The sequence below is a fragment of the Erpetoichthys calabaricus genome, chromosome 2 (assembly GCF_900747795.2).
Source record: "Erpetoichthys calabaricus chromosome 2, fErpCal1.3, whole genome shotgun sequence".
NCBI classification, from domain to species: domain Eukaryota; kingdom Metazoa; phylum Chordata; class Cladistia; order Polypteriformes; family Polypteridae; genus Erpetoichthys; species Erpetoichthys calabaricus.
The window spans coordinates 81,902,857-82,010,712 of NC_041395.2; the positions used below are offsets into that span (position 1 = coordinate 81,902,857).

At 38.1% G+C, this 107,856-nt stretch overlaps 3 protein-coding genes across 7 annotated transcripts; 2 read left to right on the plus strand and 1 right to left on the minus strand.

Moving 5' to 3' along the window:
• The first annotated feature begins 1,590 nt into the window (after window positions 1-1,590).
• mrpl24 (mitochondrial ribosomal protein L24) lies at window positions 1,591-12,862 on the plus strand. 4 transcript variants are annotated; one of them, XM_028793992.1, is made up of 7 exons: window positions 1,632-1,649; window positions 6,145-6,253; window positions 6,545-6,754; window positions 7,894-7,989; window positions 8,831-8,934; window positions 11,051-11,181; window positions 12,355-12,862. In XM_028793992.1, exons 3-7 carry the CDS (start codon window positions 6,572-6,574, stop codon window positions 12,489-12,491), a joined length of 651 nt encoding a protein of 216 aa, XP_028649825.1. In that variant the 5' UTR covers window positions 1,632-1,649; window positions 6,145-6,253; window positions 6,545-6,571; the 3' UTR covers window positions 12,492-12,862. The 4 variants fall into 4 exon arrangements, with proteins under 4 accessions (XP_028649823.1, XP_028649825.1, XP_051779275.1 ...); XM_028793990.2 differs by lacking the exon at window positions 6,145-6,253 and having other exon boundaries at window positions 1,591-1,649; XM_051923315.1 differs by lacking the exons at window positions 1,632-1,649; window positions 6,145-6,253 and adding an exon at window positions 2,376-2,399.
• Window positions 12,863-13,157: 295 nt separating this feature from the next.
• mettl25b (methyltransferase like 25B) lies at window positions 13,158-51,426 on the minus strand. Of its 2 annotated transcripts, none has more exons than XM_028793986.2 (9): window positions 51,357-51,426; window positions 44,324-44,393; window positions 43,207-43,325; window positions 40,076-40,301; window positions 35,204-35,266; window positions 23,779-23,922; window positions 19,797-20,665; window positions 16,596-16,780; window positions 13,158-14,518 (listed from the first exon to the last, which is right to left on the minus strand). In XM_028793986.2, exons 2-9 carry the CDS (start codon window positions 44,378-44,380, stop codon window positions 14,421-14,423), a joined length of 1,761 nt encoding a protein of 586 aa, XP_028649819.1. In that variant the 5' UTR covers window positions 44,381-44,393; window positions 51,357-51,426; the 3' UTR covers window positions 13,158-14,420. The 2 variants fall into 2 exon arrangements, with proteins under 2 accessions (XP_028649819.1, XP_028649818.1); XM_028793985.2 differs by having other exon boundaries at window positions 44,260-44,393.
• Window positions 51,427-51,444: 18 nt separating this feature from the next.
• isg20l2 (interferon stimulated exonuclease gene 20-like 2) lies at window positions 51,445-68,110 on the plus strand. Its single transcript, XM_028793989.2, has 4 exons — window positions 51,445-51,585; window positions 53,981-54,735; window positions 55,093-55,293; window positions 65,253-68,110. The coding sequence occupies exons 2-4, from the start codon at window positions 54,043-54,045 to the stop codon at window positions 65,379-65,381; spliced, it is 1,023 nt and encodes a 340-aa protein (XP_028649822.1). The 5' UTR covers window positions 51,445-51,585; window positions 53,981-54,042; the 3' UTR covers window positions 65,382-68,110.
• The last annotated feature ends 39,746 nt before the right edge of the window (window positions 68,111-107,856 follow it).

Genomic DNA, 107,856 nt, shown 5'->3' on the forward strand with positions numbered 1-107,856 from the left:
ACCATTACATTGGTTTAAAAATACAGCCAAGACATTACTGGTGTTCCTAATGGTTATTACTGCTTGAAATGACTGGTCTTTAATTTATTAATTATATAAGCACCATTTTCTGCAGCCATTCCTTCCATGTCCTAATGGTAATGCCCCTTACCTTTTCCTTAGTCAATCATGTTTAAATGGTAACTTGTTATTGGAGAAACTTTTGTAATTGCATTAGCACCTCTGAAACCTGTTATTCTGTTCAATAAAAACAAGTACACTAAATTCTCTTTCTTGGCTTGTAAGGTCCTGACATTCCTAAAGTCCAGATCCGAGTTCAGACATGGCTAAAACGAAACAGCTTTCTCAAGAAACATGTCAATCTATTGTGTGTGTGCGTTTTTCTTTTCAGAATGAAGGTTCTCCCATCGTGTGACAAATTACGAAAAGATTGAGCATTTCGTGCAAAGGTGTCCATTACTGTTCTGAGAGGAGAGGGCAAACTGCATCTAGCCAGGATAGAAAATGAAGGTGAGGACGCAGATGCATAACTGCATAAGCGGAGAAGTACATCAGAGTGTGTAGTTTGAGAAACAAACGCATTACAATTTTTCAGTTTGACTGAACAAGATAACTCCAAAATACCAGCCGTAATACACATCCAGTCATCTTCTGTCCAATGTCTGTGTTTTGTTTTCAGTTTCGCCTATTTTAATCTTTTCTTTATTTCTAATCTTTTCTATTTGCCAGTTTCCTCGTCTTTGAAACTCAGCCTCTAAGGCCAGAATCCCGGAATAGTCTTCACTGCCGCGCATGACACTGGTGTGTGTGTATGGACAAGATTCACACCGTTACAAGAGAACACAGTCCGTGTTCAAGTCGAGAGTCGAACTCTGGTTCCAGTACAAAAGAAATAAAGAAAAAAAAAACCCGATTGTACCTCAGTTAACACAATTAACATAACATACGAATGCACAAACAAACACAAGTATACTCGAGCTTGCGGATATACAGAAGGCGCTCTCCAACATAGACCCACGGTTTTCAAATTTTTTTGAACAAGTACTACTCCGCGACGACCAGTAAACTGAAGTACCACTGTCAATGAATCGTTAATTTACGCCCGTGTTGTTTTGAAGAAGAAGTCACTATAATCACTATAATGACTATAATTATGACGTTAAAGTGATATTAAACTAATTAAGGAAATGGGTGCAGACGTTAATAAAAGCCAGCTTGGAGTCTTCCACGCATTTACAGTAGTATACTAATACTATATATGATTATACGCAACATATTGGCATTCTAGCAACATCGATTCGTGGAAAATAAAGGACCACACGAGTACCACTTGGCATGACTTGAAGTACCACAGTTTGAAAACCGTGGACATAGACTACCTTGCACTGAATTTTCTAAATACTACTCTTCCCAGAAAGCATCGCGACTAAGACTGTGATTCGCGTTACAGTTTAGCGGTTTAAAGAAATGATTTATTTTATTCAATTTACCTCAAATAAATATTTTTTCTAGCTGTAAAATTGTAAGCTTTTATGAAAGTTATTTAGTGATTAGAATATTACTTAAATCTGCATCGTTTAAAGGTGAAAGTTCAAGGGTTATCCCGCCCATGTGATGGCGTTCCTGACTGTTTGACATTACAGGCTCTGGTATGGTTTTATTTTGGTTAAGTGTTTCTGCTGCATCCGTAAGCTTAGAAAATTCTCTTGTGTTGCTTACTTTTTTCCCCAGCTGTGCCATTGTGATTTGAATTTTCCTTGCCGCGATGTACATTTTTGCATTTCTGGATGGCTGGTCGTAAATGCTAACGAGTTTTTTTTTTTTTTTTTAAGCACAGCGTATTAGTCGATCTAGTAATCAATCACAAGTAACATCAGTTATAACAATTTAAACGCTTTCGTCATTTGTTGTTTTTGTTGGTGGTCTTATTGCCTACTTTGCGATCCTGAATCGACCTTGTATGAGTGAGTGTTGATCTGTGCGCGAAGGTAACCCGAGGCAGGCGGGCACCCCGTCCACGGTTGGTTCGTGCCTTGCATCCAGTGCTATAGGAGTGGATTCCGATTCCCCAAAAACTGAACGACATAATGGAGTTGAGAAAACAGTTCCTTAAAAAAAAAAAAAACCCTCCAACAATTGGGGATACCGCACTCGAATCCATGAAGACGTCAACGCTGTGCAGGGTTATCTGCTTATTTTTATGTAGGGTATTTAAGAGAATTAATTTTTGCCCGGAAAGGCAATTAAAAGTCATTGACTCATTCATACACGTTGGTGAGCTGTTTGTTCAATTACTTATATTGAAGTAATTGTAATACATTGTTTAATTTTGCAGGTATTTGAATCTGATTCAAGAACAGAGTGACATCTAAGGTGATTGTTGGCTAAAGTCGGTGAAGGTGCGTTGAGCTAATAAGTCAATGTAACTTTGAGAGCGCGTATAGTAAGTGACAGTTCAAACAGATAATCGGTGCATGAAGTGGAATCATATACGGTAATTGCCGCTTTTTAAGTGATGCGCAGCGTTGTACATATAACACAATTTCTTAATACATAAAGGGGGCTGTAGGTGGCCTACACCCGAATATTTCAGCGCATTGTTGTTGTCATCCAAAGGGGGTGGCCACTCTTGGTGTTTCGTATTATTGAATAGATTGGGTAATTGCGAAAGGTGCCGGTGCGTCACCAGTTCCTGCCTGTACTGAAATGGAAAAAAAAAAACACAAATTCAGAATGCTGTGCCAGTCCACTTCAGACCTTGAATGAGATTGTAAATTGTGGAGTAGAGTGTTGAAATGTCAAGAGTGCAGCATTTTTATGATCCTAACACAGCTACCTAATTACTGATTATATAACTTTTATAAAATAACATAACAAAATTGTTCTTCTCCAGTCTGAATACTAAGTGAATTTGAAGCTGGTGAGACTATTCGAGCTTGACAAATCTTCCATGGACCTAATTACCAAACTACTTACTCCTGCCTTCTAAAGCAGGGGTTTTCAACATCGGTCATGGGGGCCCACTGTGGCTGCAGGTTTTTGTTCCAACCAGTTTCTATTTTTATTCGGACTCCTGGGCTAATTAAGTGAAATGTTATTTGCCATATTCTGTGTTTTGGGAATAATGTAGAAATTAGGAAACTAAACTTGGTAAATATATAAGTTTACCAAGCAGTTATATGGGAATAATGTATTTTTTTTTCTTTTTAGATAGATAGATACTTTATTAATCCCAAGGGGAAATTCACATACTCCAGCAGCAGCATACTCATACTCTTTCTTGTAATAAAAATGCAGGTAAAAACAGACAGTAACTTTGAATAATGTTAACATTTACCCCCCGGGTAGAATTGAAGTGTCGCATAGTGTGGGGGAGGAACGATCTCCTCAGTCTGTCAGTGGAGCAGGACAGTGACAGCAGTCTGTCGCTGAAGCTGCTCCTCTGTTTGGAGATGATACTGTTCAGTGGATTCTCCATAATTGGCAGGAGCCTGCTGAGGGCCCGTCGCTCCGCCACAGATGTCAAAACTGTCCAGCTCCATGCCTACAATAGAGCCTGCTTTCCTCACCAGTTTGTCCAGGCGTCCTTCTTAATGCTGCCTCCCCAGCACACCACCGCGTAGAAGAAGGCGCTTGCCACAACCATCTGATAGAACATCTGCAGCAATATTTTAAAAATTTTAACAATTTTTGATCTTGATTTTCATTCTATTTTTTGCCAGGTGTTCTAATTGTTTAATTAATTCATTCATTATTTTCTAATTAGTGGGTCCAATGCTAAAGTAGTCGCAGCTTTTGATTATTCAGTGCTGTTTGCCTGGCTGTCTGCTCTGCTGGTTGTCATTATGAAGATTCAATGAAGGGAGCAAACTGCACAGAGAAAGGGCAAAATATAATACAATCAAAAAAAAGATGGTTAAGCATTTAAATCTCTGGCAAAAATGGAAATATTCCTAAATGCCTTATAAATGTGAAAATCATGCTGTGGTGCTTTCTTAATGTAGAATAAGAGAAGAGGAAAAAAATACCAGCTAATTAGTTGTGATCAGTGTTATCAGGTGTTGTCACTGATTATGAATTTGGTTGGAAGAAAAACCTGAAGCCACAGTGAGCCCCCAGGACCGACTTTGAGAACCCCTGGTCTAAAGGAACATGTGGCACCTTGCTGACAACTACTTAAACATTGGTTAGCAGTGGTCAGTTATGGCCAATGAAATCCACAGCATAAGTATGTCATTGGCAAAGTGATTGTGAGTGAAATCCACAAAATATATAGCTGATATTGGCAAGATTCTGCCAGCTGCAGTAATGGTACTTGCATATGCACACAAATCTGTGTTGTTTTCTAAACTAATATTACTACCATGTGGTTTTAAATATACTGGCAACTACAGGCATGCATGTATGTTATGCACAAAACATGGGTGTCGGGGGAGGTTAATGATTACCCAGGGCCCACAGAGACTGCTTATATCTAGGGCCCAGAGGTCTGTGCTACACCCCTGCACAAAGACTAGTGTGGTGAAATTTAAAATTCAAAAACTACCTGTTTTCATTTTGGTTATAGTTTTTGGATATTTTAATTTTTCTTTTAGTTAACAAGGTGATTTTTGTTTTGTTAGCAACCAGTTTCATTTTATTTTTTATTAAGGCCTGTTTTTTATTTCAAGGCCATTTTTGTAAGAGAGCTCAGAGAGGTTTTACACCATTGTAGTCCTTATTGTTGACCTTGATGTCAGCATGCAGAGTGCTTATCAGGTTGTGAACATACCTGCAGTTTGCACCAAAAATAAACCAAGATGTGTCATGCAATTTTTGTGGTCAGAAGGTATTAAAGGAGATGAACTTTACAGCTCTTATGCTCGGTATGGCAACAGTGCTTTGAAAGTGGACAGAGCTGATCTGAAGTGGTCACACGTTTGTGGTGGATGCAGAGGACCTAGGATACAACTGAGGAGAAGCAGGAAGGAGCTAGTGCCTTGTTGTCACCGATAGAAGAATAACAAGCAGGGGAAATGAGGAGAGGTCGTTGATTAGTAGCTAATGAAAAGATGAAAGAAGTGGTTTATATATAACTGGTTTTGCATTCTGTCAAAAACTCTTCTTTTCTAAAGGCTGCTACTTCAAACACTTCAGAATTTCAAATGTTGAATTCATACTGTTGTATGTTTTGGTTTACCTCAACACTGAACAAGGCTAATGGTTTTGCATGTGTGCTGGTGAGCAGTAGAACTCCAAATCACAGCACTGATTGATAATCAAAAAATGTCTTGATCTTTCCTTCTGTTAGTAGTTTCCAACATGGTATATCAGGAAAGTGAACTGAACCAACAGATTATTTGTTTGTGTTGTCCTACCATAGAATTTGAATTGATGACATACAGTACAATTGAATGGCAAGAGTGATGGGTGATAACCTTAATATTATCAATTTCTTAAAACTCTTGGTTTATTTACATACTCGCTTCATAATAAATTAGGTGTTTGGGAATCCATATTTGGAAGTATAGTCAATGTGAATAAAGATTGGCACGCCTGTGTGTGTGTTTTTTTTTCTGTGCACTATTGTATCACATTATGTAGATATGTTTATAGTAGTAAATGGCACAGGCATGTTGGCCCATTGGTAGGCTTTGTAATCTACAAATTTGCTTTGGATTTCTAAGTCTCACATTATTTACTGTTGCAGTAAGCACTTGTGGCCTGTATGTTAATTTAAATAATAATATCCATACCATACCATTTTGTAAGCCCACTCAGTCCCCACAATAAAAAGATCATCTGTATAAATTGAGTGAAAAGTCAAGCAAAATGACACCTTTTATTGGCGAACTAAAAAAATTACAATATGCAAGCTTTCGAGGCAACTCAGGCCCCTTCTTCAGGCAAGATGTTTATTTTTTTTATTTTTTTTTATTTCATTTGTTCAATTAATTGCTAAAAGAGACATTAATTAATTAATGGAAAAACTTTTTTTTTACACATTACAGTTTTTATTTTATGGAATAACATTTTTGTAGGTTGTAGCTTTTATTCAATATGAATCAGTTTTAAGTGTTTGAAACTTCAGTATTGGAAGATTGTGCAGTATTTTGACCACTACTGCAGTACCACTTTGCATGAGCCTGGTGTATCTTTTCAAAGGGCTGTGCTGCTACCTGGCACCACTTGCTATATATCTTGGCTGGATTCTCCTCAGTCTCACTGATGCCAGGAAACAGAAGACAGGAGAGGGTGTGTCAGAAGAAAGAGGGTATGTTTGTTGTGGTTAATTTTTAAGAGACTATCGTGAAAAGGAAGAGAGAGAAAGTGTGGGTTGCTGTTTTTTTTTCTTTATTCCTTTGTGTTTATTCATTGTTCCAATAATACAGTACATTTGTTTGCAAGCCAGATAAGGATTATACATACTTGAGGTTTTATTATCTTTGCTGGCATCCCTTTCGTGGGATTGCGTTGTTTTACACTCCGTTTTTGAACTGCTGAAACATCAAAAGAAGACCTAAACATACACAAGTGTCTCCTTTATTCTTTTATCTGTCATCAGGTTTTAAATACAAGAAACTATAGAGAGATGCGATTAACTCAATTCCTGACCATGGCTGCCAGGGTGGTTGTGCCGCATGGTTACCGTTATGGCACCAATCGGCCTTGGACAGTTGCTGCCCAGAAGATGAATCCACCAGGTAAAAGACGACGCAAGGTGTGTTTGGAATCCATGTCCCCAGAAGACTGGACAATTTTGAAGGGAGACACAGTAAGTTGTCCTGTTTAATGGATAGTGCATAGAGTGCCAGATTCTTGTGGCTTTTCAGATGTATATGTACAATGTGCATGTGTGCGTTATTTATATTTTCTTGGTTTACTGCTTTAAAATTAACATTCTAATCAAGCAATAAGTCATAACAGTCAAAACTATAAAAGGGATGGCTAGGTGTTCTCTATGGAATTTGTATGCTCTTCCATGTGAGTGCAGTTTTATGGAAAAAATATGCATTTTAGATAAATCTTGAATAGATTTGTTTTAAATTGTACAATATATGCTATTTATTGTTGAAATATACTGTAGTACACATGGTTTAATTTAGTTAATAAAATAAACCAAATTAGTATTTGCCTCCATGCCCTTGAACTGAATTTAGCAGATTTTTTTTCAGACAATCAAATAATTGAAGCTGAAATATATAAGAGGATGTTTAAATAATGCAGCCATGTGCACTACAATGTAATCCTCTGGTAGTCAAAGGTAGTCTTGCAAATATTATGTATGATTTTTATGGCCATGATTAAAACTAGACACATGAAACTGATTACATCCATCCAGTAATCTTCATTTTTTTTTTTTATCCACCACTTTGTTGATGGACTTGGAGCCTGCCTTGGCAGAACAGGGTGCAAGGAAGAAACCAACCCCCAGTATAACACAGGCCATATTCATACAATCGCTTGTACCGGGCTAATGTAACATACCAGTGAGAGTGTGAAAGTAAAAGGATCTTTTCATTGCAGTCTATATTGAACATTTTAACAGTGTATATTTATTTAAGGAACACATTTGTCCACCATGATTTTATTTATTTGTAAATTTCAACATTAGGAACACTAATGAAGCTTGCTGAGGTTTACAGAGAATCAACCTTGGTAGTATGCAGAGCAGTGCCTTTGACACCAGGCCATACTGCTTTGATTTTGAACATAATAGGATAAGTCAGATAAGAAAATGGATGGTATTCTGAAACCGATTTGAAATTGAGAGGGGCTTGGGGCCTATTTTGGAAACATTGGTCCATTGCGGTACACTTACACATTCACAGACCCACACTCGCACAGAACCATTCAAAACCTATTAATTTGTGTATAGGGCTTTATTGTAATAAAATTGTTGTTGTTACGCAGGTGGCAATCCTCTCTGGGAAGGATGCTGGTAAACAGGGAAAAGTCAGCCAAGTGATCAGAGCACGCAACTGGGTGATCATGGAAGGACTAAACACGGTAACATGAATAGCGGGTGTGAGATGTAAACTGACGTATGCTGCATATGCATTATGAACTCAGATCCATCTTTTTATGGAAGTATCTTGGAAGCAATGATAGTTTAGCATTTTGTACTTAGACAATTTACATTGTAGTTTTAAATAGATCACTTGTTTTTAATTATTTGGTTATTAATTACATTGTTGCAGTCATTTCACTAGTGCCTTTCCAGCATGTATTTATTTACAAGTGAATTTTATATTAACAAACTCAGTACATCCTTTTCAATTTTCGATAATTACTTTAGTACTAGGGTGTTGTACCGTGTTAGCCATTATGAATGTAGAGAAAAGCCAAGCAAAATGACACCTTTTATTGGCTAACTAAAAAGATTACAACGTGCAAGCTTTCGAGGCAACTCAGGCCCCTTCTTCAGACAGGATGTCTTGCCTGAAGAAGGGGCCTGAGTTGCCTCGAAAGCTTGCACATTGTAATCTTTTTAGTTAGCCAATAAAAGGTGTCATTTTGCTTAGCTTTTCTCGATAATTACTTGTAGTTTTCTTCCTTTGTCTCATGGTGTCTTTTCATCTCCACTCCTCCCACTTCACTCCTGGGAGAAACATTTGATCTAGACAGCTAGTTTTGGTGTAAACATTTCTAGTTTGTGAGCATGAGTGAGCCGTAATTATTCTTAACTCGTGATATCCAGGTGATCAATTTAAATAATATTTCAAAATTGCATTATTCACAATAATAAAGTCATAAGTCTGTTTCTAATAAAATTATTCCCTGCAAGAAACTGAAGACTTTCTTGAACATGTACTTAGTTCCACCATGAATTTTCTTTTTGTTTCACTAGCATTTCCGTTACATTGGCAAGTCTGCAGACTACCGTGGAACTTACATTGCCAGTGAAGCTCCACTTATGGTTAAAGATGTTGCTCTAATTGATCCAGCAGATCGGTAAGCCCTTTGATGAGCTATGTTTGAACTTCACATATTTAAACATTTGTGTAACAAGTCATCTTTTTAAGAAGTTATTTTTGTGTGACTCCCTGCCTTTGGGCCTTGTAAATGCTCTTACCTTGTCGAGAGGTTTACTTACCTTGGCAGTGACATTCATGTCTCTGGTGACTCTTCCTATGAAGTCAGTAGATGGATTGGGAGAGCATGGGGGGGGTCATGAGGTCACTGGAAAGGGGTGTGTGGTGCTCCTGATATCTATGCAAAGGACAAAGGTCTAAGTCTTCAGAGTCCTGGTGCTTCCTGTCTTGCTATATGGTTGCAAGACATGGATGCTATCCAGTGACCTGAGACGAAGACTGGACTCCTTTGGTAGTGTGTGTATCCAGAAAATCCTTGGGTACTGCTGGTTTGACTTTGTGTTGAATGAGCGGTTGCTCATGGAGTACCGAATGAGGCCCATTACCTGCATTGTGAGGGAGCGTCGGTTACGGCACTATGGCCATGTAGCGTGGCTCCCCGAGGGTGATTCAGCTCGTAGGATCCTCATTGTTGGGGACCTGAGTGAGTGGACCAGGCCAAGGGGTCGCCCATGTAACACCTGGCTGCGGCAGATAGGTCATTCCGGAGGGTGGGACTGGACCGCGTGTGTGGGGGGGGGGGGTTGCCGACCGGGATCCCGAGCCGTTTTGTCGTGTGGTGGGTGTGGCAACGCACTGTACCAGTGGATGCTCCCCAACTTGACTTGACTCGATGGTGGACATGCTATATTCTGAAACGCAATGGTCAGCAGGGCACTGACATGTTCCTCTAGGCTTTTACTGCATAAGGATTGAGTGCCGGCAGATTTCTTTTACGAGGCTCAGTACGTCAAACTAAAAAAAAAAGAGAAAATCAAAATTTGTTTCTGTTGAAATAAAAATTGGAATTAGTAAATATGTCTACAAAATAAGTAGACGTAAATGTGAATTCAGTGGAATCTTTATTCATGCACCTGTTAACTGTGTAGGTCTCAATTTAACCCCAGAGTAGTCTGAATTCTTATGACTTGAATCTATTATGTAGTTCCTGCAAATGTTTTTATGCTTTCTGCTAACCTGCAATTCCACATTCTCCCTAAAACACACCATATGACCTAGATTTTTGAAATGTGTTCCTAGAAAACCTTCCTTACATCTTTACACTATGGCCATTAGTCTGTACCATTGACACACAGCAGGATGAATCAATTGATTACTGCTGTTTATAATTAACAATCTATAACTGAAATTGAGATTTGTCAGGCAAGGCAACACTTATTCTGAACTTCAGCTGTCAATTTTGGTGAGTAAATGCGCCCTGTAACCTCATCTTTCTGCTCATAGCTTTCAGGAGTGGAACTTGGCATGGTTTATTCTGTTGCTGTAGTCTGACCTCTTGTGTATCAGTGGTGCTTTTCTGCCCACCTCATTTGGGGGAAAAAAAAGTTATTTCATTATCCATGGCCATTGGTAGATTGAAGTAGTTGGGCCATTCTCCCTTAACGTCTCTCAGTAACAATGTGTTTGTGATAACAGACGTGCTGCACACTGCTTTTTAGTTTATTATACAATTCTCTTTAAACTCGGAGAGTTGCATATGAAAGTCCTCGGAGGGCAGCTGTTTTTGAGATTCTGTTACTGCCACGTGCGGAACCAACAATTATACCAAGCTCAGAGTTGCTCATCTTGCCCATTCTGATGTTGGATCAACAAACCACTAAACCTCTTGAACATGTCTGCATGTTGTATATATTTTGTTGCAAGAAGACCTAAAAAATTAACCACTGAGTGTTTGTTGCGTCTGTCCAGAAAATAAGAAACGGTTCATTCTGAGCAAGAACACAGAGTTCAGCTGCTTCCTTATTTATGGTTTCTTGACACTTCATTAAGTCAGCCATTATCTCTATGCAAATCTTAATTACTTTGTTTTTTAATAGTTTTATCTTTATATTAATGTGCACTAGAGTTTGAAAGGATCCTCTTTGGTGAAATTGGAAAGCTAGCCAGACTGGTTCTATTCTGTGGCACCATATCCGTTATTAATCAACATTAATGTGAAAGATTAATTCAGTTTGTATTCCTGTTGTTGATTTCAGGAAGCCTACAGAGGCAGAGTGGCGTTTTACTGAAGAGGGCGAAAAAGTGCGAGTTTCAGTGAGGACTGGTCGCATCATCCCTAAACCAGTTGTGCAGCGGCGGGATGGTATCATACCAGAGCAATGGAAAGGTACATTTTTTTTACTTCCTAGCTGATGAAGTTCCAAAAAATTGTATTTTTTCTACTTAAAAGAATTACTCTTCTAACAGAAAGTTCATATTTAATTAATGGGGATAAACATTACCTTTAAGTTGCACAGTAGTCAGATTAAAGGAAGTTGACAGTATCTTCTCTAGTTATTTTAAACAGAGCTTAAAGATGAAAATAGTGTCCTTTTTAATCATATAACCGTGTGTGGTATCACTTTTTCATTTTCTTTTTTTCCCCAATGTGAGAGGAGCGGGTGGCCAGAGTCTCAGCAGCTTACGGCAGAAACCAGTCTAGAATGAGGTTTCAGAGGGCACATTCAGGAGTAAATTCCAGTCTCCTGGTGGTCTTACCTGCAGGCCTCTGGGGAAAACTAGTGGAACAGCACTCGGAAGCATTCCTCGTTAAAATAATTTTTTGGAGTGTCTGGAAAGTTATACCCATTTTCTTTAGATATTCCATTGTATATTTTAGAATATTTTAATTAGTTGTTTTGGTTTTAATAATTCCCTAAATTTCACTAGTCTTAGCTTCCCATGACATTTGCTCACACTGGGAATTTTAGTTGTAGTGTTTTATGGCATTCATTACTAAAAACATCGTGTAGTTTTCTGATCTTTCTGTTGTGTAACTGTTTTACTTGTAATACAACATAACATTTTAGCAGTTACGTATAGAAAAAAAATCATAATTTTAGTTTTGTTTAATCCAATTCTAAGATGAGGGACCAGAACCTGTCTATCCACTGCCAGCACTTGGCTTAAGATATCTCTTTATCAAGACCCACACCTTTGAAAATGCTGTGAGAATCCAACTGCATGAAGGAAAAGGGCGGGCGGACTCCACACATATGGTGGTAGTCCAACCCAGGATGCAGTGCTAACCACTATGCTGCTTAATACTGAGAGATTTGATAAAGTTAGTAGATTCTTAGTGCACCATGATATTGAAATGATGGTCTGCTTGTCAGTAATCAAACAGGTTAGCAATTGCAGTTTGTATTAGTTATTTCTAACAAGAAGCTTATGTGAAAATCATTTTCTGCTTTATTAAGATATTATTTGTTGCTGACAAGGATTATGTATTTCAAGTTGGAAATATGTACTTCAGTATTTTAAGGTATCATGAGCACTGCTGTCTTCCTTATTGTCCTAGATGGGCCTAAAGATACTTCAACACAGGATGCACTAGATAAAACATACATTGCCTCATTAAAAACATTTGAGGAAGAAATCATGGAGAAGATGGGCATTGTGGAGACTAGAAGACCTAGGAAAAGCTACTGGTATTAAAGTTCAGACTGTTGTGATTTGGGGTCCATCTGTAATGAGCTTGTGATGCCATGAGGATACATTTGCATCAAGGGCATATAAGAAGAGTGGCTTACAATGTTACAATGAATGTCTGCTGCTTTTAGCAAGTAAGTTGGCAGCCTAAGACTGGTCTTCGTTCACTGTGTACTGACCTCTCCATGTGGTATACGTTTTACCCAGGCTTAAGACACAGAATGAGAAGTTGCTTTATTATTCTGAGCCAGACTGAGATCGTCAGTTGTTCATCTTTTTGTATAATTAATGTGAACATTCTGTCATAACATTACTAGAGTGTACAAAACATTCCTACCTGGGAGAAAAAAAGAATAAATATTTTTATTTTCCAAACACATGTCCTTGTTGTGTTTCCTCTGCTGTTAAATGATTGCTGTGCCACGTCCCGAGACGTGCCACTCACATTGATTGGTGAGGCTGTTTTTGCCCCATGGAGGTATGGGTATGTGCAGGAGTGGGCCTTGATCCGTGTACATACACCATGAAGTTGTAGGGATAGGCCCCAGCCCCGGTGACATATTCTGGAATTGGATTAAGAAGGCTAGGAATTTTATGATAATCATTAAAACCTGTTGCAAATGTGCAAAAACGAAAACCTGAACAGTTCATAGTAAGGAGAAAAGTTGAATCTTTCATTGTCAATGGATTTCACTTTATTTACTTCGGTTATGACTCAAATGAGTTAGAGAAGGGCAGTGCCAGTGTACATCTACAGAGATTCAAGGAAATAAAATAGGTAAAAATGATGTCATGTTTCCAGCCTGTTTATCATGGAAATAAGAATTTCTATAATAATAAGCTGCCCACATCCATTTGAAATTCGGAGTCCTTTAATGTGTTTAAGAAGTGTTTGAAGACCCTCAATTCCTGTGTAACTGATATTAACTAGTTAGGTTTTGTAACCCAGGGAATGGTAACTCGCTTTTATTTTATTCTAAGCTGTTCACTTGTGGTGATCAATTTTGTAACCTTGTCCTGTAACACTTAATCCCAAACAGACTCCCACACCGATGTTTAGTCGGTTATGTTGACATCTTCTGTAAGTCACTTTGGATAAGGGGATGTGCTAAACAAATAAATGTAACTGTATGAGCGTTATTACTTTAGATTGTGGGATGTACTCTGGGAAGAACCAATACAAAGGCACCATGTGATGGAGTACTTGCCAGTTCTGCGAGGTCAAGCAGGTCCCTACTGTTTACTCGACAGATAACACCCACTTACAGGAGCTCTCCGTCCAAGTCTGTCAAGATGCCTGAAGTGTTGGCTGTATTGCACTTAAATAATATCCATTCTAGTGTTTAACCTGATCTGTTAAATTTCATCTGTGAAGATGACTTTTTCGGCATTCCCCGTGTTTATTCTTATGCACAATTGAGTCACAATGTTATTGGATCATATCTTGTAATCTTGCTTTTTTTTGTGAAGTACTATTTGAAAACACAATGCGAGTTCTTTACAAAGTAACAAATTATTTTAATCTATCGAAAAGTAAAGGAAGATTTCTAGTAAGGTGGACATTCCAGATGCGTTTGGAACTTTGGCAATATCTAAAATATTGATCATTAAAGTCATTCAAACGAGGTAGATTGAGATTATTTATATGGTTTTATAATCTACTCCAGACAATACAGACCTATTACTTTATGTCTGATGCGTTCACTTTGAAAGCTGTGCTGTGGTTGTTAGTTGTTGCTGTACAGGCCAGGACCACCATTTCTGACTAATGACGCAGAACTGATGTAAAATGCACACTTTCCCAACTAGAAATCATCAAGGTAGAAGGACAAATTGCATTTCCAGATACTTGGCCATCTGTGACATTTCAGTCCATAACAGTGCGTGTGTTCTGTGAGATATAGCCATTATTATGGCCACATTTTTCTTCCTCTTTCAACTTTCTGGGATGTTCTTTGTTTTGCAAGCCACCAGAACTAGATTTCTCGGTGAAAAATGAGGATCAAAGAGTGGCAGCAGACTGCATTCAACTCCTAATTAAAAAAAAAAAAAAAAATTAGAATCAAATCAAAATGTTAAGCTAATCAGATAATTTAAAAGTGAGCTGTTACTCCATTTGAGTTGGCTATTTAAATATGACTTCTGATAGCAATGCATATCCACTAGATGGCAGTAATGTATCTGTCTGGGTCTCTGAATAGCTTGATGAATTACAGAATATGCTGTCTTGCATTAGGGATGCGCTGTGACTCCCTGTGACTTTTTCATGGACTTATCTCATTCAGAAACTGGACAGACGGATCTTGGCAGTTGGTGCTGCGGTACAGCTACTACCATTACAGCTTCAAGGGCCTGAATTTCACTTTCCGTTTAGTAAGTCTAATGCAGTGTGGTCTTAAGACTTTGGCCTTCATCCTCAGTAGGTTGTAGGTTCAAATTCTACTACTGGCACTGTGTGATCATGAGCAAGTCACGCCATCTGCCGGTGCTGTCACTGGAAAAAAACAAATGTTACCAATTCTGTCTGAAATATTGTAAGTCACCTTGGATAAAGGTGTCAACTAAATAAGAACTTGTTAGTTTGTATTTTCTGACTCAGTCTGCATGGTTTGTAGTGGAATGGCTTGCAACAGAGTGTGATGTGTTTGGGTTGACAATTGCCATGTACAAAGCAGAGATCGTGGTCCTCCGCTGGAAAATTGTGTCAATTTCCTTGCAGGTAAGGGGTGAGCAGGAGTTCATTTACCTCAAGATTTGTTCACAGCCGAGGATGGAGGAAATCAGGAGACTGTGCAACAATTCAATACAGCCGTTCTTGCCCAGGATGGCTCAGATCACTCCTTATGATAAGAACTGATTGTCCAGATTAAGGGAAACTCAGGCAGGTGGTTTGCAGATGTACCTTGGATGCACCCTGAGTTCCTCTCTTGGAATATATGCAAACCACAGACCACTGCAAGACTACCCAGGAAACAGTGGAGGGACTGTATGTGTCAGTTGTCCTGGGCGCATCTGGGTAATCTCCAGAAAGGGTTGAATGAAGTTGTGGGGGATGCCCAACGCAGTGTGTTGCTGCCTTGACCTTCGCCTTAAAAAGCATAATAAAAGTTATGAACAAATGATAATAGCCGTTGGGGTGTGTGTGTGTGTCATCAACATGAAACTAAGCTTGTTCAGGCCCAGCCAGTACTTGGATAGGAGACCATGTAGGAAAAAGCGAGTCCAACAGGGGGTGTTTACCCTGTGGTCTGAATGTGGATCCCAATGCACCAATACAGTAATGGGAACACTGTGCTGTCCTCCAGATCACATGTAACACTGAGGTCCTAACTCTCTCTGGTCATAAAAGATCCCTGGGCATCTTTCATAAAGAGAGATGGATAGAACTTTATTTGTGCCCAAGGGGAAATTTGGCCTTTTGCAGAACAGTAGGGTGTTTCCCGATGTCCAGACTAAATTGTCCACCATGGCCTAATCATTATGGCCCCCCTAATCATCCCTGGATTTTAATTGGCTATCTTTCACCACCTAGTAGCTAATGTGTGGCGAGCTTCCTGGCACAAACATGGCTGTCACTGCATCATCCAGGTGGATGCTACATATTAGTGGTGGCTGAAGTGGCTCCTCACTCAATGAAGCACTGAGTCGTGAGAACAGCATTATATAAATGTAAAGAATTATTGTTATTGAACCTCATTTGCTTTCATTTTCTGAACCCATTTACTGAAAGTTAGAATTGTGGGGTCAGAGCTGAAGCAGGATCCAAAGGAGCCAGCCCATTGGTGGGGACACTCACATGAGACTCCTCCTTATTGGGAATTAAAGTTACCAAAGGGAAAAACGTACACTTAAGTGGAGAGAACAGTGACCAAGTTGAGATCTGAACCTAGGGCTCTAAGGCCTACGGCTCAGCATGACAAAAAACTATCACGTCTTAAATGTGCTCTCAGCCAGCTTAGCTAGTTAGAACATCGAGCAACTGAATCCAATGACAGCAGCCTCAGTGCCACCGTAAACGAACATTTTATGTGTTTTATCATGAAAACGTTCCAGGATGTCACTTTTTTTTTCATTTCTTGTCATGGTTTGAAAAAGCAGACCATTTCTCACCTTCTTGCTGAAGATAAAGAATTCTGTCCAACAACACCAGTGTCTCAACTACTGGCGCTAGAAGCATAACCAGGCAGAAGTAGGCCACAACTTTCCCTTGCTGTGCCAGCATGTCCTCCACAGCTGATAAGTCCAGAGGCAGGTCAGCCGGAAGTCCAAGTCGCTTCAAACCAACACGAGCATAGCTGTCACGGAGAAGGGGACGATGTTAGCAAAACCAGCTTAATGATTACCAGAAACAATGCCATTTTACTTAAACCACTATTAGTAAACCTTCACTGAATGACCTGATAACTGTAAAGGAAGATAACAGTGGGAACAGGATGAGCTTTGGCATTAAACAGTGGATATATGGCTAGTGAGACCTGTGCTTGCAGCCCATCGCTGTGCAGCTTGATTGGCATATTAAGACCCCACTACTGCTGAGTCACCACACCTGCCTATGTACCAATCCCTGGGACTTTTGAATTGCTGCCCACCATAACCCTCAACAACTTCTACACTCTTACAACATCTGGAGAAGACAACAGCCAGAGCAACATGAGCACCACGGCTGACTGCTGCATTCTGTTCACTTTTATCTTGAGTCTCACAACAGCACCTGTTTGTGGATTTGTGTGCTAAAAGATTTTTACAATGCAAACGATGTATAAAATAATTTGTGTTGTGATTGATTTCTGCTGCTGTTGTGGTTATTTTGTCACCATTGTGGCTTTGAGGCAGCACTGTAAGCATAACAACCTTTCCACAGTGTGATTCCTAGCACTAACCTGGGGCCTCATGCATAACGCCGTGCGTAGAATTCACACTTAAAAATGGCATATGGACAAAAGTGGAAATGTTCGTACGCACAAAAAAATCCAGATGCATAAATCTGTGCGTTCGCCAACTTCCACATTCTTCCGCTCCATAAATCCCGGTCAGCGTGAAAAATAACGCACATGCACACGCCTGCTGCTACTCCTCAACTCCTCCCAGAATTACGCCTCTTTGAATATGCAAATCAATATAAATAGCCCTTAAGCTCAGCATTTTGTGAAAAGGCAATGGCAAAAGCATGGGGGAAAATAGAAGAATTTCAGTGAATACCAAGTGGAGGCAAGGAAAAACTTACTATTTGTTGGTTTAAGCAGTGGTATGAACAACAAAAGGAAGTTGATCGAGTGACATAGAGTGTCGGAGAAACTCGAAAGCTGAAGTTCACAAAGTCGCACAGTACTCGAAATAAAAAAAGTAAAATCTCAAAGTTGGCATGAAAAGGCGAGTCGTAGCCCACTGTCTGAGTGTCATATAAAAGCTTATTAGGGTACAGAGAAAAGAAAAAAAAATAGGGACACATTGGGGAAAAAAGCTCGAAATGTCAACTTTAATCTTGAAATTTCCACTGTAATCACGTAGTTTATTTTGTCCTTAAAGTAGAACATCATAAACTTCATCTTAAAATTGTTTCATTTACTAGTTTCTCAAATACCATCGTAACTAAAGTAGCACGTTGAATGCTTTGTTTTGTATGTGTTCTTCTATGTGCGCTGTGTATGAATCACTACGTGCTTCTTAAACGGGCTTTCTCTTCTTCCGACAAGACACAGAATCCATTACATTCATATTACAGCTCCCTGAATAATTTAAATACAGAGATGTATACTTGACATAATTTTCATGATGATAGGAATTAAAGCATGTATTAAGCATGGGAACACGGTGGTGCAGTGATAGTGATGAACTGGCGCCCCATCCAAAGATTGTTCCTGCCTCACGCAAGATGCTTGCTGCGCCATGCGCGACCTTCGATGAAATAATTTATTGCAGCAGTACTGTCTCTTTCAAATGTACTAGCCCCAAATTCCTGTCTTTCCTTTTCTTTCTCCAAATACCCGATCGCCACAAAATCAGCTCTGTAATAGATGTAACGCCATCTGTAAGCCAAGAACGCCGATTCTTCAAAACGTTTAAGGAACATTGAAATATCTTCGCAGTACATGTTTAATTGTTCCTTCCATCTATCCTTCCAGTGTCGCGCCAGCCCCAGCACAAATACAGCGCGAAACAGGAACAGTCCCTGAACTAGGCACCAGCTCCTTGCTAGCGCTGCGACACCGTGTCCTCACATGTTTAATTATTAACAATATAGATTTAAATGAAGTTAACATTTTATCTGTATAATGTAATAAACATATTTTGCTGCATTTCATCTTAAAAATGATATCATCATCATATGTAAATATGCGCTAAAGTGTCTCAGGTTGTACAATATTATAACTATCGCAAGTTTACAGTGAGGTAATTGTACTTATAAGTACAAACAGTTCTACAAGGAGCACTTGATGGACTGATTGATTGTGTTTATAGTTCTTGGGATGAAACTGTTTATGAACTGCGAGGTCAGTACAGGAAAGGCTCTGAAGCGTTTGCCGTATGGGAGCAGTTCAAATAGGCAGCATGGCTGAGGCAGTGTGTGCTAGATGGTGTATACCGATAATTCTCTTTCTGATCAGCTGCTGTCGAGCTGTGATTTCACACTCAGATACAGTGATATAAATACTCCGAGTGGTGCAGTGAGAGTAATATGGAAAAAGATGATCCGCTATGGCAACCCCTAACGGTAGCAGCTGAAAGAAGAAGAAGGTGGTGCAGTGAGAGTAACAAAGCTAAAGCAGCTATGGTATTTGGAATAGTTTGTCCATTCCGTGGACCATTATATTGTTACGGGTTAACTACAATCAGATGCCTTAAACTAATAAACAATATGTGGTTAATTTCAGTGTATATGATAAAGCCACGTCAGGGATGTGGATCTAAAAAAGAAAGAAAAACCACAATGGAACAAAAGCACTTCTTTGACGCTGGGTGCCGCCAGTTTGCAAAACCAACGAGAGAACTTGCTTACGCCAGGGTTTGAGCTAGCGTGAAAATATGCGTGGCTTTACGGCAAGTTTGGGTTTTATACATCCTGATTTGAGTGTGGAAACAGGAGTACGCAACACTTTTGTGCGTACGCATCGTTTATACATGAGGCCCCTGGTCTATCCAAGGAGGTAGTGCTCCCTGCTGCATGCAGCTTCTCAAATCTACTAAAACAATAACAATTGAGCACGGACCATGACTCCTGCCTGCAGACTTAGGAGTGATTCATGACACTGTGAAATGTGAGATGAAAACATTATACAATAAGCAACATTGACTCTTATCTCTGACTCTTACTCTGTGAATGGAAGCTCATGGCCTTTCTTGACAGTCTGGATGCCTGCCCGTTTTAGACTGGGGTCCATCTTTCTAATAATCGTCTCCAGGACTGCTCGATAGCAGTGTACCTTTAGAATTGTATTATCTTGTCGTAGTCTTTGTATATAATCTTCTTTAGCATGACATGCTGTCTCTCTTGCTTTGTAGGAAAGCTCATGGCCTGGAAGATTCTTAACCCAGCAGCTCATGGGATAACCAACCATGATGTCCATCTCTGCATCTTCCAGTTTCTCTTCTCTAACGTGAGAAGGAACATAAATGCCAGGTGGGGTTAAGTTTTCATGGGTGGTTAGTTTCATATAGCAACAGGCCACAGAGGTAATACCCACAGCTTGGGGACAATGAACAAAATGACGAATGAGAGTGGCACTGAGGTCTCCACAAGCATGAAGCCCTGTAAGAATAAAGTCTTCAATACACTTGTCTTCAGCACAAAGAAGTTTTTGGTTTGTGTCACAACAAAAGGGAAGTTGTGAATAATCTGTAAGTGTAGTGCTTTCTGATGAATCGACCTGCCAAGACTTGGTTTTTCCCTTCATGCAGCTGTAGTGGTTGTTACTGTGGCCTTGGGCATCACCACTTGCATTCAAGTCCCTCTCAGCTTTTGCCTCATCAAAAAAACTGCAGATATGAGGCTGGTCATGAGCCTGTGAGGCATCTTGGACTGCTTCGTGAGGACTAGAACTCTTGTGTTTATCAGTGTGTATCTGGGGCTGCAGAAACATCAAGAAGTCCTCCCATGATCCTCTGGGGTTCAGCCAGCTTGTAACATGCCTTGGCAGGGATTGTGGAAGTTGGAACTGGAAAGATGAAGCAGCACTCCCTTCCTGAACAATACACAGAATGAAGAAAATAAAAATACTATTTGATATTAGACTCAACAGCATGGTAAATATGATGTCAGACCAGTAATTTAACTCAACTATATAGTTATAAAATTATAAAAAGCTTCATAATATGCATCAATCATTTCAACAAATAATTTCCAGTTTTTTTCTACTTCATGATGTCAAGTAAGATATGGCCATGCTTTGAAAAAAATAATTATGCTTATTTTGATGTTGCATGTGTGTTTGCTAGGGGGTGCTAAATGTACATTGTATCATATAGATGGCATTGTGATAGTTTTTCCCTATTTGTTTTGATACTCCTCTAAATAATGACTGTTGGTGTTTGTCTAGTTAAAAATGATTACAAATGAGAATCATCAATCTGCACTTATGATATTTATCTGCCTGTGTGTGTTGCAAACATCTGCTACTGCACTGCCCCAAGTCACTGCTGAAATTGAGCAGCATGAAAATAAAAGGGGAAGCATTGGAGTTATGGAGGGTTGGTGGATTCTGCAGAGCTCTCTTTAGTCATTGGAAAATTTTAAGAAATTCCATTATCCATCCATTTTCAAACTCTCTTAATCGAGGTCATAGCTGCAGGGGCAGCTTTCCAGACAGCACAGGTCACAAAACAAGACAACCAGCTCATAGCCACAGACTCACTTACATTGTGATCATTCCTTGGGATGTGAGTGTTAAGCTGAATACATGAAAAAATTACCAGGCAGATGTGCAAACTCCACACCAGCTCTGGAGCTATGAGGCAGCAGTAGCAACTACTGTGCCACTATGCTATTCTAATGTCTAAATGTTTCATTTAAAACTATTATATAAATTATAAATAATTATAACATTATTTATATATATTACAAACTAGGGGGCTTTGCCCCCTGCTTGTTTTGCTCGCCTAAGGGCTGGGCTACGCGCCAGCCACTTCGCGTCTCTGCCACTCTCGTTGAACCCCAAGGAGCTGCGGTTGCTCCTCCGAAACCCCAACTTAAACGGTGATACAATGGGAAACAAATAGTTTTTTTTTTTTACCTCCTCTTTGTTTGATCAGCTGCTGGCTTGCTGCTGCTGCCGTGCTGTGTGATCTGCATCTCGTGCGGCACTTTGAACATTTAAAAGCCTGTACAGCAGCTGTCCTTTTGTCTCACTGCCTTGTCTCTCTTCCCCCCAGACATCCTCTGCTCCTGTTGGGGGTTTCGCTCCCGAAGCGCAAAGATTGATGAAGAGGAAGATTTTCTGTTCTTTTAATTGAGAGATCGAACTGTTCCCTCCGACTACACACGGAGCTCAATTCACTCCTGAAAAAGACTTATGTTTGTTTGAAGTGTCTGAATAACGTTTCTGTCTCTAACTTCTCCTGTGTATCCATGCAACTCTGTGACCCAAGCGTGACAGCGTATGTGGATTTCACTTTCACCAAACAACAAATCTTTTAATTCTTGCAGATACGCCGCTTCATTGGGAAGAAACACTACTTTTCCCTGATGGCAACATGAATTAGACAATCTACAAGTCTCCGACTTCAAGTTTAAATCCAAACAGTATATTCGATCTCTTTTTGCTGTTCCGTTATATCACTGAGTAATAATTTCCGTTTGTTTGCACTAATGCGATCTTTACCATCATTTTTTGGAGACTTTCGAATTTTCGTACCTCCATTATCTCTAACCTGCTCTGCATGTGTATCAAACCAACGTTTTTGAATTGTTTACGACATTCTACTTTGTCATCTACTCTTTGTCTTTTATTTCTGGCCCTGGTCATGGTTAAATCTCTTGGCACAAAGTCTCATCTCGCGGGACATTAAAGTGTCTCACGTTTTGTCTCTCTAAAAAAGTCTCATCTCGTCCCAAGATTTTTTTTTATGTAATATAGAGATATTACTGGGTGTCAGAGTGGTGCAGTGGTAGTGCTGTTGACTCATAACAAAGAGACCACAGTTCACCCCAAGAGTCCTCCCTGCATGAAGTTTTCCTCCAGGTTCTTTGGTTTCCTCCCACAGTCCAAAGACTTGCAGGTCAGGTAAATTGACTTTGCTAAACAGGCCATAGTGTGTGTGTCTGTGTGTTTTTGTGTGTGTATTCACCCCACGATGGACTGACACCCTGTTTGGGGATCATTCCTTCCTTGTGCCCTATGCTTGCAGGGATAGGCTCCAACTTCCCTATGACCCAAGTCAGATTAAGCAGGTTTAGTAAATGGATGGATGGCTAAATATTAATCTTAATACATAATTTGTCTGCCTACTCATTCACTCACTCACTCACGTCCGTCCGAAGCTGAATGCACAGTCGCCTTCTGCGCACATCCGAAGCCGAATGCACAGTCGCCTTCTGTGCAGCTGCCCGAAAAACCTTACGAGACCGACATCCAACCCCAACATTGCGGCAGGCGGCGGATTTACGGCTGCAAAAATTCAGAGAGAAAGGCGACTTCGATTAAAGCTCTAGAGGCCTGAAAGGCAATTTCGACTACAGCTCGAGGCCTAATTACACATTCTGATTCAATTACGCATTCATTCAATACACCTATATCAGGTTTGTGGTGCTTATACTTATTACTATTCCATATTGTACTGGAACATTCATCATTCAATATTATACTATAGGCCTGGAAAATTCATCAACGAACAGTACAAGCCTGTACAGTAATGAGTAAAGCGGACTACAATCATTACAAAACAACTTCTTCGTTACTTATCATTTGTTCTTCATACACTGCTGACACAAACTCGTGCCCGTTTCATCTTACGTTGTTGAAACGGGCTCTTTGTCTAGTTTAAAAATAAACAAACAGGATTCTTTTTAAAATCTGTAAATTGTTTTCTAAATTAATTGACCTGATCAAACTATAAATTTACAAAATAATTTTCACTCAGTTCTTCGCAGATATGCAGCTGTGAATACAGAGGCTTGGGCAGAAACAAATAGAATTTGGAAAGAAGAAAATGATAAAGTTACAGTGAAATGCTTACATACAGTATGAGTACACAGTGTATGTGGGAGGACTGAATTTAAATTCTGTTTTACATATAATGAATAGTGACAACATCCCTGTCTGCTATTTTGTGAACTTAAAAGTTCTGATAATTTACAAACCTTCACATTCCTTAAGTTCTCTTTCTTCAATGTGTAGAGGAGCTGTTCATCAAACTTGGTAGCCATGGAGACAAGGACACGGTTGGCCTCGATGCCTGTGACAGACAGCCCAAGCCCAAAAGAGAGGTAACGAGACAAATGTCCCTGAAAAAAGCAGATCTTAAGTTTAGCATAAGAGAGGCATAAAAAAGAAACTCTTTAATAAGAGCACTTCACTAATAGTCTGAATTTATGCAATATTATTGGTAGTTATTTTTAAAATATAAATTAATGTAAACATGTTTGAATATATGTAAATGAAAGGAGTATTCCTCTAAGCTTAGGAACCAATTTTTTCTCAAACAAGTTTTCATTTAAACAAGAGCTTCTTCTGTGTAAGAATGGGAGGAAAATAAGACTTTACATAAAAACCTTAAAATATGCATATATACTGTAAGCTAGTAATGGGTGATCTCATGTTTACTGATGTTCCTTAGAGTTCTTTTTTCAATTTTGATCTTTTAGGACAACCAAAAAAAAAAAATCAGTGCCCTTAGAATCCTAGAAAGGAACACTTCAAATGCATAACTAATGACTACTCCTGGTTTTCTATGAGAAAAAAGGAATCCAAGCACATGCAGAATAAAATTAGACATGGGCAAAAGTCAAAACTAACCAAGGAAAAATAACTACTCACACTCTTTGGGCTTATTGAAAATATTTTGAGCAAGAAATATTTAGAATGATGTGGGCTCACATCAACACAGCCAATGTGCTTAGTATCCTTTATGATCCCATATGCCATGCTATATTGCACAGCTAATGTCTTACAGTGTTGTGCTAATATTACACATTACAATAGACAACAGCATCTAAATTCTATAATTAAACACATATACCGTAACATTTATATATTACACCACTAAAAATTGTTACAAATATTTAGCAAATAATTTACTTATGTCATAATTATTAAAATGATTTAAAATCCTAATGGTACTCATTTCAATTATGAGCTATAAAACTGTATTCTGAGTGAACTAGAAACAACTATTTTAAACCCATAGTGCTGATTTCTCACCCTCTCTTGTACAAAAAGAGAAAAAAGGTTCTGATTAAATTAATCTCTTACTGAATTTGTATTCTTATTATGTACACTTCACTTATGAGTGCAATGCGCTATACAATATTTAAAAACTAGGGGGCTCTGCCCCCTGCTCACGAATCCCTGGGCGGGTGTTGCCCGCTAGTCACTTCACGAATCTGCCACTCGTGTATGGGGAAACGGATGTACAATTTAAACAGATTTTTATTTTCATGGGAATTGTTACACATGCATAATAGGACTAACTATTTTACACTACAGTGAGTAATTAACCATAGTAAAAAATACTAAAACGTAATAAATTGAAAGAAAATTATGTTTCATGTTGTGTTAGAGGTATTTGTTGCATTATACGTTTTTGTTCTGTTTGGCTTTGAAATTAACATGCAAATACTTTTTAAACTTAGACTTTTACTGTAAAACTTCAGTAAAATCAATTTTTTGAATCAACTATTCCTCAATATCGCATTGAATTTTGATTCCATGTTTGGACTGACATTTTGACAACCCAACGTATAACTGCCCGTGAGTGAATATCGTTTCTTTCTCTCTAATTAATAAACCTGACTTTTTGGAATGTTTGTTCCTGTGATTTGTTAATTGTCATAGCAAAAGCTATTCTAAAGGGAAACTGTAAACGTTTTAATACGACTGGAATATCAAGATCTCCTTTGGTGTCTAATGTTATCCGCAGAAGATTACTACAGTGGAACCTCGGTTTGCGAGCATAATTCATTCTGGAAACGTGCTTGCAGTCCATAGCACTTGTATATCAAAGTGAATTTCCCCATAAGAAATAATGGAAACTCAGATGATTCATTTCACAACCCAAAACTATTCTATATAACTATATAAAAATGATTAATACAAAATATAAAGTAAAAATACATAAAACAAATTAACCTGCACTTTACCTTTGAAAAGAATCATGGCTGGTGTGAGTGAGTTTCTAAACTCTTGTGGGATTCCACCCAATGGAAAAGCGTCCCAGTGCTGTAGCAGTTTGCCGTTAAAGCGAATCCGAAAAGATCGCGGACATGCTATAAGCTCCTGCCGTCGATGGGTGATACAAGGAACATTATAAATGTGCAGGGCACAGTATTACTTGGCCACGTCCCTGCCTGACTGCTGTGTCTGTGTATAGGAGAGTGGCAGATCCTGCTACAATAAATAACCGTGCTGTTGTTGTTTCAAGCTGAATAAAGCTGGTGTTGCTAAAGTACTGAGACTCAGCTTCATGTTTTGGGGTGCAAGACAGGGACTCGCACATCACAGCACACGCACACACACACACAGAGTCACAATGCTGTAGTAAACAGTATACGCTCGTACGGATGTTGACTATATGAGTGAGGCACGCCGACTCAGACGGAGAACAGGAGACGATTGCCCACAATCCCGCAGCGAGTGAGAGAGAGAGAGAGAGAGAGAAGAACCATCAGCTCAATTGTGATCACATAACGCTCAGCAGACAAAGCGTATACATACTACTCGTATTGCAAGACCTCGCTCGTTTATCAAGTCAAAATTTATTAAAAATTTTAGCTCGTCTTGCAAAACACTCGTAAACCAAGTTACTCGCAAACCGAGGTTCCACTGTACATTATATTTCTTGTCACCTGTTAAAATTTAATATGTCAGAATTGTTCGACCAATTTTGAATACAACTAATCTTGTCCTACTGCATAGCCCATCACTCAGATATAAATTACGCAATAACATTACGATACATCTTTCTTTCAACAGTAATTCGGCCGGTGGAAGACTGGACGGTGTTAACGGTTATAGATATTCTATGGTGTTTCTAAAATGAAGTTTATATTTTCATCTTCCACACAATCACCATCAACTGCTTCAGCATATTCTAATGATACGCATTTGACCAATCTGCCGTGTAACCGATCAACAATTTTCGCGTTAATTCGTTTGACTTCATCGTTTCTCTCTGCTAGGATTGCCCGTGTACTCATTTCTTCTGTTGATAACCCTTCGGGATGAAATTCTTCAATAAGATTTGGACATAATACATCTACTTTTATTGGGAACTTAAAGTGAGGAAAACATAAAAATTTATAAGAGCTGAGAGCGCAGGCACTGTGTAGGACAAAAGCATTCACAGGAATGAGAGGTGAGAGGACCATGGGCGTGGTTGAAAAATGGTTGAGAGGAGGGCGGGACTTGAAAAAATCTCTTGGCAATAATCTTGTCTCAAGATTTTCTTTTATAATAGAGAGATATAGCAAAAACAGGAAATGCAACATAAACACAAAACAAAATGCTGAAACAGAGACATAATATATATGTACACGTGGTGGACAAAACAACAGAAACACCCAACTATACAGTATATTAATATAATAAGGATCTCTTTCTTTTCAGAACAGCTTCAGTCCTTCCTGGAATGCTGGCATACAGCCCTCAACTGTGGATTTTAGGATACTGCACCATTCTTCAAGAAGAAAAACCTTCAGTTCTTTGAGGTATGAAATAGGTAGATATCTACTTTGGATGATGTGCTGCAGAACATCCCATCATTATCTAATGATGTTTATATTTGGTGACAGGAGAAACCATGAAAGGAGTCTAAATTAATTCTGTTGTTCATGAAACAAGTTTAGTAGAGTCTGATGGAGCATTATCACCCTGGAACATGAGAACACCACTGGGGAATAATGCTTGTATCACCGAGTGCATCTAATCCTGAAAACTGGCCACATATTCCTTTGTCATTACTTGACCATACAAAGTAATCACCCGCTCCAATTATTCTCATAATGCAGCTGCTCATAACATTGCTTATCCACAACCAATTCCAACCTCCACGTTTAACTGTTGGCAGCAAATACTGTGGCTTGAAGGATTCTTGTGGCATTAACCAAAACCCATCTGGATGCAGATAACTGTGTGAAAGACAACTCATCTCGCCATAATATTTTTTTTTCCACTACTCAACAGTCAAGTTTTATGCTCCTTACACCAGTTATGCATCTTTGCCTTGACTATAACTAGTATATAAACAGCAACCCTGTCATAAATTCCAGCTCTGTGAAGTTAAGACTGGCTTACAGAAGTGATGACTCAATTTTGTGGTAATTTATGATGCATTTTATTTTTTAGTCACCTCTAATAACTATACTATAAAGTGCTGGCTTCTTTCAGTTGGTGGTTAGGCTTGCAATTACTAGTTATCATTGTTGATTCAGTTTGTTCATGTTCTGCATGTGTTGCCATTATTTTTAAAATTCAATTAGACATGAACTAATTTACCCATTTTTGAGAGTGATACACCTGCAGTTTGGGAATAGACATTTTGGCTTATTTTAAATTTTGTTAGTTGCCCATTTTTTGTTTTGAAAATTCATATATCCAAATGACAAATTGTCAGACCTCCTTTATGAATGGTAACCAACAGAAATGATTTACGCTTGCAGCAGCATTTGTAATTGGGATTTAACTACTTCAGAGATAAATTCTTTTGTGTATTTTCCATTATTTTTTAACACCTATATATGTTCTATATACATATACATACACTATATATTTATGCATAATGTATAGGTATCTGAATATAAACACAGTTGCAAACACATACACACAATGGATTTAGAAACTATTCAAAACACTTTACTTTCTGCATCTTTATTGTGTTGCAGATTTAATTTTAATTGGATACAGTTGCCATTTTTACCCATTAATCTACACTCATCGGCCCATAATGGTAAATCAAATCATGCTTTCAGAAATTTTTGCAAATGTATTTAAAATCGAAAACTGAAATATCTTATACATATACGTAGTCAGACCCTTAATTCAGTACTTTGTAGAAGCCCCTTTGGCAGCAATTACAGCTTCAAGTCTTCTTGTGTACGTCTCTACAAACTCTGGGTTGGAAGGTTAATCATATTCTTCCTGGCAGAGGTTCTTAAGTGCTGTTAGATTGGATAGGATGCGTCTGAAAACTGCCATCTTCAGGTCTCTCCACAGATGTTCTATGGGGTTAAGTCTGGGTTTTGGCTGGGCCAGTCAGAGACTTGTCCCTGTTGTCTTCGCTGAATGCTTCAGGTTATTATTGTACTGGAAATTGAACTGTTGCCAGTCTGAGGTCACATTCACTCCAGTGCAGGTTTTTTTCAAGGACCTGTTTACATTTGGCTGCATTCATCCCTTCCTCAGTTTTGACCAGTTACTGCAACTGTTCCTGCCATTGAGAGTCACCCCCATAGCGTGATGCTGCTGCTGCAACCACCACTATGCTTCACCATAAGGATGGTATTAGGCAGGGAATGAGCAGTACCTTGTTTTCACCAGACATTGGGGTTGGACTTCTGCCTGGAAAGTTCAATTTTTGTCTCATCAGACCTCATGCCGTCAGAGTCTTTTAAATGTCATGCGTACAACGCCAAGTGTGCTTTCAGATGCCTTTTACTCAAGTCTTCTGCTAAAATAGTCATCCTTCTATCAGTTTTTTTCCAGGACTTCAGATGCCCTGTTAAGAGTGACAACTGGGTTCTTGGTCACCACCCTGACAAAGGACCTTCTTGTCTGGTAATGCAGTTTGGCCTGATGGACAACTCTAATAAGAGTTCTGGTATTTCCAAACATTTTACTGTAGAGATGATGTTTTGATGTTGATATGCAGTGCCCTTTTTACGCCAAATGAAGTTCTGCTTGTTCCTCCCAAATAGTTCAATTTTGGTTTCATCACTCCACAAAACATTTTCCCAGTACTGTTGTGCCATCATGATTTGGGCCTGCTTTGCTGCATCAGAGCCTGGACAGCTTGCCATCATTGAGGGGAAAATGAATTCACAAGTTTATCAACAAATTCTCCAGGATAATGTGAGGCTGTCTGTCTGTCCGTCAACTTAAGCTCAGAAGAGGCTGGGTGATGCAACAGGACAATGACCCAAACATCGCAGCAAATCCACAGCACAATGGCTTCAGAAGAACAAACTCTGCCTTTTTGGAGTGGCCCAGTCAGAGCCCAGATCTCAATCCTATTGAGATGCTGTGGAATGACTTGAAGAGAGTCATACACAGAAGTCAACCAAAGAATATGGAAGAGTTAAGGCAGTTCTGCAAGGAAGAATGGGCTAAAATTCCCCCCGCACAATGTGCAGGTCTGATCTGCAGTTACAGGAAGTGCCTGGTTGAGGTCATTGCCGCCAAAGGAGGGTCAACCAGTTATTAAATTCCAAGGTTCACTTACTTTTTCTACTACCACTGTGAACGTTGAATGCGTTTGTAAAATAAAGACATGAAAGAGTAGAATTTTTTGTGTGTCATTGGCTTAAGCTCATTGTGTATATCAGTACCTGTGACTTAGATGAAGATCAGATCACTTTTTATGACCAATTCATGCAGTAAATAATTCCAAAGGGTTCAAATACATTTTACGTTGACTGTATATGTGTGTGTATGCATATTACTGTATATTTTATATATATATATATATATATATATATATATACACACACACACACACACACACACACACACACACACACACACACACACACACACACATACAAACATACATATATATATATTGTAAAGTTTCTAAACTCTTTTGAGACTGCCCCCAACAGGAACGACACCCGAAGAACATCCTAAAGCGAGATCGCCACGTCTGTGGATGACAGCATCTCCATTGCTAGGGCAATGCAGGGCAAATCTGAACTGACTGCGGCCATGCTATAAGCGCCTGTCATCGATTGGTGATGCAAGGAACATTATAAATGCAGGGAACAGTATTACTTAATAATAATAATAATAATAATACATTTTATTTATATAGCACCTTTCCCATGATCAAGGCACTTACAGAGTATAAGAAAGAACGGCAGGGTATACAATATATAGCATTGTACAAACCAGATTAATAAATAAAGAAGATTACGACAGTGAATTCAGAGAAAAAAATCAGACAACATAATTGATGGTCTAGCACACACACACAGGTTACATGAGCATCTTGACAGAGAAGTAAACTGAGAGAAGGGTAATAAAGTCAAGTAGAGCTAAAAGCATTCCTGAACTGATGAGTTTTGAGTTGTTTTTTAAAAGAATAAATGGAGTCAGCTGATCTAATTAATTTTGGTAGATCATTCCAGAGTCTGGGCGCTATACAGCTGAAGGCCTGGTCACTCATGGAGTGTAGATTAGTGTGGGGCACAACAGGATTGCCAGAATCAGAGGACCTTAGTGGGCGGGCAGGCACATAGTGATGGAGAAAGTCACTGATGTAGTTTGGCGCGAGGTTATTTAAGGCTTTGTAGGTTATTAGTAGGATTTTATATTTGATTCTGTAGGACACAGGGAGCCAGTGAAGACGGAGCAGGATGGGTGTGATGTGCTCGCTGCTGCTGGTCTGTGTAAGGACTCTTTCAGCTGAGTTTTGAATAAGCTGGAGCTGTGATAGAAGATTAGAAGGGGCACCTGCCAGTAGGGAATTACAATAATCAATGCGGGATGTGATAAAAGCATGGACAAGTTTCTCAGCATTAGAGAAGGAGAGGAAGGAGCGAACACGGGATATGTTACAGAGCTGAAAGTAAGAAAGTTTCTTAATGTGATATATGTGGGTGGAATAAGAGAGGGAGGAATCTAAAATGACACCAAGATTTTTTTACAGTAGAGGCAGGTCTGATGAGATCACCGCCAAGATGGACTGGGATGGAGCTCATTTTATTAAGTTGCATTTTAGTCCCAATTTGCAGGAGTTCAGTTTTATTGCAATTTAATTTTAAAGAGTTCTGTTCCATCCAGGTTTTAATTTCACTAAGGCAGGTTGTGAGCTGAGAAAGCTCTGATGAAGTTCCACTTTTAACATTGAAGTAGAGTTGAGCATCATCTGCATAAATATGATAACCCAGTCCATAGCTACGGATAATATGACCAAGGGGAAGCATATAAATACAGAAAAGCAGAGGACCGAGGACAGAGCCCTGAGGAACTCCTTGTGTGACTGGCGCTGAGCTGGATCTGCTGTTGCCAAGACTAACAAACTCTTGCCTATCAGTCAGATAGGACTTGAACCACTGGAGGGCAGTGCCAGAGATACCCAGCATGTTCTCCATTCTGGACAGTAGAATGTCATGTCTGACCGTGTCAAATGCTTGGCCACAACCCTGCCTGATTGCTGTGACTGTGTATAGGAGGGTGGTAGATCCACTACAATAAAACTGAATAAAGCTGGTTTTGCTAAAGTACTGAGACTCAGCCTCGTGTTTTTGGGTGCATACAGGGCACATCATCATTATTATTATTAATAATAATACTTGCACTTCACGCCCCACTTACAAACAATTTCTCGAAGACAATTTAACGTCCCAGGAGACAAGGAAGTAAGACAAAAGGACAGCTGCTGTACAGGCTTTTAAATGATCGTCGTGCTGCTGTACAGCCTTTTAAATGATTGTTGCGCAGTGCCACATGCAGATCACGCAGCGTGGTAGCAGCAGCTGCTATACAGGCTTTTAAATAATCGTTGTGCTGCTGTACAGCCTTTTAAATGATCGTTGTGCAGTGCAATATGCAGATCACACAGTGCGGTAGCAGCAGCTGCAAGCCAGCAGCTGATTCGTCCGCATCTCCTTAGCATGCGTTCAGCCCCGCCCCCTCCTTCACAACGCGAGCAGCACAGACACGAAGTGACAAGCATTAAGCGCGCCGCCAGGGAGAGGGGTTGGGCGAGCGAAGCGAGTAGGGGACAAAGCCCTCTAGTGTGTGTGTGTATATATATATATATATATATATATGGTTGAAATAGTTTACTGTCAAATAATGCAAAGAGTACACAACACGTGTTTTGCCCTAATTTTGGGCATGCACACAAATAAAACAGATGCACATGTATTGAAGATGTCTCACACATACTCACCCACTGTAGGAACCAAGAACACAAAATAAAAAAAAAAAACTTACAAAACTTGTTTTAAAAGCCTCATTGTATTGATGGCCAGATTTATTTAGGTTATCTCACAAACAGTACTTGTTGGTTTACCTCTCAATGGTCATTCTCTGTCAACTAGCGTTTCTGTGTACTTCTAACCTGCAACCTTACAAATGACTCATTTTGACTGCTGAATAGAAAAGTTGCAAAATTTGCATTTCTAGCTTTATTGCAGGAATAAAAAAAACAATACTAATTGTTATCTTCTACAAATTGCTCACTGCAAATCTATTTAAAGTTGCTTGCCCCATTTATACACTAATGTGACTTACTAGAAGGACACATACTTTCTGTAGCCTGAAGGTATACATTTTTTTCCACATGCACTGAAAAAGATCCCGTTTCACCTGATAGAAGGACTTTTTAAATGCCAGAATTTACCAGTTCAGTGTGACAAATCCAGCTAGGTGTATTTGTGGTATGTGTCTATTGAACAGAACCACCACTTCATTGTCAAATTGTTTTTTTTTTTTTTTTTTGGTGTGTAATCAGCTTTATTATGAAGTTGGCACACTACAACAGATGTAACAAGTTGATTAACAGTATTTTATTTGAGGAGAGAATAACCAACAGTTGTTCTGTCGGCCACATAAATCCCACCTTTAGCACAGCATAATTTGTCAATTACTGATCACTTGGCGTTTGTAAAACAGTATAGTATCAAGGTAACCTTTATATATAATATGCTACCATGGCTGTTCGTTTGTCTGTCCAGGATTTTAAATCACCTGTAGCTCACAAACCGTTTGACCTATTGACCTGAGATTTGGTACACATATACTACGTGATATCTGCTATCTGCTTTCAGGGTGATGATTGACCTCCAAGGTTATTCCTCTTTTTATTTTATTGTACAGTAGAATCAACTCTCGGCAGTGGCCAGCAGGCAGCCATGCGGCATATGCGTATGGGAGCCGTTCTCATTCCTACCAACCTCGCTGTCACTTCCCCTACCTCTTCATATCTTAAATCATTCTTGAGGCAGATTGAAGACTTAAGTGACCGCTTAAGTGAAAAATTAAGGAAAACGTACTAAGTAATTGCAACACAAACACGGACTTAATCGGTTTTAACACGAGAAGAAGAGGGCCGCTAGGGTGGAGAAAAAGTATGAAAACTATGAATGCTCAAGTCAAGTGTATTCACTGCACATTATCATGCAGTGCGCCATTATTGGTACTTAATAATCACAAATATTATTTCCTTATTATATTTAAACACTTTACAAGGTCTTGCTCAAGTTTGTCTCTCCTAAATTTTAATCCATCCAACTAGATGTTTCTGTGAAACTCTCTTAGGTGTAATGTTCAAATTAACACTTTCTTAATTTTCTACACTTGATGCCAGGATACCTGGAATAGTTAACAAAAACATCTAAACATTGACTGTTAGTGTATCAATCCACCCAGTTTTAAAACTTGCTTTGTGTTGGTTAATGTCTTTCAGAGCAGAAGCCTGCCCGTGGCATTAGCCACCTTATGATATCATGCTAGTCCAGTGCACCAGATAGATATTTATGGGAACTTCAATATAACTTCTGACAGGTGACTTAGATTCATCCATTAATATACCAGCACTGTTTATCTTGTATGGTAAACAACATGCAGAAGAACCTTCAGCTGGGTCAAGGCTCAGACAGTGCAAGGAGACAATGTTACTGCAACTTTACAAACCAACACAAACTCACCCTCAAGATGGAGCTACTGGTTAGATACTTTTTAGTTGTGAGTTTTTAAAAATGCACGTGTTATTAGATGCACAATACAGGTTAGGTTTAGGTGCTTGAATTTCATCAGTGTTATAGTACTAGGGTGTTGTACCATGTTAGCCATTATGAATGTAAAGAAAAGCCAAGCAAAATGACACTTTTTATTGGCTAACTAAAAAGATTACACCATGCAAGCTTTCGAGGCAACTCAGGCCCCTTCTTCAGGCAAGATGTAATTACATGTATGTGATTACATCTTGTCTGAAGAAGGGGCCTGAGTTGCCTCGAAAGCTTGCATGTTGTAATCTTTTTAGTTAGCCAATAAAAGGTATCAGTGTTATACAAGTTTTCTTTTACAAATAATTCACCTACTAAGTGTCCTGGGATTGAAACTTGTACACAGGTATTGTTGTTGTGGATTTCTTTAGGCTGTGTTTGTGTGGGTTTTCCCTCTGCTTCTTTGGTTGTCCTAACATATCCCTAAAGGCATACTGGTTAGGTTAACTGGCAATTCTCATTTGGCACCTATGTGACTGTGGTTGTCCTATCCAGGTCAAGTTCCTGCCTTATACTCAGAGCTGCCAGGATAGTGCTCCCACAACCCTGAATGGATTAAGCAAGTTTGAAAATGCAATTTTATTATATTCACTGTCAAAAGAGCAGTTAAAAAAACTTTTACCTGTCCAGATCCTATATCCACCACATTCCAGCAGCCTGAAAGGTCACATAGTCTTTTGACTTCCTAAACAAGAGGAAAGACAGACACAAACTTTTTGGATTATATTAAACAGTTTTTGTAATGATGATTACACTAGCCTTGCTGCATTTCAGAAATATATTCAGTATCAATTTAATTTGGAAGTCTTATTCTGCTGGCTATATAGTCATGTCTGCCAAAATATAGGAGTGAGGCTTTAGTCTGTGTGCCTCCACAGAATTGCAGAAAGCTGCAAATGTGATTAACATGCAGAGAAAGTGCAATTTCTTAACAGTAAAATACAAAGGGGATTCCAAAAGTAGAGAATAATATATTAACAATGTCACCTTAAAGAAAAAGTAGAAAGTGTAAGGGGGTGAAACAGGATGCAGATCTCAAAAGTAGAGAAATTATATACAAAAAAAGTGTTTTCACTTGGCCTAAAGAAATACTTTAAATATAAGATAACATGACATTCACCAATCCACTTGATCTATCTCAGGGTCATGCAGAGGTGGAGTCTAAACTGGCAGCACTGATCGAAAGGTAGGAACTAAGCACAAATAATGTTTCAGACTATTGCACATGCCCACATAAACACTAGGCCAGTTTAAAGTAACTAATCAACCCGAGAAGGATATCTGAGAATTAGGGTGAAACATTCCTGCAAACATGGGAAGAATGTGCACACTTTACACATATTTGTTAGATATGAATTCTGAATGGTGGATCCATAAGATAGCAGTGCATCCCTAGTATGCACTGATAGCGCACTGCTGCACCCACTACACGACGAACTACCTGTATTGAGACCCAAGTTCAGTGGGTGACACCTCAGCACCACACTGGAACAGTGTGAGGTTTTTTTGTTTTGTTTTTTTAAATGGTGGGTGGAAAGCCAATCCTGCCATCAATCCCCAAGTTTTTCCTGTATGTTGGAGGACCTGCTTGCAGGGCTGGATGAAGTTTAGCGTCACTCCCAGGACGAAGCAATTGCAGGTTCAGGTCCTTGCTCAGGAGCCCAGTGGAGTAGAATTACTCCGTTGGGCCCTTGAAGTATAACTTCTGAGAGTTGCAGCACTATAGTCTCGGATTTAGTTCAATACTTGCTAATATTGTGGTAATGTGCCTTACTGGCATTACCAGTTATTAAATAAAGTTAGTTAAGTGTCCTCTGTATGGTGTTGAAAGAGGCATTTGTTTGTTGGGGGGGGAAAGGTTAACGTATAAAGAAAGGAAACTTGCCTTTTTCCTTTCTTATATAATGCAGACAGACGTCTTCACTGACCATATTAGCGCCTTTTGGGGAGCGTTGCGGTGGGTCTCGTGTAGACTGTAGAGACGGCTCTGCCATTAACTGGCTTAAATGGTAGTGTCTGTCCTCCACTCCTGCGTGTGCCTCCCGCAACCCCATAACACTAAAGGAGTAAAAGAAAGTGTGAAGTGTCGTAGTATTAGTTTAACGCGGTTTAGAAAAGGGATCCCATGTTTGAAGTTGTTTGGGCAGTAGCTCAGGGGAAGGACGTAAAAATGGAAAGTGCTTACGTTCACTTAAGGCAGAAGTGCAGTTTGCGTCTCAAAAGCCGGCACCGCTATGCGCTCGCACGCTGACTGCTCGACTTTTTATAGTAATTATGCGGGACAGGAGACGCGTCGCGTCACGTCATCGCGTACCCCGGGAGGGATGACGTACAGCAGTTTAATTGGTCAGCGCTGGGGCTCCGAATAAAAAACAGAATCATGGCCTCTAGAGGCGGGTTCTTTCTGACTAGATCATCTTAGAGCAGGGGTGTCGAACTCCTGTCCTGGAGGGCCGCAATGACTGCAGATTTTCATTCTAACCACCTTCTTAATTAGTGACCTGTTTTTCCTGCTAATTAACTTCTTTTGCCTTAGATTTAATTAACTCGACTCAGACCCCTTGGTTCTTTCTATTTCCTTAATTAGCAGCCAAACAATAATGAGACACAAAATAAGAAAACAGGTGACCAGCTAACCACACTATCTGAACATAAAGAAAGGTGAGGGTCTCGGTAAGGTTGATTTCTCAGGTCAATAATCAGAAACAGAAAATCAACACTTTGGGAAATGTCTGCTGTAGCAGAATGAGAGCAGCAGCAAGCTATGGATTAAGTAACAGGTTTAATTAACAGCAAGAATTGGCTTCTCATTAAGAAACTGTTTGGAGTTTGATGGTCCAGTTTAGCTGGTCATCTGTTGGCTCGTTTCACGTCTCATTTCTGTTTGGCTGCCGTTTAATGAAGAAACGAATCAATTCAGAGGAAGGAATCCTTAAAAACAGGGCAATTAAAAGGAAGGGAAAAGGAGTTAATTAGCAGTGAAAACTGGTCACTGATTAGGAAAAGGGTTAGAATGAAAACCTGCAGCCACTGCGGCCCTCCAGGGGCCTCATGTATAACGCCATGCGTAGAACTCACACTATAACATGGCGTAAGCACAAAAGTGGGAATGTGCGTATGCACAAAAAAATCCAGATGCAGGAATTTATATGTATGCAAACGTTCTTCCGCTACATAAATCCCGATCAGCGTGAAAAGTAACGCATGTGCACGCGCCTTCTGTCCCACCCCAACTCCTCCCAGAATTACGCCTCTTTGAATATGCAAATCAATATAAATAGCCTTCTGTGAAAAGACAACGGGAAAAGCAAAGAGGGAAAATATAAGAATTTCAGCGAATAAAAGTGGAGGCAAAGGAAGAACGTACTATTTGTTGGTTTAAACAGTGGTATAATCAACAAAAGGAAGTTGATCGAGTGACAGAGTGTCGGAGAAACTCGAAAGCTCAAGTTCACAAAGTCGCACAGTGCCTGAAATAAAAAAAAAGTCACATATCAAAGTCGCCGTGAAAAGGTGAGTGGTAGCCCACCGTCTGAGTGTCATGTGAAAGCTTATTAGGGTACAGTGAAAAAAAAGGCACACAGTGTGAAAAAAGCACGAAATGTCAACTTTAATCTCGAAATTTCCACTTTAATCACGTAGTTTATTTTGCCATTAAAGTAGAACATCATAAACTTCATCTTAAAATCGTTTAATTTACTAGTTTCTCAAATCCCATTGTAACTAAAGTAGCACGTTAAATGCTTTGTTCTGTATTTGATCTTCTATGTGCTCTGTGTGTGAATCACTACCTGCTTCTTAAACGGGCTTTCTCTTTCTCCGACAGGACACATAATCCATTGCATTCATTATATTACAGCTCTCTGAATAATTAAAATACTGAGATGTATACGTGATATCTTTTTCATGATGATAGGAATGAAAGCATGTTATTAAATATGGGAACACGGTGGCGCAGTGCTTGTTCATATCTCACGCAAGAGGCTTGCTGCGCCATGCGCGACCTTCGATGAAACAATTTATCACAGAAGTACTGTCTCTTTCAAACGTACTAACCTCCAATTCCTGTCCTTACTTTTCTTTCTCCAAATACCCAATCGCCACACAATCAGCTCTGTAATAGACGTGTAGCCATTTGTAAGCTTAGAATGCTGATTCTTCAAAACTTTTAAGGAACATTGAAATATCTTCGTAGTACATGTTTAATTATTCTATCAGTCTATCCTTCCAGTGTCGCGTCAGCACCAGTAACAATACAACGCAATGCAGGAACAATCCCTGAACTAGCTAGCGCTGCGGCACTGTGTCCTCACATGTTTAATTATTAACAATACAGATTATTTAAATGAAGTTAAAGTTTTATCTGTGTAATATAATCAACATATTTTGCTGCACTTCATCTTAAAAATGATATCGTCATCATATGTAAATACGTGCTTTATAAAGTGGCACAGGTTACAACTCAATGAAACAACTTTAATATACCAACTGCTGCTGTGAGTATTATCACAAATCTTAGCCTTCAGGGGGCCTCAGCTAAATCTCTGAAAGAGTCTACAAAATTTAGAAACTTAATTTTTATTTTCATTATTTGCATAAGGGTAGCAGAGTGATTAACAGTGCTGTCACGACATTTATCACAATGGCTTTGAAACTCTGCCAGCTCACTGTTGGTGTGTACTGTATAGTCAGCATGCTATCCCAAGTGTCAGCGTATGTTTTTTTTTCTCCCAAGTGTGTTAGTTTCCTCCCATATCTCAAAGATGCATATTAGATGCTCTGGTAACCTATGCGGGCAGCACGGTGGCGCAGTGGGTAGCGCTGCTGCTTCGCAGTTAGGAGACCCGGGTTCACTTCCCAGGTCCTCCCTGCGTGGAGTTTGCATGTTCTCCCTGTGTCTGCATGGGTTTCCTCCTGGTACTCCGGCTTCCTCCCACCGTTCAAAGACATGCAGGTTAGGTGGATTGGCTTGATGTGTGGGTGTGTCAGTGCACGCCCTGTGGTGGGCTGGTGCCTTGCCTGGGGTTTGTTTCCTGCCTTGTGCCCTGTGTTGGCTGGAATTGGCTCCAGCAGACCCCCGTGACACTGTAGTTCGGATATAGCATGTAAAGATAATGGATGGATGGTAACCTATGCTGGTCTGCTGTGAATAAGTTTGGTTGTGTAAGTGATGGTCTGATGCAATATTGAGGGTTGTCTTTTGTCCTAAATCCCGTGCTGCTAGAATAGATTCTGGCTCCCCAAATTTAATGAGCAGTATATAAAAATTAAGAGAATGGTCACTGGTATACATCTTCTTTATTATATCATATTTAAACGAATACAACTTCACATTATTTTAATGTATTTCATTTATGTTATATATTCTCCGTGTAATGTCCATCTCAGTGGAAAACAAGCTGATAATACTTAGGAGTGAAGACAAAATGACAATGTATGTTACTGTGTAAGTATTATTACAAAAATAATAAAATGAAAAAGATTAAATTCTTACTCTTCCAAGACGGCGAATCTCATGCTGTTTTTTAGGCTTAACGTGCTTCCTGAAGATGTGACTCAGCATTGAGCTTTGGCTGCAATTCTTTAGAAATTCTGCTGGCTTTGTTTTTCCTGATTTCTCCATGTGAATGTTCAAGTCTGTTTCCATATGCGGAATTCTGGGAAATGACAGAGCTTGTGCTGTCGCTCGGAAAGCCAAAAGAGACAGTGGCCAAACTGACCTATAATTATAAAAAGATTAATTAATATTTTTACTTAGAGCTTCCATTTTAAAAAATAATTACTATGAATAAAAAAGAATCAACCTTAAGAAATGTGCAATAACTCAAGAATTAGTTTTTTCAGATTGTGAATGAATAATAAAATGTATCGAAATCTTAGTATGTGATTGTAAAGGGTTAATAAATAAAATATATATAAAATTCTACATACATACAGTACATATGCTCTACACAACACAAATTATTTAAGTCAATTATGTTTCATTTGACTATCTGGGGGAACAATTCTCTTTAAAAGAATACGTTTCTAGTTCTTATTTATTTTGAAATTTACACCAGATCAATTTTATATGCATTCTCCTTCTGCAAAGTCAAAAAGTGAACACTAGTAATTCCAGTGGGTGAATGACCTTCCTGCTTATTTAACTTACTGCTCTTAGTGACTTTACAAAATCCATTGTGTGGTAGTACAGCATGGTTGCATTGCTGCTTTAAAGTGGTTGCATTCCAGTGCAATTCCTGATCAGAGTTCCTTTTGTGTAGAGTTTGTATATTTTACCTGTATTCACACTTGATTATACTTGGATACTCCATTTTGGTCCCATAGTATAAAAAGGCTATTACATTAACTGGCAATAATTTCAATTTTCCCCAAAGTGAAAGAGTGATCTGCTCTGGAATTAAACACAATGGCTATACAGTTAGTCTTTTGCATTTTTCCCTCCATGCTTTTCAACATTCATCATTGTACAACAGCATGGGAAGAGGTACTGGAGCTGAAGGCTTTAAGACCAAATACCCTTCCTAACACCAATCTCCTTTATTTATTTGTCTTTTATAACATGCAAGAGGGACACACGGTAGGCAGAGAGAAAATTGGGTGTGGACAAACAGTTGGTTACTGCAGTGATATTAAAGTATAAGGAAGCATGAACAACAATCAATACAGCAAATGAGCATAGCAAAAGGTTTGAGGAGAAGGTGGGGCTGGACAAGCTATCTGTCCTGTGTTTGTTGCTATTCGCAATTGTTATGAAGGTGGTGATCATATAAGTGAGTGGAGGATTGTCATTGGAGCTCTTATATGCTGATGATCTACTACTGATGGTAAAAAATTAACAGAAATTGAAGGGGAGACAATAGAACGAAAAGTTAGCTTGGAAACAAAAGACCTTAAGGGAAACACAGGAAAGAAAATGGTGACGGTTGGAGATGAAGGGCCAGGAGGGACGGAGTTAGGTGCATGGCCGTGTGGTGTTGGGAGAACGTAATCAAATACATGGGCTCTGGTGCATAAAATATGTAGTGGTGTGAAGTGTTGTATGTATGTGGTGTATGTGAGAGGGGTGCAGAATGCTTATGTAGTAAGAATAAATTTAGACAGCAGTAATGGAGTCATTTTGGAGAAAGTAGGGAGGTTCTGCTACTCAGGTGACATTATGTGTACAGACAGAAGTTTGGGGACAGCACTGGCACTAAAGGTGAGAGGTGCATGGAAGAAAGCCAGGGGGTGTTTCCCATTGTGACTTCTATCAGAGCCTCTCTAGCACTGAAAGGGAATGAAATCTGTGTGAGGAGCAGTATGTTTTGTGCAAGTGAGGCATGGCCAATCAAAGTGTAACATAAAGCAAAGATAGAAAGAGCAGTGATGAGAATAATCGGGCAGAAATTTGGAATGTCACAGACTGAAAGGAGGTTGAATGCTGAGCTAAAAGAAAGACTTGATGAGGTGATAGATGATTTGTTGAGGAGAATCAGACGAAGGTAGCTTGGGCATGTGGATATGACTGGGAAGCAGTGTAGTTAGCTGGATGTGAAGATACGAAGCTGTAGTGCTGTCAAATCACATGGACAGAATAGGTCTCACCCCAAAGGATGCCTAGAAACATAGACTGGGGAGGAAAATGAGTTGGAAAAACAGAACACCCAGAAAAAGCATTTTAAATTGGTGATGATGATTTTCCCCATTTTTAAACATGCCTATTCAGTTCAGTTAAACCAATTTAATGCTAATTTTCAGGGTAATACTATTTAAGAAAAAGACTTAAATTGCATACTACGAGGCTTTGGCATTGGTATTAATACTTTTCATAATTCTTAAACAACATTTTCTTACTAATTTCCATTTTATCTTTTATCTCTGTTCTCACTTTTAATTATTCTGCTCAGAATTTTCAATAGTAAGGGTTTCTTACACATTTTCTCTTAAAATGAAGAACTCTCTTTAAAACTAAATAGGAAACCAACTTTATGTAAAGCTTTTTAAAATATAATTGAAATAGTTCATTTTTAAATTGCTTTTCAAATATTTAGAATGTTTAATTTGGATTAGTATTGTGTTTTTTTTTTGGTAAAGCTGCTATAAAAGTAAAACTAAAAGCCTTAAAGTATTTTAATGTCCGACTCATTGTCTGCAAATGAGCCAACTCATTATTTGTACTTACAGTATTTGGGGCAAAATTACAATGAACTAAGAAGTCTGACTTAGATCTGGCATTTTTTACAAATTTTCTGCTGTTCTCTTCTTAACTTTTAAAGGAACATTTCATTCAGGAAATTAACTCAGTTTAGGTCCCAAAACACTCTCAGAATGCTATCTCGCCAAGATTGATCCAAACATTTCTGTACTCGGCTAGTTCGACACAGGGTGCATGCTAACCTGGCCACACAATTTAGGCACAAAAAATTGAGAATTTATGTTACAAGTATCTGGCCCTAGAGTAAGTTGGGTAACTTTTTTGGCGAACCAACCTTAAAAATGTAAATTTCTGTATTAATTTTGTGCACAGTTACATGACATACTGTAAATGACAGGCTGACTAATCATAAAATCAGTTTTTGTCTTTTAATATTAATACAAGAAAATGGTTGTCATATAGGTAATAAACATATCAGACTGCGTTACCTTTCTCCACTTCTAGACAGTCCATCCAAGAAATCAGCTAGCTGAGATGAGGAGAGGTCACTGAGAGCTTCCTGCCAACTTAGTGGAAGCTTTTCCCATAGTCTCTCACTGAAAAACTCCTGTACAACAGAGAATAAAAATATTTTTATTACAAAGTAAATACATTTCAAAAATATATTTTGAAAACTTGCATTTAATACCTATCTATATAAATGCAAAGTACAACATTCAGGATGTAAGCAATAATATTAATTAAAAACAAAACAATGTGCTGACTTGATCAGCTATATTTTGTTATCCTTCAAACGACATTCAGAAGCAATTCAAAAATAAAACCATTCCAGTACAAATAACTGGAATGTGATTTTATCATCAGTTTCACTATGCTTTTAGGGTTGCAGTGACAATACACTGAGCTGAACTGATCACTCCATTCTCCTGGAGAATTCCTAGGTGCTCCCACCCACAGCACCCAACAGATATAATATCTCCAGGGTGTTCTAAGTCTACCACCCTTGGTTTTTCCCATGTTGTCCCCCCCAAAGCTGGAGGTGCCAACGGAGCATCTTAACTATAGTATACGCCCCAAAACTCAGAAGCTGTTGTCACTAGTGTATCCTACCAACCTCACTTACTGTGTAGTCAAATGTCTGCCCACTGCTGGGTGTCCTGCCCAATAGCATCTTGAGGAAGCTAGGCTACAACATTTTTTGTCAATCTCTCGCTCTTTCATGTTGGTACTGATGCCTATATCGTATGGTGTCCAGGAAGATGCAGCACACATACAGAGTATATTGACTCTAGCTGGCCCACTTCTTTCCTTAAGTGGCATATATGAGACCTTTTCTTATTTCTAGCATGTCTTGTAGGTTCCTTGCTCTGTCCTATACTATATTGGTTGTACACGTTTCCATGGCAATCTCCTGTCGTAAGTATACCCTTTTCAAAATACACACTGCCATTTAAAGCACTATTTATTTGGCTGGGGGCAAAATGACTAAGTACCCACTTATAATAGTTGGAACAATTTAGAAAACACCAAAGGAAACTTACTATTATATAGGAATCTGTGAGGTGCCGATACATACACAGAAACTTGGTGAGACTAGCTGTTAACCTCTTTTGTTGATCCACTGAGAAGCTTTGGTAATTCATGGCAGTGTATCTCAGTCATCTCAGGATCCTGCCTAAATATAAAAACAAAAAAAATATCTATTTTTAAAATATACAATGACATTTAAAATTATGAACAATATTCTCAGTCATTCTAAAATAAATTATCGGTAGAGCAGTAAACTGATTTTCTACTTAAGTGTAGCCATGAAGGTGACTTAAGAACATGACAGATGTCCAGTTGGAGTAAGGCAAAAATTACCTACAGAGCAGGGTTATAGAGTCAGAGTTGGAAGCAATTACCATACTTGATTGCTGGAGAAAAAAATGTACCAACTCCAAATCAGACTTGGACTAAATGTAAATTGTAATATAATGTGCTAAAATTTCCAATTTCACATAAACTAATTCAATTAAAACTATTTTTTCTCCTAAACTGTCAATTAATATATAGCTTCTTTTTTTCATTTTGAAAGTTTACCTTTATGTTTAATGTTACACATTGTTTGGAATGGCAACTTTGCTAACTATATCAGTTTTAGCAAAATACAATGTTTCTCCAGCAATGTAAGGACTGCATTGGTGAAAACAAAGTGTTTCCTACTCAGAATTTTTCAGTTAAATTACCCTGTGAGCACTATTTACTATTTTGCAATATATTTATCGTTCATATGTAATCAGAAATGTATGAATTACAGAATTTACTTGAAAATATATCTATTAAAATGGCATGTGTATTTAAACTATTCAAGGACAAAGAATTTAAACATTCATGAAGATAAAAAGAATAAAAATGTATTCCACTCATGACTGGAAAAAAATGTGCAGGCAACTTAACTGTGTGCCTTTTTAATTGAGTGCTAAATACAAGTAGATTATTAATGAACTACATTGTATTAATATCACATTCTCAAATACAGAAAAAGTTACTTGCCAGAAACTTTTGCTTTTCAATTGATCTTTGAGTAGCAGGGTTGTACCATGTTAGCCATTATGACATTAGAACATTAGAACAATCTAGACGACAACAGGCCATTCAGCCCAACAAAGCTCGCCAGTCCTATCCACTTATTTCTTCCAAAAAAACATCAAGTCGAGTTTTGAAAGTCCCTAAAGTCTTACTGTTCTCCACAATACTTGGTAGCGTATTGTAAAGAAAAACATCCTAATGTTTGTGTGAAATTTACAATTAACAAGTTTCCAACTGTGTCCCAGTGTTCTTGATGAACTCATTTTAAAATAATAGTCTTGAGCCACTGTACTAATTCCTTTCATAATTTTAAACACTTCAGTCATGTCAACTCTTAATCTTCTTTTTCTTAAACTGTATAGGCTCATCTGTTTTAATCATTCCTCATAAATCAACCCCTATAGCCCTGGAATCAGCCTAGTTGCTCTTCTCTGGACCTTTTCTAGTGCTGCTATGTCCTTTTTGTAGCCTGGAAACCAAACCTGCACACAGTAATCCAGCTGAGGCCTCACCAGTGCATTATTAAGCTTGAGCATAACCTCCTTACACTTGTACTCCACACATCATGCTATAAAACCCAACATTCTGTTTGCCTTCTTAATGGCTTCTGAACACTGTTGGGAAATCGATAGCTTAGAGTCCACTATGACTCTTAAACTCTTCTCATAAGGTGTACTCTCAAATTTCCTGACCACCCATTGTGTATTCAAATCTAACATTACTTCCTATGTGTAATACTTTACATTTACCGTCGTTAAATTTCATCTGCCACAAATCTGCCCAATCCTGTATGCTATCCAAGTCCTTCTGTAATGATATAAATTCCAAATTATTTGCTAACCCACCTATCTTGGTATCATCTGCAAACTTAACCAGCTTGTTACTTATATTCCTATCTAAGTCATTTATAAATATTAAAAATAGCAGCGGCCCTAGCACTGACCCCTGTGAAACACCACTCTTAACATCAGCCAATTCTGATGACGTTCCTCGCACCATCACCCTCTGCTTCCTGTGTCTGAGCCAATTCTGCACCCATCTAAAAACATCCCTGAACTCCCACTTCTTTTAGTTTGATGCCCAACCTCTCATGTAGCACCTTATCAAATGCTTTCTGAAAGTCAAAATAAATAATATAATATGCTCCACTTTGATCATATCCTTTTTTTGCCTCCTCATAGAATTCCAGCATGTTAGTAAAACACAACATCCCTCTTCTGAACCTGTGCTGACTGTTCCTAATATCTTCTGTCCTTGCCAGGTGTTACTCAATCTTATCCTTAATAATTCCTTCCATTAATTTTCCTGTGATGCATGTTAAGCTTACTGGCCTATAGGTGCTTGGATCTGCCCTGTCACCCTTTTTATACAATGGGATGATATTTGCCATTTTGCAGTCCTTTGGAATTTCTCCAGTGCGCAGTGACTTCCTGAAAATATACGTGTCAAGGGTTTATATATGTACTCGCTAGCCTCCTTAAGAACTCAAGGGCAAATATTATCTGGTCCTGGTGATTTGTTTGATTTCAGCCTATTTAATCTGAGCACTACTTCTCTCCCTCTACAATTTCCAAATCCCTCAGTACCTTCTTAGTAGTCCTATTAACCTCTGGGAGGTTATACAATACAATTTATTTTTGGATAGCCCAAAATCACACTAGAAGTGCCGCAATGGGCTTTAACAGGCCCTGCCTCTTGACACTGTACCTGCTAGTTCTCATTTCAACGCTGAATTTAACTGAAATTTGTTACAATAAAATTTAATAATCTTTTTTTTGTATTCTAATTCAGAAATTCTCAACTGTTTAACTTTTACTCTTTAAGAAATTTAAACAAGACATGTGATTGATAGATGGCATAGTGGTAGAGCAGTTAACATTTCAGTTTACCTTCTCAAGGGAATGAAGGGTTCAACTACTGCTTCAGAGTCTGTCTACATCAGAGTGTATACTGTCTGCATATCTACATGTGTTAACTCTATCAGCTTGAAGTTGTACTTGTTACATTAAGTTATGCCCTAAATTGGGGCAATAAGGAGTCTGTACTTTGATGAAATATTTCCCAAGCAGGGTTAATCCTTACCTTATTTCTAACACTGTTAGGATAAGCTGTGGTGCTTTGGAATAATGGATGAATGTTATGGAATTAATTAATATTTACACAGGTGCCTGTGCATATTTACACTGTTATATAAATTTAAACATTAAGTTAAGTAAATACTGTAACGGACTGGTGGTCTGTTGAAAGTTGGTTTTTGCCATGTACCCACTACTGGCTCCACTCCCAAGCAGTGAATTAAATTAAGGTTTACAAATAATGTAATTAATTAATTAATATTAATACATTAAAAGGCTGACTTCTGGGTGTTATAAGTAGTGAAAGTAAAACACAATTCTGGAAATTTCTTACAAAGCAAACTATACAGTTAGATATTTCTGTTCAATCAAGTTTAACGGATGTACAAATTTAAAACATTGTTTTAAAAATGGTTGGACTGTAAACCATCTGCTGTAGTGTTCTCCTAGAACCAGAATGAGGGATTCAAATCATGCTGAAAGTAGGCTTTTCTACACAGGTGCATTTATTATGATATTTAAATAACTACATCACCCCATGCTTAAGATAATGTATTAAAAAACTGGGTAGAATCAGGTGCTCATTAAATAGGCTATGATGGTTTAAAGAAGGAATCTCAGTGATGCTAAAGCAGGGCTACCACAAGTACAGAGTGAAATTCTTAAACATGCATGTGCTAATTGAAAATGCAATATATCACCACTGTATGGCTAAAAAAGAAAACAAAACTTGTATGATATGGTCCATATAGTGCTTCCATATAAATTACACTTTAGTCATACTACATGAAACTACTCATGAAAAAAAGTTTACAACACAATGAAACCGAGTGTACTGCTATGGACAAAAGTTTTGAGAATAACACAAATATTAATTTTCACAAAGTTTGCTGCCTCAGTTTTTATGATGGCAATTTGCATATACTCCAGAATGTTATGAAGAGTGATCAGATGAATTGCAATTAACTGCAAAGTCCCTCTTTGCCATGGAAATGAACTTAATCCCAAAAAAAACATCTCCACTGTTGTTGTGAAGAAGGCTTCAGGGCACCCAAGAAAGTCCAGCAAGTGCCAGGACTGTCTCTTAAAGCTGATTCAGCGGGATCGGAGCACCACCAGTGCAAAGCTTGCTCAGGAATGGCAGCAGGCAGGTGCGAGTATATCTGCAAGCATGGTGAGGCGAAGACTTTTGGAGGATGGCCTGGTGTCAAGAAGGGCAGCAAAGATGCCACTTCTCCACAAGAAAAACATCGGGGACAGACTGATATTTTGCAAAAGGTACAGGGATTGGACTGCTGAGGACTGCTAGGGTAAAGTAATTTTTTCTGATGAATCCCCTTTCCGATTGTTTAGGGGAATCTGGAAAAAAGATTGTCTGGAGAAGAAAAGGTGAGCACTACCATCAGTCCTGTGTCATTCCAACAGTAATGCATCCTGAGACCATTCATGTGTGGGGTTGCTTCACAGCCAAGGGAGTGGGCTCACTCACAATTTTGCCTAAGAACACAGTCATGAATAAAGAATGGTACCAAAACATCCTCTGACAGCAACTTCTCTGAACCATTCAAGAACTGCTTGGTGACAAACAAGCACTGTGCCATAAGGGAAAAGTGATAACTAAGTGGCTCTGGGAACAAAACATCGGAATTTTGGGTCCATGGCCAGGAAACTCCCCAGACCTTAATCCCATTCAGAATTTGTGGTCAATCCAATCCAATTATGCAAGAATGGGCTGCCATCAGTCAGGATTTGGCCTAGAAGCTGATTGTCAGCAGAGTTGCAGAGGTCTTGAAAAGAAGGGCCAACACTGCAAATATTGATTCTTTGCATAAACTTAATGTAATTGTCAATAAAATCCTTTGAAACTTATAAAATACTTGTAATTATACTTTAGTATGCCATAGAAACATCTGAAAAAATTATCTAAAAACAATGAAGCGGAAAACTTTGTGAACACCAATACTTGTGTCATTCTGAAAACTTTTGGCCACGACTATACTGTGCAATAATAGAGAATCAAGTACATGAACTTGTACAATACGCACTATGTACACAAATAAATGTGGAGTAAAATTAACAGAAAATTGAATGAAAGTAAACAGACTGCATAGGTATATAGATTTGTATGCAGGTGGCTTCTATTCAGGCCTCAATTTACTTTTCACATTTATTGGGGACACACATTTCATTGATGCACCTAACAGACTACATACTGTAAGTGTGCAGCATTAAGCAATCTAGTGGACTGCTTCTTTGCTTGTATCTTTTTACCTGAATCTGTACTTTCTACAATATTAAAATCTGGATGGAGAATAACTCTTTAAAATTAAATTGCAATAAACCTGAACTCATGCAAGTTGGCACTAAAGCACAACTTAAGAAAATTAGTTCCTTTTCAGTCTTTCTTGATGGTGATCTCATTAGACACTCTTCTAATGCAAGGAATCTTGGTGTCACTTTTGAAGGAAGGATACACTGTATTAAGTGTTACTTATCATTTTGGTCCCTCTGTATCAGCATACTATCTGAAAATGTATTGTACCGTACATATTTTCCAGTTAACTCATAAGTCTGATTATGGAGTTGTATGCATCATACAGCATCACTTAAGATAACGAATTGTGATGCATCTGAGAACTGTTTTTTCCCACACCTCTTACAGAAGACAAAACCCATTGCTTACAAATGAGAAACACTAGCAGACTGGTGCAGTCCTTCCTGTGAGGTGAGTTGAAAGACTTTTCCAACTGGAAAGCAACATAATGGTTTTAAAAGTCATGTAACAATAGAATATAATGAATATAAGTAGGCAGTATGTCATGTTTATATATTTAAATGTTGGGGGTACACTCAAGTTGCAGGACACGTATGGAATGGTGATTATGTGTTTTTTTTTTTATTTATTTCTCTTTATCATCAAGCATATGCATTTCATTTGATGTTACGCGGATATCTCTGGTTGCTCATGGACTTTATTGTATGGTTTTTTGAGTAACAATAAAAAGAAGGAAAAAAAGCCTATTTAGCCTGTATACATAAGAGCTAAGAAAAGCACTCTACTGTACTCATTTAAATATCTCGGCAGCTTAAAGTTCTGTCAGCATAATATCTGGGTGGGGTGCAAATAACAGACCTTGCTTTAATAGGAACTGGGGTCAGATTGCAGAAAACCTGGCTGGGGTGTAATCACCAGACCCTCCTCTAATAGAAATTGGGGTCAGACATTTGAGATCGATGTCACTGCCTCAGCAACGCTGACCTAAACATGCCCATTCCCACCACACAGGCATATGGACTGCATTGGCAGTCTTCTACCTTGACTATCCTCGAATGCTAGATTCTGTCTCCATAAAGCAAGGGCATACTATAATTTACAGAAATTTCCATAATAGGAACTGATGTCAGTAATTTAAGATTTATGTCACTGCGCCAACAACACTAACCCAAATGTGGCCATTCTGTCCATGGGCTCAAGGACTGAGACTGGCATCCTTCACATTTAAATATCTCGGAAGCTAAGGATTGTGCCAGCATAAAACCTGCGTGCTGGGCAATCAACAGACCCTCTTCTAATAGGAACTAGGATCAGATATATTTGGGAAGGATGTCATGGCCCCAGTATATTTCGCTTTTGTTAAGTTAATGGGAGTTCTCGTTTTGTGTCACTTACTGTTGCTGGCTCTACAGTAGCAGTTCGAGTGACCCAATGGCACCTAGATAAGAACTCTGCTTTGTCACTGCTCTTCGTCCATGGGCGCAAAAACAAACAGATATTGTCGCTAGCATTTCTATGGAATGACAGTAACGACAGCATGTGTAAAAACAAGACAGCAAGTTGCACACGTTGGACAGTCCGATTCAAGTCCATTCACACTACAACGGTCAAAGTGATTTTCTCAGTTCAAAGTGAATAATGCTTTTCTCCTCAAGAATCTCCAGTAAACACCATTCAAAACATTGTAAATGAACCCGTTTATTATAAACACAATTACCTGGCAGGAAGCAGTTCTCAGCCGACGATTTCGCCTTCGTGTGCCCCGGCAGTGATCTCCTCAGTAAGCCATGCAGGCGCCTGCTTTCAACTTCCTGTTTCACGGCGAATTGTTAAAACAACGTTGTATTCGTCTGGTACACTTTAGTACGAGGCACAGTTATTTATACAAGTTTGCCTTTACATACTGGTGTTTTTTGTTGTGATTTTAATGAGGACACTCGACAACGGTGAGTTAATGTTGAACTACGATTAATTCTAATCTTGATCTTTTTTCCGCCCCACGTTGACAGGCACTATAAAGGCTATTATTGAAAGACTTTTATTTGATGACGAGTCATATAGCCATAAGCAAAAGTGGTTTTAAATTTAATAGTACCGGATTAGTAGTCTGCTATATTTCTGGAGGATTGTGTCCTTTTAAAATCTTCCCTGGATGGAAATCACGACAGTTGAACACTTTCCTGGTTGACTACAGAGACTAGTTGAATAAAGCGATTAATTGCTTTTCTCCCGTATATTTTAGGTTTTGCCTAATCTTCCAAATCTTGTTATAGTTTTAACGGATTTTTTTACTAATTTTTTAAAACATTACATGTAACTGCATAATGTTATATTTTAAACTATCAACAGTTGGTTGCTTAGCTTTCTTAGTTCATGCTTCGATTACATGGTCCAAGACCTGACCAAAAAGCAGGGGCAAACCCTGGAAGGGCCAACTAATAAAAATAGCCTTACTGGAAAAATGTCAAGTTGCCAAATATCCTGACCTGCTTATCGTTGAAATCAATCAATGAATGAACGTGAAGAAGGAGTGTCTAAAAAAAAAAAAAAAAATCGACACACACCCTGGTAGAATGTGCATGACTTCTCATAGAGAGAAAGTAAAAGTAAACTCTGCATCCTTGCACATACAGTATGTAGTGGTAGCTAGCTCAAGTTCTGTCTTCATAATGTTGTCACTTTCATTAATGGTTATGTCATAGATTGCTCACATCAAAAGGATAGCTAATGAAAACATAAAGGATGGCAGTTTACTAGTATTTTATTAAATGAAAAATGAAATGTGTGCTGCGGTGGGTTGGCACCCTGCCCGGGATTGATTCCTGCCTTGTGCCCAGTGTTGGCTGGGATTGGCTCCAGCAGACCCCCATGACCCTGTGTTCGGATTCAGCGGGTTGGAAAATGGATGGATGGATGGATGGAACGTGTGTCTGTCATGCAATCAGTAGATATCAAAATCTCTTGGATTCCAAACATTGTACATTGGGTTCCCTCCAAGCTGCATACTGTTAAGCGTTAGTACATAGAAATGTGATGAACATCATGTTAAGTTCAATCTTCAAAAAACACTTCTACTGACTCTATAGTTAAATGAAACTGAGTCTTTTGTTTTGGAAATTCTCATTCATCCTTTTAATGTTGCTTTTATTTTGAAGTGGACCCTATTTCAGTCCCAATCATAATATATATGCACATTAAAGTAACTGTCCTGTTCATTTTCTCCTGCTCTATTTTGTTTGTGACTCAATCTGTTTTAAACAAGTATTTGATTTTTGATCTATCACATTTCTTTTTAATTGTATGTTTTATTTGTAAATCACTTTTTATTAAACAAGTATTTATTATTCCATCTATTCAATTTCTTTGTCATTCATTTTTGATGTTTCATTTGTGAAGCTCTCTCTATATAATATATATGTTTATCATTCTGTTTAAATGCTATAGTATTAAAACAACTAAAAATAAACTTAACTTAGTCCACTATACCATTGTCAACCATATTCTGAAGGATAATTCTGCCTTTACCATTTTAATTTCCTTTCCTTTTAGTTATTCTATTCTGAAATTGTTTGTCTATTTATAGACATGCATATTCCCTACAGCTGTCAAGTTAGTGCATCCAACATCAAACTTCACCTAGCATATGTATTACGTATTTGCATTCCTGCAAAAAGGAAAGCAGTGCTAGTGTTTCACGTAAACTTCTATTTTACAAAAATTTGAACCTTGGATTTTTAATGGAAAATAGTTAAAAGTAGAGTGGAAGCCTTGTCAAATTTTAAATGGAAATGATTTCTTATACATACTAGCATTATGCCGGAATCATGTTTAAATTACTTCTTGCATAAAAGTCTAATAAAGTGTAGACAATCAAGTCTATAGCTTTCCTAATGATGTGTTTTTGTATTTGTGTGTGTTTTTTTTATTCTAACTCATAGATACTCTGCTCTACAATTTCAAGAGTGGGAAGAACTTCACAGTTCCCGAGTAATAAATCATTTGATATATTTCTTGAATGTACTGTAATTCAGGATTAAGTACAAGAACACTTTAGGGCAGTTAACTATTCTTTATTGACAATTATGGCTTGCCTTGACATTAAAGAAAATGAATCGTGAAAACTAAACTTGGACTATCAGATTGATACACATGACCACATAAATTTCTTATTCAAGGAAGAAATAAACAAACAAATTGCATCCAGTGCAAGTGAGAGTTAAAACTCCTCAGAGTAATTTATTTAACAAACCCATGCACATGAATACTGTAGATTATTCTTCATTGTCTGTTTTTTACTTTTGCTGTGTTTCTTTCTCACATTAAGCCTTTTGTCTTCTACAGACCCTTTTTAAAAGGAAACTCTCTAAAATTCAGGGGAAGTGACCCTTAATCTTTTTTTCAACATGTCAGACATCATGCTGAATGTGGATTACACAGATAGTAGTTCATGCAGGAATCAAGAAAAGGACAAAGGGTCAAATAAGAAGCATTTGGCCTTTCTGAAAAGGAGAAAATATTTAGAGAAAATGGGTTTCCTCAGACAGAAGCAATTGCAAGATCCCCATTACCCTCCAAAGGTGCTGCCAGGAAGCAGCAAGTCATGGCCAAATGGACTTGTGCAGAAGTGCCATCAACAAGAGTCTAGACCTGCTTCAAAATCTTGTAGCAGTATTATTGAAAACCATGTCACTTCCACCATTCAGTCAAAACCTGCTTTTTTGCTCCCAACACCTGTTGCTTTTTCCAGCACTCCGGTTCATCAGAGCCTGAGTACAGCCTCGTTTCATCTCCCATTTTGTTCACCTTCTGGTCTTCCGCTTCCAAATACTGAATTGCTGAAACAATTTCAAAGTGGGTTAACCTCTGCAGGGAAACCTTTGAAGTATTTAGCTATGGACTGTGAGATGGTGGGTACAGGTCCCAAAGGACGACATAGTGAGCTGGCTCGATGCAGCATTGTGGGCTACCATGGTGATATAATGTATGATAAGTACATTATGCCTGCGAATCCTGTGACTGATTACCGCACACGATGGAGTGGTATCACAAAGCACCACCTACGTAATGCTGTACCCTTTAAAGAGGCCCAGAAGGAGGTAAAAATTGATAGTTTGTTTTTCTGGTAATTGTATACCATTCTTGCATATTTAGAATATTTCTGAGAGAAAATATTTGAATTCTATTTTTTTGAAAACCAAATGTATTGTACAGTAAACAATACAGAGAACTGGTAAAAACAAAAATTGTAGTTCTTTATTTTTACACTTTAGGGTTCAAGAAGATAAAGTCACTGACTTGTAATAGGCACTATTAAAAACTTTTATTTTGTATGATATAGTTAGTAGAATTATACTTTTGTTTGTGCATTTAGTCAACAGTTTTATATGATAGTTATTGAAATCAGATTATTTAAATATTAACTAATATAGGTACATATTTTTTTATATATTGAGATTTTAAAGATCTTGTCTGGGAAGGTGGTGATTGGACATGCCGTTCACAATGACTTCAAAGCTTTAAACTACTTCCATCCTCCAGCACTGACCCGTGACACTTCGCGCATCCCACTGCTCAATGTGAAAGCTGGTATCTCTGGGGTAGAAACGGCTTCTCTTAAGAGACTCACCAAACTGCTTTTAAATAAAGACATTCAGGTAAGTAAAAATGATTTATTGCTGGAATTGTTTGTTTTTCTCTAGTTATCAATTTGTGACTTGTAAGAATGCATCGCTTTAAATATCTCCTAGCTGAAATGATCATTCATTGTCCCTAACCAAGGATGTTAGAGTCCTGCTTCCTCTTTAAGAGTGAGTGCTCTCCTGCCAAAACACCTCCTGTAAGTTGGTTTAATGGAAATGTGTGACCCATTTAAAATATGCAGTTAATTTCACTGGGGACCTGGGGCCTCATGCATAGCAGCGTGCGTAGAACTCGCACTAAAACATGGCATATGGACCAGATGCACAAAACCGTGCGTAAGCCAACTTCCATGCACTTCAGTTCCATAAATCCCAGTCAGTGTGAAAAGTAACGCACGTGCACACGCCTGCAGTCCCACCCTGACTCCTCCCATAATTTAGCATATTTTAATATGCAAATCAATGTAAATATCATCTTCCCTGTTCAGTGTTTAGTTAAATACGGAAGTGTATTAGGGTCATGGAGAAGAAAAAAAGTGTATGTAGAGAATAAATTTAACATGCTGACTTTATTCTCGAAAATTCCATTTTAATCTCGATGCTTATGTTAAGAGTAAAGTTGACATGTTGACATTACTCTAGAAGTTTATTTTGTCATTAAAGTAGAATGTTGTGAGCTAATTAAATTTACTAGAGTTTCTCAGATCCCATTGTAACTAAAGTAGTAAGTCAAATGCTTCTTATTGTATGTGTGTGAATCACTACATGCTTCTTAAATGAGCTTTCTCTTACGGCACTGATCTCCACTTACAATACATTACATTCATGATATTACAGCTCTCTAAACATTTTAGAATACTTAGATGGATTACTTGATATCATGATGATTTTCATCATGAAATGCAGTAAAACTTGTATTAAACTTGGGGACATGATGCCGCAGTGGTAGCGATGAGCTGGCGCCCTGTCCAGAGATTGTTCTCCTCAAGTTGCTTGCTGGGATGTGCGCAACCCTCGATGAAATAATTTATTGCATCAGTACTGTGTCTGTCAAATGTACCAATCCCCAATTCCTGTCCTTCCTTTTCTTTCTCCATGCACAATAAGCTCTGAAATGTTAAACCAGCTGTAAGCTTAGAATGGCAATTCTTCAAAACTTTTCAGGAACATTGAAAAATCTTCATAATACATGTTTAATTATTCAATCCATCTAGCCATCCAGGGTCATGCCAGTTTCAGCAAGCACACAGCGTGAGGCATGACCAATCCCTAAACGGGGCACCAGCTCACTGCTACCGCTGCACCACTGTGCCCACACATTTGAATTCCTCTATTATTATTGTATGGTACAATGAGATTCAATATGCAAGTCCTCCATTAACTTAAAAAAATAATAATACAATAAAAAAATGAAAAATGCACCATATGAAAGAATAAGTACAATATACAATAAATGTACTTATAGTGCAGATAGTGGAAATGGTTCATACAGTGGCTCAGGTTGTGCAATATTCCAACTGTAATACAAGTTTACAGTTAGGTAATTGTAATTCTAAGTACAAACAGTTCTACCAGGAGCACTTGATGGACTGATTGAGTGCGTTTATAGTTCTTGGGATGAAACTGTTTCTGAACTGTGAGGTCCGTACAGGAAAGGCTGTGAAGCATTTGGCGAATGGGTGAAGTTCAAATAAACTGTACGCGTGGCTGAGGCAGCGTGTGCTAAATGCTGTATTCCGATAATCCTCTGTGCTCTCAACACAGCCCCCCCCCCCGTAGAGTTTTCCAATCAGCTGCTGTATAACTGTGATTCCACACTCGGATACAGTGGGTTAAAATACTCTGAGTGGTTCTTACTGAGAGTAAGAACGCTAAAGCAGCAATGGTATTTGAAATAGTTTGGCCATTCTGTAGACCATTATATTGTTGCAGGTTGATTACAATCAGATGCCTTAAATTTATAAACGATATGCGGTTAATTTCAGTGTATTTGATAAAGTAGTGTCAGGGATGTGAATCTAAAAAAGAATGGAAAACCACACTGGAACAGTAGCACTGCTTTGACACTGGTGCCGCCAGTTTTCAAAACCGAGTGGAAACATGCGTACACACAGGGTAAGGCTGGCGTGAGAATGCGCGTGTATTTATACCAAGTTTAGTTTTTGAGATATATAAAGTCAACATGAAAATGGGCCTACGCAATATTTTTGTGAGTACGCACCATTTATATATGAGGCCCTTGGTCTTTAAAGGTGCACTGAGGTGTAGGAGCAGGGACACTAGAGTGACCTTAAGCCTTGTCTTTCAGTTATAAATAAAGTATATTGCATGATGAGAAAATAATAGGTTAATGTGTGTGTATGAAGGAGTAAAAGCATGGAGGGTAGATCGACAAATTCTTTGCAAATAGCAGAACACATGAGCATGGGTTTTTAGATGTAATCAGTGAGTGTTTTTTAACACAGTATGTTAAAGCACCAATGCAGGGAGAAGCCTGTCTAGATTTGGTATTTTACTATAACCATGATAGAACTGAGGGTGTAGAGGAATATATTTTATCATTCTTGTTGTAGTTTTATTTCTGCTTTCACCTCATGCTACAATGATTTTAGAGTAAATATTTAGCTCTAATGCATCCTAACCTTTATTACAGCAAAATACTTTAATTTTTAACTCATCCATCCTTTCAATTTTCCTGGTTATTTCAATACATTAAGCTAACTTTATCAGTTTTGGGACTAGCATTGGTACCTTTTACTAGCCAAGTTCTTTTTTCACTATCTTGTGACAAAATCAAAAGTTTAAAATGTCTGTTATTTAAAATTTTGCTTCTACTATGATTGCATTTTTTTTTTAATATAGTAGCTCTAATTAAATAAGGTAATTGTCAGCAAAAGTTGCCTTTACAGAAGTATGAAAGATTCATAATAAATACACACTAGCTTGGTCATATACAGTCATATGAAAAAGTTTGGGAACCCCTCTTAATTCATTGGAGATTTGTTTATCATTGGCTGAGCTTTCAAAGTAGCATCTTCCTTTTAATATATAACATGTCTTATGGAAACAGTAGTATTTCAGCCGTGACATTAAGTTTATTGGATTAACAGAAAATATGCAATATGTATGCATCATAACAAAATTAGTCAGGTGCATAAATTTGGGCACCCCAACAGAGATATTACATCAATACTTAGTTGATTCTCCTTTTGCAAATATAACAGCCTCTAGATGCCTCCTATAGCCTTTGATGAGTGTCTGGATTCTGGATGGAGGTATTTTTGACCCTTCTTCCATACAAAATCTCTCCAGTTCAGTTAAATTTGATGGCTGCCGAGCATGGACAGCCTGCTTCAAATCATTCCATAGATTTTTGATGATATTCAAGTCAGGGGACTGTGACGGCCATTCCTGAACATTGTACTTCTCCCTCTGCATGAAGGCCTTTGTAGATTTCGAACTGTGATAGATACTTTATTAATCCCAAGGGGAAATTCACAATTCAAAATTCTGTTTTGGGTCATTGTCTTGTTGGAATGTCCAACCCCTGCGTAACTTCAACTTTGTGACTGATGCTTGAACATTTTCCTGAAGATTTTGTTGATATTGGGTTGAATTCATCTGACCCTTGACTTTAACAAGGGCCCCAGTCCCTGAACTAGCCCCACAGCATGATGGAATCTCCACCAAATTTGACTGTAGGTAGCAGGTGTTTTTCATGGAATGCGGTGTTCTACTTTCGCCATGCAAAGCGCTTTTTGTTATGACCAAATAACTCAATTTTTGTCTCATCAGTCCAAAGCACTTTGTTCCAAAATGAATCTGGCTTGTCTAAATGAGCATTTGCATATACAACAAGTGACTCTGTTTGTGGCGTGAGTGCAGAAAGGGCTTCTTTCTCATCATCCTGCCATTCAGATGTTCTTTGTGCAAATTGCGCTGAATTGTAGAATGATGTACAGATACAACATCTGCAGCAAGATGTACTTTCAGGTCTTTGGAGGTGATCTGTGGGTTGTCTGTAACCATTCTCACAATCCTGCGCATATGCCGCTCCTGTATTTTTCTTGGCCTGCCAGACCTGGGTTTAACAGCAACTGTGCCTGTGGCCTTCCATTTCCTGATTACATTCCTTACATTGAAACTGACAGTTTAAACCTCAGAGAGAGCTTTTTGTAGCCTTCCCCTAAACCATGATACTGAACAATCTTTGTTTTCAGATCTTTTGAGAGTTGCTTTGAGGATCCCAAGCTGTCACTCTGCAGAGGAGTGTCAAAGGGAAGCACAACTTGCAATTGACCACCTTAAATTCCATTTCTCATGATTGGACACACCTGTCTATGAAGTTCAAGGCTTAATGAGCTAATCCAACCAATTTGGTGTTGCAAGTAATCAGTACTGAGCAGTTACATGCATTCAAATCAGCAAAATTACAAGGGTACCCAAATTTTTTGCACAGCCAGTTTTTCATATTTGATTTAATTTCATAGAACTAAATACTGCTTCACTAAAAATTCTTTGTTCAGAAAGCACCCCAGTACTCAGATGTTCCTAGGAAATGAAAGACATACCACTGTTATCTTTTTTTGTTGAAAGTAGAGTAAATTATTATGCAGGCTGAGAGGGGTTCCCAAACATTTTCATATGACTGTATGGTCTTAATTTCTGCAGCTTACTACTTGCAGTTTTCAGACATGCAAATGCATATTAACCCTTGCTAATAGCTGAGGTCTTTGTTTTTAAAAGATTTCCTCAATAAAATGGCAAATGATAAGTTAGTTACTAGGAAAATGCCACAAGGCGTGGCTTGTCTGTTATTTTCAAAATTGTAACATTAAGTCCATAAACCCTTAAATAAACCTTGGATAGGAAATTGTATTTGTTTTTTGGTTGGTTATTAAATTCAAAGATCATGGACATGAAAATTGCCCTGTAAAACCCTTTAGTCATATCCATGATTTTATTCCCTGAAGAGATAAATGTTTTTACAAACAAGTCTGTTAATAAAATTAGGCAAAATAAAGGCATTTTATGCAGTTCTTTTAGATTGGGTTAAACCATTTGCATAATGTGTCTACTCCAGTAGAATGGCCCCTTTATTTTTATTTGTTTTTTTCCTTAAACTAAAGGAATGGTGTTTTTAGCATGAAAATTCTGCAGGAGCCAGTCTGCGGACTTTTTAATTTTTTTTTTTTACATTAACTCGTCTAACTATTAATATATGTTTTCATTTTTTTAATGACAAACAAAAACACATAAATTAATGTATCTTTCACTTTACAAAAAAGTCAAACAAACAGTGGGATTCTGGTGCCTGGTTTGACCTGATTGGCATCATATTGTTGTAATAATCTTTGCCATTGTCAATATCTGACAAAGTACAGCCATATTGATTGAAACACTAAATAAAATATCATTAACTATGCACTGCCCTGGAGGATATGTTGGCTATAAACTGCCTAAATTGAAACTTCAACCCCTGAAGTTTAGAATCAAATATCTTAGGAAATATCACAGTAACGTGGACAGGTCACAGAAGTATTATACTGCTGGCTTCTTTTCCTGAAGGTGGAAGAAGCAAACCGGGCTTCTTTGGTGACTTTTTAAAATGTAGTATGTGTAGTTCTTTTTCTTTTTTCATTGCCATGTACCACATATGGGAGAAGTTCAAACCAAAAGTGTAATCATGCAGTTTGAAAACAAATAAATTAAAAGATTGCCCTGATTTTAATACGAAAGATGACCTTCAAGCTTCTTTTTTTTTTTTTTTTTAGTCCAGTAATTACATTGTGTCTATGATAGAAAATTGGAACAAAGGGTGTTATAAACATTTTAATAATAACTAAAATTACTAAGTGAAGTGTATTATTCTTTGCACAACATCTGGAGCCTCATGTATAAATGGTGCATACGCACAAAAATGTTGTTTACGCCTGTTTCCACGCTCACATCGCGATGTGTAAAACCTACCGGTAAACATGGCGTAAATCCTCGCACATTCTCATGCCTGCCCAAACCACTGCGTATACAAGTTTTTGGATCAGTTTTACAAACTGGCGGCACCCAACATCAAAGCAGTGGTACTGTTCCTGTGTGGTTTCCTTTTATATTTTAGATTCACATCCCTGGCGCAGCTTTATCAAATACACTGAAATTAACTGCATATCATTTTTAGTTTAAGGCATCTGATTGTAATCAACCTGTAACAATATAATGGGACCTCATGGTTCAGAAACAGTTTCATCCCAAGAGCTCTAAACGCACTGAATCAGTCCATCAATTGCTCCTGGTAGAATTGTGTATACTCATAAGTACAGTTACCTCACTGAAAACTTGCACTACAGTTGTAATATTGCACAACCTGATCCACTTTATGAACCATTTCACTATCTGCAATATATGTACATGCTTTCATATTGTATATTTTTCATAGTTTTTTTATCTTATTATTGTTATTATTATTGCTGTTATTTTATCATTTTTATGGTAAAATAAGTATGCAGGATTTGCATATTGAATCTCATTGTACCATACAATAATAATAAAGGAATTCAATTCAATAGAAGAAAGTGCATATTTGCATATGATGACGACTCACTTCTAAATAGATTTAGATTCCAAAACAAAATCTTCTTGGAGCTCTTTATCATTTTCCTTAAAAGTTTTGAAGAACCTGCATTCTAAGCTTACAGATGGCTTGACATTTATTACAAAGCTATTTGTGTGGCAATTGGTTGCTTGGAGAAAGAAAAAGAAAGACAGGAATTGGGGGATAGTACATTTGACAGAGACAGTAGTGCTGCAATAAATTATTTAATCGAGGGTCACGCACAGCGCAGCAAGCATCTTGCAGTAGGCAGGAACAATCTCTGGACAGGGCGCTGGCTAATTGCTACCACTGCGCCACCATGCCCTCTTGTTTAATACATGCTTTAATTCCTGTCATCATGAAAATGATAATCAAGTATACATCTTAGTATTTAAATTGTTCAGATAGCTAAAATATTATGACTATAATGTATTCTGTGTCCTGTCGGCATAAGAGAAAGCCCATTTAAGAAGCATGTACCAATTCACACACACAGCACATAGAAGAACACATAGCATACGAAGCATTTAACATGCTACTTTAGTTACAATGGGAAGTGAGAAACTCTAGTAAATTAAACATTGATTTTAAGATTGAATCTACAATGTTCTACTTTAATGACAAAATAAACTCTGAGATTGAAGTAGACATTTTGACCTTTTTTTCACTATTTTTTTTTCTTTGCTATGTACCCTAACACACTTCCGTATGACACTCAGACGGTGGGTAACAACTCGCCTTTTTACGGCGAATTTGATATCTGACCACTTCTTTTTTTATTTTGGGCACTGTGTGACTTTTTGAACTTGAATTTTTTAGTTTCTCTGCAGTCTGTATCACTCAATCGACTTCCTTTTGTTGTTTATACCAATGCTTAATCCAACAAATTTGCATTCGCTGAAATTCTTTTTTTAACGTTCTTTTTCCATTGTCTTTTAACCAAACAGTGAACGGAATGGACTATTTATATTTATTTTCATATTAAAATATGCAAAATTCTGGGAAGAGTTGGGGTGGGATGGCATGATGGTGCACGAGTGTTACTTTTCATGCTGACTGGGATTTATGTAGTGGAAGTGTGTGGAAATTGGCTTTCACACGGTTTTGTGCATCTGAATTTATTTTGTGCATATGTACATTTCCACTTTTGTCCATATGCCATGTTTTAGTATGAATTCTACACACAGGGTTATGCATGAGGCCCCTGGTGTGGATATGCCCCACTGGCCCTTAATATTGAGTTAAAGGAATATAGAAGTTGGATGTCATGTCACATTCTTACTTTTAATCTGACTAGCATTTTCCATATTGTAGCTTCACACACCAAGCAATAACTGCTTTATCAGGCCTTTTTCAAGGATTCTGTCGCAGTTTCCCCTTTCCTTTGCAATGTTCTTAGATTTAACTATGGAGTGTAATCGGGAGCATATATCTCCATATTTTATTGCTCAAAGAAGGAGTACTGAGGCATCAAAGCTAGACTAAAATTATACAAGGGGACTTGCAGACAGACAACTTCAAGTAAATTCTGTCAAAGCAGTTTGATGTCTCAGGAATGGTATAGGGCGTCTCTAGGCAGTTTGTAGCTTGGATGGGGAAACTTTGACTTCATCCAGAGGTATTGTTAAAAGGTATAATAAGCATTTTCAAAAATTCCTAAACCTTGTGGATACGCCCTCCTTAAAGGAGGCAGTTCCTGTAAGATTAGTTGGCATTGGGTTCATCTCTGTGGCTGAGGTTGCTACAGTGATTATAAAACTTTTTCTAGGGGCAGGGCTACAGGATTTGATGAGATGAGATAGGAAATGCATAAAGTTCCAGATATTGTAGCTAATACACCAATTCACTGCTATGAGGAAGATGGAGTCTGAGATTCAGGATTTGCAGATTGGCTTCATGGGTCCCACTTTTTTTAATGGATTGAACAGGTGGTTAAGATACCTCCAGGATCCTCTCATAGGTTGTGCGCCAGGCATGGAACACTGGGGAAAAAATCCTTGGGAAAAGTCAGAATCCGTGAAGGAATTATAGCGCCTTTCTTTTGGTGACTTCCACCAGAAATAGTTGGTAAAAGTCGCAGGGGATAGGGTGGCTTGTGCTGTCCAGCTCAACATGTTGCCACCACAGCCCTCACTAGGATTAGTAGAGTGAAAATTAATCTAAAATTAAATATTTATTCACGTCTGATACCATGGCATTTATATTATTACTCATAATAAGTAGGGTTTGTTTCAGTGTGGTTTTATTTACGAAGGTCTTTATTTATTTAAGATGATTCAGTCTGAAAGCTGTTAAGCAGCAAGTCTTATGTGATACTTATTTTACTAATTAAAACTTTTTTTTCCAAACCAACTTAAAGCACAATCTACAGTTTATAAATGATCTGCAGGGCAGCAAAACTATTCTGTAACATTACAATCATTTTGCATATTCTATACATGTCTCAGCTGTGGGTGGCATGATGAAAGCTTCTGTTCACTGCCAGAAACTGAAGATAATTATGAATTTAATTTCTATGCACAGCCAGCTCAAGCAAACATAGCCTAAAAAAGAAAGATAAATGTCTTCTAAAGGGCAGTAATAGCCTAGACCTAAAATGGGCTGTGTACAGAACATGTCACATTTTGAGAGTTCTTGATCTCATCTGCAGAGAAGACTGGGTTGCAGTTTTATGATGTGGGACTGCCAATAAGATGAGAAATATCCAAATAAACTTGCTGCAGTAATCAGCAGTAAAAAATTTTCAGCAAAATATTACAGGGTATACACAAGTATGTAAACAAGACATTGCAAATTATGCTATTTTCTTATAGGTAAAAACAATGTCTGAAGATATTTACATTTACCTGAGAGGTGAATGTTAAATAAGAGCAACTTTTATTGTTCAGTGAATCTGCAAAAAAGTTTATTTGTTGTTTTTAATAGTACACTTTATTTAATATTGTTGTTAACTGGGAAGGCCTAGCTGCCAGTTCAGAGTCTAGAGCAGGTGTTCTTGAATTGAGTCCTGGAGTACTATTGTGACCGCAGGTTTTTATTCCAACTAGTTCCACAAATCAGTGGGCAGTCTTGTTGTTTAATTACCTAGATATTTTCTTATTTTGCATGTAGAAAAATTGTGCTAGTATGATATTAGTATTTAGCGGAAATTCTGATTTTTTTTTTTTTTTTGTCATAGCATTAAACGCTTAACTATTTAAAAATATATTTTCCTAAATGTGCCCTTTTAAAGGGAGTGTGGTTCTTTAAATATATTTTTACTGTATACTCACAGTGATGGGTAGTGCAAATACAAGTGCAAATTACACAGAATGCTAAAGGGAAGCAGCTACTTAAAAATATCAAAGTTTTATGAAACCAAACCGTTCATCTTTCTTATTTACAGGTTGGACAAAGTGGACACAGTTCTGTGGAAGATGCTAAGGCTACTATGGATCTGTATAAAATTGTTGAGCTGGAATGGGAGCGAATTCTGGCTTCAAGCCCAGCTGTTCAATGTACAGTATCAGTTTAGAATTTAGCGTCACTTGCCAAGGAGGATTTGTACAACTCTCAGCAGGAATTATCTGCTGGTGTTCATCTCAAGTTTAATTTTCAAAATACAGTTTAACTCTACAATTCATCTGAAAAACTTTTATATATGTTCAGAACCATATTTATCAAGAAGATTGCATTTAATGTTCTAGTGATTTTCCCTGTAAAGTTCATGTTATTATTTGTTCAAGGTTTTGTTCTTGTGTTGCTTTCTTTGATTTCTTATTTTTTTCAGATATATCAATGAAAATATGTTGGTGATCTTGGAAAGTATTTAGCAAAAATTGAAACCAGTTTTTTATTTTTTCCTTGGTTTTGTAAATTGCATTACATGTTTTTAAAGGATGTGTGTTTTGAGGAGCAATTTAATTATGGTTAAACAAAAATTGTTTCCAGGGTGAAAATAGGCAACATTAAAATACTGTAGCAGTTTAACAGTATTGCACATTCTGATTAACAAGTACTGTTTTCTATAGTAATTGTATTTACTAAGCAAAAATTGTGAACCCTATATCAATTGCAATATCAAATTTTGCATATTAAGTAAATTATTCCTTTCACATGATTTTTAAAACGTTCTTATTCTGTAATGTTCAAAATACGTCAAGATGAATATCTGACTTTTCTTTGAACATTAACTTAATAGAGTTGTATTTGCTCTGGCAATATAGATTATTCAAAACCTCAAGCTATTTCATTGAATCTTACTGTTACATTCATCGAAGGGTTAAGAATAATAGATTGTTATTTTACACGCTTTGAAACATTAGAATACAGTAATCCCTCCTCCATCGCAGGGGTTGCGTTCCAGACCCCCCCCCCCGCGAAAGGTGAAAATCCGTGAAGTAGAAACCATATGTTTATATGGTTATTTTTATATTGTCATGCTTGGGGCACAGATTTGCACAGAAACACAGGAGGTTGTAGAGAGACAGGAACGTTATTCAAACACTGCAAACAAACATTTGTCTCTTTTTCAAAAGTTTAAACTGTGCTCCATGACAAGACAGAGATGACAGTTCTGTCTCACAATTAAAAGAATGCAAACATATCTTCCTCTTCAAAGGAGTGCGCATCAGGAGCAGAGACTGTCAGAAAGAGAGAGGAAAGCAAACAAATCAATAGGGCTGTTTGGCTTTTAAGTATGCGAAGCACCACCGGACAAAGCTGTTGAAGGCGGCAGCTTACACCCCCTCTGTCAGGAGCAGAGAAAGAGAGAGAGAGACAGAGAAAAACAAACAATCAAAAATCAATACGTGCCCTTCGAGCTTTTAAGTATGCGAAGCACCGTGCAGCATGTCGCTTCACGAAGCAGCTGCACAGAAGGTAGCAACGTGAAGATAATCTTTCAGCATTTTTAGACTAGCGTCCCTATCGTCTAGGTGTGCGAACAGCCCCCCTGCTCAATCCCCCTACATCAGGATCAGAGAAAGTCAGCGCAACAGAGAGAGAGAAAAGTAAGTTGGGTAGCTTCTCCGCCATCTGCCAATAGCGTCCCTTGTATGAAATCAACTGGGCAAACCAACTGAGGAAGCATGTACCAGAAATTAAAAGACCCATTGTCCACAGAAATCCGCGAACCAGCAAAAAATCCGCGATGTATATTTAAATATGCTTACATATAAAATCCGCGATAGAGTGAAGCCGCGAAAGGCGAAGCGCGATATAGCGAGGGATTACTGTATCTTCAATCACGTTTTTCATCTGTTTATGCCATTGACTGAGTTTTTATTTAGTATTATGTCATCTACAGTAGCTTTAAATAATTCAAATTGCATTTGAAAATGGTAAAATATAGAAAATGCCATATAACAGCAACACTTTTAAAGCTAAGTCTTCTTCTGCAATGGACATATAGATGCATGTAAATTACAGATAATACAAGATCTTTAGATTAGAACATTAGAAAAGTTTTGACAAGAACAGGTCATTCAACAAAGCTCTCCAATCCTATCGACCTATTTCCTCCAATGGAACATAACAATTTTGACGAGAACAGCTTTTAAAGTGTTTTCAACTACAGGTTAACTCATGCTCACAAAGTACTACGAATAGCATTAGTTTTTGCTCTAGGAAATAAAGGCAAACCCTGTTTTTGAGCTGTTTTTCAGATTACTTTCTAGTTTAGTGTAAAAAATATGCCGAGTATGTCAACAAAGAGAAATATTATCAGTAATTTATGTTAAATCTGTAAAAGTCTACAGAAATGCTTTAAATTATGTAGCCTTAATTCATTATCTTTTCATTTTCCTCAGAAATATTATGTCCATATTTGCAGTTAAAATTCTTATTTATAATGAATAATAGTTCTTTCTTTATTTTGCAGTTTTTGTCTAATACCTTATTTTAGATAACTGCTTGTTAGCAGTCTACACTCAAAAAACATTTATTAGAATATGTCATCTTCTAACAATTCTGATTAACAGATATTTACTTTTAAATTAAATGTTTTTAGTTTTTGTTTTAGTAGCAGATTGATTGCTGAAGTAAAACAGATTGGTAAAGAGTACATTTTTTTTTTCTAATATGGTTGACACCACTATCTGGTAATTTTTTAAAGTAATATTATATTTTGTTTGTAATTGAAGTCGTTTTTGCAGCAGTTGCACCTTTCAACCAAAAAAAAAAAAATCTCAGTGAATTCGGTGTGTTTAAAACATACGGTAAAGAAAAGGAAATAAAGTAATACACCAGAGTTTGTGGAAAATGGAGTGCTTCTTAATGTTGGTATTACAGTTCATTATCTCCATATTCTGCATGCATTCATCTTCACATTTGCCTTTTAAAGGAAGTATTTTGCAGACAAATAATATGTGATGGCATGTTTTTTTTACTTCATATAATCTGACAAAACAATATCACTACTAAGTTCCAAAGTGACACATAGTTACAACTTTGAAAGTGAAGGAAAAATGGCTGTTTTTTGCATGGCTTTGTGCTCACTAAATCCACATATTTAGTAATCTTTTAATAACCTCTGCTAGCATTCATCCTTTTGTTATGCATAATCGTGATGTTTTGCTTAATTCCAGCTCATTGAAAAAAATGACTGGGACTTTAGTACAAAATATAATGGACCATCTGGGACATGTAACATTAATTTGTGAATTGGAATATTTGAAAACTCAGTGGATGTTGAAAAACAGTGTTGCTTCTGCTGTTGTTTTTTTTGTTTTTTTTTCACGCTACTGTGGATGGAATAGGTCGCTAGGTGCAAGAGATTTCGGTATCTGAATACTAAATCTCTGGATATCACGAGTTGCTGTTGATGGGTTGCCAGCTCAAATAACTAAAAAAAAGCTGTTTCAGTGGCTGAGTGGCTCACACATTCCACATTCCGTTTATATCTGCACATTCCAACCACCATAATATATGTTTATCATCTCCCATGTTACACCAAGGGGGCCACAATCCTTCTCTTCACTATTATATTCATTTTGCATTGCACTCAGGATTGCTCACTTTCCATTATTATATTGTGTTTTGCTAGTTGTGTTCACGCTGGTTATACCAAGTTGGAAGTGCTTTGATATTTTCTAAGATTATCACCATGCTTAAAACTCTGAGAGGGATTCCTCCCATCCCAATCTAACAACTGCATCTCTGTATATTAAATGTTGCATGAGGTTGCCATTGACCAGAAACTGATCAATTGAGGTCTAGAGGCCAAAAAGGTTAAGAATTATACTCTCATAGAGAACATCGCAAACATCCGTCAGAACTTTTCGTAATTATTTAATCACACTCTCAAGAGCATAAATAGTTATTTACTGAGAAGCAACAATGATGATCATCCCCCAGAAGTCTGCTGAATATCTACATGTGTTACACACATAGCATACAGACACTAATTCCTGGCCTTTATTACTTATTTTTGGTGGCAAGGAGATGGTTACTGTAAGGACAACAAGAGTAAGTTGCATAAAATAATTGGACTGACTTCTTTCCTTTGTGCACAGCAATGCTGTGGACGACATGAACCCTTTTAAGGACATTTACATTTATTTGTTTAGCGACTTACAAAAGAGGTCAATATAATCAGGTTAACCTCTGCCTGGGGGACTGCTTGATAACATGTTACTGGACAAGGGTACAAAGTTGATCATCACTAGTGAAGAGCTTAGGACAAAATATAAACTGGTTACAATTCCTAGGTAATAAAACTGAATTTCTGCTATCAATTAGACAGAAATAATGGAAAGAAAAGGAAAGAAGGCCACATATTACTGTTCAAGTTTATTGTCATCAGATTTCAGATCATGAAAGTTTGGGGGTATTCTATGTCCATCCAATAGCTGGAACAAATAGACACACAAGCAGCTTCATCTCCACTGCTGTTTAACCTCCTCCATGAAAATAATACAGCAATGCAGAAATATTTTCTCAGTCACTGCATTGATATTTGCAGACCTTTAGTGTGTTGTATTTAATCCTGTCTTCAGTCAGTTCAAGTGCTGATATTTTCCTAGGTTTTGTGCACACGTCCAAGCTTGTACTAGTTATCCTTGCTCATAAAATCTTCACCTTTGTTCTCATAAACCTTTTAATTTTAACATAACAAACTCTGTCCAAACTCCTTGAGTGGTGTTTGAGGTCATCTAATCAACAATTTCAGGTGTTACCAGTTACTTTACTGTTTTGCCTCTGCTTCATTTCATCAATAGTCTGGTAAGTATCTTCTTCTTTCGGCTGCTCCCGTTAGGGGTTGCCACAGCGGATGATCTTTTTCCATATCTTTCTGTCCTCTGCATCTTGTTCTGTTACACCAATCACCTGCATGTCCTCTTATCACATCCATAAACCTCCTCTTAGGCCTTCCTCTTTTCCTCTTACCTGGCAAGTGTCATATCAGTTAAATTCACTCTTAAGTTTTGACAATGTCAAGTAGTATTCATTTACTTAAAACTGTCACTTGTTCCATGATATTTAATTGTTTTCCTTGCAATTTGTTTTCATTTGTCGATAAATTGAATCTGTACCATGTGACAACTTTTACTTCACTATAACATTTCATAGATACTAACAATAATCTGCTTCACTTAAAGATCACTCCTCTAAGTTAACTCTGGGCATTGAAAAACCTGCAATTTAATGATGATTGCAAAAGTTATACAGCTTCAGGCATTGGAAAAAGTAAGCACACCCCTATAAATTGTATTTTTCTTTTTAACATATATGGCTAAATGTAAATTTCACCTTCATTTAAACAGTATTTAAAGATAACAGTTATGTAATATAACAAATAACATGCCCCATTTACACTTTGTTGGTCATTGGATAATTTAAATAAACTGGAAAAAGTAAGTACACCCCTTACATTTATCACTACCTCAGATGCCTAAAATTAAACTCAGGCACACCAGATCAAGAGCAGATGTTTAGAACAGTATTAGAGCGGATCATGGAGTAACCCATCTTGTTTAAACTTAAGATATTTAGTTTGGTTTGCTCGTTGTTGTTCAAGTGTGGGTTTTCACCATGCCTAGATTATCTTTATATCAACTTGGCGGAATAAGGAACCTGGATATGAATGAAAAATATCATCAGCACAGTTCCTGTGCCTTAGAATGTTTAGAGAGTGCATTTTAATCAGAATCATTATTGTGTTTTTGCATTAATTTTGAACTTGAGAAAACCCTGTCAGCGAGACTGTGTGAGATTTCCCCTTTCTCATCTTTAATAAACAAGCTTTAGAAGTTGCACCATCAACCCTGGCAAAACATAAGTTGAATTAAGTTCATTGTCATCAAAATTAAGTTACGTGAAATTTAATATGCTGAAGGTGGAAAATAAGCGTCAACAGAAAGATATCGTTAATACATGAAGATAACAGTAGTCACCCTTGACTACAATAATCTGCTTCACGTAAAGATCACTCCTAAGCTCACCGTGGACATTGAAAAACTCGCTAGTTTACTTAATGATGATGGCAGAAACCATTAAACAGCCACATATAATACTAAGCACATATTCATACTTAACTGTTCAGGTCAAGATGTCCAGTCTGCCTGTCTCACAGTTGGAAAAGATCTCAATGGCTTCACATTTCAGTTTGCAAAAGTAGAATAGTTCCACAGTGAGCAGGTGGCAACCAGTGATTTTACAAGTGTCTTTCTTTTCATCAGCAAGTGTCAAAACAGAACAGTAAGCGTTGTGTGTCAGAAATCAAGAGATGCCGGCTGGTTATGGAGTGTTTACGTGAATCAGACTTAATTTCAAGATGAATTGTGATACCTACAAGGGGACCGAGTGAACATTTTAATTTATTTTAAAAGTACAGTAGCTAACATACCTATTTTATGAGTGCAATACTTGGAATACTGAACCAATTTGCTTTTCAAAAATGATGAAAGTTTCTAACATGCAGAGTCTTAAATTGGAGCAGTTACTGATATAATGCATTTTATTTTTGAAGCGTTTGTAACTGAAAATTCTGGCATGGATTGTTTTATGCATTCCTAGTGGACTGTAGTGGTGCTTAAGAGCTTTTCCTGGACTTGTGTAATGATCTAGGAGGCTAAAGTGATAACAAAAAAAGGGTTTATAATAAAGGAAATGAAAACTGAACAGGAAGAAATCGTTGTCTTAAGAAAATGGGGGGAAAAAAACTAAAATACTAAATGCCAATAGAGCCTAACAACATAAGGAGACCATTAAATCCATCAGGCTGTATTGTTTAGCTAATAGCTAAGTTGTCCAAATATCTCATCCAGATTCTTCTTGTCAAGGTTTCTGCTTCAACTAATGTCTTTGTAGTTTGTTTCAGGTTCCCACACATCTTTGCGTAAAGAAGTGCTTCCTGGATCCAGTCTTAAATGAACCTCACTTTAATCACCACTACTGTCCTCAAGTACACGATTCAACCCTTAAGCTGAAAGAATTCTTCTGGACCTACTTCATCAATGCCTTTGAGGATCTGAACACCTGGATAAGGTCCCCACACAGTCTCCTCAGCTCAAGACTAAACAGGTTTAATTCTCTTAAGTCTGTCATGGTAAGACATGTCCTTAAGACCTGTGCTGCACCTGACTGCTTTCCTGTGCACAGCTTCAAGTGCTGCTGTGTCTTCATAGTGTGGCAACCAGAACTGCACACAGACACGCACTCCAGATGCAGTCTCACTGGTGTGTTATACTGTATAGTCTAATCGTAACATCCTTAGACTTACAGTCCAGTCCATAAGTATTTCTACAGTGACACAAGTTTCATAATTTGTACACTACCACAAAGTAATCATTATGTGATTGTGATTATGTGTGGACCTCATATTGAGAGAGTTCACAGTGATGGTTTACAAGTTCAAATTCCGCACTTGAAATCAATTTTGAACTTTTCTTTGTTAAACTGCATTTTTCCAAGTGTTGCCCCAATTCTGAAGGTTGATCAAGTCTTAAATTGTTTTGCCGCCTCTTCAGCATGTGCTGTTCCCCCAAATTTAGTGTCATTTGTGAATTTCACAAGTTTACTAACTATGCCTGAATCAATGTCATTAATAAAATGAGGCAAAGTAATAGTACAAGGACAGCATGTTCATCAGACTATGATGTTGCATGGTTGGTCCACTTGTCCACTAAACTCAGTATCACATTTCACTGCTCACCTTTCCTGAATGCAGTGTCAAACATCTTCTACATACCGTGGCCTTCTCTCTCTTGTTTAGCTCTTACCAAACACTTGCCTCCCAAATCCAAGCTTAATAAGCATTTGGCCAGAGAGGGGATTTTAAAATTGAGAAAGAGTTTTGAAGGCCCATAGAATCCATCACTCTACCACATTACTTGGATGTTTATTCCACATATCTGTGGTTCATATGGTGTTCTGGTTGCAATGTGGAAGCCTTGATGCTGTATGCCAAGGGCCTCTGTCTCTCTCCTGCAGTTCCAGGTGCTCCTGTACCTCCCCATCACTGTACTATGTTGTCATTTCTTTACCTTGCTTAATCACAATGCTGATTTTTAAAGTTATTTTTATATTCTGCATCCTATAGCTGTAAATATGTCCTCTGTACTATAATAATTTTTAATTGTTCCTTTTTCCTTTGTTGTAAAATGTTGCATTTTGAGGTTTAAAAGGAAGAAGCTTTAAAGGCCTTTTGGGTGATGAAGCCTCCACAGCTGCACTAAGTGTGCTAGCTCTCTGTTATACAAGACCCCATAAGTAAGCCATCACATAGAGATACAGGTAAAACAGAAGTCATGACTGGGTGCTTCCAGATTTGCTTTTCATATTTTATTTCTCATACACTAAGTGTAAACAAGTTAGAAAATGTACACATTGCATAACATTCAGGTGTGTTCAATATTAATACAAAACTAGGGGGCTTTGCCCCCTGCTGACTTCGCGTGCCAACCCCCAGCCATGTGCTACGTGCCAGCCACTTCACGTCTCTGCTGCTAGCGTATGTGGATTTCATTTTCACCAAACAACAAATCTTTTTAATTCTCACGGATACGCCTCTTCATTGGGAAAAACCAATACTTTTCCCTGATGGCAACACGAATTAGATGATCTACAAGTCTCTGACTTAAAGATTAAATCAAAACAATATATTCGATCTCCTTTCGCTGTTCCATTATTTCACAGAGTAATAATTTCCATTTATTTGCACTAATGCGATCTTTACTTTCATTTTTTTGAGACTTGCGAATTTTAGTACTTTCATTATCTGTAACCTGCTCTGCATGTGTATTGCGCCAACGTTTTTGAATTCTTTATGACGTTCTACTTTGTCATCTACTCTTTATCTTTTATTTCCGGCCCCATACGTGGTTAAATCAATTGGCACAAAGTCTCGCAGGACATGAAAGTATCTCTGAAAAAGTCATGTCTCGTCCCAGGCTAAAAAGTTTCATCTCATCCCAGAATTATTATTATTATAATAGAGAGATAACCAATACTAGTATAAAATCACTGACACAATTACCTTATAAAAGGAGAAAAGCAACTGAAGTAAGTTGCACATCAAGCTATTAATAATACAAGTGGTAGTTAAGCTAATGTTAGAAATTGAGATTTATCAGAAAATGGAACGAACCTTAACAAAACTGAAAATGTCATTTTTCAATGTAGTCACCACCCTTCTTAATGCACTTGTGCCACCTGCCTAGAAGTGCCTGGATTCCAGCAGAATAAAAGGTTTTCTCTTGTCCTCACATCCACTCGTGCACCGCTTTCTTCATGTCATCATCTGTCTTGATTTGACAACCACCCAGAAGTTTTTTTAATGGTCCAAAAAGGTGGCAATCACACAGTGCCAAATCTGGCAAATAAGGAGAATGTGGCAATACCTCAAACTTCAGTTTCTCCAAACAAGCCTTGGTGTTCTTAGCAGTGTGAGACAGCAGTCCCCGCTGCTTAGATCAAATAGCAGTCTTCTCATTGGTCTCCAGCAAGTCACAGTAACTTGCACTAGTGACTGTAGTACCCCTCGGCATGTAGTGTTCGATAATAACTCGGGTGCATGTGTGGGCAAGATAGAAACTTTTATTCTGTTGGAATCTAGGCACTTCCATGCAGGTGGCACAAGTGCATTGAGAAAGATGAAGACTACATTAAGAAATGACATTATCAGTTTTGTTAAGGTTCGTTCCATTTTCTAATAATTCCCATTTTCTAACTTTAGCTTGACTCCCCCTCATAGTTAAAACCCAGTAAATTAATTTAAATTGTATACACCAATCAACCACAACATTAAACCCACTGCCAGGTGAAGTGAACACTGATTATCTCGTTTCAGTGGCACCTATGAAGGAGTGAGATATATTTGGCAGCATGTGAACAGTCAGTTCTTGAAGGTAATTTGTTGGAAGCAGGAAAAATGAGCAAGAGTAAGGATCTGAGCGTCTTTGACAAGGGCCAGACTATGATGATTAGACGACTGGGTCAGAACATCTCCAAAATGGCAGGTCTTGTGGGGGGTATTCCTGGTATGCAGTGGTTAGTACCTACCAGAAGTGGTCCAAAGAAGGACTTCTAGTGAACCAACGACAGGTTCACGGGCACCCAAGGCTGTTTGATGCAGGTGGGGAGCAAAGGCTAGCCCGTGTGGTCTAATCCCAAAGAAGATCTACTGTAGCACAAATTGCTGAAAAACTCAAAGCTGGCCATGAAAGGAAAGTGTCAGAACACACAGTCCATCACAGCTCATTGTGTATGGGGCTGCGTAGTTGCAGACTGCCCATGCTGACCCATGTCCTCCCTGGAAGCACCTGCATGAGGCAGTGTCCGAACTGGACCATAGAGCAATGGAAGATGTCCTTGTCAAAAGAATAGTCTTTTCCTTCATTTCATGTGGATGACTGACCATGTGTGCATCACTTAACTGGGGAGGGTGGCAGCAGGATTCACTATGGGAAGAAAGCAAGTCGGACGAGGCAGTGTGATGCTCTTGGTGATGTTCTGCTAGGAAACCTTAGATCCTGGTATTCATGTGGATGTTACTTTGACAAGTACCACCAACCTAAAGATTGTTGCAGACCATGCCTGTCCCTTCATGACAATGGTATTCCCTGATGGAAAATGCCTCTTTCAGCATTTAAAAATGTATCTGGAATGGTTTGAGGATCATGGCAAAGACTTCAGGGCATTGTCTTGGCCTCCAAATTCTTAGATCACAACCCAATCAAACATCTGTGGGATGTGCTGGAAAAAAGTCAGATCCATGAAGGCTCCATCTCGCAAAGTACAGGACTTTAAGGACCACAGGGTACCTTCAGAGGTCTTGATAAGTCCCATGCCTTGATGATTCAGGGCTGTTTTGGCAGCACAAGGGGGACCTACACAATATTAGGATGATGATTTTAATGTTATGGTTAATCAGTATAAATAAGAAAGAACCTGGAAAGGAACAGATGTTTTGTATAAAGGGAATACCAAAGGTAACAGTTGTGTTAAAGATTTTAATTAAAGTTTGAGGATACATAGAAGCACAAACAGTTCTTCAGGTATGGATCAACCGTAACCTTAGCTCAGTCTGTTTTACTGTAATGACCTCCAGCATGGAAATGACAGATAAGTCCAATAACGGGTGTGTTTATTTAACAGTGAATGATTCACAGCTGTACTTTCACAAAAATCAACTTTCTGCTCTTATGGCCACGGGAAACACCTTGTAAAATAACAAATACTAAAACTAGCCACAGCTATTCCTGTGCTCCCAATCATCTTCCAGAACGCATGTCCCATTGTATTGTTTATATCAGTTAGGGAAGCTGCACCTTTCTCATCCAATTAGTTAGTTCAAAACACTGTAGCAGAAAGTTGATAACATTGGTTCTGTATAATAATAACCTGCAGATATTAGTTTAGTCAATTTATACAAGCTTACATAATTGCCTTTCTCTTCCATCCATTTCCAGAAAAGTGATTTTTTTCCCTTTTTTGTAATTTTTATAGGCAACTTACCAAAGGTAACAGGAGAGGGGTGCTGCTGGATGAGCTGCTTGAGCACATTTGCCTTTTTTTTGCCATTGTATTGGGGATCTGAAAAGCTGGAGGACAAGTAATAGAGAAAAAAAATTTAAAATGTTCGATGAACCCCTCTGAAGGTAAAATTGAAACAGTAAACTAGTTTGTAGTTGAAGTCACAGATAATGTTTATGTTTTAGAGAGATGTTTACACAGATACACCAATGCTTTTCAATGTGAGATTTTGAAATTTAAAAAATTTGTACTGCATGATCTGTTTAAGAGTTCTCAATAAAAATTGAACTGTCTTGACAAAGAATAAAAGTGCCAAATTTCAACAAAATCATCCACAGGGGGCTGAGTTGTTTCATGTGGACAGAGAGACTTAGCTATGGCAGTAAGTACTTCTCACATTATCTGCAAACACACCTAAAAAAAAATCAGGAGTGGTCTTCCCTAGACTTTCTCGTATTCTCAGATATGGGGATGGATATTTGAGGAGTAAACCACAAGACAATGATTATATTTTTATATTATGTACATTAAAGAACCATCAGCAACAAATCAAATCAAGTTAATTGTATATTGAACAATTATTATAAAAGTAAAATTAAATAAATTGGACTCTGCAGCCGTATGAATAAAAAAAAAAAATCGAGTATGTGTTCAGGTAAAGTACCACTTCCTGTTAGTGGAAATAGCCCAAAAGTTGATAGAAATCTCCGTTTTGTACCTAATACTTGTATGGAAAATTTGGTTGACCTAATTGAAAGCATACTCAAGTTATTGTGTTTACATACACACACACACAGACATAATTCCAAAAATGGTATTTTCAGACTGGGGGGTGGTCTAAAATATCTCAACATCAAATTTTTGGGTGATTGCAATACTTTCCTATACTTCGTATACAAGAAAGTAAAAAGGGGAAACCTTAGTAGTGCTAAATGAATAATAAAAAGGCAGCTTTTTTGGGTCAAGAAAACTTATAAAAAGCATGCATCAGGGACTGTGTTTCTGATACAAATGTGAACAACAGTGAAGCAACACAAGGAACAGTCCTGTCTCCTTTTCTCTTTACTCAGTACACCTCAGATTATAAATATAACAGTAGGTCATGTCACTTGCAGAAATTGTCAGATGACTCTGCACTTATGGGGTGTATTGATAAAGGGGATGAAATAGAGTTTGCTTCTTGGTGTAAAGAAAATTGTCTGCATCCTTACATCAATAAAACCAAGCAAATGCTTATTGACTTTCACCGCACCAAAGAGTCTCTGTGTCAGGCCACTATAGAGGCAGTACACTCTTACTAGAACTTGGGGATCCACATCAATGACAAATTGGACTTGCTTTGGATCACAGATGAACTACATAAGAAAGGACAAAGCAGGCTCTTCTTCCTTAGGAGACTGCATTCCTTTAATGTGGGTAGTGACATCCTTCATATCTTCTACAACTGTGATGGCCTGAGCGATTTTCTGCACTATTGGCGTGCTGAGCTGGTTACATCACTTCAAGAGAGGCCCACTGAATCAACAAGTTAATTAAAAGGACAGGCTCAGTTATAAAACACACTGAGGATCCCTTGGAGGTCATAGCAAAAGAGAGAATTAAAACAAAACTAAGTGCCATTATGAACAATACTTTGCATCCTCTCTCTGACACACTAACACTGTGGATTTTCAGTTAACATATGTCAAGAAAGGCTGCTCGGCTCCTTTATGCCAATAGCAATACATCTGCATAATCTATCTAATCTTTTATCTTATCCTATCCATCCATCTATCTATCTATCTACTGTATCTATCCATCCATCCATCCACTTGTCTCTAACTCTGTTTCTTTTTATGACACAATTCCAGGAAGGACTGAAGCTATTCTGAAAGCAAAGCGTGGTGCTACACCAGATCACATGCCTGATATTAATATACGTAACTGATGTTTCTATTATTTCATCCGCCTATTTGTATTTTTCATATACCAGTAACAGCGCACTAAACTACATATCAAGTAAATACACTTGACTTTAGCATTCATAGTTTTCATTCTCTTTCTCTGTACGTTTAGCATTCGTTTGCTCAGAGGTTGATGTGCTTGCTGCTTCATGAGCAGCTCTTCTTTTCTCCACCCTAGTGGCCCGCTTCTTCTCTTCTGTCATCAAGTTGGCATCTTTTTGTGTTAAAACTGATTAAGACAGTTTTTGTGTTGCAATTACTTAGTACGTTTTCTGCTTTGTTTAAGCTGGCACTTCAATCTGCCTGAAGAATGATTTGAGATATGAAGAGGTAGGGGAAGTGATGGCATACTGTAGGTAGTAGGGATGACAATGGCGCCTGTACAAATGCGCCGCACGGCCAGTCTCGAAAGTTGATTCTTCAATAAAATAAATAAAAATAAAAAGAGTAATAAAAATCATCACCCCGAAAGAGGACAGTAGATGTCACGTAGTATATGTGTACCAAATTTCAGGTGAATAAGTCAAACAAGCGAGCTACAGGTGATTTAAAATCCTGGACAGACAAATGGACAACCACGTTAGTGTATTATATAAGAAGATAAGTAATAACTATTGCCTTTTGACTCATTAGGGTCCTGTCCAGTGAGGGATTCTACGACCTTGTCATTAATGGTCCTCTTGCTTTTCCTCACCCTCTAATGGAAAAGTTGAGTTCAAGAAATACAATAAATGGGTGAAGGTTTAATGTTGAATTTACAGAACAGAAAGTAATAGAGGAAATAAGATCATCTAATGATTTTTTCACTTTAGTGCTGCCATTTTTAAATATTGTTCATCTGATGTGAGTTTCATTGTAACACAATAATTTAAAAAAAAAAAACGTTTCTCTGAGATGTGTATGAAAACTGCAGGGAGTTTATTACTAAAGACAGTACTCTAAAGTAATCTCTTTTCACTTTACTAGCTGGGACATTTCCCGTGCTAAAGAAACACTCACTTTGCCAAAAGCAGCCATCCACAAGTAAGATTCTGAATGCAGCTGAGTGCTGTCATACCTTTATACTGAACACTAAATTAGACTCACATGTCTGGTTTGTACAATAAAAGTGTCTGTAGCTTTAATAGCTGCCTTAGAGGACCCAGAAAACAATGCAAGTACAGTTTAAACCTCTAAGGCATTGATTGGTCGGGTGGGGGTGGGGGGGCCTGGTGGTAAATCAGCACTGCAGTCAGCAATGTCTTTGCATTCACTGAGAGTGAGTGAGAGAAAGCAAGCAAGCATGAGCATGAGAACTGTGTAATCCAGTCCGTCGCGGCACTGGCAAAGCCTAAAGGCAGGGGGGGAGTTGCATAGCGTCTGTGTGCTGAAGCCTCTTTTCTCTTCTCCACACAGTACTTTTGTTATTAGACGCTTGGCACTTTGCTGCATCTTAGAGGGGAAAGTCAGCAGAAATTCTCGGCTGAGAATTCTACACCATGCCATTAATTATATATCATTCTGAAGTCAGAGCTGGAAGCTTGATTGAGGGAATCGGAGACTAAAAGAGCAGCGTATGGTATGGCACAGCACAGATTACATCATGCGTTCTTTCACAGTTTCAAGACTATCATATTATTTTAAGCTTTTTAGCAGAGTTTCACCGTTATTTCCTTCCAACAACATCAGACTTATTTGAGGTAGATTTTACATAATGTGAGTCCAGGGCACAGTTTATTAAAAGTTAATGGGGAGCTGGGGGTTGGCATCCCACCGCATTCCCCTTTCAAATCAGAAGTTGTGGCTTTATGATAAGCAAGAAGAAGGTATGCATTTGAAAACTGTTTGTGCCTGCAGGCCCAAAGCTTCTTTGAAAGTTGATGCTATTCTGGATCTTTTTTCTTCTCGTTTTCCATCTAGTCTTCACAAGTGACCAAGAGACAGTTTTTGCAAGTATTTATTAACAAGAAACTTTTTAAACTTTCAGATTGTTCAGGTATTATCTAGGGAGATGTACCATCTCCTCCACCACAATTCAATCTCTTGAGGCAATTGGTAGAAACTACACCAACATAACTGACCAGTGATGTCTCAAAGTTTGAAACGGGCCCAGGCCAGGATTGGTGTCCCAGGTTAGGGGTAATGGCATGGGTCAGCTGTGGCAGAACTCTCATGTGGTGTTGTGATGGTAAGAAGCAGCAGTTACTGCTACCTAAGTGGCATGTGCAGCTGTTGCTAATGCTGTTGGTATCTTCTGGTGTTTTACCAGCATCCTCCGTGGTCACTACCGATGTCCTTTTCTTCTTTGCTCATGGTTTTTACAACAAACCTTTAAAAAGACCCTTTCAGAATCACATTTGCATCATCCTTCTTCTGCTTCCTTTTTCTTTTCTGACACCTACTGTTGAAATTTGTCCCTATCCCCACTTGTGCTCCCCATTTTTCCTCTTGTTAATGTTTTTTCCAAGTTTCTTTAGTTATGACACATTTTGGTATAACTTTTAGCTTGAAACTGATGATGTACAGTAGTTAGTGTGTGAATAATACATCAGCTCTCCCACTTTTGTTATTTCATAAAAGTTTTGTGTTTAACTTTATTAAAAATGTAGGTACTTTACATTTTTAAAAATGGGTGATGAGGGACTGCAGATTGTGGAGTGTTGAACAGTAAGGAGCCCCATACTGCAGGGTCCTGGACAGCCACCTGCATGTTCTCTAACCTTTCAGACAGCCATTCTGATTACAAAAAACAGCCTTCAATAACATCATTTACTAGTTTAAAAAATGATGCAAATTATTATTATGTTAAAGGTTCCCGAAGAGTCATAAACCAATTTTATATGAGTGTTGTGGGGACATTACTATTTGTTTTCTAAGATGCATGAGAGAAAGAGAGCCTTTCTAGAAGAGAAATTAACAAATGTTTTGACAGGAACAGGCTATTCAGTCCAATCTTGTCAATCTCCATTCAGCAGAATTTTGTAAAATATTATCAAGTGAAAATATGATGGACCCAAATTCCAATCATTTAACACACTACTTGGTAAGTTCCATGTGTTCTGGGATTTTTATGTGAGAACAATCTTGATAACATGTATGCAAATTCAGTATTGTACCCTTGTGTTATAACTGAAGACCTCACTTCAAAGCAACAAATGGCTTCTATCCTTTCCTCATATTTAACACTTCATTCATGCCAGCTAATATTCATTAGCTTCAATTGACAAGATTCAACCCTTTCAGTCTTCACACATAGTTTACATCATGATTATGACATTTTCTATCTTTTCTATAGACTTTCTTGAGTGTTTCTACGGTTAATCTGGAGTCCAAAACTAAAGCAATATTTCAAATGAAGACTCATGGGTGTTTTGAGAAGGCCATATGAAGAATGTGTGGGAGTCGAAGAAACTGAATATATTATGAGACCATAGAACTACGTGTTTAAAACCGTATATTGGCAACTGAAACTGGAGAAGGCACAATAATCTGTGGTCTTCATTTTAGCATTGATGATATCCAAGATCCTATTGAATGCTTTTATTTCCATAAAGCTATTCAGTGGAAACTCACTTATTTGAGCTTATTAATATATAAGGTAACATAAGACCTTTATCATTCAAGAGCCTATTGGCTTTTACCAATATTAATCCAGAGCTACTCAATGGTCCTCCACAAATTGAGGAGATGAATGCTGAACTGGTGTTGAGAGTAAGTATAATTCATGTTAGTTTTTGTTGACTGTTATTCGTTTGGTTATTAAATTATTGCTTCTTATTCTGAGGAAAATGAAGAAGCACTGGTACAGCAGAGATCATGTTTGCTCAATATGATTAGTTAGAAGTTGCCTAAAGCCTGCGATGTGGGGCTCTATTCATAAAATTGGAGTGATGTTTAGATTCCTTCATTTCATAAATATCTGAGTAGACTAATGCCCCATCTAGGAATGGTTCCTGCCTTCTAAACAAAGCTGATGGGATAAGTGCTGACTCACCATTATCCTTAACAGGGTTATGTAGGTTGCAAAAATGATGAATTGTTTCATATGAATTACATTGCCTTATGGATGCACTTTCATAGAGTTTAGACTCTTTGGTTTCTGGTCTTCTTGCATGTTTCAAGAATATACTAATCAGCAAAAATCATAAAGTCTGACAATAACACCACCATCACTGGACTAATTAGTAATGGAAATAAAACCGCATACAGAAAAGAGGTGTCTTGCTTATCTTGCTGTGCTAAAAATAATTTCATTCTCGATGCCACCACAACAGTGGAAATGACAGCTGATGTTTACAAACATCAGTCACAACGTTCCACTCTACATAATGATTCTACAGTCAATATGGTGGAATCCTTCGCATTTTTGGGCTATCTGCAAAATAAAGAAATTAAACATTTCCCAGCCCGTTGTAGTACAATTCCACAAAGCCTTAGTTGAAAGTGTGACCACATTCTCCATTGTTGTCTGATTTCATTCAGTAATGGTCCAGTCCAAAAATAAATTACAGCGTGTTGTGAGGTTTGCTGAGAAAATAATTGGCTGTGCTCATCCATGTGTTGCAGACCTGTATGGATCTAGCATCATAAATCACGTCAAAACAATCCCCATGGACTTATCTCACCCATATCATCACTTGTGTGAGATGGTAAAACACTTTAGGTCAATTAAAAACTAAATGTATTAGACCAGTGGTTTCCAGACTCGATCCTGGGGACACACTTTGGCTGCAGGTTTTTATTCTAACCAACTTCCGTTTCTCATTGGAACCTTAGTCTAATTGAGTCATTATTTCCCAGTTTCTATGTTTTGGAGTCAATGTAGAAATTACAAACTAAGTTTAGTATATTTTTATTAAAATGTAATAAGCAGTGGGGTGGCGCAGTGGTAGCGCTGCTGCCTTTCAGTTAGGAGACCTGGGTTCGCTTCCGGGTCCTCCCTGCGTGGAAGTTGCATGTTCTCCCCATGTCTGCGTGGGTTTCCTCCCACAGTCCAAAGACATGCAGGTTAGGTGCATTGGCGATCCTAAATTGTCCCTAGTGTGTGTTTGGTGTGTGTGTGCGTGTGCCCTGCGGTGGGCTGGCACCCTGCCCGGGGTTTGTTCCTGCCTTGCGCCCTGTGTTGGCTGGGATTGGCTCCAGCAGACCCCGTGACCCTGTGTTAGGATATAGCAGGTTGTTTTAAGTCATTAACAGTATTTTCAACCTAATTTTCATGTTGCTTTTCCAAGTGTTCTGGTTATTTAATTGATTATTTACTAATTACTGAGTCATTGCAGCTTTCATCATCCCAGGTGTCTGCTATACATGTTGTTAATTGTCACTATTAGGGTTAAATGAAGGGAGCAAACTACAAAGGAAAAGGGGAAAATAATAGGAAAACAACAAAAGAGCGTTAAGCATTTATAGCTATAGAAAAAAAATAGAAATATTTCTAAATGCCTTATAAATGTAAAAACCATACTGCTGTGTTTTTCTGAATGCAGAATAAGAGACGAGTAAAAAACACCAGCTAATTGAATGTGATCACCGATTATTATCACAGATTGTGAATCTGGTTGGAACAAAAACCTGCAGCCACAGGGGGTCCCCAGGACCAAGTTTGGGAATCACTGTATTAGACACCTAAACAGTTTCTTTCCCAGAGCCATAGCCCTCACAAACCAGTAATTTAGCCTGTCTTCCATGCTTATTCACGTTCTTTCATATATAAATATGTGAGCGTGTGTATATGTGCATATATACATGTATGTGTGCATATATACATGTATGTGTGTGCATGTGCATCTATGCATGCACACACACATTTTCACTGGCACATCCCCTTTATAAGTATACTGTTTTGTAACTGTTTGTAATGTGTTTTGTTTAACTTATTTATGATATTTGCATGTGATTTTAAGTTATAAGCAGCTCCATATCTACCAAATTAAACTCTTGTACATTAAGTACTACCAAATAAAAGTGAGTCTGATTTCTTCCCTATATGTATTTATTTATGACCATCTGCCTTCAGGGTGGTGTTGTCAGGAAGGACTTGAAATTCTCCATATCATTTAACTGTACATACAGTAGCAAAGGTCATCAAAATGTCTTTATCACAAAATTAACAACACCGTCACCAGTACCCTCACACTGAGCACTGGTTCCCCCCAGGGCTGCGTATTCAGCCCACTTCTGTTCACTCTGTTGACCAACACCTGTATAGCTGCGTACAACTCTAATATCATCATTGAGTTTGTGGAGGACACAATGGTGGTGAATCTCATCAGCCATGGGGATGAGTCGTGTTACAGAATGGAGATACGGTGATTAGCGGACTGTTGCAAGTGCAACAATCTATCTCCTGATGTGGACAAAATGAAAAGAGATCATGGTCAACTTCAGGAAGGCTCATGTTGTTTACATCCAAATGCACATCAGGGGCTATGTGGTGGAATTCGTCAGGAACAATAAATTACTTGGTGTGAACCTGGCAGCTGACCTTACTTGATATATTAACACCACCTCCACAGCCAAAAATGAGCAGCAGCATCTCCAGATCCTTTGGCGGCTGAATAAGGCAAGCCTACTTCCCCTATTCTCACCACATTCTACAGGGGATCATGGAGAGCATTCTGACCAGCTGCATCCCTGTCTGGTTTGGGAACTGCAATGTCTCTGACCAAAAGGTCCTACAATGGACAGTGCACACTTGAAGAAAAGATCATTGGCACATCTTTATACAGGAATGTGTCTGCAGTGCTTATTGCATTGTGAAGGACCACTTCCACCCGTCCCTCAGTCTTTCTGTCCCACTTCAATCTGTCAGAAGGTACTGTAGCATCTGAACCAGTTCTGCCAGGTTCTGCAACAGTTTCTACCCCTAGGTTGTCCAGACTCTGAACTCTGTGCTGCCCCTCTCCATCAGATCTTCACCTAGTGGCAAGTTTATACGTGGTATATTTGTCACTCTTGTTACTACTGTTGTTTTTTTATTATTATTTGATTATTTATTACTATATATTTCAAACTATTACTATTTGTTTTTTGCCATTTATTTATTTACTTACTTATTTATAGTATTGTTCTTTACCTGTGTTGCAATTGTCCTATGCTTATGTTTATTTTACACCACAGTCCTGGGGAACATTAATTTGTAAACTGTATGTTGCAATACTGTGTATGGATGGTATGGCAATAAAGCCACATGACTTGACTGATTATTTTTTACAGCATTATGCTCACTGGATTTCGATCCACTTGTTATTATTCCAGTATGCCAAAACAAGCCAAACTCTAACTTCCAGTCAATCAGTGTAGATTGTTCAGCCAGTTTAGCTCACAACAACCCAGGTCTTTCTTTCTTTCTTTCTTTCTTTCTTTCTTTCTTTCTTTCTTTCTTTCTTTCTTTCTTTCTTTCTTCCCTAACTCCAATTTGCATCACAATATCATTATTCTCATGATCAACCCAATATCTAGGGTTTGAACAGGAGGATCAATAACTTTTTGAACCTGTTTGCTTATTATTAATAATGAACCCGATGCTCACTGAAGTGAAAGTCTTCATTGCTATCCCTGAAATCCTTCAGAGTATGGATCATCACAGGCCATCATGTGGTGATATACAGTATATTCACTGTCCGGAGATTATTCAAGATCGATGTTAAGTTGACAAGTTGCTCCTAGGTTGACATCTCCTGATAGACATGGTAAGCTTTCAAGAGACGTATCACATGAAATTAATGGTGACTTTATTAGATGCATTTACCTAAAATGAAAATGACCTCCCCTCACAGAAGGCTAATTGCAAATTACCTGGTGTTTAATCTTTGTTACTTACAGGTTATGTATCTCATCAGTTGGACAGATAACTGTTGACTAGGGAGGATACTTTAAGATGAACTCATTGGCATATTCCTAGAACTATTCAACACCATCCCTTGCCTTATGACAATCAGAATTATCTTGTTAAGTTAAATTTATGGATGGTTGCACTGCCATCCATGAAGGCAGTAAATTACTTTGCAAATAATATTTGGATATCGGGCAGTATTCAAGTGTTCTTATATAAAGAAACCCTATATGTGCCAAAAAAATCACTTCCCACACCATGTCACTGCCACCACTAGCATGTGTTGTTGACAACTAGCAGAATGGTTATTTGGACTCAAACGTTAAAGCTTTCATCCTATCCTTGATGCCTTTAGTGTGAACCAAGAAAATGTAATTTGTGAGACTGATACACTTCTATTGTCCAACATTTCTGTTTCTAAAAGTGTTCTAACTAAAGCTACTTTTATCATGGTGTGACAATTTTGATTTCCCATATGCCCCTTCTACTCATCTGCTAGTTGACAGACAGCATTTTATCTGTTACTAATCACAAGTTGTATGAACCTGTCGGTCCCTTTCATTGATCTGTCTTTATTCACAGGACTGCCCCGACTGCAGATTCTTAGGCGATGATTAAATCTTGATAGCTTTTGATTGTTATATCTGAAAACCCAATCAGTTTTGTTGTTTGTAATATAATTATGCTAGCACATGAAAGTCCCCAAATTTCAATTTTACACACACACACGATTCATTGATACCAATGTACAAATATGAAGGAGTTGCATGGGAAGAACATTTTCAGCCTAATAAAGTGGTCACAATTTGTATTTCATTGTTCATTCTATTAACATTGTTCATTTGCTTTTATTTTTAACTCTGAAGGCAAATTCACTTCTCCCATCATTCTGGAGAACAAAGCAGACATTGTAAGTAATTTAAATGAACATTTCTGTTCCGTAAAAGGAGGGGAAAAAACATGTGGTGAACACTGGGTAGGTTCAGCAGACATATGGCTTACATCATTGTTCACCTCAAATAATTACGCCAATTTGAATGGTACATTTCGATGCCACTATTTTGGGTGGGGTTTCCTTTAAGCTAATACATGAGAAAAGTGCTGAGTACATAGCCATGGAAGAAATTGATGTATTTGTCAGTCATTTTCCAAGCAGTCTGATGATTTTTGTGGGATCTTTTTCCGTTGACCAAGCATTCATAAGCAGTGGGTTTGATTGGTCATTAACATAATTTGCTTGCAAAAGATTTATGAATGTTGCTACTTAATTGCATTTTTTTGAATGCTCTAAGGGTTGTCTGGATTTAATTTGACTGCTGTCCCGGTAGTTGGAAAAAATACCATTGGACACCAAGCCAAGAATCCAAATTTCTTGATCATATGTTTTATGTATTCTGCACTTGCTAGATGCTTAGCCATGGATAACAAATGACACTTTATACAACAGGCTGATTTTAAAATATAACTTTTGGTGTCTGTTATGTCTTTTTTTCTCCTTCATCAGAAATCCATACAAAGAATCAAGCAGGTCTTCAGGTTACTGAACTGGAAAATAGGAATTAGAAGGAGCACATACCACCAGAGATACCCATCAGTAAAGAATTAAGGAGTTTTTGGGCAAAAGATGATTGTCACTGATGGAGGACACAATCAAACAATTTAGTGCATGGGGTGTGAAGCCTTCAAAAACAGGCAGAAAAGCAGACCATAACCTTCACTGGCAAGTCCATAGGAGTTTCAAGATAATCTGGCTAGTCCCCCAACTGTTACCTTCAGGCTTCAAGCTAAGCAAGCCCCAAAATTGGGAGTTGGCTTTAAAAGTTCAAAAATATAAAGAACTGGCAAAATGTCCCAAAAGGGGGAGAGAGAACTATAAAAACTCTTTTATACACTTGACTTGACACTTGACTTGTAGAAACAGATTAAAATGACAAATCTCTGTAAATGAAGCTTTATTAACAAACATAAAAAATTAAGGCAAGATTATCAAAAAGAGCAAACAAAGGATTTGTTCATGTTTCCTACATTTCAGGTTAACATGGGGCACCTGGCTAAGGCCAGCCCTCGAAAGACAGCCAATCATTAGCCAGGCACACTCATAGGTACACGCCCACTCATTTATCCATGCAAAGCTAATTTAAAATTGCACTTAATTGATTGAAAAGAGGCTAAATAAATATAAGAATTTTTATGGCTGAAACAGACCTCAAGTGCAAGCAAAACACAAAAATAACGGGACTGGGCTTGGGGCTTTCTTAGAAAACCGTCTGGAGGTTGGCTGGATTTGAATCATAGAACTAAATCTCCTCCTACACGCCCTCTCCAACCGCTCACCGGCTAGGTATATCCTGTGAATAGCCCAGTCAGTATTTGCACAACAATCGCTCCCGCGCACAATGCTTTTTCGGTAAAGGAGTTTTTGACTGACAAAAATATTCTTGTCCTCGATCATCCTCCCCATTCGCCTGATTTAGCTCCCTGTGATTTTTACTTGTTCCAAAAATCAAAAGTGACCAGAAGGGAACACCTTTTTCTTCAATGGATGAAGTGAAGACCAAAATGGCAAGCCTGTTAAAGAGCCTTAAACAAGTAGACTTCCAGCACTGTTTCAATCAATGGAAGATACGTATGGAGCGGTGTAGAGATCAGGAGGGGGAGTATAGAGAAGGTGACAATGTTTAGAATGCTGTAATTCATCAATAAATTTTTTTTTTTTTACCAATTCGGTTATTTTTGTGTCTCACTTCATACTTATCATCAAGGCCATAACAATGAGAACCAGCAATTCTCCTTTTATGCTCTTAATTACAGCTCAGGTGTTACATAATACATTGTAAACATTGCAGTTTATTTTTTAAATATACTGCACTCATTTGGGTTCTTTGTGTCTGATTTTTATTGAACCTATTTTATGACATTTAATGGTCCTGATCCGTATTAAACCCTGGAAGTACATGATTGCCTCATTCATTTCCCTCCATTGGTTACTGATTAAATGTTGTATTCCCTAGAAGAGAAATCTTCTGCTCATGTACAAAGCCCTTCATGCTCTTGGTTCCATTTGTGTTTTGAACATGGTAAACCATCACACTCCGTCATACGCACTGTGCACCTCTAATAAAGAATTACTCTGTGTCACCCACAGTGAATTCCTATTCCAGCGTGACTCTGCATTTATTGTTTCTGCTTGCCAGCTGTGGAATTCCTTCACACCTTACAATAACCTTTCAAGTACAATTGTCTTTTTAAAAATAAATTATAAGACTTCTCTACTGAGTTTTTTGTGAAATCAGAACTATTGAAATTAACCTTCATTCATTCATTCATGACCAGCTTTTTCTGAAACATCACCCTGCAATCCTACAATTAGATGAAGCAGATTCGTAAATTAGAGGAAGGATAGATGAATGAACTTATTCCAATACAGATTTCAGCATTGTGTGGTCACTTTGCATGGTTTTAGATAAACTCTTCATGCAGAATAAAGCAATTGAAGATCGAATTATGTTAAAAATAAGGAGTTTATTAAGAAAACAGTGGCTAGTGGAATAATATACTGTAACAGAAGGGGACAAAATGCACTGTGTTTTTATCACTCTTTTATATTGTTTTTATCAGTATGCTGCTGCTGGAGTATGTGAATTTCCCCTTGGGGATTAATAAAGTATCTATCTATCTATCTATCTATCTATCTATCTATCTATCTATCTATCTATCTATCTATCTATCTATCTATCTATCTATCTATCCAAAGCAGCAGATAAGAAAGTGTACACAAGGCGTATTATTCAAGTGCGTTCAGAGACCTAGCTGGTTGGAACCATTTTAAAAATAGTAGACACTTACTGAAAAAGTTCTTTATCACAATTTTGTCTGTTACATATTTTTGTATCAGTGAGTCATGTTCAAAAATAACAGTGATATTAGAATGTGATTACACATAGTAGTAAGTAAATAAAACTTTCTTTAAATACCAGTTTACAATATTATATGGCTGAAGTTACATTCATAAACAGCAGATTCCAACTCAAGTGATAAAAAGATTCATGTGCTATTGTTAGCTGTTGTTGGATGTGGAGGGTCTATCGTTAATTGTCGCTCAAAATTCTACAACATAATTTTTTTTTCTAAAGTATCTGATGGAGATTTGAATCATGGGCTAAAGTCTCAAGCTAATATTGCTGCCAAAATCCCAACATGATAAGATTATTGTGACAGTTTGCCAATTATTTACAGTGTCAGAGAAATATTGCATCATTTTTAATCTTTAAAAGATGACTTACACAGAAATACATGAATATGGGTTCAGTCACCGTAGCATAAAGTGTTACTGAGTCATCCATCGCACATTTCAATGTAAGTTTAGTTGCTTGCAATTTTTACTTTTACAGACATTAATATTATGTCACATACCCACTTTGATTTCAAGGAGATTGAGAACTGAGCTGCTGTTTGTGCAACATACCACGCAACCACAGAGACGAGTGTAAAATGTGGCATAGGCAGAAGCCAGACTATTAGAATTTAAACAGACCTCCCCCTGTAGTCGTAAAGTGAGGGATGGTACTTACCTTGTAAGGTGATGAATAAATAAATATTATCAGAACTACATGCTGAATAAATAAATATTATTAACAGGGAATTGAATAACTATGTGGACATCTAATGCTGCACCTTCCTTGTATGGTAACACTTGTCCATCTGACCCTGCCCTATCCTGTATCCTGCAGTGACGTGTACTTGTAGCGTGCACAACTACAGCTGTTTCGCTACTTTGGAGCAGCTGCGGAATGAGTAAAATAAAAAAATAAAACATGTAAAAATATAAAAGTTGAAGTATCTGTTCTAAAGGTAAATTTAAAACAGTAACTTGAAAATAGAGTCTCACAGTATGCTTCTCTGTTTTATGATAAAGAGTCAGCAAATTTCCTAATGCTTTTCAAAAGGGAAATTAAAATGTCAGTAATCAGTACAGCTTACTGTAGTAATGATATCTCAACAAAAATGGAACTATCCCAAAAAATTTCCTCAAAGAATAAGTGTGCCAAATTCCAACAAATCATCCAAAGGGAGCGGAGTTGTTTCTTATGGACAGATGGACAGAGAGACAGACATGGCTATCTCAGTATGTACTTCTCACATTATATGCAAACATCCCTAAACAGGGACCAAAGTACTCATTCTACCATGAATCCTTCTTGGCATTCTCAACATATACAATAAATGTTGTCACACACTTACTGCATTACTTATCTGCACTCCTGCCGACCTAGTTGTCTCCCTGGACCTCAAAGCCCAGGAAAGCCTTGCAGGATTACACCACAGCAGCAGTGAATTGCTGTTGACACTTAACAGGCTTGGGGACCGGACTGTCTGTTATTTTGACATTCCAGCTTGGTTGTGTTCTCAATTGCATCCTGGCTGAAATGCACTGTTCACTTTTCTATCCAGTTCTTTTTTATAAGGACCGTGACCTATTCTGACAGAACTGGGAGCAGTGCAGTGTTCCAAGAATTTTTTTCAAGTCAAGTCAAGTTGGGGAGCTGCACTGGTACACTGCATTGCTGCACCCACTACACAACAAAACAACTCGGGATCCCGGTTTGCAACCCCCCAGGCAGACACGCAGTCGAGTCCCACCCTCCGGAAATGACCCTCTGTCTGCCGCAGCCAGGTGTTACGTGGGTGACCCCTTGGTCTGGTCCAGCCACTCGGGTCCCCAACAATGAGGATCTTACGCCTAATTTTTTTCAAATAAATTATTATTGTTCTGAAATTGACCATTATTATTTTAAGGTTCAGGATAATACAGAGAATTTTATTATCCAGAGATTTTGTAGAATTCATACTTTAAGGCTGTGGGTTATACAGAGATTATACAGTGCATTCGGAAAGTATTCACAGCGCATCACTTTTTCCACATTTTGTTATGTTACAGCCTTATTCCAAAATGGATTAAATTCATATTTTTCCTCAGAATTCTACACACAACACCCCATAATCACAACGTGAAAAAAGTTTACTTGAGATTTTTGCAGATTTATTAAAAATAAAAAAATTGAGAAAGCACATGTACATAAGTATTCACAGCCTTTGCCATGAAGCTCAAAATTGAACTCAGGTGCATCCTGTTTCCCCTGATCATCTTTGAGATGTTTCTGCAGCTTCATTGGAGTCCACCTGTGGTAAATTCAGTTGATTGGACATGATTTGGAAAGGCACACACCTGTCTATATAAGGTCCCACAGTTGATAGTTCATGTCAGAGCACAAACGAAGCATGAAGTCAAAGGAATTGTCTGTAGACCTCCGAGACAGGATTGTCTCGAGGCACAAATCTGGGAAAGGTTACAGAAAAATGTCTGCTGCTTTGAAGGTCCCAATGAGCACAGTGGCCTCCATCATCCGTAAGTGGAAGAAGTTCGAAACCACCAGGACTCTTCCTAGAGCTGGCCGGCCATCTATACTGAGCGATCGGGGGACAAGGGCCTTAGTCAGGGTGGTGACCAAGAAACCGATGGTCACTCTGTCAGAGGTCCTCTGTGGAGAGAGGAGAACCTTCCAGAAGGACAACCATCTCTGCAGCAATCCACCAATCAGGCCTGTATGGTAGAGTGGCCAGACGGAAGCCACTCCTTAGCAAAAGGCACATGGCAGCCCGCCTGGAGTTTGCCAAAAGGCACCTGAAGGACTCTCAGACCATGAGAAAGAAAATTCTCTGGTCTGATGAGACAAAGATTGAACTCTTTGGTGTGAATGCCAGGCGTCACATTTGGAGGAAACCAGGCACCGCTCATCACCAGGCCAATACCATCCCTACAGTGAAGCATGGTGGTGGCAGCATCATGCTGTGGGGATGTTTTTCAGCGGCAGGGACTGGGAGACTAGTCAGGATAAAGGGAAAGATGACTGTAGCAATGTACAGAGACATCCTGGATGAAAACCTGCTCCAGAGCGCTCTTGACCTCAGACTGAGGCGACGGTTCATCTTTCAGCAGGACAACGACCCTAAGCACACAGCCAAGATATCAAAGGAGTGGCTTCAGGACAACTCTGTGAATGTCCTTGAGTGGCCCAGCCAGAGCCCAGACTTGAATCCGATTGAACATCTCTGGAGAGATCTTAAAATGGCTGTGCACCGACGCTTCCCATCCAACCTGATGGAGCTTGAGAGGTGCTGCAAAGAGGAATGGGCGAAACTGGCCAAGGATAGGTGTGCCAAGCTTGTGGCATCATATTCAAAAAGACTTGAGGCTGTAATTGCTGCCAAAGGTGCATCGACAAAGTATTGAGCAAAGCCTGTGAATACTTATGTACATGTGATTTCTCAGTTTTTTTATTTTTAATAAATTAGCAAAAACCTCAAGTAAACTTTTTTCATGTTGTCATTATGGGGTGTTATGTGTAGAATTCTGAGGAAAAAAACGAATTTAATCCATTTTGGAATAAGGCTGTAACATAACAAAATGTGGAAAAAGTGATGCGCTGTGAATACTTTCCGGATGCACTATATACTGAACATCACACCCAAGTAGTTGAGTAGAACAGCCATAAACTCCTCTATCCTCTTTCTCTTCTCAGTGTTATGCTGTGGCACTTGGTGCCATTGCTCTATTTCCAGGCTGAAGACATCTGAGCTACTAGGAGCACTGGAAGATTCTGTCATCAGATTACCCAGCCCAGCACAGACTTTACTATAGAATTTCCTGGTCATTTGGCCATAGTCTCCAGGATTCTGACTGGTTCTGACACTGTCTTTGATTTTGTCTTTTAGAACGAACCGTGGACCATCCACATGTTTATTTTCTCCAGGGATGATGTTGACTGGAGTTTTTGTGTTCCTCTCCTCCATTGTCAACCAGCTATAAGTCCACAATTATGTTAACGGACAAGTATTGTTAGGTTCAAGTAATGCTAATCAGTTTAAATTTGCTTTGATTTGCTGTGTATTGAAATTAATCCATGTCTTTATGTGTATACATTAGGTAAGTTTGTAATTGCATTTACCTTTGAATTTGTTACGGCATTTTTGGCCTGCACTCATTGAATGATGTGAACTGAATTGAATTGAATTGAATAGTCATTAGATAGGGAATTCTAGATTAAATTGGTCATGAATAATAGGATGGGCTGATATACATATATAGTCTTTGTAGTAGTAAATACATACATCAATTCAATTTATTTTTAAAGAAAAGTTAAAAAGGAAGTTTGCTTAAAGGCAAAAGCTGGCCATCCCCGACATTCAATGACATGATAGCCTGCAGCCACAGAGGTTTGCAGAACCTGGAAAGAGAAACAATAAATTACAGCATTTCACTGAGTAACCATCTAAGAAACTTTCACAACCAACAGTTAGTGCTGTTAAAGATAAATCTGTAGAGAAGGAATAGTTTGCTTTGGCTGCTGTTTCTTGTCTGCTTTTCTTTGTATCCTCATGGTGATCTGAAGAGACAGAACATCAGATACTAACTTAGATAATTGACAGCAGCACTCATAAAATAGACCTAAATTAACAGAATGCTTGCTTTTCAATTTGATGGCTGTGTGTTTATTATTTTAATATTTATGACTATGGGCTGGTTAGTTATACCCAATGGTGCCGGGATAAGGTCTCAGCCAAATTCCCCCACAGTACAATTTGATTAATCAAGTTCTGAAAACAGAATGGATGGACAGCATGACATGCTCTCTTCTTTAGCTTTCTTTCTGTAAAGAATCTATTCTTTGAAAAAAGATAAAATGCCATTTGCAACACTTTTGGCACCTGCTTTTTAGTATAGGCATGTGGAGAACTGCTGATTGTAGACCTGTGATGTCTCCTTAGGAAGCCAGCTGGAAGGTTTCTGCTGTGCCTTGCATTTAACTGTAAGCAGAGACAAACATAGAGTTCCCATCTCTGGTTAGCGCCCTTGCGGGAAGCAAACAGTAACAGCCTGTTGGCCTTTTTTTTTCACCGTGTCCGTTCCTCAACCACTTGGCTGTGCCCATGATGCTGAACGAGGTGGCATGCCTTTCCAGTGACAAGTAGGTGCCATGTTCTGAATTTAGCCCTGACATGTTATTAATCCTGTTGGGGTAGATGAGGGGCCTGACAGTTGTGTCCACTAATTCAAGGAATTGGTAAATAAAACCTCAAAGACCCAGACAGAGAGTTTATAGAACAGTAAAGGCCTGTGGTAGAATTCTCAATGAGAAGCACTCTTTTGACAGCTACTCTTATAAATTGTTCTGCTGACACGGGGGCATAGAGTCATTGAGCACATTTCTGTATGCAGTTTTAAAAAAAAGTTAAAGCTGCAAAAATGCTTTATTGATTCAAAGATTGTGTTGACTCATACTTTAGATTCTGTACCAGTGAGTTTTTTTTTTTTTTTTACTTTTATGGCAATTCTGAATCAACAAATTTGCCTGGACTGAAAAGATCTTCTGTTCTTTGTCTTTTTCTTAAAACATTCTAATCTGCCATGTTTTCTCTCTAAAATCTAAAGGAAACTAACACTAGACGTAAATCCCAAATATTACCCCTCTGACCTGAGGTTAGAATAAGGTCATCAACCCTCTTGCGTGTCGTAAAAGGTGACTGAAGGAGGCTGACGTTGGGAAAGGCATCAGGCTATAAAACTTCTACTCCAGTATCCCAAAATGTATTAGGCAACTGGCAAATGTGGATGTACCCAGAAAATAATAGTTAAACCAACAAAGACAGAGAGAGAGAGAGACAAAAATACCAAATATATATATATTTTTTTTGTTCTTTATTTCGTCTTATACGATTTCTCGTATTAGAAATTTGTTAGTTTTCGCATACCCCTTGGGGTCAGAGCGCAGGGTCAGCCATTGTACAGCGCCCCTGGAGCAATTACAGGTTAAGGGTCTTGCTCAAGGGCCCAGCAGAGTAGGATCTCTTTTGGCAGTGACGGGGATTCGAACCGGCAACCTTCCAGATACCAGCGCAGATCCTTAGCCTCAGAGCCACCACTCCGCCCCCATTTCACAGAATGTATGATTTTGAGGTAACATGGTGATATTGTCCTTGTGATGCAATAATAGATTAAGCAGATTTCATAAAAGATTTGCAATGTAGAATGTGCAGTTGGGAAGATGAGGAGAGACAGATGGTGAAATACAAGAGAGAGGGGAGAAATGGAGGAAGTACCATTAGTAACTGCCATTGAGGAGTGACAGCTGAAATGGTTATGGCCATTTAAAGAGGATGTGAGAAGATGAGTTAGCAAAGCAGATGGTGAAGGAAGAACATGGAGAATGATGTGGAAATGGAAGACCCAGGACCACCTACTGGGAAAACGTAATGGAATTGGGAAGGGAAGATAATAATATTATTGTAGAGATGAAGAAAATGGTGTACTGAATCAACAAACTAATTAAATAGGGGAGGCTTGGTTATGGGACACACTAAGAACCCCTTGGAAGTACAACAGTATGAGAAAATGACAGCATTATGAACAATGCTGCATATCATCTCTTTGACACACCAACACAGTACTTTCAGACAACTAATTATTCAGTAGAAGTGTGTCAAGAAATGTGACTGGAGTTTCTTTATGCCAATGCTTGCATAAGGCTTCACTGTGACTGGAACTGCTAATCAGAAGTTTTTATTTCTTTTTAGTTTTGTCCATTTTAGTCATTCTGGTGTATATTTTAGAGGGATTTGTTGTTTGTCATAATACAGTAAATAAATAAATAAACAATTGAGGTTTGATAAAAAGCCAAATTTCCACCTGGGGGAACAAATAAACTCTATCTATCTATCTATCTATCTATCTATCTATCTATCTATCTATCTATCTATCTATCTATCTATCTATCTATCTATCTATCTATCTATCTATCTATCTATCTATCTATCTATCTATCTGTATGTGGTTAGGCTACCTGGTGATTCTTAACGGGCCCTATTTGAGTGCAAGTGTGTGCATGAGAAGACTGGTGCCCCATCAAGATTTGATTCATGCCCTTTGACTGATGCTGCCAGGGTAGACCCTGAACTGGACAAAGAAGGTTTAAGAATGTTATGTTAAAATGTTATGTACTAGAAGAAGAGACCATTTATAAATGGTGAGTGACTTTCATTTATTCTCATTAATTGCTACTATTGCTAAAGCTGGAAACTCAATGGTAACTCACTAGGCTGCCCAATTATTAATGTTATCATTTAGTTTGATTTCCCCTAGATCTGCAGTATAGGACCACCTTTAAGTTCTTTCTAGCTGTTAAGGAGTTCATGGGTGTGGAGATTAAAGAACTGCGTAGAACAATGAAACTCTGTACAGCAGCACTGTCCCCTGGTGGTCCTAAACTGTTGCACATAATGGTAAAGATGCAAGCCCTTGACTTATATACTGTATAATATACAGCATACCTATGACAATTGGACTTTGTGGAGCTGAGGAAAATTCCAAATGTAGGAAAAATCAATGTGCCTTAGTTGCAGCAGATTTTTTTTTGTAATGGGAAACACATGCAAAGGAAATAGTTCAGTTTCCAACAGCCTGATGATAGTTTAGTGCGCCAAAACCTTTTTCCTTTGCCCACCCTTCATTATATTGATTAACTAGATACATTACCATTTTTGGTTGAAAAGCTGGCCACCATACTTTTCTCTACCACATTCTGGAACTAGCATCATTATATTTAATTTGTTAAATGTCTTTCTTTGTCTTGTCCCTGCTTTATGTGAAGTGTCATGGTTTTAATCTCTTGGTCAGTCTCAGTCTGTTCTGTTACAATTAACTGTAAAGGATGGCAAGCTGCTGTGCTTTGGGACATGCAGATGGAGAAGTAACTAAATGAATAATGGCACATTTGTGAATCTTATTTCAAGTGCAACTGTTTTATGATGGCTGCTATTTAAAGTAAATACTATGATGTGCTGCATAAAGGAAAGATTCCTAACTCATCATATTGTGCTGTATGAAATAAAGGCTGATTTGACATGCTGTAATAAAGACTGTTAAACTGATAATACAGTAGATGCTTTATAAAATATAATTTAACCAAACATTATAGTATCCTGTATGAAATAAACAACCAAAACTTTCTAAGTTATGCTGTAAGAAATAAAGAATGGTAACTCAAATATATGTTACTAGAAATAATGATTCATTAATCACTGCAAAGTGGTAGACTGTATGAAACAAAGATAAAATAAGTCATGACGTCATTTAAAAAAATGGACATCAACAAGAAAATAAACATATTGGAACAGATGAGCAACACATACAGGTAAATAAAATATCCCACCAGCTGTGCTGGGCTTTCCCGAACGGAATACTTTCCTAGTTTACAGTTGAGGGTGTCTACCACACTTATCCATCGTATATAACTCCACACATTCCTCCAAAACACCTTCTGTAACTTTTCTTTCTACCTTGGGCCTTTTTCCCATTTGTCATCACCTGGTCGACCCAACCCCAAGCTCAGTGCCTTTATTGCACTGTGCTTTTAAAGCCCAGCCTATAAGCACTACTAGGGCCACTTTCCTGTCTTCTCATAATTACTTCTAGGTCAGGGACAGACAGCAGGCTAGAGCTTCACCTGTTGATCACATAGGGCAAACAAGTTAATTCCCATTTAACCTAATACACATATCCTTAAAAAGTGGGTGAAAAATCTGGAGAAATGAGGGAAAATATGAAAACTCAACACACACAATGACCTGAACTCAAACAATTGTACCAGTGCTGGCAGTATAGAATAAAGACAAGCTAATCTGAATCGTCCATTTGTCCATTCATCCAGAACATATTTTATCCATTTGTGGTTTGCAGAGGGTTATATCTTTTCTTGACAGGAACTTAATGGCGCATGAGATGCCAGACTCATCCACACACCTTCACTGACTCATGCAAAGAAAACTGTCAATCAGGCAAACATGAATGTCTTTGGATATGTGGGTGGGGGGATAAGTCACATAAGCACTGGGAGTACATGCAGACTGTGCACAGACAGTGACTCACAGGTACCAGGAATCTAGTTTGTATTCCTGGAGCTGTGAGAGAGCTGGGCTGATCACCACACTGCTGTGTTACCATCACTAAGTTACTAAATCAATATGACACAATTCATAAATGACATATAGAATGATGAATCACCTTGATGCGTTATGCAAAATAATGATCAGTAAAACTTGTCAGACCCTATTATTGACTGTCAATAGTTTAATAATATGATATGGAAGTACACTTTCTGTGTTTTTTATTTTCCTTTGATTCAGTTTTCTCATCTATGTTTTCATATACATGCAGTATACAAGTTCAATTCATTGTCAATAGGCCATTAGAGTACAGGGTTCAATTTATCTCATTCTCTCGTATTGCCTGTATATGCTAATCATTTGACTTTCCTGTTCTCCAGCAGCAAACAAAATACAATATGTGAACAACTGCAATGCAGCCTCATCATTTAAACTACTTTGATGAAATCCATTTGTCAGTAGCCCTAAGAATTAGAGGCAGATTAGTCACAGTTAGATCTAATGACAAGGTGACAGGTTCACAGAGTGTGGGGCATCATTCCCAGGGTTGGAGGTGTTTTCAATGACCTCAGGGAACTGTGACAACTCTGATGTGGTAGGCAGGCTTCAACACTAGTACGCTGAAAGAGGGAAGCAATGATAGCAGGGAGCTTAAATTATTAGGAGGCTGCCTTACTGGTGCATAAGTGGGAGATCTCCCTAGACAGGTGACTAGGCTCTTGGCCAGAAACTGGGCAGATCCTGTTATTTTTTTTCATGTCATAACCAATTACATAAGTATGATAGGCTACTGTGACGATGCAGGTCCACTCCATCCTGCCATCATCCTTACTGGGAGCCCTGAACCTGACATTGTCGGTAATGTCACTAAGATGAGCTGACAAATGAGGACATTTCTCTAATGAAGCCAGGGGATAGTGCAAGAATGCCAAGTGCTTTTATTAAAAACAAAACAATCAAAACAGTGTCCAAACAAAAAGTGCAGTGCATCATAGGTTCAATAAATCGATAAAAACAAGCGTCCAGTGGGGATAAAAACCAGAAATAAATAAATCCGATAAAATGTAAGGTTAAAAATGCAGTCTCATTCTTCCTGGTCTTAGCCCACCTCCGTCTCTCATTCTCCCCGGCTCACCCATAACTTTCGCAGCCGGCGGAGACCCAACAGCCACGAGCTCCTTTTGGCCGACCTCCGTCTTGGCTTCCATAAGGACATCACTGCCAGACCATCCGAGGTTGCCTCTCCTCCCTTCATCCTTCGCGCTCCTCAGATCCCTCGGGAGGACATCTGCCTTGCTCACCCCATTCACCTAAACATTCAGTGGGGTAGACTAACCCCTAGAGCACCACAACCAAACGCTCCTTCACGGGGCCCCAGCTCGTGCTGTCTCCTCCTTAAAGGCGGCCAGATCAGAGCTGCTAAGATGGTTCTTTCACGTCCTTTAACCTCATTTTTCTTCCTCTATACATATATCCATCTAAATCCCCCCTTTCCTGGTATATATACACATCCGCCCGCGCCTCCGTGGCCACTGCGCCTTAATCACATGCCACAGGAAGCCAATGAAGCAATTGAGAATGATCGCACCCACACGTGCAGGTGCGACTCGCTCCAGCTACCTCATTAACTCCCCGCTGTCATGCAATCGCGCCCACAGAGAACGACACGGCTATACAGATTAAAAACCTGGCCCTTTTTTTTGAAGCCACGGACCCGCTATACCACAGCTACCACTTCTACAATCCAAATCTGTGAAGTTAGGTGCTATTAACTGACCAGGCAGTCTTCTCTGAAGTACTGTACTGCCTGTGCAACACGGCAATCTAGGAAAGTACGAGGAGATTGAAAGGGTTAACACATGCAACAAATTGTAGTTTAGGTTGGAGAGGTATAGGTTTAATAGGACATTGGAGCTCCTTCAAGAAGAAATGGGGTTTGTTCTACCATAATGGGTTCATTTCAACCAGAGGGGTGACATGTATTGAGAAAATTAGTCAAGGAGTATTTAAAGTACAGAATGAGGGGTCAGGGAGCTGGGGATAGGTCAGGTTTATAAGTGTTATAAGTGTTATTTTTTTAATAAATGAGCAAGAAGCAGAGCCAACTCTCACAACTCATCCATTGCTATTTCATCATTTTGTAAGAATGACAAATACTTTTGTACCATTATTAATAAAACAAGTAATTGTGTGTAAATTACAGAACTCACATTTTCATACTTTGTCAATGAATTCAAATAGGAACTATCTTGTTTTGGTTGCTCTGGACCTAATTGTAAGCTATTATGTACACACAGTAATCTGTTAATTTCCTAAAAAGCTTTCAATAAGAGCTGAGGAGAAATTCCATATTGATGACTACAACTTAAAAGCGTACACTGTTTTCCACGATACTGTAATGACTAACGGGACAGCAGTAATGACACACACACTCACGTTCTTAAAGAATCCTGAATCAGGTGTTTGATTTCAAACCAACAAAACAACAACTCCAGATATCGGGGTAAACCATCCCATTGTTTAGTCCACAGGAAACACCTGCTAAACTCCTTTCCACCATGAGAAACACTTGACTTCTCAGTCTTTCACTCCTTTATACCATCCTCTTTCAGAAGAAGAACCTCTTTCCCATGCCGGCTCCCACTTAACTTGCACTCTGACTTCACCCATGTTCCTTCATCTTCCAAAAGATTCCCCCGAAGTGTGCTCTGGCTTTGCTTGCATTTCTCACAGTTCCCAATCTTGTCCCTGGACAACCAGCCACTTTGATACTTTGGAATTACAAATTATAAAAGTCTTGTAACTTTGGAATGTGTAAGAAAAGACAAAAGAGGTTCACAAAGGGTTAGGGTCCAACATTTGAAAACCCTGATTAGTTAACCTTAGGAAAGGTTAGAAGGTTAAAAAGATGAAAAAATAAGTGTGTTTCCCAATGTGCTGGTTCTTCAACTGATGGTGACTTCCTGTTTCCTTCATTCTGTAAAGGATGGTGCTGGAACAGGAAGAGATGAAGGATGGGTGACAGTGGCATCACAAGTCCTCTTGAGGCATGTAATCATAAAGTCTTAAGGGTGGAAGAGGAAAAAAGAGCTGTACAACATCCATGCACCAATGAAGTCAGTGCCTATAAGAAATGCACCAGGCTCAAGTGTGTGACAGATGCTAAGGTAAAGACCAGGTTAAATCATTTGCTTGCTAAAACCTTTATTTAAATTTTATGTTGAATGTTGAGTATTAAAATCAGTAAATGCCACAGATTCCCAGGACAAAAATCCTCACTTAACAAGGTAAGGGTTGCAAAGAAAATTTTGTTTCATAGAACTGGTGCCAGATAGCATTACAATAATGTTTTTGCTTGCATGAGCTGTTTAAGATATGTGGTTAATGAATTTTAAACTAAATAACTTTAGAAAGCTGTTTGTGCAGAGAGAAGAAAACAACGAGAAATGAGAAAAATTCCCAAAGTGTAGAAAATTCAAAATAGAGAATAAAAGAAAATAGCTAGGTGTGAAATGGGAAAGCCTCAATACAGTCTACTATGGAAATCTGCTGTTTGGAATTAAAGAAGAGTTAGTATTGGAGGACAAGTCTACTATTCTGTTTAATGTAACTTAAAAAGCAGAGTGTGTCCTGACATTTAGTAAGATTCATTAAAAACTATGCAATATCTTCAAGAATAGGATTCAAAGAAAAATAAACATGACCCAATATAGGATACAAAAACAGATACTAGTAGGAGATTGTTTGACTTTAAACAGAGTTTTGGTAGCATCGGTAAGAAGGTTCTAAAGGACCAAATATCAAATTAAAACTAAAATTAATATCACAGAAAGTGGCTGGGTTGATATCTGTTAATCAAGCTACTAATATTTATTTATCAGTTCAGAGATGAGCATGGAGGGTAAATAAAGAAAGGAAAAAAAGAAGAAGAAAAAAAGTGGAATGAAAACTGTCTCATTGACGTCTCTACCAAATGGAAATGACTGAAATAAAAATTCATGGGTTGATGGGGTGTGAAGGTCATGGCTAAAGTTATTGTAATAGAAAAGAGATGGTTGTAATAGAGTTAGGATCAGTGAACCATGGGACAGGTTGGATATATACTCTCGTCCAGGAAAGAATATCTGAGAAAAGAAACAGCATAAATAATCATGAAGTAAAGGAAAACTTGAAAAAAGAAGTATAATATGTGCATACAGGTATATGTGGGGGGAATGCTATCTTAAAGGAAAGATTTTACTTTAATTAAAACAATCTTGATGATAATGATGATGATGCTGCTGCTGCTGCTGATGATGATGATGATGATTATTATTATTATATATTTTACAGTGACTAACTTCAGACTTTCAAACCAGTCCTCATTCATTTCATATTCAGACATTTACAGTATAATCTGCATGCTACTTTAATTACATATCTTTTAGTAATAACGACATGCTTCTAATACAGTTCCAGTGTGGTGTCTTTTTTCTGCAGTGCACAGACTTGATTCTGTATTTTGAATCTTCTTGTTGGTCTCTTTTTCTCGGACTTTATTTTCATTAACTCCACCCCCACACTTGTTTTCCTTTTACATTATGCTCTTAATTAGAGTGAGTAGCAGGCGGTAAGATTGTTACAATGGAAGATGAATGATGTTTTAGTCAAATTTATTGACTGAAGTTGCTGTTTTGGCCTATGGCCCTTTTAACTCTGAAAGCAATGTCTAATAGCGTCTGTCTGTCTATAGTCTGACTCTTAGTATGGATACTACCTTATCTTAATGGTACATATGCCTGTTTTATATACTTGATGGAATATGATAAATACTCATTGGCTCTACTTCCACTATTCTTTCATTTACTTTTTAGCAATTTGTCCTTGGGATTAATAAAGTTTTTCTAATCTAATCTAATTTTATCACCCACTGGGATCATATAGCATGTGTGTGTAAACATAATATGAACTGTCATGGTTTAACTAGTGCTCTGTACCTATTCTGTTTTCTTTATTTAAACTCTGTTATTTTTATATCTTTAGTTTAGTTTATATCTTTAGTTGTATTTTTTTCTCAATTTTTTTTGTAAATGTTTCTGGCATGTTGTTTTATTTGACATTATATTTCATTCATTGTTCTTTCTTTTTCATTTTATTTTAGGTTAGGTTAGGTTAGGTAGATTTTATTATCCCAGAGGGAAATTGTTTTGCAACAGGAAAGTACAAAAACAGAAGACACTCAATATCAGTACAAAGAAGCATAATTACTTTCAACAGTACACAAAATAATAATGCAGAATTTAACATTTAACAGTATCTCTACAAGTAACTTATTTTTTAGCTCTAGGAATAACAGAGTTCTTAAACCTGTTGCTCTTTACCATTGGAAACCAAAATCTGCAGACTGATGGTTGTTAAACCATCAGCAAATTTAACAAATGATTCAATAAAAAAATGTCATTATGGTTTTGTCAACTTTAAAACAGTTGAGGCTCCTAAGAAAGACTGCACTTTTTTACAGATTTGCATTGTGGTAAGATCAAAATTAAGCTTGTTCTCAGTACTCGTTTCCAGATATTTGTATTGCTATACCATCTTCACTGTCTCCTCTTTAATTAAAGCTGGCAGTGGATGGTGAAAGCACCTGAAATCTACAACCATATCTTTTGTCATAGCAATATTAAGTCATGTAATGAAAAGTCAAGCAAAATGACACCTTTTAGTGGCTAACTAAAAAGATTACGATATGCAAGCTTTCGAGGTAACTTCAGGCAAGATGTAATAATAAGTTGTAAATTAGAGTGATCACACCATTGTGCAGACTCATTGAAAATAGGTCCATGGATGTCTTCCTTACCTTGTAGAAGACTCACAACGCCAGAGTCGTCTGCAAATTTCAGAATATGTCTATCCTTGTATAAACTCCTGCAGTCATTTGCATACAGGATAAGCAAAAGAGAAGATAAACAACAGCCTTGCGGAATGCCAAAAGATGTACTTAGGCTATCAGAGAAACAGCCATTGACACTCACTCATTGTGTTGTGTTTGTTCAAAAGTCCAGAACTTTTGACAGAAATGATCAATCAGTTTCTCAACTAAAATGTGGCTCTGGATCACATTAAAGGCTGACGAAAAGTCTTTAAACATCAGATTTGCATGGTTTTTTATTTCTTCCAAGTGCTCATACAATAAATTCAAAAGTGTTGCTGTGGTCCTCCACACTCTTCTTTGCTCTGAATGCACATCGGTAATGGACCAGTGGGGCCTCAGTTTTTTTTTTTGCACATCAACAACAACAACATTTATTTATATAGCACATTTTCATACAAACAATGTAGCTCAAAGTGCTTTACATGATAAAGAAAAAGATAAAGACAAAATGAATTAACATAGAATAAAAGTAAGGTCAAATGGACATGGAGGAAAAAAAAACAAAACAAAAACTAAAAAATAAAATCTGCAGGAGTTCCAGGTCACGGGACTGCCCAGCTCCCTCTAGGCATTCTACCCAATATAAATGACCTCAATCAATCCTCATGGTATTCAGGGTTCACATGAAAGAACTTGATGATGACGGTCATGTGGACTTTTGGCCTTTAATCCATCAATGTAGGGACATCACGGTGCTTTGATCAGGTGGTGGTGGTACAGACCACCATCACAGACAACCAGAAAAAGAACAGAGAAAGTAGGGGTTAGTATGGATTTTGGAACCACCATGAATAATAATGATAATTAATTGAATATACAGAGCATCAGGATTAAACTAAGATGAACCTGTGAGAAAGCCATGTTAAAGTAATGTGTTTTTAGAAGTTTTTTAAAGTGCTCAACTGTATTAGCCTGGCGAATTCCTATTGGTAAGCTATTCCAGATTTTAGGTGCATAACAGCAGAAGGCCGCCTCACCACTTTTTTTTAAGTTTAGCTCTTCGAATTCTACGTAGACACTCATTTGAAGATCTAAGGTTATGATTTGGAATATAAGGTGTAAGACATTCCAAAATATAAGATGGAGCGAGATTATTTAACTTCTCAAAGGACTTCATGATATGATCATGCTTTGGGATGTGCAGTTTTTGCCAATGGAATAACAGTTGCCTGTTTCCATAGGCTGGACACTTGCTGTAAATCCAAGGATATTTCAAATATGGAGTGAAATATTGGAGAAAGCTCCTCTGCATAGTAATGAAGCAGACAACCACTTATTCTATTTTTTTTTGTTAAAATAGTTTATTACTTTCTTGTTCTTAATTTTTTAATACGTTGAGGCCAAGATTTGGAAGATATGAAGATTTTTGTATGTTCTCTAATATTTTTTGTGTTTGCATTTTTTTTTGTTCTTGCTCTTGGATTTGATTATTCTTTTAGATTTTGGTTTTGTTTGCTTTTGGATTGCCTCTTTGGGGGACTATTTTTAAATTTGATTCCTTGTTTTGCTTTTTTGGATTTTTTTGTTAATAATTCTAAGAAATACAAGTTTCTCATTGGGCTAGGGGTTTTAATGCAGTTCCCTTCTCCCATTTACATGTTGTAGGCCTTAATCTTTTTGACCCCAGACCTGCTTTTGAGATTTAGGATTAGGCCTAATTGAAGTATTCAGGTCTGTTTTCAGGATTCAAGTCTTTTAGTAAACCAAATTAAACAGAACTCTGATCTATACACTAAGGTTTTTTGGCTTCTTTTCTGAGCCACTGGGAATCTTATTATTACTTTAGAAGTTAACCACAATAACCGGTACACTCAATAGCCAGTAGAAAGGGATTGCATTTAAGTGGACCCTTCAGCTGAAATCTATCAGAATGATTTTTTTATGCAGTGACTACAATATTATAATATTTTAGATTTGGGCATGGCTTACTGGGGCTATGAGGTGGCCTGGTCAATAACAAACCCAAGTCTTATACTTTCACTAATGCCAAATCAGAAACCAAATCTATTATCAGAAATTTGAGCCACTAAATTGCTCATCAGAAGAGCAAATCAAAATAAGAAAATTGTTCTTGCAAAGTCCTTGAAATATTTGCAGTCTAGAACAAACCAGAAAGTGCACAGTGCTGACCTTTATATCATCATGACAGTAACGTCATGCTAATGTCCTACTCTGCACACATTCAGCCTGTCACTCCATAACATTCCATGGCAACCACCAACATTCCCTATGAAAAACAAAATGTTGTTGTAAGGAAGAGTGCAATCATTTTTTAGTATATGTCATAAGGGCTCTGATGATGTTAATTCTTTGCCATTTCAGGTGTTCCCATTGTGTGATAATGCCTTCTCTTTTCTTGCCTTTTCTG

Coding starts and splice junctions, on each gene's coding strand:
- mrpl24 (XM_028793990.2), top strand. CDS start 6,572: ATGCGATTAACTCAATTCCTGACCATGGCTGCCAGGGTGGTTGTGCCG. Junction 7,990..8,830: donor TCATGGAAGGACTAAACACG/GTAACATGAATA, acceptor TTGTTTCACTAG/CATTTCCGTTACATTGGCAA. Junction 8,935..11,050: donor CTAATTGATCCAGCAGATCG/GTAAGCCCTTTG, acceptor TGTTGATTTCAG/GAAGCCTACAGAGGCAGAGT.
- mettl25b (XM_028793985.2), bottom strand. CDS start 44,361: ATGAATTACCAAAGCTTCTCAGTGGATCAACAAAAGAGGTTAACAGCT. Junction 43,326..44,259: donor TCACAGATTCCTATATAATA/GTAAGTTTCCTT, acceptor TCTGTTGTACAG/GAGTTTTTCAGTGAGAGACT. Junction 35,267..40,075: donor AGATTCGCCGTCTTGGAAGA/GTAAGAATTTAA, acceptor CCTCTTGTTTAG/GAAGTCAAAAGACTATGTGA.
- isg20l2 (XM_028793989.2), top strand. CDS start 54,043: ATGTCAGACATCATGCTGAATGTGGATTACACAGATAGTAGTTCATGC. Junction 54,736..55,092: donor TTAAAGAGGCCCAGAAGGAG/GTAAAAATTGAT, acceptor TTATATATTGAG/ATTTTAAAGATCTTGTCTGG. Junction 55,294..65,252: donor TTTTAAATAAAGACATTCAG/GTAAGTAAAAAT, acceptor TCTTATTTACAG/GTTGGACAAAGTGGACACAG.